Source organism: Heptranchias perlo, chromosome 3 (genome assembly GCF_035084215.1).
Source record: "Heptranchias perlo isolate sHepPer1 chromosome 3, sHepPer1.hap1, whole genome shotgun sequence".
NCBI lineage: Eukaryota > Metazoa > Chordata > Chondrichthyes > Hexanchiformes > Hexanchidae > Heptranchias > Heptranchias perlo.
The window spans coordinates 67,198,090-67,335,584 of record NC_090327.1 but is presented as its reverse complement, the minus strand read 5'-3'; the positions used below and the strand labels follow the sequence as shown (position 1 = coordinate 67,335,584).

Genomic DNA, 137,495 nt, shown 5'->3' with positions numbered 1-137,495 from the left:
ATATGTCCTGTCCACAAAAAGCAGGACAAATCCAATCCGGCCAATTACCGCCCCATCAGTCTACTCTCAATCATCAGCAAAGTGATGGAAGGTGTCGTCGACAGTGCTATCAAGCGGCACTCACTCACCAATAACCTGCCCACCGATGCTCAGTTTGGGTTCCGCCAGGACCACTCGGCTCCAGACCTCATAGAATCATAGAATCATAGAATCATAGAAGTTACAACATGGAAACAGGCCCTTCGGCCCAACATGTCCATGTCGCCCAGTTTATACCACTAAGCTAGTCCCAATTGCCTGCACTTGGCCCATATCCCTCGATACCCATCTTCCCCATGTAACTGTCCAAATGCTTTTTAAAAGACAAAATTGTACCCGCCTCTACTACTGCCTCTGGCAGCTCGTTCCAGACACTCACCACCCTTTGAGTGAAAAAATTGCCCCTCTGGATCCTTTTGTATCTCTCCCCTCTCACCTTAAATCTGTGCCCCCTCGTTATAGACTCCCCTACCTTTGGGAAAAGATTTTGACTATCGACCTTATCTATGCCCCTCATTATTTTATAGACTTCTATAAGATCACCCCTTAACCTCCTACTCTCCAGGGAATAAAGTCCCAGTCTGTCTAACCTCTCCCTGTAAGTCAAACCATCAAGTCCCGGTAGCATCCTAGTAAATCTTTTCTGCACTCTTTCTAGTTTAATAATATCCTTTCTATAATAGGGTGACCAGAACTGTACACAGTACTCCAAGTGTGGCCTCACCAATGCCCTGTACAACTTCAACAAGACATCCCAACTCCTGCATTCAATGTTCTGACCAATGAAACCAAGCATGCTGAATGCCTTCTTCACCACCCTATCCTCCTGTGACTCCACTTTCAAGGAGCTATGAATCTGTACTCCTAGATCTCTTTGTTCTATAACTCTCCCCAACGCCCTACCATTAACGGAGTAGGTCCTGGCCCGATTCGATCTACCAAAATGCATCACCTCACATTTATCTAAATTAAACTCCATCTGCCATTCATCGGCCCACTGGCCCAATTTATCAAGATCCCGTTGCAATCCTAGATAACCTTCTTCACTGTCCACAATGCCACCAATCTTGGTGTCATCTGCAAACTTACTAACCATGCCTCCTAAATTCTCATCCAAATCATTAATATAAATAACAAATAACAGCGGACCCAGCACCGATCCCTGAGGCACACCGCTGGACACAGGCATCCAGTTTGAAAAACAACCCTCGACAACCACCCTCTGTCTTCTGTCGTCAAGCCAATTTTGTATCCAATTGGCTACCTCACCTTGGATCCCATGAGATTTAACCTTATGTAACAACCTACCATGCGGTACCTTGTCAAATGCTTTGCTGAAGTCCATGTAGACCACGTCTACTGCACAGCCCTCATCTATCTTCTTGGTTACCCCTTCAAAAAACTCAATCAAATTCGTGAGACATGATTTTCCTCTCACAAAACCATGCTGACTGTTCCTAATTAGTCCCTGCCTCTCCAAATGCCTGTAGATTCTGTCCCTCAGAATACCCTCTAACAACTTACCCACTACAGATGTCAGGCTCACTGGTCTATAGTTCCCAGGCTTTTCCCTGCCGCCCTTCTTAAACAAAGGCACAACATTTGCTACCCTCCAATCTTCAGGCACCTCACCTGTAGCGGTGGATGATTCAAATATCTCTGCTAGGGGACCCGCAATTTCCTCCCTAACCTCCCATAACGTCCTGGGATACATTTCATCAGGTCCCGGAGATTTATCTACCTTGATGCGCGTTAAGACTTCCAGCACCTCCCTCTCTGTAATATGTACACTCCTCAAGACATCACTATTTATTTCCCCAAGTTCCCTAACATCCATGCCTTTCTCAACCGTAAATACCGATGTGAAATATTCATTCAGGATCTCACCCATCTCTTGTGGTTCTGCACATAGATGACCTTGTTGATCCTTAAGAGGCCCTACTCTCTCCCTAGTTACCCTTTTGCCCTTTATGTATTTGTAGAAGCTCTTTGGATTCACCTTTGCCTGATCTGCCAAAGCAATCTCATATCCCCTTTTTGCCCTCCTGATTTCTCTCTTAACTCTACTCCGGCAATCTCTATACTCTTCAAGGGATCCACTTGATCCCAGCTGCCTATGCATGTCATATGCCTCCTTCTTATTTTTGACTAGTGCCTCAATCTCCCGAGTCATCCAAGGTTCCCTACTTCTACCAGCCTTGCCCTTCACTTTATAAGGAATGTGCTTCCCCTGAACCCTGGTTAACACACTTTTGAAAGCCTCCCACTTACCAGACGTCCCTTTGCCTGCCAACAGACTCTCCCAATCAACTTCTGAAAGTGCCTGTCTAATACCATCAAAATTGGCCTTTCCCCAATTTAGAATTTTAACTTTTGGGCCAGACCTATCCTTCTCCATAGCTATCTTAAAACTAATGGAATTATGATCACTGGTCCCAAAGTGATCCCTCACTAACACTTCTGTCACCTGCCCTTCCTTATTTCCCAAGAGGAGGTCAAGTTTTGCCCCCTCTCTAGTCGGGCCATCCACATACTGAATGAGAAATTCCTCCTGAATACACTCAACAAATTTCTCTCCATCCAAGCCCCTAATGCTATGGCTGTCCCAGTCAATGTTGGGAAAGTTAAAGTCCCCTACTATTACCACCCTATTTTTCTTGCAGCTGTCTGTAATCTCCTTACATATTTGCTCCTCAATTTCCCGTTGACTATTTGGGGGTCTGTAGTACAATCCTATCAAAGTGATCTCTCCCTTCTTATTTTTCAGTTCTACCCATATGGACTCAGTGGGCGAACCCTCGGATATATCCCCTCTCACTACTGCCGTGATGTTCTCCCTAATCAAGAACGCAACTCCCCCTCCTCTCTTACCTCCTGCTCTATCTTTCCTATAGCATCTGTACCCTGGAACATTGAGCTGCCAGTCCTGCCCCTCCCTTAGCCATGTTTCAGTAATAGCTATAATATCCCAGTCCCATGTACCCATCCATGCCCTGAGTTCATCTGCCTTGCCCATCAGACTTCTTGCATTGAAATAAATGCAGTTTAATCTAGACTTCCCTTGGTCTTTGCCCTGCTTTCTCAGACCATCTGTCCGGTCATGTTCTGTACACTCTCCCTTACTGCCTTTTGTTTCTGTCACCACTTTATTTCCCACTGACTTCCTGCATCGGTTCCCATCCCCCTGCCACATTAGTTTAAACCCTCCCCAACAGCACTGGCAAACACTCCCCCTAGGACATTGGTTCCAGTCCTGCCCAGATGCAGACCGTCCAATTTGTACTGGTCCCACCTCCCCCAGAACCGGTTCCAATGGCCCAGGAATTTGAATCCCTCCAGCTTGCACCATCTCTCAAGCCACGTATTCATCTTAGCTATCCTGTCATTCCTACTCTGACTAGCCCGTGGCACTGGTAGCAATCCTGAGATTACTACCTTTGAGGTCCTACTCTTTAGTTTAACTCCTAACTCCCTAAATTCAGCTTGTAGGACCTCATCCTGTTTTTTACCTATATCGTTGGTGCCTATATGCACCACGACAACTGGCTGTTCACCCTCCCCCTCCAGAATGTCCTGCAGCCGCTCCGAGACATCCTTGACCCTTGCACCAGGGAGGCAACATACCATCCTGGAGTCTCGGTTGCGTCCGCAGAAACGCCTGTCTATTCCCCTTACAATCGAGTCCCCTATCACTATAGCTCTGCCACTCTTTTTCCTGCCCTCCTGTGCAGCAGAGCCAGCCACGGTGCCATGAACCTGGCCACTGCCACCTTCCCCTGGTGAGCCATCTCCGCCAACAGTATCCAAAACGGTATACCTGTTTTGGAGGGAGATGACCGCAGGGGACCCCTGCACTGCCTTCCTACTCTTCCTCTGTCTGTTGGTCACCCATTCACTATCTCCCTCAGTAATTTTTATCTGCGGTGTGACCAACTCACTGAACGTGCTATCCACGACTTTCTCAGCATCGCGGATGCTCCAAAGTGAGTCCATCCGCAGCTCCAGAGCCGTCAAGCGGTCAAACAATAGCTGCAGCTGGACACACTTCCCGCAGGTGAAGGAATCAGGGATACAGGAAGGAGCCCTGAATTCCCACATCCCACAAGAGGAACATGACACGGCGCTGGGATCTCCTGCCATGACTTAACCCTTAAATTAGCTTAAGAACAACTACAATGTCAAGAGAAAAAAAAAGGAAAGAAAAACTACTTACCACTCCCTTTAAGGAGTTTACTCCTTTAAATTGTTCTCAATTTAGAGAATGTTAACTACACTAGGGACCTTGATTCACTAAAAAATAAACGCTACTTCCTATAAGACCTGCAGACCTTCCCTTTCCTTTTACTTCAGTTACTGTAGATAAGGAGAAATACTCACCTGAACCTACTCACCAATCAGGTGCCTCACCTGTGTCGCGTCCCGATCTGATTCCTGACGTCACTTCGAACTCGGTCGCAGCTCCGCTCGGCTCGGCTCCTCTCAGCGCTCTGAAATCCCGCCTTTTATGGGACGCTCCCTCTGCTCGGCTCCTCTCAGCGCTCTGAAATCCCGCCTTTTATGGGACGCTCCCTCCGCTCGGCTCGGCTCCTCTCAGCGCTCTGAAATCCCGCCTTTTATGGGACGCTCCCTCCGCTCGGCTCGGCTCCTCTCAGCTGTTCTCAGCGCTCTGAAATCCCGCCTTTTATCGGACGCTCCCTCCGCTCGGCTCGGCTCCTCTCAGCGCTCTGAAATCCCGCCTTTTATCGGACGCTCCCTCCGCTCGGCTCGGCTCCTCTCAGCTGTTCTCAGCGCTCTGAAATCCCGCCTTTTATCGGACGCTCCCTCCGCTCGGCTCGGCTCCTCATTACAGCGTTGGTCCAAACATGGACAAAAGAACTGAATTCCAGAGGTGAGGTGAGAGTGACTGCCCTTGACATCAAGGCAGCATTTGACCGAGTGTGGCACCAAGGAGCCCTAGTAAAATTGAAGTCAATGGGAATCAGGGGGAAAACTCTCCAGTGGCTGGAGTCATACCTAGCACAAAGGAAGATGGTAGTGGTTGTTGGAGGCCAATCATCTCAGCCCCAGGACATTGCTGCAGGAGTTCCTCAGGGCAGTGTCCTAGGCCCAACCATCTTCAGCTGCTTCATCAATGACTTTCCCTCCATCATAAGGTCAGAAATGGGGATGTTCGCTGATGACAGCACAGTGTTCAGTTCCATTCGCAACCCCTCAAATAATGAAGCAGTCCGAGCCCGCATGCAGCAAGACCTGGACAACATCCAGGCTTGGGCTGATAAGTGGCAAGTAACATTCACGCCAGATAAGTGCCAGGCAATGACCATCTCCAATAAGAGAGAGTCTAACCACCTCCCCCTGACATTCAACAGCATTACCATCACCAAATCCCCCACCATCAACATCCTGGGGGTCACCATTGACCAGAAACTTAACTGGACCAGCCATATAAATACTGTGGCTACGAGAGCAGGTCAGAGGCTGGATATTCTGCGGCGAGTGAATCACCTCCTGACTCCCCAAAGCCTTTCCACCATCTACAAGGCACAAGTCAGGAGTGTGATGGAATACTCTCTACTTGCTTGGATGAGTGCAGCTCCAACAACACTCAAGAAGCTCGACACCATCCAAGATAAAGCAGCCCACTTGATTGGCACCCCATCCACCACCCTAAACATTCACTCCCTTCACCACCGGCGCACAGTGGCTGCAGTGTGTACCATCCACAGGGTGCACTGCAGCAACTCGCCAAGGCTTCTTCGACAGCACCTCCCAAACCCGCGACCTCTACCATCTGGAAGGACAAGAGCAGCAGGCACGTGGGAACAACACCACCTGCACGTTCCCCTCCAAGTCACACACCATCCCGACTTGGAAATATATCGCCGTTCCTTCATTGTCGCTGGGTCAAAATCCTGGAACTCCCTTCCTAACAGCACTGTGGGAGAACCTTCACCACACGGACTGCAGCGGTTCAAGAAGGCGGCTCACCACCACCTTCTCGAGGGCAATTAGGGATGGGCAATAAATGCTGGCCCCGCCAGCGACGCCCACATCCCGAGAATGAGTTAAAAAAAAGACTCTGGAGGGTGAAAAAATTGACTTGAACATATTGCCATTAATCTTTTGTGCTTATTGTTGCTCATATTTTTTGCCAAATAACATAAACTTTTGTACCCATATGATTCAACATCAAATATTGCTTCCAATCTCCATGCTATGGAGAGGGGAGATTTTCAACAGATTAGATGATCATTTAGCTCATTGCTGTTTGTGGAATCTTGTGAGCAAATTGACTGCTGCGTTTCCTATATTACAACAGTGACTACATTTTAAAAGTATTTCATTGGCTGCATAGCATTTTGGGACATTCTGAGGTAGTGAAAGGCACTAATGAAATGCAAGTTCTTTCTTCTTTCTTTAACTGCCTGCCATCCATTTCTTGCCTGATTTAATTTTCATGCAGGCCTTTAAATGGGTGCCCAGCAGGTGGGAGGCTGTTTTAATAGGCTGGTTGTAGGACCTCATTTGCAATTTTGATGGAGCAATGGGTGGGGCATTAGAAGTGTATACTAGTCCCACTTTTTGCAGGTGAGCAGAGGCCTAACCAATGGTCCTTAAAGGGATCACTGGAGGCTGCTCCGAAAAGGTCGGTCTTTTTTTTCTTTTAAGATCTTCCGGCCTGCTGCGGGCCCAATCTCACACCCTCCTTTGGATCCACTCTGCTCACCCCAACGGACCTTACCTGCCAGCCAGCTCTGTGCAGAACTGGGCAACTTTACGAGTTCCAAACCAGCAGGCAAGGAGGAGCACTCCTTTTGCGCCCGCAGTCACCAGAAGAATTTAAATGAGGCCTGAACCTGAAAATGGTTCAGCCTCACCCAACCCTGGCCCTGGGCAGGCGCCATAGACCCACTGTTTATATCACGCCCATTCTGAAATGCTCTGAAAATCTCCCCCCATAGGTGGTAATTGTCACCTTCACTGCCTGGCTGATAATCTAGCAGAGTGAATCTCACCCCCAGTGTACAACTCGCCTGATCTTCATTCCATTGAACTAAATTTGGCAGATTGTAGGTGGAGCCAAGCTCAGGGAATATCAGGTGTGCACTGGGGTATTGCTTGTGCTTAACCAGATAAAATTGTGCATCTTACCAGCACAGAGCACTGATGAACTTCAAACTACTTATCCTGCCTGGACCACCATAACCCTTAGAGCATGGCCTTGAAGGTTTATCTGGAGCATACTGAGAAGAATCCTAGTGTCCAGTGACACACCTACTTTCCAGGTACCAGCAGCAAGTCAGGATGACTGACTGATTAATCATTATTATTGCCTTAAAGTACTGCAGATATACCTGGCTGAGGTATTGGATTACTGAGCCTGCAACAGAGTGTTGACTTGGTTCTGAACTCTCATTGCCAGGCCTAAAGAATTTGGAAGTAATTTTCAACTTCACCTGTCAGAGCAAGTTGCCTGCCCATTGTAGAACCTGCCTGATTTTCGTTCCATTAATTTCAATATAACAAAAATCAGGTGGGTTCTACAATGGGCAGGTGATCTGTTCTGCCAGGTCACTGCCCAGGTGGCAAAGATGAAAATTATCTCCATGATGTCATAGGGATTGTGAAAACATGGTTCAACCATGAAGATAGGAGTGCAGTCAATATGCAGTAATATTGGCTGTTCAGGAAAGACAGAGATGGTAAGTGGAGATGAGGGCTACCTGTATATTTACTAGATAATCTGTATGTCCACAAAATTGAAACAATGGGGGTACTTTTCACCTTTACCACGCGGGCGGTAATCTGATGGAGCAGATTGCCCTCCCTTTGTAGAACCCGCCCAATTTCCAACCCATTGAAAGTTAGGTGTGACTGCACCTCAGGCATCTGGAGCCTGCTTGGTCTCATTCCAGGATACAAGTCTTCAGATCTTGGCGCATCTACTTGGGGACATTAGCTTGGATCTTTCATCATAACTTTGTCCCATGTTGCTTGGAATCATTCTGCTCTCTCTTCTCTGAACTCTTTCTAATGTATGTATTTTTTTTGTTATAAATGAAACATATTCTGTAGGTATAAATTGTTCTGACTTATAGTCCAATGCCCTCCAGAGGCAACCAGTACCTGATTTGTCTTATTAACAACTGCTTCACACTGACCAGATGCTTTTAGAGTATGGAGAATGATCATTTCAAAATTCTTTTCCTTTTCAGCCTCTGCCAGTGCAGATAATCAAGGATAGGGCCCTTTCACAAAATACACATATTTACAGTCATTGTTTGCATTAGTCTACATTTATTTACATTAAAATGAATTTGCCATATCTCAGCCCAACTTCTGATTCCACATGAGGAAAAGTTTTGGCCGCTTTTGAGGCAGAAATTCTAGCATGCTTCGTTAGTGGTTACAAAGTTATGGTACTTAATTATAATTGGCCCCATGACAAATTTCCCATGATCTTCTGTAGCGCAAATCCTGATTTACTGAGCACTCATATAAAACAGGTCCCAGAAGATGTTTGCTCCAAAACTCCATTATTTAAAACTAGACTGACTGATTTTTGACACTTGAAGTTTTCCAGCTTTTTTGGCTTTGTGAATTTGTACCTTCTACATTTTTTTTGCTGTTTTTCTGAAATTCAGCATTCCTGTGGTGCACACCTGCAACAGCAGCATGCATGCGGCCTCCATTTCCCCAATACAGCTGCAAACACGGTGCTCATCATGGGAATTTCATTGCCCTTCTGAGGTGCTGGATGCCCATTTACAGAACCACCTGATAAATGCATCAGGTGGGCCTTGAGTGCCCAAGAGATGGCCACTGTTTTCCTGCCATTTTCAACTGCCTCGTAAATAGGGTTGGATGGCAGTTAAAACTCACCCCCCAGGATTCTGTGGTATTGGCACAAACAAAGATACCGTAGCACATGAATTCAGGTGCAGTTTAAAAGAAAGCCAATCCTCTTTCTGAATTATGTGCCTACAATGCATTATATATTGCCATATATAACGTTGTTGTGGAATGTATTGTGGAGCCCAACAATGATAAGATGTTGTATGTGTTATTGTATGATGCATTATGGAATGACCACACATGCTTCCTAAAACTTGAAATAATTTTAGTGAGTAAATTCACTTTGGCAGACTTGGCAGCAAGAATCGGCATTGTGCCAGTCCTGGAAATATAATTTAGGTGTAACACTTTTTGATTGTTACTCACTTTATCTCAACTAATTTAATTTTGGGGTTGGATGTTTACATCGACAATGATTTTCTGGGGAGGAACGGAAGCTCTCTTCTGCCACACTGTCAGCCTTGGCTCGTTCGAAGTACTCTTAGCTCTAAATCAGAAACTGATGGATACAAGGTCCACTCCAGGACTTGAGTACATAATCTTAATCTGATACTTCAGTAAAGGAGTGCTACATTGTTGGAGGTGCTACTTTTGGATGAGATATTAAACTGAGATACTGCCTGTCTGTGAAGGTGGATGCAAAAGATTTATGGCACTATTTGAAGAAGAGTGGTGAGGGTGTCCTAGCCAATATTTATCTCTCAATTAGCACCTCCAAAAACAGACTGTCTGATCATTTATCTCTTTGCTGTTTGTGGGGCCTTGCTATGCACAAATTGGCTGCCACATACATAAAAGAAAGTTCTCTTTTTCTTTCATACTTCTTCAGTATCTGTTAATCAAGTGCATTCTGAGAAATTTAAATAGCAAAGAGTTGTGATTTAAAGCTGTTCACTATCACATTTTGGCCTTAAAAAAAACTTTTTAATAAAGGGTATACTACACATTTTTTTTGGAGACTTACATCCTGGCTCCAAAAGCATAAAATGGCACATCATGTAAGGTCAAGGTGATACAAGCAGCCATCGTCTTATGACAATCGTAAGGGTCTGTGGTAGCTACCATAATATAGGGTCATTTGTATACTGTATTATTATTTTATTAGTGATTCATATTGAGACCAAAGACTATAAATAACTATTGGTGATATTAGCAGGCTAATGATTAATAGAAGTGTTTAAATAGTTTAGAAAAATATCATACAAATATCAACAATGTAATTTCTAGACTCAAAAAGGTATAGTGGTAGAGCAAGAAACAAGAGTCAAGGAACAAGTATGCGTTTTGTTAAGGATGAACCAATAATAGATTACCACAACATAAATGATTCACTTTTATAGTAGGCATATTTTCTCATATACACATCAGAAAAAAATGTATATGTAAAAATTTTATACCAAAATGCTGGAAATTGCACCAAATAATGTGTCAAACATACAAATTTTATGAGGGAAAGAATCCAATACGTTGATGTCCCATAGATCCAATTCTAAAATTGCCACTATACCCTGATTAATAACCTATCACAGACTCTAACTTCATCTTCTCAGGAAAGGTTCTGTAAGTTTTCACCTACCCAACCCAAAAAGTAAATTAAGTGAAATGCCAGAATATCTGTATTTTCCATTCTTATCTGCCTTCCCTGGTGTTACATTTCCATGCTCCAAGCAATTTAGGAACCATAATATTCCACATACCATTCAATCGTCTGTATCTACACTAATCCTTATATCCCACTCCTAATTTGATATGGATATCAATTGATCCTGATTTTAAAAGGTGTTAACCAACATAGCATTAACTGCTTTGGCTCAGATTATGCTCCACATATCTGATACTCTCTGGGAAAGAAAATTCCTTTAAACCTCAAGTCTTATTTAAAGCTTATCAATCATATATTTGTGCCTGTCAGATTTAAGCTTACAGTCCAAGGTAAATAACTTTTTTGCACCATGATTATCCATTCCTCCCTGGAATTTAAAAATTTTGATCCTGTTCCCTCTTTTTTTTCCAACTTAAAGAAGTTTTGTTCTCTCTTTTTTACAACATAGAGGTTTCAGTCTCAGAGATACTTTTGTCACTCTTTTCTAAATCAACTCCAGGGTCATTGTCCTTTCACAGATATCCTAAAATCATACAATCATAGAAATTTACGGCACAAAAGGTGGCCATTTGGCCCATCGTGTCTGTGCCGGCTTAAAAAGAGCTTTCCGGCCTAATGCTACTTTCCAGCTCTTGGTCCGTAGCCTTGTAGGTTACAGCACCTGAAGTGCACATTCAAGTATCCTTTAAATGTGATGAGGGTTTCTGCCTCTACCACCTTTTCAGGCAGTGAGATCCAGCCACCCACCACCCTCTGGGTGAAAAAAATTCTCCTCAACTTCCCCTTAATCCTTCTACCAATCACTTTAAATCTATGCTCTCTGGTTATTGACCTCTCTGCTCAGGGAAATAGGTCCTTCCTATCCACTCTATCTAGGCCCCTCATAATTTTATACACCTCAATTAAATCTCCCCTCAGCCTCCTCTTTTCCAAAGATAACAACCCCAGCCTATCCAATCTTTCCTCAATCTTTCCTAAAATTCTTCAGTCCTGGCAATATCCTCGTAAATCTCCACTGTACCCTCTCTAGTGCAATCACATCTTTCCTGTAAAATGGTGACTAGAACTGCACGCAATACTCTAGCTGTAGCCTAATTAATGTTTTATACAATTCTAGCATAACCTCCTGCTCTTACATTCTATGTCTCAGCTAATAAAGCAAAGTATCCCGTATGCCTTCTTAACCACCATATCTACCTGTCCTGCTACCTTCAGGGATCTGTGGACATGCATTCCAAGGTCCTTATGTTCCTCTACAGTTCTCAGTATCCTACCATTTATTGTGTATTTCCTTGCCTTGTTTGCCCTCCCCAAATGCATTACCCCACACTTCTCCGGATTGAATTCCATTTGCCACTTTTTTGCCCGCCTGATCAGTACATTGATATCTTCCTACAGTCTACAGCTTTCTTCCTCACTATCAACCGCACGGCCAATTTTTGTATCATCAGCAAACTTCTTAATCATGCCCCTTTCATTGAAATATACCATAAAAAGCAAGGGACCCAGTATTGAGCCCTGCAGAAATAGCCTTCCAGTCACAAAAACACCCATCGACCATTACCCTTTGCTTCTTGCCACTGAGCCAATTTTGGATGCAACTTGCCACTTTCCCTTGGATCCCATGGGCTTTTACTTTTCTGACCAGTCTGCCATGAAGGACCTTGTCAAAAGCCTTGCTAAAATCCATGTAGACTACATCGAAAACACTACCTCATCAATCCTCCTTGTTACCTCCTCAAAAAATTCAATCAAGTTAGTCAGACGCGACCTTCCCTTAACAAATCCATGCTGACTGTCCTTCATTAATCCATGCCTTTCTAAATGACGATTAAAACTGTCCCTCAGAATTTCTTCCAATAATTTGCCCACCACTGAGGTTAGGCTGACTGGTCTGTAATTACTCAGTCTGTGCCTTTCTTCCTTCTTAATGGTACAATGTTAGCAGTCTTCCAGTCCTCCGGCACCACGCCTGTAGCTAGAGAGGCTTGGAAAATGATGGTCAGAGCCTCTGCTATTTCCTCCCTTGCTTCTCTTAACAGCCTGGGATACATGTCATCCGGGCCTGGCGATTTATCTACTTTCAAAGATGCTAAATCCCTTGATATTTCCTCTCTCACTATGTTTATCCCATCCAATATTTCACACTGCACACAATATTCCAAATGTGGCTGTACCAAAGTCCTGAAGTTATCAATTTATTCCCAGTTAATAACCCATTTTCATTTGTGCTACATGGATTACTCTATAGTTCTCTCCCCCTCATCCTGTGTGGAACAAAATCAATCTGTATATAATTGACTATTAAAGTACGGTTGAGTTAGAGCACTAAGATATCCATCATGAGCAGACCATTGTAATTCTGTAGAATAAGTACACATATAAACCCTAAAATTGCATGAGTCTGCTCCTAGTGCGGAGTCTGATGGTGGCACGGATCGGAGAATTGGGCGTGAAGGATAGCATGCTCAATATGCGCCGCTGCTGATTTCCCTTCCATTGATATCAATGGCTGTACAATCAGGACCACTGAGAATTGAGCACCCTGCCCTCTGCATTGGATTCTCTGATCTCTACTTTCATCAAGCAAGGTTCTACGCCAGGATCAGAGTCTTAGAGTTTCAACACAAAAATTAATAACAATATTACAAGTACGTAATGTTTTTAAGGACTGAGAAATGGTTACATCAATGTAAATTCCTATAACACTGGTATTTGTTTGTGAGGAATAACTGAATGTGTATTTTTGGATATTTTTAACCAGGCCTACCGGAACCAAAAGCAGTATTAATGTAGTGTAAAGGATTGTTTTTCATTCTTGTGGACTATCTTCACAAGAGCACACAGATCTCTGCAGACTGGAGACATTGAGGGCAATAGTAACAACTTACCACTCCCCCTGCTGAGTTCAACTAATTTAGCCCAGACCAGGAATTGAACCTGGGATCATCCTAGCCTGTACATCTCAGTACTCCAACAGGCTGTACACTTACTCACTAAGCCATAGGGTGAGCTTAATACCAGTATATTATAAATTTATATAAGAATTCTTGAGGTCAGTCTAGTTGCACTGACTTCTAACCAAAAAAATCTCAAATAATTTAGGATTTTGATGGTTAAAGCTCATAACGTTTAAATGGATGATGTATAATTTGGCTTCTTATATCTTTAAATGTAAAATCATCCTGGAGTAGTTCTAATGGAACAGAATAAATAAGCAACTTTTTTTATAGGGCAAAAGCATGAAAGGGATTTTCTTTCTTTTGTACAATGGTTTTAACTGGATCTTAAAATTATTTATACAACATTACAAAGTAACTTAGTGCCTTATATCTCATATAAGACCCCATATTATTAAAAAGATGCAATGTGACAGTATGAAATTGTTTATCAATCTGTTTATAATATATTTTGTGAATTTTAACACCAAAATCTTAAAATTATTTGAATTTTTTTGGCAAGCTGCCAGTGTAACTGGACTGACCTCAAAAGCTCTAATGCATATTTGGTACCCAGAGCCTATAGCATTCTGACATCAAGATGCTCTATTGTTCAGTTAATTAGCATGAAATTGTTATAATACCTTTTGTTACAACATTTCTCATAGGTGAAATGCACCTGAACTGATCCACATCTCTTGCGCTCAGCTTGTGTTAACAAAAACTGCACAATACTGAATTAGCTATATAATTCTTATAGGTCACAGGCTGTTTTTTTTCTTCCAAATGTTAGTTATTTGACATTGAGTGCAACTGAGATCCCCACAAATAACATATATTCAAACATTTTGCAAAAGACTTGTTCTTGATGGCAAAGGTACTGGGACAAACGCCATGGTGGTAGGTGAAGATTCAAGGCCACAATCCATTAACATGAATCACATTCCCTTCTACATGACAGAATTTGGTGGGTACAGCCACCTAACTTCAAAAAAACAATGGGCCAGAAATAACAGAGGAGCTCAACAGCAGTCTCAGTTTTTTGTGGTGAACTGAAGGAGCAAGTTCCTGCATTTGCTCATGCGCAGTGAAACACGGAAATCGTGAACTTGCTCCTAGTTGTTCGCAGGCAATATGACAGTTTCGAATTAAAGAGCCATCGCACGCCGCAATCAGACAAATCATTGAAAAAGCACCAACTTGCTTATCTGTCCAGCTGAAAAGTAACTAATTAAGCCATCAAATAGGTACGCTTAAAAATACCAGGTCTAAACTAAGTTTTAACAGCGCAGTTAATCTTAATGACTGCCAAACAACTAAAAATTAACTTTTAAAAATGTGGAGTCTCATATTACTCCTTATTTTAATAGATTTTGGTCATTACATTTTTTTAAAAATTAAGAATATAATTTTTATTTTACCTTTCCCATCTGTCTCTTTAATTTAATTCAATTATTTCTTTGGCTTTTATAAAGAAAATTAAAATTTTCATTTACAGTGACATTAAGTATATTAACTTTAAATGAATGAAGTCTGCTTGCCTGCTTGAACAATGCAGCCTGAATCTGTGGGCGTGACTTCTCTTCCTGGCAGATTTTGTGGGCGTGTCCTCTCCTCACAGACTTCTCCAGCCGTGCGGCAACTCGTGCTGCTCAGAGGCTGGGTTGAAAGCCCACATTTTTTTTAAAGTTCAAATTCAAGCAATTCATTGCCCCAAAGCCTGCAGTAAGTATTTTTGTTAATTTAATTTGCAGGAACTGCGGTGAGCATTGCCTCGCCACTCTGCGTGATTTCTGGCCCAATGTTGTAATTTATGTAGTACTTCAATGTCTGCTGCCTACAATTTTTTGTCTTAATAACCATGAATCAACAATTTTCTTTTTTAAAAAATTCTCTGGAAAGGCTATATGAATTGCATCTGTGTCCATAGTCCAAGGCTTTGCAAAGGAGACAGGTGGATATGCAGAATTTTAAAGTAGGTGTTCACTTAAGTAAGCAAGAAGTGAGAAATTAAAATCTGTAAATTGACAAAACACAAGCGAAATAAACAGATAATGCTGGAGAAGCTCAGCAAGTGAGGCAGCATCTGTGGGGAAAGAAACAGAGTTAACGTTTCAGGTCAAAGACCTTTCGTCAGAACTGGAAGATGTTAAAGAGTTAAAGTTTTTAAGCAAGTACAGAGCCAGAGAAAGGGGAGAGGGGAGGAAAGAACAAAAGGAAAGGCCTCTGATAGGGTGGAGGGCAGGAGTGATTAAATGACAAAACACAAGTGAGAACATTCTCTGGGAGTGTCAAATATCAGCCTTCTGTAATCCCATGGGTGGAGCTGTGACACAGCATATTGAAGCTCCAACATACTGTGCCACAGACTGATATGATATGGGTTTAGACCCCTGATTTCCCATACAGTAAGCTTGAAATCTCAGCTATTTGGAAGTGAGAAACTAATTCCTATTGGAAAGGATGGGAAATTAGAGGAGTAACATGAGGCAATTGTTTCTCCTCTCCCAGTGGCTGGTTATAGAGCCACTAGATTGGGAAATGTGCACGGCATGAGAGACCAACCAAAGAGAAAATAATGAACCCCTTATTACAAAAGTCATTAATTCTTTACTCATCTTTGCTTTTTCTGAGAATGTAATATGCTTTTGCTTATTGACCATTGATGCCTGTATTAGTTTGAGAGTTACATTACCAGACTCTAATGGAATGCAGGAAAAAGCAGAAGGAAAACACTCCAATTGTTATTTTCCTGGTCGTTTCGGAATTGGGTGAATTTTTATTAACCTCATGCATTTGTTGGAAATTCGTTCTTGTCCTTACATTCAACAGAATGTTTTCAATATTGAGATTGCTCAGAGTCCTATTCAAAATAAAATGAATAAAATAAGCTTTGGATAGCAAGAGGAGAATCTATTTGTAAAAGTTTATGTTTCTCATTAAAGCCATAGCTTAAGGTCTGCAGATATACTGCCTTGATTAATGAAAGTGTTTATATTTAAAGAATGTTTATTGTGTTATATTATTCTTGGACATTATAAAGATTGCTCTTGGCAGCAGAACTATTATAATGTAGCATACTAACATGCAACTGTATAATAACCAAATAAATGTATTGTGATATACGAGACAATTTGTATAAAAAGTCAAATATTTTGTTAAATCCATGAAAATGTAATAAACAGTCCCATGTTTGGCAAGAACCTACAAATTATTTTCAAAAAGGCAAATTTCTATACTGTAGTTATGTTCATTAAGTTGTTATGCTAAATTATATTGAAAAAATAATTTTGTTGACATCTTTGTAATTTACAAAATTCCTCAGAAGTTATTATTACATAGAATTATTATGAATGTTGGCATTGAGGTTTGTATTGATAGAAGGATTCCTTACCTGGGATGGTCAGTAAATAATTAATGAAGGAGTGACAGTTTACTGAAAAAGAAACTAAAGTCTGCCACCCTGAAAGAGAAATGGTTTAAGTAGTCCAAGAACACTGTGGTTCTGATTTTTGCTGAAACACCAGTGTGGAATTGTTTGATTTTCATTTGACACTGTTTGATTACAATGTTTAAATAAATATTTTGTATTAAGTATTTACCTGAGATAGAGACACAAATTAATATAAGCCTGATATTAGCTGCAGCAATTATGCAATGCTGTAGTGGCCTTTTGGTCCCAATTTCATTGTAAGAACGTAAGAAAATACGAAATGAGAAAATGCCATTTAGCCGATAAAGCTTGTTCTGTCCACAGGACATGTACAATTTCCTTTATTATGTAGTTAACTCAGCCCATTTAATCTCCCAAGGAAAGGATCCTGACGTTTCTCCCCCGCGTCTATTACAACCACACAAAGGTAAACCCAACTAAACTCCTGAATGCATTTCAACCTTCCCCATACATTGTGAATACTTTTCACCAAAGCCAGAGTTAAATGAGCAGGCAATAATATGAGACTGAGTCCTCCTAGTACTTATGCACTCTATATTTGGCAGTAGAGGTTATGGTACTGCAGCATCAACATCCTATTTAACTAAACAAAAAAAGCTCCCCAACTGATAAGCAGAGATCTCAGACATTCCTCAGAATGCAGCAACCAAAATGATCTGTCATCGGACAGCTCCAAAATTCATATGCTACAAAAAAAACTATATCTTGGAGCACAAGTACAAGCTCAGTGCTGTCAGTCAAAGTTTATGCCTGCACCAAAAATGTAAAAAGTGTGTTCTTTGGATAAATATGTTCCCATAGACTATGAGTGCCTCAGAACTACAAGCCTATCATTTTCCGATAAGAGATGAAAAAAAAATAGTTCAATGTGAATGTACTTTCTACCCACCTTGAAATCCAATGGAAAGTGAATCCTTATGTGAATGACCCTTTGGTCAATCTGATAAACTTGAACATTCCCACAGCAAACAGCAACTTTTATCTGCATTTTTCATTTTGTCTGTGAAAGGATTTCTTAGGAAGGAAAGATGAAACATATGTAAAGCTTTCTAATCTCCAATTGGATATTGGCAGTAGTAGTCAGGATTGTGCTCAACTGTGTGGTGATAATAGAAGCGGGGGAGAAACTTCAGGGTCCTTTCCTTGGGAGTTTAAATGGGCTGAGTAGTGTACATAATAAAAGAAATTGTACAATTGCACTGTTCAAATCATAGATATATATTTATTTCTATGTGTTCATTTCTATTTAATGACCACATTATCAGAAAAATGCCATTGTTTTGTTTATTTTACTAACATCAGTTTTCAATGACTTTCATTCCAGGAGTGTATGACGTGGTTTTATGAGTAAATGGAGTGTTTTTTTTTCAAGTGTACAGAGATGGTATAGCATATCTCTTAACTCAATAAAAGACTAAAACAACTCTCTAAAGATGCACAAATCTGAACAAGGTAATTGAATTAATTAATCTATTTATCAGCTAAGTTTTCATTGTGTTTTTTCTTATCAACCTTGAACATTCCCCAACCAGAACAGACAGATTTCATCATTTTTCATTTAAAACGGCCAGCTTGCAAGAATCTTCTCTGCTTTTGTGACTGTAATTATACATTCTCGAAACAGCAGCAGAAAAGAGCATGATGTCCCTTCAGTGGCACTGTTGTGCACAGAAACAATGATCTATACTGGATTCAACTGGTTTCTCATTATCTCACTGGATAACTCAGGAGGACTGATTCAATTATACTACTGGCCTACTTATAAATTTATAATAACTACAAAATCTGTATTAACCACAGACTATTTCTTCACAATATTGCAGTAGTACCATGATTATTAAACTGCAGTGGGAATGTCATCATTGTATCAATGATATGGACTTGATTGATACTGAGTAAATCCCCAACATAAAATAAAACAGACCATGAAATGATATTTATAGAATAAGAGGAACGCAGTCTCAGCACATTCACCTGAAATTCTTCTCCACGCTATTTTAACCAGAGGCATTAACCTGTTTAAAATTGATGGTTAACAGTGTAGGAAAACTTGATTTCCTTTGATTCTTGAACCTGGACGAATAGTCAAGCAAAGAAAGTCCCCATTCACGGTAGTTTCGTTAATCAAAAGTAATTATTTAATGATGTTATAATTCATACAAGCATGAAGCAAAATCAAACCATACACATGACTTTTACTGCACTCGTTATACACTTAGTAATTCACAATATTATTATTTAATGATTTAACAATTCATACACACATCAGGCAAATCACTAGTATATATAACCTTAAATCAAGGATTTTTCATTAAGGCCTGAAGGGTGATCAGCTCTTCAGCACATGAGGCTCTTTTCTTCTTCCTGTTGTTGGACCTTCCTGTAAGTTCTTCGACTGCAGTGAGAGAGACTGGTTTTGTCTTCTTTTTATATTGTTTTGGACCAGTGATATGTAGGATTGGGAGAAAGTGTCATTCTTTTTGTCCAATTGCTCCGATTGTTACTAGGACTATATCTCTTTGATGTAAGAAAGACCATGTGCTCAAACCATGGAATAAGACCTTCCATGCAGAGATCGAAATATGCGGCCCCTTTTTCTCTATACACAGACTAGGTTTTTACAACCATTTTGTCTCCTCTTCTAGTTGCTTCAATGTTATCAAATCCATTCCTTATACCATTTGCTTTTATAGTATATCATATGTTGGATGTAACACTCTGATGTTTTACAAATCCCAGTTCTTTGATCAGATTACCAGAGAGATATAAGAGGCCTCATGCCTTTTCACACCATGTTACTTTCTATCATTCCTTTCCTGATATATAGCTTGTGGTAAATAACCTTTAATGTATGCAACATGTTGCCTTTATTTCAGCAATCCCCAGCTATGATGGAAAGCTTGTGTTTCCAAAAGCCTATGGGAGCTAAATTGGGTCACGTAGCACCTATTTTGTCGCTGCTACGTGGACACCTAAGCCCCGAAAATGGAGTTCGAGATCCGCAGGCACACTTCCGGCGTGACGTGTGCAGGATGCCATATTGGTAAAGGTGGTTGCCTAACGAACACCAGAAGCAGTATAGTCGAGATATTATGACGTAAATCAGTGTGCAATGCTGATTTAAAGCAGCTGGCGGAATTTTCGAACTCCCTGCTCTAGCCAACGCACTGTCCTAACCTCGTACAGCTGAACAGGACTTAAAGGGCATGAAGGACCCTCTACCAGCGCTATTTAAAGGGATCATGCAGGAGTTACAGGTCAGTTGTTGGATTAGTTATTCTGGCTGCTGGTACATTTGTGGGTGTTTGTGGAAGTTTCCTATACTTGGAGAAAGTTGCAATTTTATACAGAGAGTGGTCTGGGTGGTCTTGCAATACTGTTAGTGGCATTTAGAATAGTGTTCTGAACAAGGTTGCTTCCAGACATGGATGGCTTGCTAGGGCTTCCTCTGGGAATTGAACATGACTGGGGGCATGCAGAGCAGTCAAGCAGAGCAGGACAAGCTGTGAGAAGAGGGAAGGAGGAGGAGGCGCAGGGCACTCAGCAGGAAGCCATATCCAACGAGGGCCTTCAGGGAACAATTCCCTTACCTCAACTTCAGCGATGACCAGTGCATCCAACGGCTGCGGTTCACTAAAGAGGTTGTGACTAAGATTTATCAACTGCTACAGCCCCAACTGCAGCCTCAGAGCAGGGCAAGGACAGCATTGCCTATAGCTGTCAAAGTAACCGCGGCACTTAATTTCTACAGTTCTGGCTCCTTTCAGACAGCTGATGGTGATATAAGCAACATCTCACAGTTTGCAATGCACTGTTGTATATGGGAGGTGACTGAGGTTCTGTACGCACTCAAAAACAGATTCATCACGTTTCCTCTTGACAGAGACAAGCGGCTGGAGCAAGCATGAGAGTTTGTTCGCATTGCAGGCTTCCCCATGGTGCAGGGTGCCATTGACTGCACGCATATTGCCATGCTTGCTCCACATCTGAAGTTGGCCATAATCATGAACAGAAAGGGATTCCACTCCCTCAATGTGCAGCTTGTGTGCGACCACACGCAGCGCATCATGCAGGTCAATGCCCGCTATCCTGGCAGCAGTCACAACTCCGTCATTCTGCAGCAGTCCAAAGTCCAACCTATATTTCAACCAATGTGACGAGTCAAAGGCTGGCTACTGGGTGACAAAGGTTATCCCCTCATGAAGTGGCTCATGACTCCGGTACGGAACGCATGCACACATGCACAACAGGTGTACAATGAGAGCTGTGCTGCCACACAGAACATCATCGAGCACGCCATAGGCATCCTGAAGCAATGGTCTGCTCTGGAGGAGCCCTGCGATACTCAGCTGAGCGGGTATCAAGATTTGTCATTGTATGCTGCACAATCTGGCCATTATGAGGGAAAAGCCATAGCCACCGTCTATCCGGCGAGAACCTGAGCAAGAGGCACAGGAAGTGAAGGAAGAGGCGGAGGTGGAGGAGGAAGAGGCAGGGAGGCAACAACATAGACAGGCCCTGTCTAACAGGGTTCTGCATCATCAAATGATTAATGAGTGATACCAGTAACCTCAATGCCACCTCCCCATTCACCAACGGTCCCACACTCCTTACCTTTCATCTCCCACATGACCATCAAATCGTCCACCCTAAGATTACACATAGCTTCCTCCCTCAGCTCGTCGCAGAAACGAAAACCAATACCAAAATACAAATTCAAAATCACATTTATAGATTTACGCATCAAATGATTCAAACAAACTGATACTATTCGCCCTTGTGCATTCCCTTAGTGCCTGTCATTCGTGTGCCTTTACCTTTCCTAGTGGTCCTATGAGGTGGAGGAGGAAGACGAGCAATATGAAGATGGGGCATCCAGCGCCAGACCTGCCACGTACATTGCTGCCTGGGGTGCCAGGGATGCCCTAATAGCTCAAAGGTTCAGCTAGCGACTGAGACTGGAACAAGTAAAAAATGAAATCCTCCGGCCTGCTCCCACCACCAAAGCCGCCATCACTGCATACCCTCCCCCCACCCCCCCACCACCGCTTTGCACAAATCAGTCCATCAACCAAGCATACACCCATTGCACATCCCCCAGTGGGTCCCATCAAGTATTGACATTGATCATGAAGCAACTGAAAGGGCGAGCTGGCACTCAGGACACAATAATGGGCAAGACATAGATGTGATGCAAATTATTAAATTTTATGTGCCGTTATAATAAAAGGAAACTTAACAACATAATATTTTGTCAAGCACCCATGTGCATACCCTTGGTGAATTATAATTGCTTTCTCTTGCACTTCCTACAGTTTCTACGTGGTGCATCCCCTGAGGCTTCAGCAGAGGTAGTGGCAGGCTGCTCAGATCACTGCTGTGACTGCTGAGAGGCTCTCGGCCTACGACCTTTAGGTTTTGGAGCCTCTGAGGGCCCCGCCAAAGACTGTGCCACCTGCATCTGTGCAGGAGCAGATTCAGCCATCGAGAGAAGAGGCAGCATGTCTGGTACTGGCGTGAAGCGGGGGGGCAATGGGTGAGAAGTGGGAACGCTTTAAATGGAGTTCCCACTTCCATGTCCCCTTTCGTCATCAGCTTGATGCAGATTAGTAACGTATTGTAAGGCCACAGATAAGATATCGGTCATCCTGTTTAAGGCAGCAGATATCTTCTGCACGGCCATGGCCACAGCCTGCATAGACTCATTTGAGAACCTTGTTTGAAGCTCCATGGATGTGGCCACTCTCTTTGGCAGACATTCTCACAATTACCCGTGACTGCAATCCACTACTGTTGGAGTTAGACTCTTCCAACCTCTCCGCTATTGTGGAGAGTCTGCTTGGCACATCTGCCAGTACCTTGCAAAGTTGTTGCTGTACCTCTATCATTCTCCTGCTCAACAATGGCCCCTGGGGTTCAGCAACTGTATCCCAGCTGAGCAGAGCCTTGCGCCCTCCTACGCGGACTCTCCACAGCTGTCCCTGACACTAGTGTTTGCTCATGCTCACTTGTGAATTGTGAATCACCAGGTGACAACCCAACTAACTGTCTAACTGGACCTACTGAAGTGCGAGTATTGGCACTGGTACATGGCTGTACATCCTGTGATGGTGCACTCTAAAAAGGAATGAGATCTTCTGAGGAATCATCATCAGGCATGTCCACAGACTGTTGCACTACACGTGAAAGCACTGGAAGGCAAAAGAAAGTGATATGAATTAGTCCTGGCATAGTAACAATCTTGAAAAACACCATACTCAGGCTTCTCATAGGAACTGGTGTAGGCCATATAGCCCCTCGAGCCTGTTCCGCCTTTCAATGAGATTATGGCTGATCTGCGACCTAACACCATATCCCTTAATACCTTTGGTTAACAAAAATCTATCAATCTCGGATTTAAAATTAACAATTAAGCTAGTATCAACTGCCATTTCCAAACTTCTACCACCTTTGCATGTAGAAGTGTTTCCTAACTTCACTCCTGAAAGCCCTGGCTCTATTTTTTTAGGCTATTTCCCTTAGTCATAGACTCCCCCAACCAGCAGAAATAGTTTCTCTCTACCTATCCTATCAGTTCCCCTTAATATCTTGAAAACTTTGATCAAATCACCCCATAATCTTCTAAATTTCAGGGAATACAACCCTAGTTTGTGTAATCTCTTCTCGTAATTTAACCCTTGAAGTCCAAGTATCATTCTAGTAAATCTGCGCTGTAATCCCTCCAAGGCCAATGTATCCTTCCTAAGGTATGGTGCCCAGAACTGAACACAGTACTCTAGGTGTGGTCTAACAAGGGCTTTGTAAAGCTGTAGCATAACTTCTACCCCCTTGTATTCTAATCCTCTAGATATAAAGGCTAGCATTCCATTAGCCTTTTCGATTATTTTCTGTATTTGTCCATGACATTTTAATGATCTATGTACATCACCCCTAAGTCTCTATCGACCTTCACTGTTTTGAGTTTTTCACCATTTAGAAAGTACTCTGATCTATCCTTTTTAGGTCCAAAGTGGATGACCTCACACTTGCCTACATTGAATTCCGTTTGCCACAGTTTTGCCCATTTACTTAATCTATTAATATCTCTCTGTAATTTTATGCTTCCATCTGCACTGCTCACAATGCTGCCTATCTTTGTGTCATTGGCAAACTTGGATATGTGGCTCTGTATCCCATCATCTAAGTCATTAATAAATACAGCGAATAGCTGAGGCCCCAACACAGATCCCTGAGGGACACCACTAGTCACATCCTGCCAATTTGAGTACCTGCTCATTATCCCTACTCTCTGTCTCCTGCCGCTCAATCAATTTCCTAACCAGGTCAATAATTTGCCCAAATTCCATGAGTTTCAACTTTAGCTATCAGTCTCTTATGAGGGACTTTATTGAATGAGTTCTGGAAGTCAATATAAACAACATCCATAGACATTCCCCTGTCCACTACTTTAGTCACCTCTTCAAAAAATCCAATCAGGTTCGTCAGGCATGACCTACCCTTTGCAAATCTATGCTGGCTCTCTCTGATCAGCTGAAAATTTTCAAGGTGTTAAGTCACTCTATCCTTAATTGTAGACTCTAGTAATTTCCCGACAACAGATGTTAGGCTAACTGATCTATAATTCCATGGTTTCCCTCTCTCACCTTTCTTAAATAGTGGAGTGACGTGCAATTTTCCAATCTAAAGGAACGGTTCCTGAATCGAGAGAACTTGGGAAGATTATAGTTAGGACTTCTGCAATGTTCTCACCTACTTCCTTTAAAACCCTGGGATGGAAACCATCTGGTCCTGGGGAGATGTCACTCTTTGAGTGCCATTATTTTCTTCATTCCTGTTAATTTGCTTATGTTAATTATGGTGAGTCCCTGATTCAAAATTAGTTTCCTTGGGGTGTCAGGCATGTTATCCTCTTCCTCTACTGTAAATACTGATGCAAAGTAATTATTTAACATGTCCACCATTTCCTTATTTTCATTTACAATATCACCATTATCAGTTTCTAAAGGGCCTACATTGCTCTTGACCACCCTCTTTTTTTCTAATTGTAAAAAAAATTTGTGTTGATTTTGATATTCCTTGCAAGTTTCTTTTCATACTCCCTTTTGGAGCTCTTACTATGGGCTTGATTTTAAAAGGGCGGCGGGATGGCAGTGGAGGGTGGGGGGGTTGGTCAATGGGCACGCAGCAAACCCGACTAATTAGAACTTACCTTTCCCCACGCGATCACGACTTATTTGCTGGCATTAATCTTGTTTCCAGGTTTGCTGTCCAAAAGCTGCGCAGTGGGCGGACTGCGCACCTGCATGACAGGCTGTCAGCTGGAGCATCTAGATTTAAAGAGCTATTGCTCCAATGGATTTTACTGAAGCAAAGAGCCAGAAGACCCAATGGAGCAGCACAGGGGCAAGGCTGCTCCAAGATTCAACGATGCCTCACTTCTGGTGCTACTAGCCGGAGTGAGGAGGAGGGAACTATTTTAACCAACCTACAGGAGGGAGTGCCCTGCCTCTGCCACCAAGAAGGCCTGGCTTGAGGTGGCAGTGGAGGCCACCAGCAGAAGCAACATATCCCGCACCTGGGTCCAGTGCAGGAAGCGTTTCAGTGACATCACCCCCCCCCCCCCTCCAACTCATTCTGCACTGCCAAGACTACTCCATCACATCACTCCTCACACCCATTTAAGGCTCATCCTCAACTTTCCTGCACTTCCAGGGCACTTCCTCACCTCCCCATTTGTGACCCCATCACTACCACTTACCCCAATTCTGATCCAATGTGATGTCTCTGTCTCATACTCACCCTCTGATGCACCTCTTTCACGGTCAGCCTCACCCAAAGCAATGCATTCATCGGTTGGCCACTTCACCATCACTCACTCACATGTCTGTAATTTCTCCCTTTCTAGAAGAGAGCGCAAAATGCACACGTGAGGGTGAGGACTGGAGGGGGGCCACAACAAACAGTGGTCCTCACAGACACAAAGGAGGAGGCCCTTCAAATCAGCTGCACCCTCGAGTGCCTGTCCATCAGGGACGCCAAGACTGGCATCCCACAAACGTCCGGTGACACAACTTTAACATTTATCACACACAACTTGAATTGATGTTAACAATGCTTAATATTGCTTTCTGTTCTCTTACAGGCCTTTCAACGACCACAGTGACAGCATAGAGCGATTGTTCAGAGGAGCTCCCGGCCTCTGAGGATGCACCATCACAGCTTAGCAAGCCATCCACCAGTACAGATACTCACACCTTGCTGAGTCCTAGTAGTCAGTTAGTTGGGTTGGCACCTGGTGAGTCATCACACACAAGTGAGCACGAGCAGACACTGGTGGCAGTGGCAGCTGTGGAGAGTCCACGTCGGCGGGTACACTCCTCTCCAGGCTCTGCTCAGCTGGACACAGATGCTGAACCCAGGGGCCATCCTTTAAATGGAGAATGATTGAGGGACAGCAGCACATTTGCGAGGTGCTGGAACAGGTACCACGCGAACTCTCCACAATAGCGCAGATGATGGAGGAGTCCAACTCCTGCATTAGTGGAATGGTGGCACAGGTATGTGAGATAGGGTCGTAGGGACGTGAGCAACTGATTGAGATAGTGTCGCATGTAACTGTTGAAGTGTCTGAGGTAGTGTCGCAGGGAACTGAGAAATCTCTAAGATAGTGTTGCAGGGAACTGAGAAATGTCTGAGATAGTGTCGCAGGTAAGTGCAGGAATGTCTGCGATGGAGAGAAGGTTAGCCTATGTTGAGCTTCAAGCACGGATCACAAATGAGTCGATTCAGCCCCTGACAACAGCCATTCGGACTCACAGTCAACAACATTCTGCCGCCTTAAACAGGCAGACAGAAACTTTACAATTGGGTTTCCAATGCACCACACATGAACTCCAAACTGTTCTCCAGCAGGGTGGTAGGAGTGGTGTGGGCCTGACCCAGGAGAGGGATGATGGCGAAAAGGGACATGGAAATGGGGATGCCACTCAAAGTGCTCCCACATCTCACCCGTTGCCCCTCTTTCAACCAGTACCCGCAATGCTGCCTCCTCTCCAGGTGACCGCGTCTGCCCCTGCACAAGAGCAGGTGGAGCAGTCTTAGGAGGGGCCATCACGGGCTCCAAAACCCTGAGGGGGTAGGCCGAAAGCATTTAAGCAGTCCAGCCATGGACATGATCAACCTGCCATTACCTCTGCTGCAGCCACAGGTAGAAGCAGTAGGAATTGAAAGGCTAAGGATTTGTGATCTCGAAGTGTGTGCACAAGGGTGTCTGACACACTGTCATGTTTTTTATTTATATTTATTTCTTGTTAAATTCACATTAAATGTTATCATTCGCACCACTACTGCCACGTCTTGCTCATTCTTGATTGGCTTTTGTGATAGCGCCCTTTCATGTGCTTCATCATGAACGGCGACACTTGATGCCACCCAGTGGGTCACTTTACAGTGGGTGTATGTGGAATTGCAGGACTGTTTTGTGCAGGGGTCGGGGGGTGGGAGGGGTGCTGGTTTTGGCTGGTCTTTCCAAGTGGTCCGAGGACTGGACTCATCTCACTTTCTGATCTTATGAGAACCGTTCACATATGAGTGACTCCCTGGCCTAGTGAGCAGCCAGTTGAGCCGCAGCTCTGCCCATTGGTTCTCCTCCACCTTCTGCTCCTCCTCAATGTGGATGGCTGATGTGGATGAGGGCATGGGACCTCCTCAACCAGTACCCCTCTCTGTTGTGCCATGTTGTGCAGGACACATCACCCTATTATAATGCAACCCACTCTCGCTGGTGCATATTGAAGCGCTCCCCCAGAATGATTGAAGCACCAAAATCGCATTTTCAGCAGCCCTATCGCATGTTTAATTATAGACCTGGTGGCGATTTAGCTGTTGTATCGATGCTGTTGCTTGCTGATGGGATTCCTTAGAGGTGTCATGAGCCACGTGTGCAGGGGATATCCCTTGTCCCCGAGGAGCCAGCCCTTAAGGGTGTTCGGTGCGTGGAAAAGGCCCAGGATGTTGGATTCCCTCAGAATGAACGAATCGTGGCAGCTGCCAGGGAATCTGGCGCATACATGAGAAAATCTTTTGTGGTGGTCACAAACGAGCTGAGCGTTGATAAAGTGATAACCCTTTCTGTTGATGAACAGTCCTGGCTCAAGTGGAAGTGCTCGGATTGCTATATGCATGCAATCAATTGCACTCTGTACAGATGGGAAGCCAGCCACAGAGTGGAATCCCACTGCCCTCTCTGACTGGCTGAGATCGTCCATGGGGAAGTCGATGTACTGCGAGGCCTTGTGAAACAAGGTGTCGGTGCACTTGTGTGCAGACGACTGAGAAACACCGGCGATGTCCCCCGTGGCACCCTGGAATGATCCGGAGACAAAGAAGTTGAGGGCAGTGGTCACTTTAACAGCGACTGGTAATGAGCTGCCGCCAGGCCCAGTCGGGAGCAGCTTGGCATGAAGGAGGCTGCAGATGTCTGCAACCACCTGGCGACTCACTCTCAGCCTCCGTATGCACTGCTCCTCAGAGAAGTCCAGGAAGCTGAGCCTCAGTCTGTAAACCCTCTGATGAGGGTAGTGCCTCCTGCGACGTCGGTCCCTCTGTTGTTCCCCTCTGTGCTCTTGTGCAGGTGCCTGTGGCACAGCACTGTGTTGTGGAGCTACAAATGGCGGAAGGGCACGCGTGCCTGGCGAGGATGGTGATGTTGCTCATCCTCGGATGTAGTGGTGAATGCAGCCATCGTGCCCCCCCCCCATCTTGATAGTGTCAGTTTGAAGGGGTCCAGAAAGTTGGTCAATATGTGTAAACAGAACAATTCTGAGTGGAAACCAAGAATTTTCAGTCTAAGTACAAAGATCTCCCAGTCAAAAGTTTGTCTGAAAGAACTGAGCGCCCTGCTGCAATAACTCACCTTTTATCCCCATCTGTCAAAGACACATTTAAATGTCCAAATGGCTGCCAGCAGAAACATGACTTGTTCCATGATATGTTTCAGACAGCACGGGAAACATGTTGAGGCAGTGTTGAAATCGCTTGCCTTCATTGTGAATTGCATTTATTCATTTTTAAACTACTTCAAATAGTTGATTTACTGCTTTAAATACCTCCCCGCCAGCTTTACTTGCCGGCGAGATTTCGGGGTTCAGGAACGGCGCACGCACCAGATGACTCTGGGTCGTACGCATTCTTCTTTTGGAGCCGGGATTTCTGCCCGCTTCAAAAAAACACGATATTTTTTGCCCCCACCTCCCTGCCCCCAACGCACCCGGACTTTTCTTTTAAAAATGGGCCCTATCTGTTTTGTCACCCTTTGCTGTTCTTTGTATCTCTCCCAGTGGCCAGGATCTGTCCAATTTATGCATTTTTGTATGATTTTTCTTTTCATATTATGTTGTCCCTTACCTCTTTTGTCGTCCATGGCTGTTTTTTTTGGCAAGTAGATCTCTTGCCCCTTAGGGGTATAAACTGGTTCTGTATCACGTTAAATTCTTTTTTGAACACCTCCCACTGATCTTCTGTCATTTTAAGCATTAACAGGTTTGCCCAATTTGCTGTGGACAGTCTCTGTCTCATCCTACTGAAGTCGGCCTTACCAAAATTTAGAATCTTAATACCTGATACAGGTTTCTCCCTTTCAAACACAATAGAATCATAGAATCATAGAAGTTTACAACATGGAAACAGGCCCTTCGGCCCAACATGTCCATGTCGCCCAGTTTATACCACTAAGCTAGTCCCAATTGCCTGTACTTGGCCCATATCCCTCTATACCCATCTTACCCATGTAACTGTCCAAATGCTTTTTAAAAGACAAAATTGTAACCGCCACTACTACTGCCTCTGGCAGCTTGTTCCAGACACTCACCACCCTTTGAGTGAAAAAATTGCCCCTCTGGACCCTTTTGTATCTCTCCCCTCTCACCTTAAATCTATGCCCCCTCGTTATAGACTCCCCTACCTTTGGGAAAAGATTTTGACTATCTACCTTATCTATGCCCCTCATTATTTTATAGACTTCTATAAGATCACCCCTTAACCTCCTACTCTCCAGGGAAAAAAGTCTCAGTCTATCCAACCTCTCCCTATAAGTCAAACCATCAAGTCCCGGTAGCATCCTAGTAAATCTTTTCTGCACTCTTTCTAGTTTAATAATATCCTTTCTATAATTGGGTGACCAGAACTGTGCACAGTATTCCAAGTGTGGCCTCACCAATGCCCTGTACAACTTCAACAAGACATCCCAACTCCTGCATTCAATGTTCTGACCAATGAAACCAAGCATGACGAATGCCTTCTTCACCACCCTATCCACCTGTGACTCCACTTTCAAGGAGCTATGAATCTGTACTCCTAGATCTCTTTGCTCTATAACTCTCCCCAACGCCCTACCATTAACAGAGTAGGTCCTGGCCCGATTCGATCTACCAAAATGCATCACCTCACATTTATCTAAATTAAACTCCATCTGCCATTCATCGGCCCACTGGCCCAATTTATCAAGATCCCGTTGCAATCCTAGATAACCTTCTTCACTGTCCACAATGCCACCAATCTTGGTGTCATCTGCAAACTTACTAACCATGCCTCCTAAATTCTCATCCAAATCATTAATATAAATAACAAATAACAGCGGACCCAGCACCGATCCCTGAGGCACACCGCTGGTCACAGGCCTCCAGTTTGAAACACAACCCTCTACAACCACCCTCTGTCTTCTGTCGTCAATCCAATTTTGTATCCAATTGGCTACCTCACCTTGGATCCCGTGAGATTTAACCTTATGTAACAACCTACCATGCGGTACCTTGTCAAAGGCTTTGCTAAAGTCCATGTAGACCACGTCTACTGCACAGCCCTCATCTATCTTCTTGGTTACCCCTTCAAAAAACTCAATCAAATTCGTGAGACATGATTTTCCTCTCACACAACCATGCTGACTGTTCCTAATCAGTCCCTGCCTTTCCAAATGCCTGTAGATCCTGTCCCTCAGAATACCCTCTAACAACTTACCCACTACAGATGTCAGGCTCACCGGTCTGTAGTTCCCAGGCTTTTCCCTGCCGCCCTTCTTAAACAAAGGCACAACATTTGCTACCCTCCAATCTTCAGGCACCTCACCTGTAGCTGTCGATGATTCAAATATCTCTGCTAGGGGACCCGCAATTTTCTCCCTAACCTCCCATAACGTCCTGGGATACATTTCATCAGGTCCCGGAGATTTATCTACCTTGATGCGCGTTAAGACTTCCAGCACCTCCCTCTCTGTAATATGTACACTCCTCAAGACATCACTATTTATTTCCCCAAGTTCCCTAACATCCATGCCTTTCTCAACCGTAAATACCGATGTGAAATATTCATTTAAGATCTCACCCATCTCTTGTCGTTCCGCACATAGATGACCTTGTTGATCCTTCAACAATGTTGAACTCGACCATATTACAATCGCTATTAGATAAATATTTATAGCTCAGTCATTGATGAAATAAAGTCAGCCCGTGAGAGATATTTTTATTTCTGTCACCAGGCATCTGCGAGTTCCCAGTCTCTCCATCTCCAATTGACAGGGATGCAAATGTGCCACTTATCTCCATGGTGTCCTCCTCTGATCTGTGAGCTGTGCAATTTATGGCGAGCCACCTCCAGTCCTTTCCCTCTCCCTTGCATTTTGCCCTCTCTTTTCCTAAAAGGGACAATAGAACAGATCTGCGAGTGACCGAAGGTCACGTATTCACCCGATGGATGCAGTGCATTCAATGAGGGTGGCTATGAGACAGATGCATCACATTGCATAAGGATTGGGGGTGAGTGGTCGATGGATAAATGGGGAGGTGAGGAAGTGCATAGAAAGTGAAGGATGGGTGCTGTTGAAACCTAAGTGGGTATGAGGAGTGATGTCATGGAGTACACTTGGCAAGGCAGAGTGCAAGGGGGTTTGTTGTATACTACAGGATGTAGGTGAATCAGCAACAGTACTCACGTTTCCTGACCTGGTTAGGTCATTAAAGCGCTTCCTCCACTGCATCAAGACCAGAGCACAATGCTCCTACTGATCACCTCCTCAGCCACCTCCAACCATACCTTCTTGGTGAGAGCAGCAAATTTCCTCCTCCCACTGCTGGGGAAAGTTATCTCCCTCCTGTTCCTGACTGCACCCAGCAGTAAGTCAAGGGAAGCATCATTAAATCTGGGTGCTGGCCTTTCTCGTCCTGAATCCATCTTCACTAACTCTCACTGTCTCCTTCCAAAACTTCCTAACTCCTCAAAATTCCATTTTTGCATTGGCCCTTTATATGTTCGATTTGAGATCACGTCATGGGGGTGAGCATCACATCCCTTGTTGCAGCTTGGAGATGCGAAGCCCAGAAGGAAATATTTAATTAGGCAATCAAGTTAAAATCAGACATTCCAACCCGCTAAATTTTCTTCCAGATTTTGCACACGCAATTCCTACCCCAGCTCGGAACCCGCCTTTGCGTTAATATCTGGGCCAATGTTCCAATAAACACTTGCTGCAGAAACTTTGATTCAATGTCATTTCCAGCTCTTAGTTGTGCTTGTTCCTATACATTAAAGGGTTTGAGGAAAGGACAGGGGAATGGGGCAAAATGGAAAGTTCTTCCAGAGCAGCTGACACAGGCACAATAGGCAAATGAAACCCTTCTGTGCTTTAAAATTCTAGGATTCAAAACATTGTATTTGTTGTAGAACTCCAAAGTTGTCTAGCGGTTTGTGATACTCAAAATAATTTCTATGTCTTTGTCATTTTGTGTTCTAACAGTACTATACACAGGTTGTAATAGAACATCTGCTGCAAGACTTTTGAAGGGGAGTTGTGTATAGTATATACATCATAATTTATTCATGCTGAAGTTACGTTGTTAAATAATCACTTTAAGTTAACATAAATACTATAATCTGGTACCCTATGTTAATGAATACTAACTTTTGTGAGATTCAAAACATTGTTATTTGCTCATTAGTCACTTTTCCAGCCGAGACTGTCAACAGTGATAGAAGGGTCTAGGAAACACTGAATGGATCTGCTCTTAAATAATTTTGTTTCTCATTAAAGCCCTAGTTAAAGCAGATGTGTCGCGATTCATGAAATTGCTTGTTTCTGTGACCATGGTATTATTCTTGGACCTTATAAAGATTTCTCTTAGCAACAGCTGTGGTTCAGTAGTAGCTCTCTTGCTTCTGAGTCAGAAGGTTGTGATTTCAAGTCCCAGTCCAGAGACTTGAGCACATAATCCAGGCTGTAACTTCAATGCAGTACTGAGGGAGTGCTGCACTGACGGAGGTGGCGTTTTTCGGATGAGACGTTAAACCGAGGTCCTGTCTGCCCACTCAGGTGGATGTAAAAGATCTCTTGGCACTATTCGAAGAAGAGCAGGGCAGTTCTCCCAGTGTCCTGTTCAATATTATCCCTCAACCAACATTACTAAAAACAGATGGTCTGGTCATTATCACATTGGTGATTGTGGGATCTTGCTGTGCACAAATTGGCTGCCGTATTTCCTACATTGCAACAGTGACTACACTTCAAAAGTACTTCATTGGCTATAAAGTGCCTGAGGTTGTGAAAGGCACTTTATAAATGCAAGTCTTTCTTTATTTATAATTCTATCCCAACATGCAACTGTTTCATTAGTAAAAGGCATCCTGCAATTACATTTTCAAGGGCCCTTTCACTCGATAATTTAAAAAAGATTTAACGAACAAGCTCATATCTTACTAGATCTATTTGTACAAGATTTAGTTACATATTAGGATCTAGGTTTAACATTTACCACCCTCCAGTCCATTTCCATTTCCAAAGATTTTTTGGGAAGTTATGGTTAGTGTTTTTTCAAGCTCCTTTCCAACTTCCTTCAGCATTCTGGTGTGTATAACATTTGGAACTGGTGAGTTTCAGTCTATTAATCTTTTCCTTTTGTTTCAATGTTCAAATATAAGTTTCCTTTTGAATATTTATCTCCAGTCGTGGCTCTTTCACATCCTCCTCTTCTTTCTACTGTAATGAAAATATTGTTCCAACTAATAAATGAATTCCTTCAAAAGTAATCCTAATTTTAACACCACATAAAGGTAGATTTTAGAAAAACAAGATTACTTTCAGATCAGGGTAGAACATGCATTGAGCAAGCCTTTTGCATAATTCTTGAATTAAATCTGAATGATGCTGCCGTTGAAAATTAGGTAAACAACTGATTTAGAAGGAGCTCAAATATTCACAGAAGGGATCTTAGTTCAATGTAAGGTAGTGAGAAATGGTGGAAACCTTCAGTTGAAATCATGCAATATGAGCCAGTAATGAACAACATTCGAAAATTGTTTTTTTCATTATATATTTCAAGTACAGTTCAAAGAAAGTACATTTATATATTTAAAACCTTTTACCAATGAAATAATTCCTAAAACACAATGAAAACCACAAGCAAAAACAGAAATAAAGACAAATAAAATTAAAGAGTTCAACATCACACTTGACACAGAAAAATAGCAATACTACTGCAATAACTAAGTTAACTACACATTTCTAACAGCCAAACACCCAAACAAGATTAAGCAAGTCAACAGTGACGATCCGGATTCTTTCCCCTCAGTCTGGTTCAGTAAAAACTGAAGTCGAATACATTTTAAAGTTCAACACAACTTTAATAGCAGGGTTCTTAGTCTGCAGCATTGATTTGGACTCCTGATAGAGTCCCTCTATGCTGGCAGAGCAAGAACAAAAACATACAGAAATCCACACGTTTTTATACAAATCAATAGGGTTGGAACATACTTAACAAGGGTCAACACCAATCATAAGCCGGGCACAGGTTGCCATGCGAGGTTACATTATTTCCGGCCAATCATAAATCGTCCATGTGCTGATCATGTTGCTGTTAGACATCAAAGGGGATACTTCCTCACCTTCCAACTTGGAATGTTCTTCCCTGTCCCTTCTGTTCCTTATCTCCCAACCTGGAATGTCTTTCAACTTTGGCTAAGCTCGTTACCTATATTGATCTGCCATAAACATGGAGACATTCAGACCAGTCCTTGAATCACATCAAAGACTCTACATTGCTAAGACCATGCAAACCTGCTGACTACGCAAACATATGGCCCAGCAGGAGGGCCAGGCCACCTGTACCAATCTCAGTTACTAACTAATTAACCCTTTCTAACCATTTTGCATTCTGCTTCTTTGCCACGTAGGCATTTTAATATTTTACTGAAAACTGACCACGTAGGGATTCTCATTCCCCCCTTTTATCATTTCATGATAACCAATTATTACGGTGCTCACTGGTTCTGCAGGTTCTGCAGCACAGCAACATTTAAGTAAGCAATAAACTATAAGAATTATAACAATGAATATGACTAGCACTTGAACTAGAGAAGTCCCAATAGAACACAGACATGTTTCATCAATACGCCTTTGTATCTTATCTGTTCTCAGGAACAGACTCCTTCTAAACATCTCTCAAGTAAGCTGCGAATGTCCTTGGTCAGCTAAACCTATTCATGTTAATTTGAAAAGGCTAACATAGTCAAATATCCTATGGTGCTTTATATTTTGTTTCCAGCCTAACTAGACTGAATGGTACCTTTCAGACCATTTTACACCTGTGAATTGGTGCCCTCCCCATTATAACCCTTAATCCAAATTCTCCCTACAATATCCTGTTAGATGCTGTACCTCATCTTAACCAGGTTCCCTTCGTGTTGGCCACCAGTCCGGGTGGAAGAGAGGCAGAGCATCTGATAATCCTATCAAACTATGATTGTCTTCCCTTTTACATGCACCTTACCCCAGCGGGTGCTACTCCCGGTACCATTAAGATGTGTTCTTAGTTGAAATCACAGAGACAATGGGGACATTCTCACCCAGGCTCTGTTTTACTATCTTTGCCAAACCCTTCATCCTCTGCTTACATTTATTACATGCAATGAAAATCAAGAAGCACATTACAACAAACTGCACTACGACTAATACATATGAAATTAATCTAATCCAAGGATGGATCTGTATATTCAGTCCCAAATTCCAAAGGTCATTTCACCAGGTGATGACTTTAATTTGGTCAATGTCATGCTTAATGTTGCTATTGTCCTGTTGTAGGTTATAATAAACCTTCTGGGAGAGGCGTATCTCCATTCGCAATGCTTTCAAGTATTTAGGCAACAGGGGTGTCAGATACCCAAATGTGTCCTGATATTCTTTTAAGTCCTTTCTGACATTCTCAGAAACTTGTAAGGCGGTGAGGTTATGCCGGTGTATCTCTACCAGTTCCTCGGGTCCAATCCGAACCAGGACTTCAGAAATGGAGTAGAATTCTGGACTTAAAATATCACAAGTTAGATTGGCATATTTAAACGTTTTCAAATTAGTTGTAACACAGTATTCGCCCTCTCCGGCATATGCCACTTAAGTGGGTTTTAGATCCGCCTCTAGGACCTCCATGGTACAGTTAATATCCCGATTGTTACCGGTATTATTAAACCCACACTGTGCTTCTAGGCTGTGTCCAACACTATGTGGACACACAGTGACAGCATGTCTAGTAACACATCCCTTTAATTTTGTTCTAGCCAATCAGCTTAAATCTACGTCCTCTAGTTCTTTAACCCTCTGCTAGGGGAAACAGGTACTTCCTGTCTACTTTAGCTGGGCCCCTCATAATCTTGTAATTTTGTATCCATCGTGCGGATATCTTCTAAATATTGTTTCTCCCAATTTTATTGTTAACTGATGGGAACCTAACCCTGAATTTTGGAAATCCAAATTACTGTGTCCCTCTTTACTTTAATTTCAGTCCTTTTGATTGATACCAGTGTTTCCTGACTGTTTCATTAATTAGTTGGTTTCTCTATGGACCATGTGTCAGTGCCTTGTTTAAAAGGATTTCTCACTCGCCTGGACCACATTAACCATTTTCCTGTTGTGCTGTTGTCAAGTAACTGAGCCTGTCTGAGACTCATTCTTCAATGTATCTTCTTCATGTATCTCCGCATACTAGCAGCATCTCATAGGAATGAGCTTAGTGTTCTTGGATATTAACTTTCTGCTGGCCAGTCTCTTCTTCCTCATGGTATTTCCGAACATTTTCCATGGCACACATCATATGTCCTGTAGGATTCAGTCCTGTAAAAGCAACTGGTTTGTTTAAAGAGTGGTTGCAATAGCTCACCAGGCCATAGGCCTTTGTAATCATGTTCTTCATTCTGATCTCCGTTTCAGATGATGGCAACATACATTTGTATCTTTTATGTCCACTGTAGCCACTCTTAGGTTTTCAGGTTATCTTATCAAAAAGATCAGGGGTGTCGAGAGTGCTTATCTCCCCCTGCATGGTCCCGATGTCAGGGTAGTGGCCAGGCTTTTGAGTGTAGTTTTCTCATTATTCATTATAGGCAAGGACACAAATATCTCCACGAGAAAGCTATCAATTTACTATTCTCAACTACACTTTCCTGACTTCCACTAGATTGTATATTTATGCCAGATTGATTTTTTTATCATGCCCAATTCAATGACTTTAGAGAAATTCCCATATCTCCCCACCTCGAGCACTCTGTCTCGGAAGACAACAAATAGGTTAAAACAAAACAAATCAAAATGTTTTCAAAAGAAGAGAATCAGGTTGATATCACCACGCTGTGACATTTGGTATCCGCTGATGTCTGCAGCTAAAGTCTTAAATCTTTAACACCACTGGATCGTTTCCTGCACCAAATTTCTCCAGCAAAGGTTGCACCGTAACTTTGTAACTACTCTTGGTAATCCTGCACCATCAACACTCACGTGGTCCCAAAAAAAAACCAGGGTCACCTGTTTTAAAAGAAACACAGAAAATCCATTGCGGCTCTTCTTGAGAGCCCAAGTGATTAATTTGTCAAATCTTCATTTATTATTTATTTATCCAAAGGAATAATCCCTATACCCAAAACAAATTCAGAAAACAAAACAGAAGAGAGAAATTGCCTAGTCTCTCTCTCTCTCTGAAGCACGCAGCCTGTCTGAAATAAACACAGTCTCTCCCACATACAGATGTATGCAGGGCTGCAGACTGGAATTTCTAACTCCAAGTCCTAATCTCTGTGTTTTCAAGATGTAACCACATTAAGCAGATATCATTAGCAGCCGCCTGCTAAGATACGTTATATTCCTCTTTTATTAATTTATTAATGGTTTGGGCATGTATTTCTAGCACTGGAGCTATCCTTTGCAAATATATGGTCAGCATTTGATCCTCAGACAATTCCTTATCTGTATTTTCATTTATCTTTTAATATATCTTTAATGCGAGACCCTAAATCTCTGACCTTTTGATCTAATGTTGTCAAATCAATGGTGTTAACAACTGAGGCAAAGGCAGTTGCTATATCACTTATCACAGATCTTTACGTCTCCATATTTGCCTATCTCTTTTTACAATGTCCACCTTCATTCCATGTCGCTCTTTGTTTTAACACTTGAGTTAGGAGGTGTTGATCTAATTGTTGAGTTTTCTTAGCATTCTCAATGCGAGTTATATAATTTGTCAGGGAAGGTCTCCCCTCTTTGGTCAGATCTTGTATTCTACTATTAATTTCAAATAAAATTGAATAGCCCCAGAACTTGTCAAAACTTCCTTATCATACTGTGGCAGGGTAAAACTGATAGGTGTTTAGTACCCTGTGTCAGTACATAGCTCAAGTAATGGACTTCCAATTGTCTAACCTATGCTTCCTTTTCATATGATTTGTTTTACATTCCTTTCTTATCAATTTTTCACTGTAGCGTGAAAACCTATATCTCAGTCAATTGTAGCCTTTGGCATTTCCGAGTAATTGGGACAATTTTACTAATGTAACCTATACCAATTGTTACCTCATGTTCACCTGTGTAATGGTTAGCCTCAGACAGTTCTCAACCGACTGGGTCATTTCTATCTCTTTGAACTGCTCTTGGCATGACAGTCTGGCTTCTTGGGATGGAAGGGGTTAACATTAACTTGCTCTTGTGGTAGGAGTAACTTGATCCTTCTCCCTTTTGAGATTAAGTTCCCACCTTCAAAATTTCACTTCACACAGGTTTGACTGATTTTTTTACTTCTCACATTTGTGGATTGCTTTATACTATATTTTTGCACACTATTTTTTTACATACTTTTAGTGGATGTGATTCTAATCAACGCTCCGAGCTGTTCCAGCTTTCCGACTTTTCCTATCACAATGATCCGGATAGTTTTTTAATCTATCCTGTTAATTTTTAACCTCTTTTTAAACCACAGCCAATCACAAAATAAACATTCAAAATGCCAATTTTTTGAAGATCCCATGTCTGGAATTTAACATGCCCACACTTTATAAGAACCAGAATTTAATAGGTCACTTAACCTCAATAACTCCAATTTTAATTCAGCAATATCAGAATTAAACACACGACAAGACAGATACATTACACAAAGGAAGAAAACACGTAAGACACAGTAAGAAGGGGGTGTGGCCCACAACACCGACAAAAAAAAACACTGATCAAGACAGGCTTTTTAAAGGGACAGTACACTTAAACAACAAAACCTTTCTTTTTCGGGTCTCTGTCTTTTAAACATTTGTCTAGTCACTTAATTCTACCCATATTTTTTTTTTACAGTACTGTCTCCATAAAGCAATTAGTTCTTTGGCTGTGGTACCTCTGTTATTTTTCCAAATTAATTCCTGAGCCTTTTTGGCGGCATCTAAGTTTTTATCAATAGTTCCTGTTTATATCCAATCATCAGGAACTTAAACCCTGACTACCCTCAGTGATATTAACCACTGACCTACCGCTTACAAGTTATTCCCTCAGTGATATTCGACCACTGACCTCTTCCTGCTATTTCTGTGTATTCACCAGACTGACCTGAATCTTGTAAGGACGCCACATGAGTGTTAGCGATTGGACGATTCGTCGTCAGACTGACGGATTGGAGGAAAACCGACGTAGTAAATTAAGACTACTTACATCGGGGCGCCATTTCCTTCCTCCGTGTCTGAGACAATCCACCTCTTACTCCGCGAACTCTCGGTGAACGACCGTTAAGATCCCCGTACGCGCCACCAAATGACGATCCGGATTCTTTCCCCTCAGTCTGGTTCAGTAAAAACTGAAGTCAAATACATTTTAAAGTTCAACACAACTTTAATAGCAGGGTTCTTAGTCTGCAGCATTGATTTGGACTCCTGATAGAGTCCCTCTATGCTGGCAGAGCAAGAACAAAAACATACAGAAATCCACACGTTTTTATACAAATCAATAGGGTTGGAACATACTTAACGAGGGTCAACACCAATCATAAGCCGGGCACAGGTTGCCATGCGAGGTTACATTATTTCCGGCCAATCATAAATCGTCCATGTGCTGATCATGTTGCTGTTAGACATCAAAGGGGATACTTCCTCACCTTCCAACTTGGAATGTTCTTCCCTGTCCCTTCTGTTCCTTATCTCCCAACCTGGAATGTCTTTCAACTTTGGCTAAGCTCGTTACCTATATTGATCTGCCATAAACATGGAGACATTCAGACCAGTCCTTGAATCACATCAAAGACTCTACATTGCTAAGACCATGCAAACCTGCTGACTACGCAAACATATGGCCCAGCAGGAGGGCCAGGCCACCTGTACCAATCTCAGTTACTAACTAATTAACCCTTTCTAACCATTTTGCATTCTGCTTCTTTGCCACGTAGGCATTTTAATATTTTACTGAAAACTGACCACGTAGGGATTCTCAACAGCAGTACTAAAAGATCATATAAACCAAGATAAATTGTGGTGAGAATCTCAGAGATTATCATAAGAGGCCTAATCAGGTCTGGAATTGGCAGGCAAGTTGGGACCAGGACAGCAACTACATTTATGTTTAATTCCTACTTGTTCAGCATGCAATGGCATTTATTATGTAATATAGTAAGGTATTTTTTGAACTTTGGTATTCGGCAGATGGACCGCAATGGCCCTTTATTGTCCTGTGTAGCCCTATATTCTCATACCTTAAACATAAGAACCCAAGAAACAGGAGCACGAGTATGCCATATGGTCCCTTGAGCCTGCTCTGCCATTCAGTAAGATCATGGCTGATCTTCGACCTCAACTCCACTTTCCCGCCCGATCCCCATATCTCTTGATTCCCTTAGAGTCAAAAAATCTATCTATCTCAGCCTGGAATATCCTCAACGTCTGAGCATCCGCAGCCCTCTGGGGTAGAGAATTCCAAATATTCACAACCCTCTGAGTGAAGAAATTCCTCCTCATCTCAGTCTTAAATGGCCATCTCCTTATCCTGAGACTATGCCCCTTAGTTCTAGACTCTCTAGCCAGGGTAAACAACCTCTGAGCATCTACTGTGTCAAGCCCACTCAGAATCCTATGTTTCAATTAGATCACCTCTCATTCTTCTAAACTCCAGAGAGTATAGGCCCATTCTACTCAATCTCCTCTCATAGGACAACCCTCTCATCCCAGGAATCAATCCAGTGAAGCTTCGATGCACTGCCTCTAAGGCAAGTATATCCTTCCTTAGATCAGTAGACCAAAACTGTACACAGTACTCCAGGTTTGGTCTCACCAAAGCCCTGTACAATTGTAGCAAGACTTCCTTAATCTTGTACTCCAGCCCTCTTGCAATAAAGGCCAACATGCCATTTGCCTTCCTAATTGCTTGCTGTACCTGCATGCTAAATTTCTGTGTTCCTTGTATGGGGACACCCAAACCTTGTTTTATGCCAACTGGTTATATTCAAGAGATCTTGACTAGGGGACATTTGCCGGTTGTCAGTTGCCTCACTTCCATATTTAGGAAAGCTTCATTCAGCATCAAAACTGTTCACAAGAACACTAACAGTTGAATGCATTTTTGGAAATTGTTGTGCTACTGTGCCCAAGAATATTAATGGTAAACCTTGGTTAATGTTCATGTAGTTTGCCCAGTATTCAGTTTTGCTTTTATCACAGTGGTGTCTTGTATCAGAGCATTGCATCACAGATTTAATTGTGGATAATTTGCACCACTGCTGGATCAAAGATATGACATGCAGTAAAAAAATTCACTGGCTGGTTGATTGATTTTCTTATGTCCATATCCTTGCACATATTCAACTTGAGTCACTCGTGCTTTATTTAGTGCCATAGCTGCAACTTTTGGGGCTCTTTTAGCTCCAGTTGCAACTCAGTGAATTAAGTCATGAATATCATTGAAAATAGTGTCCCCAGTGTCACTGAACAAAAATCAGTACTGCAAGTGCCCCCTTTAAGAGAGCACCACTAAAAATAATCTGTAAACAATTTTACAACACCAAGTTATAGTCCAGCAATTTTATTTTAAATTCACAAGCTTTCGGAGGCTACCTCCTTCCTCAGGTGAACGATGTGGAAATGGGGAAGGAGGTAGCCTCCGAAAGCTTGTGAATTTAAAATAAAATTGCTGGACTATAACTTGGTGTTGTAAAATTGTTTACAATTGTCAACCCCAGTCCATCACCGGCATCTCCACATCATAAAAATAATCTAACTGTGTCCAACCAAATTAATGGACTTAATATGAATTAGATATAGAATCAATTATTCCAATGGTCTCCTGGTCGGCCTCCCATCTTCCACCCTCCGTAAACTTGAGCTCATCCAAAACTCTGCTGCCCGTATCCTGATCCACACCAAGTCCCTGTACTAGCTAACCTACATTGGTTCTCAATCCACCAACGATTTTAAAATTCTCATCTTCATGTTCAATTCCCTCCATGGCCTTGCCCCTCCCTATTTCTGTAATTTTCATTAGCCCTACAACCCTCCAAGAACTTGGCATTCCACCAACTCTGGCCTCTTATGCATCCCCCACTCCTTTCGTCCTACCATCAGCGGCCATGCCTTCAGCCATCTAGCCCTAAGGTCTGGAATTCCCTCCCTTAGCCTCTCCGCTTCTCTACCTCTCTCTCCTCCTTCTTTTAAGATGCTCCTTAAAACTTACCTTTTTAGCCAAAGTCACCTGTCCTAATAACTCCTTCTTTAGCTTGGTGTCAATTTTTGTCTGATTACGCTCCTGAGAAGCGCCTTGGGATGTTTTACTACATTAAAGGCACTATATAAACGCAAGTTGTTGTTGTAGATCAGTATTTCATTATTTTGATCAATTTTCCACGAACATCCAGCAATGCCCACTGGTCACAGAAGGCCTCGAGTGTACCAGTGGAGATGGCATGTTCCCTCTCCAGGGCCACCCAAGCGTGGACAAAAACGCAGAACAGAGGCAGGCAAACCAGAGTGACCTTCCCAGGATGCACGAGTCCCCTGCATCCTGGACCTGTAGATGGCTGCTTTGGCCAGATCCAGGAGCAAACCCAAAGAACATCCTCCAACTTGGCTGCCATCCCCCGACCCCCCCACCCCCGTACCAAGATCTAAGATGTGGGGATAAAATGAAGCTAAAAATTGAGAAGCAGCCTCCTTAGGTGGCCAAATGGGGGATGCAACCTCTCATACTCTATGTAAATATAGAACACTGTTTGCTCCAGGCCACAGAAGTTACATGTGGCCTGGGTGTCCATAAAGTGGCTGAGTATCACATTTGATGCTACTGCTTCATGCAACACTATCCACCCCAGATCCCCAATAGGGCTGGGAAGGATCCCCGTAAAAAGAGCCTTCCTTAAGGGCTCTTGCCTTTGCCAAACAGTAAGATGGAATGCCAGGGCATGTCCAGATGGAAGGCAAGAGCGCAGAAGTAAAGAGTGTGCAAGAGCAACCTACACAGGAAATCCCTCCATGCAGAGTGGAATGGCACGGAAAGAATTTCCAAGAGACAGCTCAAGTTGTGAGGCGGAGATTCCCGAGGGAGGTTTTGGGGCCTCGTATCAATGAGAAATTGATTTAAGATCAGATGGGATCACACCACATGCTTCAGTCTCCTCAACGCACCTGGTGGAGTCGAGGCCGAGTGTGACTTTCGTGCCTGGGTGGCTTTGGCCGCAGGCCGTACTTAGCATTAGACATCTGGGCTGCCAACACCTCTGGCAACATCCAGCCTACTCTACTGCCATCCAGTACGTCCCTGCCAATTCTTTATATGCAGTTGCATCCCTGAATTTTGTGTTGACTTCTCCCAGCAAATGCTTACAGGTACTGGGTCCGAAACAACTACTGTCCATGTAAAAGATTGGTAACGTGTGGTTTTAGTCTTTTATGTCTCATCTACTGATCTGAAGGCGAAAATCATGCAGCCTCATCACCATCTGTATTTGCATTTTTGAAATCCAATAAGTTCACTTTTTACACTTCTTATACCACAGGAGCACGAAAGCAGCCAAACTTGTCTTTGTGTGATTTCAGCGTTCCTAAACCTGTAGATGGCACTATTTGGCCACTGTTAATCAAATTTAAAAAAAAAGTCAAGGCAGGAACTCGAACTTTTGCTTACACGCCCAAGATAGGAGAATTGCAAAATAACGAGGGGTGGTTTGCAAGCCCAGTTCTGGACAGTATAAAGCATTATACCGTCCTATAACATTTGCAGTGAGCACCATCAGCCGTTCCTGACGTGACTTCGAGCAAAGGTCGCTCGTTTTACGAAACCACAGGCCGAGTTTACGCAGCAGCTGGGCGGAGGGAGCGGTTGGTGCAAAGACGCGACAGGTTGCCAACAAACAACGAAACAAAATGAACTTCTTTCTGGAGACGCTTCGCTTGTTGGTCCTGTCGCTGTACTACACTCTAGAAGCACTGGTGAAGCTGGTGGTGCCGGTGCGGAAGAAGGACGTGAGCGGGGAGATCGTGCTGGTGAGCGGGGCTGGGAGCGGGATCGGGCGGCTCGTGGCGTTGGAGTTCGCCCGCCTGCACGCCACGCTCGTGCTCTGGGACATCAATGCCGAGGGTAATGAGAAGACCGCGCGGCTGGCCCGGGAGAGAGGAGCCGCCAGGGTCTATGTCTACTTATGTGACTGCAGCAAGAAGGCATCCGTGTACGAAGTAGCCGAACAGGTCAGGAAAAATACACTCCCTCAATAACAACGGAGAGCGGAGGCTTGCATTACTTCCTAGAATGGAGGGGGAGGGGGAGGGGGGGGGGGATGGGATTAAATACAATACACAGGCTGTAATATCCACCTTTATCAGTCAGGTACATAAATCCCACTACCACTGTTTTCGTGTCATTTCTTTATTTCAGTTTGGAAGTATGTTATCTGTCGCTTCCCCCCCCCCCCCCCCCCCGCAAAAAATAGAGAATCCATAAGGGAAAGTAATAAATCTGAACTGAGTCCTTTCTTTTCCTCACCAATTATTCTCTGCCTTCTCCACCTCATCTGCTGAGGGTTAACACCCCAGACATGGTCAGATCTGGTACCTTCAAGTGATCATTTATTCATATGTGAATCATAGCATTTGGGTGCCAGCGGGCTGTTTGACCACATTTGCCTGGGGTCCAGACACACACACTTCCAACGTGTCACGTCTTTACACCAACCTTCGCCCAGCTGCTGTGTAAACTCGGCAAAACGAGCGACCTTTGCTCGAAGTCGCGCCAGCAACGGCTGATGGTGCTCGCTCCAAATGCTATAGGACGGTACACTTCCGTTCGATAGCGGAGCAGGAACCCTGGCCAATTTTTCATTCCTTAATCCAGGATACTGAGGCCAATGTGTGAAATGTTCCTACTGCTGTCCCAGCTAACTCAGCAGAGAGAGATAAAAGCTGGTATCTTTCTGGCCTGTATGGCTGTTACTGAATTAATTTGCTGAGCTGCCAGGGGAGCCCTATATTGGATCTTTTTTCAAGATATTCCTCTTTTTTAAGCTTATAAATACATAGATTAAGAAAAAAAAAGTGCTAATTTTCTAGCCTGGAGCATTGTTCACTTTAAAATAAAAAGTACTCCACAATTCTAACTTCCTTCTTTAGCTATAGTAAAAAGAATAATACTGTCTTGAGCATTTTCCAGCATTTCTTGGAATTAATGTGATGTAAATGTACTCTTAGAGCTTCACTGTTGTAGTTTGGTGTCATCTAAGTTACTCCAGGCATTACTGCTTTGTAACACACTGCAAACTATTATTCATATTCAATCTCTCCATTTCTCTCTCTTTTACTTCCCTATGCATTGCCCACTTCTGTTTTTCTGTTCCCCTCTGCTGCTGAAATCCTTGACCATACCTTTTATAGTCTTGATGCTCCTCTTCACTGGATCTGTCTTCTACAAACTATAATTAATTCAAAATACTACCTTGCCCTGAGCACCTGTGACTCCCCCTGTTCTCTCTTGCTGTCTCTTGGTAGCCCCTGCCCTGATCGCTCTTGTTTCCCCACTCCTTCCTGCCACATCTGGCCACCCCAAATGCCTTGCCTTTCCCCCACCTCGCCTCAGCTTTTCACCACTTTCGGCTTTTTATCCTATGCTGAGTACCCATGGTTTTTATCCTACTGCCAATATGACCTAGACAGTGCTACCTTACCCCAGGTTCCCATCCATAATGCTATCAGTGTGTCAAAAATCAGGGGCCAATGGAAGAATGAAGGGACATGAAGGAAAAGGAGGATTGGACCTTTTCTAGTGTGAAGTGGTTTAGGAAAAGCTATTAATCTTCAGAGCTAATAATCAGTATGCATGGATTTTGCTTGAGGAATAGTTGAGGAAAATAATCAATAAGGCTAATGGAATGCTGGCCTTTATATCCAGAGGACAAGGGGGCAGAGGTTATGCTGCAGCTATAGAAAAGCCTGGTTAGACCGCACCTGGAGTACTGTGAGCAGTTCTGGGCACCGCACCTTCGGAAGGACATATTGGCCTTGGAGGGAGTGCAGCGTAGGTTTACTAGAATGATACCCGGACTTCAAGTTTTAAGTTATGAGGAGAGATTACACAAATTGGGGTTGTATTCTCGAGTTTCGAAGGTTAAGGGGTGATCTGATTGAAGTTTATAAGATATTAAGGGGAACAGATAGGGTGGATAGAGAGAAACTATTTCCGCTGGTTGGGGATTCTAGGAGTAGGGGGCACAGTCTAAAAGTTAGAGCCAGACCTTTCAGGAGCGAGATTAGAAAACATTTCTATACACAAAGGGTGGTAGAAGTTTGGAACTCTTCCGCAAACGGCAATTGATACTAGCTCAATTGCTAAATTTAAATGTGAGATAGATAGCTTTTTGGCAACCAAAGGTATTAAGGGATATGGGCCAAAGGCGGGTATATGGAGTTAGATCACAGATCAGCCATGATCTTATCAAATGGCGGAACAGGCACGAGGGGCTGAATGGCCTACTTATATTCCTATGTTGGATTTGATCAAGTTTGTTTGGTTACCTAGAATGTAGTTTGCCTTCCTCAGTTGGCCTCTAGATATTTCCAGATGAGAAATTTGATATTAAGGGAAAATCTGTTGCATGGAGACTTTTGTCCAGAACTTGAAACATAATCCACAACTTGAAACATAATCCACAAGTCAAATGCATTAAGTTGAGTTTCTGACCAGCATAGTTTTGGTATTAAGTTTATTTTTTAATGTTTTAAAATAAAATACACCACCATATTTCCTAATGTGATTACTGTCCCAGTGAGCCAAGCACACCTTGTTGAACCTTTGGCAAGGTGCCACATCAAAGGCTACAACACAAAATAAGAGCTCATGGTTTAGGGGGTAACATATTAGCACGGATAAAGGATTGGTTAGCTAACAGGAAACAGAGTATTGTAAACAATTTTACAACACCAAGTTATAGTCCAGCAATTTTATTTTAAATTCACAAGCTTTCGGAGGCTTCCTCCTTCCTCAGGTGAATATTGTGGAAATGAAATCCTCGAAATGAAATCGCATTTATAAATCACAGAACAATGCTTGGTGATTACAGACATTTTTTTCAACTGCCCGTTGCCAAGGCAATCAGTGTGTAGACAGACAGGTGTTACCTACAAGGTCTCCGAATATACAAATCACCAAAAAAAAACAGAGATAGAGAGGTAGAAAAATAGAAAAGACAGCAACTGACCCGTTATATTAAAAACAGATAACATTAGTTCACTGGTGGGGTAACGTGTAGCGTGACATGAACCCAAGATCCCGGTTGAGGCCGTCCTCATGGGTGCGGAACTTGGCTATCAATTTCTGCTCGACGATTTTGCGTTGTCGTGTGTCTCGAAGGCCGCCTTGGAGTACGCTTACCCGAAGGTCGGTGGCTGAATGTCCTTGACTGCTGAAGTGTTCCCCGACTGGGAGGGAACCCTCCTGTCTGGTGATTGTTGCGCGGTGTCCGTTCATCCGTTATCGCAGCGTCTGCATGGTCTCGCCAATGTACCATGCTCCGGGGCATCCTTTCCTGCAACGTATGAGGTAGACAACGTTGGCCGAGTCACAGGAGTATGAACCATGCACCTGGTGGGTGGTGTCCTCTCGTGTGATGGTGGTATCTGTGTCGATGATCTGGCATGTCTTGCAGAGGTTACCGTGGCAGGGTTGTGTGGTGTCGTGGACGCTGTTCTCCTGAAAGCTAGGTAATTTGCTGCGAACGATGGTCTGTTTGAGGTTGGGTGGCTGTTTAAAGGCGAGCAGTGGAGGTGTGGGGATGGCCATAGCGAGGTGCTCGTCGTCATTGATGACATGTTGAAGGCTGCGGAGAACATGGCGTAGTTTCTCCGCTCCGGGGAAGTACTGGACGACAAAGGGTACTCTGTTGGTTGCGTCCCGTGTTAGTCTCCTGAGGAGGTCTATGCGATTTTTCGCTGTGGCCCGTCGGAACTGTCGATCGATGAGTCGAGCGTCATATCCCGTTCTTACTAGGGCGTCTTTCAGCGTCTGTAGGTGTCCATCGCGTTCCTCCTCGTCTGAGCAGACCCTGTGTATTCGCAGGGCCTGTCCATAGGGGATGGCCTCTTTGACGTGGTTAGGGTGGAAGCTGGAAAAGTGGAGCATCGTAAGGTTGTCCGTGGGCTTGCGGTAGAGTGAGGTGCTGAGGTGCCCGTCTTTGATGGAGATTCGTGTGTCCAAGAAAGAAACTGATTCTGAGGAGTAGTCCATGGTGAGCTTGATGGTGGGATGGAACTTGTTAATGTTATCGTGTAGTCTCTTTCGTGATTCCTCGCCGTGGGTCCATAGAAAGAAAATGTCGTCGATGTATCTGGTGTATAGTGTTGGTTGGAGGTCCTGTGCAGTGAAGAAGTCCTGCTCGAACTTGTGCATGAAAATGTTGGCGTATTGGGGTGCGAATTTGGTCCCCAGCTTCTGTCGCGACAGTACAGACTTTCTACAAAAACTCAGTACCCACGGACCTGTTGAACCAGGAACACTTCTCACCACGATGGACATCTCGGCACTCTACACCAGTATCCCCCACGATGACGGCGTCGCTGCGACAGCATCAATACTCAACACCAACAACAGCCAATCTCCAGACGCCATCCTACAACTCATCCGCTTCATCCTGGATCACAATGTCTTCACCTTCAATAACCAGTTCTTTACCCAAACACACGGAACAGCCATGGGGACCAAATTCGCACCCCAATATGCTAACATTTTCATGCACAAGTTTGAGCAGGACTTCTTCACTGCACAGGACCTCCAACCAACACTATACACCAGATACATCGACGACATTTTCTTTCTATGGACCCACGGTGAGGAATCACTAAAGAGACTACACGATAACATTAACAAGTTCCATCCCACCATCAAGCTCACCATGGACTACTCCTCAGAATCAGTTTCTTTCTTGGACACACGAATCTCCATCAAAGACGGGCACCTCAGCACCTCACTCTACCGCAAGCCCACGGACAACCTCACGATGCTCCACTTTTCCAGATTCCACCCTAACCACGTCAAAGAGGCCATCCCCTATGGACAGGCCCTGCGAATACACAGGGTCTGCTCAGATGAGGAGGAACGCGATGGACACCTACAGACGCTGAAAGACACCCTCTTAAGAACGGGATATGATGCTCGACTCATCGATCGACAGTTCCGACGGGCCACAGTGAAAAATCGCGTAGACCTCCTCAGGAGACTAACACGGGACGCAACCAACAGAGTACCCTTCGTCGTCCAGTACTTCCCCGGAGCGGAGAAACTACGCCATGTTCTCCGCAGCCTTCAACATGTCATCAATGATGACGAACACCTCGCTATGGCCATCCCCACATCTCCACTACTCTCCTTTAAACAGCCACCCAACCTCAAACAAACCATCGTTCGCAGCAAATTACCCAGCTTTCAGGAGAACAGCGTCCACGACACCACACAACCCTGCCACGGTAACCTCTGCAAGACATGCCAGATCATCGACACAGATACCACCATCACACGAGAGGACACTACCCACCAGGTGCATGGTTCATACTCCTGTGACTCGGCCAACGTTGTCTACCTCATACGTTGCAGGAAAGGATGCCCCGGAGCATGGTACATTGGCGAGACTATGCAGACGCTGCGACAACGGATGAACTGACACCGCGCAACAATCGCCAAACAGGAGGGTTTTCTCCCTGTCGGGGAACATTTCAGCAGTCATGGACATTCAGCCACCGACCTTCGGGTAAGCATACTCCAAGGCAGCCTTCGAGACACACGACAACGCAAAATCGTCGAGCAGAAATTGATAGCCAAGTTCCGCACCCATGAGGACGGCCTCAACCGGGATCTTGGGTTCATGTCACACTACACGTAACCCCACCAGCGAACAAATGTTATCTGTTTTTAATATAACGGGTCATTGACTCTCTCTCTCTCTCTCTTGGGGGTTTGTATATTCGGTGGCCTTTTAGGTGAAACCTTTCTGTCTGCTCACTGATTGCCTTGGCAACGGGCAGTAATCATCAGGCATTGTTCTGTGATTTTCAAATGCGAAGGATTCGAAAATTTCATTTCCACACCGTTCACCTGACGAAGGAGGAAGCCTCCGAAAGCTTGTGGAATTTAAAATAAATTTGTTGGACTATAACTTGGTGTTGTAAAATTGTTTACAATTGTCAACCCCAGTCCATCACCGGCATCTCCACATCATGAATATTTTTAAGGCAGAGTTAGATAGATTCCTAATTAACAAGGGAGTCAAAGGTTATAGTAGGTCGACGGGAAAGTAGGGTTGAGGTCACAATCAGATCAACCATGATCTTATCATATGGCAGAGCAGGCTCGAGGGAGTGAATGACCTACTCCTGCTCTTAATTTGTATGTTCGTATGAATGTAATGTTTTTGGCTTGTCAATGATATATGTGCTGGACTCACTGCCACTTTAAACACAATGCAGTCATTTTAAACTAATTTGAAATGGGAACATTCGGTTTGAACAGTACTTTTAAAGCTGTAGCCTTCTTCACAACATTTTACTCCTCATCTCTCTCTCTCTCTCCCATCATCATTTTTGATCAGCGTGGACTGGAAGTCATATTTCAGCAATCGATGGTTCTATTTTTATCTAATTCAGATGCTTAACTTATTGCTGATGTCTAATGATTGGTTCATTGTCCTAGATCCAAGATAATGAGCTGCTGAAGAAGGGTTGTTTAGTTTGTTTTTCATATTTTATATTTCTGATTCAAAGTATACAAGATAACGTAATCGGAATTGTAATTACTGTACTAAACACTTCAAAAACTAGTGTGCAAATGAGTTAAACAGAACATCTTTTTCAACGAAACAATGGAATAACCCCAGCAAATGTAGTAAAATGCACTTTTATGTAAAACCCTTGAAGGTGAAAAGTTTGGTAGGTGTGTTGCTATTTAACAAGTTTCATTTTTTGTTTTGACAGGTGAAAAGGGAGGTTGGCGATGTCAGTATTCTGATAAACAATGCAGGTATTGTTACTGGAAAGAAATTCATTGATTCACCAGATGCCTTGCTGGAGAAAACCATGGAGGTGAACAGTATTGCACATTTCTGGGTAAGCGCTCCATTACTGTCAATTAGTAAATTATTGGATGATTTGAACCAGAGCTCAGCAATCTTGTATAGTCCATTGTCATTGGGTTTCAATAAAATGTAAGATGCAAAAGCAAGCATTCTTTGCATTTTATTTTACCTTTTTGGCCAGATCGATTAAAGGTAGTTTTGTAACTTCTTTGGTTTGTGTAGCAAGACCTAACTTAGATGTGTACACAATTTTAAAGGGGAAGGATATGGTCACCAGATTTCATTGTGGGTGATCCAAACCCATCTCCTGCACAGAACTTTCATTTCATTGGTGTTGAAGCAGAAGGGACATCATTGAAAGCTGAAGAGATCCCTGTGTTTGCATCAGCTCGTTTCACCTGTGAACCTATGGAACTGAGGCTCTAGTTATACTGCATTACCATTCTGAGTTATGCAGTTAGATGTTTGTGCATGCAAATCCACATTCCCTACTGCCATCAGACTCATTAAGTACTTTTAAAATCTGACTTGATCCCACATTGGAGCAATTGTATCTCTACTTGGATCTAAACCAACTTTAATCTTTCTTAAAACTTTGTTCTAACTTCCAATACCTTCTCTTTACATTCTTAACATCTTCAGCCTTCTAACCTCTTTCTGAATTTAGACTAGCGACCTCTGACATTAAGTATCTTACACTATTAGAAAATCCCACTTCATGCAGCCTGACCAATCAGTGACAAATTTAAAAACATTGATTAATTTCAAAGATGCCATTTAAACAAATGTCTTAGAAACTATTATTGGCAATTTTATTTTTTCTTAGAAAAACTTTCACTTCCAATTAGTTTTATCCTCCTTTTCTCCCAGTGTATAAATTACCAGGAAGGAATGCAATACTGATCATGTCTTCTCCAGACCTCTTGTTACCATGCTATCAGACAACAGGATGATGGCCCACAACTTTCCCTTTGTCCTCGTCAGTATTAACAGTTCCAAGCTCATCCTGGTAATAATAGGCAGAAGTGGCTGCACCAAAGCATAAGTACATCTTGTTCAAATTAAAGGCTTATTCTTGCATCTCTTATGGCTCCCTTAAATGAGGCATAGTCAAGGCCTTACCTTTTGTCATGGGGGTTAGGATTTGGAGATCCTTTTTAGTTCACCTTCCCGCTGCTATCAAACATGAACGTGTCAAGTCCTACAGTAGCTTTCCCTTACAGTTCCAGCACAGAGCTACAGATGACTGAGCTGAGGATTATTTACATAAAACATTCACTTCCAAAAAACCTGCCAACAGAAACAGTTTAGCTGCTGGTAAGGATTAAAACAACATGTGTAGCTTCTGACTCTCTGTAGGTGTGGACATTGCTGGCATGTGCATCCCACTTCCAACAGCAGTGCTCCCCCTCTCCAGTGAGCACTTACTTCTGGACTCCATAGTACTGCTGACACTGACCTCCATTAAAACTGCTTTTAAACTCGTGTTGGACTGCTGAGTCTCGGCATCCTAACACCTCCTTCAAACCCTTCTGCAAGACAGAAAGTCCTAACAAAAAGACTCTTAGACGACCCAGTATATGAAGGCATCTTCATTATCCCTTCCCAAGTCCAAGACACAGTCGCCAATATGCAACAGAATACAAACACCCACTCCAATGTGTTGATGGCTTCAGGCATCAGTAAATTCCATAGCCCACTGATCTTACAAAAGCAGCCCAAAAGTGGGGACCAAGGGAACCCACAATACACAAACCTCTTTTGCTATATTTTTATACAAGTACAAAGATACTTTAGTTACCATAAAACGTGACCATGATTGTTCATGGTTCTTACTGTGATTTCTGTAATTTTTGACATTTTTATTGTGAATGCTGTATGACTTTTTCCCCAGAATTTGCCACAATGAAATTACAGCCCATGGGATAATACACCAAACACATTACTTAAGAACTGTAGGTGATATTAATAAATTGGGTATGTTTATATTATGCTTTACAGGCTATGTCCTGGAATTGAATTAAAAACCATACAGGAGTCTGTAGAACCCTGTTCAATTTTTCACATGGTCTGCATGTGACTGATAATTACATTTGTGAGTTTTAGTCTTATTAACTTAGATTACTTTTTTAGTGTAAAAAAGCTTTTAATGTGTTCCTTTTAGATTATAAGTCTTTGCTTGGACTGTAATAGTCCTTAAAATAGCTCAATGAAAAAGCCTTGTTTAATTTTCATGCTCCCTTCCCCTCTTTATGGGGATGTGTCTGGCCTTCATTTGTACCTCTTTGCATAGAAACTCAGCAGAGTAAGTGCATAAGAACATAAAAAAATAGGAGCAGGAGTAGGCCATATAGTAAGATCATGGCTGATCTACTTCAACTCCACTTTCCCGCCCTATCCCCAGATTCCCCTGGTGTCCAAATATCCATTGATCTCAGTCTTGAATATACTCAAAGACTGAGCATCCATCGCCCTCTGTGATAGAGAATTCCAAAGATTCACAACCCTGAGTGAAGAAATTTTTCTTCATGTCGGCCATTTAGGTCCAATCTCTTATTTTGAGACTATGACCCCTTGTTCTAGACTCTCCAGCTGGGGAAACAACCTCTTAGCATCTACCCTGTCAAGCCCTCTAACAGTTTTATATGTTTCAATGAGATCTCTTCTCATTCTTCTAAACTCCTGAAAATATAGGCCCATTCTACTCAATCTCTCCTCATAGGACAACCCTCTCATCCCAGGAATCAATCTAGTGATGCTTCACTGCACCCCCTCTAAGGCAAGTATATCCTTCCTTAGGTAAGGTGACCAAAACTGTACACAGTACTCCAGGTGTGGTCTCACCAGAGCCCTATATAATTGCAGCAAGACCTCCTTACTCTTATATTCCAACCCCCTTGCAATAAAGGCTAAATACCATTTGCTTTCCTAATTGCTTGCTGTAGCTACATGTTAACTTTCTGTGATTCATATACAAGGACACCCAAATCCCTCTGACTATCAACATTTCTTAGTGTCTCTCTTTTTAAAAAAAATTCTACTTTTCTATTCTTTCTACCAAGTGAATAACCTCACATTTCCCCACATTATACTTCATCTGCCACCTTCTTGCCCACTCACTTAACCTGTCTATATCCCTTTGAGTCCTCCTCACAGCTTACTTTCCCATCTAGCTCTATTGTCAGCAAACTTGCATACATTACACTCGGTCCCCTCATCTAAGTCATTGATTATATATTGTAAACAGCTGAGGCCCAAGCCCTGATCCTTGCGGCATCCCACTAGTTGCAACCTACCAACCTGAAAATGACCCATTTATTCCTACTCTCTGTTTTCTGTCCATTCACCAATCCTAAATCCATGCTAATATATTACCCCAATCCCATGAGCCCTAATCTTATGTAACAACCTCTTGTGTGGCACCTTATCAAATGCCTTTTGAAAATCCAAATATACTACATTCACTGGTTTCCCCCTTATCTACCCTGGTAGTTATACCCTCAAAATAGACTTGTCAAACATAATTTCCATTTCATAAAACTGTGTTGCCTTTGTCTAATCATATTATGATTTTCTAAGTGACCTGTTACTATGTCCTTAATAATAGATTCTAGCATTTTCCCTACTACTCATTTCAGGCTAACTGGCCTGTAGTTCCCTGTTTCCATGCCTTTCACACACCCACCATTCTGTAGTGGTTCCTCTTGCTATCCCCAAATAACAAAGGATGGCCAAGTGATATTTAAAAAAGTGCTGTAGCACAATTAGAACTACAAACTTTGCAATTCCAACACCAGGCCATGACAAACAATCTAGAAGTTTTTTGTATTCATATCAGCTAGTTTTTTTTTAAAAATCAATTTTTATTTGCCTGTTCATTCCTTAACTTTGGGACAACCATTTTTGAATTTGCACTCCAGGCAAATTATTCCATTAAGAGTGTAAGATGGTAATTTGTATGTTAAGTTTAAAGATACACTCTCAATGATTTAGGGCCTCTTGTCGAAGGAGACAGAGGAAGACATACAGAAAGGAAGAGAAGGAGGGACATGAGAAAGAAACAAATGAAAGAGGGAAGAGAATTCTTTTCCAAACTTATCCATATCAGTATCCTTAGTTACAGGCAGAAGACTTTCAGTCCATCTAGCCTACCTATCCACAGTAATGCATTTCTAATAACCCTAAATAGGAACAGGTGTAGGCTATTTAGCCCCTTGAGCCTGTTCTGCCATTCAATGAGATCGTGGCTGATCTGTGACCTAACTCCATATACCCACTTTATCCCCATATTTCTTGATACCTTTTGGTTAATAAAAATCTTATCAATCTCAGATTTAAAATTAACAATTGAGCTATTATCCACTGCCATTTGCAGAAGAGAGTTCCAAACTTCTACCACCCTTTTTTTGCATGTAGAAGTGTTTCCTGACTTCATTCCTGGCTCTAATTTTTAGGCTATGTCCCCTGGTCCTAGACTCCCCAACCAGCAGAAATAGTTTCTCTCTATCTACTCAATCAGTTCCCCTTAATATCTTGAAAACCTCAATCAAATCACCCCTTAATCTTGTAAATTCCAGAGAATACAACCCTAGTTTGTGTAATCTCTCCTCATAATTTCACCCTTGGAGTTCGGGTATCATTCTAGCAAATCTACGCTGCACTCCCTCCAAGGCCAATGTATCCTTCCTAAGGTACAGTGCCCAGAATGGAACACAGTACTCCATGTGTGCTGTAACAAGGGCTTTGTAAAGCTGTAGTATAACTTCTACCCCCTTGTATTCTAGAGCTCTAGATATAAAGGTCAGCATTCCATTAGCCTTTTGATTATTTTCTGTATCTGTCCATGACATTTTAATGATCTATGTACATCACCCCTAACTCTCTTTGGACATCTACTGTTTTGAGCTTTTCACCATTTAGAAAGTACTCTGATCTATCCTTTTTAGGTCCAAAGTGGATGACCTCACAATTGCCTACATTGAAATCCATTTGCCACAGTTTTGCCCATTCATTTAATCTATTAATATCTCTCTAATTGTATACTGCTTACAATGCTGCCTATCTTTGTGTCAGAGTCAGACTTGGATATGTGGCTCTCTATCCCAACATCTAAGTTGTTAATAAAAACAGTGAATAGCTGAGGCCCCGACACAGATCCCTGTAGGACACCACGAGTCACATCCTGCTAATTTGAGTACCTGCCCATTATCCCTACTGTCTCCTGCCGCTCAGCCAATTTCCTAACCAGGTCAATAATTTGCCCTCCATTCCATAAGCTTCAACTTTAGCTAAACAGTCTCTTATGAGGGACTTTATATTGACTTCCAGAAGGCATTCGATAAACAACATCCATAGACATTCCCCTGTCCACTACTTTAAATCTTCAAAAAATTCAATCAGGTTCGTCACGCATGACCTACCCTTTAAAAATTCATGCTGGTTCTCTCTGATCAACTGAAAATTTTCAATTGTAAACTCTAGTAATTTCCCAACAACAGATATTAGGCTAACTGGTCTATAATTCCCTGGTTTCCCTCTCTCCTTTCTTAAATAGTGGAGTGATATGTACAATTTTCCAATCTAAAGGAATGGTTCCTGAATCGAGAGAACTTTGGAAGATTATAGTTAGGACTTCTGCAATGTTCTCACCTACTTCCTTTTAAATCCCTGGAATGGAAACCATCTGGTCCTGGAGATTTGTCACTCTTTAGTGCTATTATTTTCTTCTTTCCTGTTAATTTGCTTACATTAATTATGGTGAGTCCCTGGTCTTTGATTCAATATTAGTTTCCTTGGGGTATCCGGCATGCTATTCTCTTCCTCTTCTGTAAATACTGATGCAATATAATTATTTAACATGTCTGTCATTTCCTGTCTTTCATTTACAATATCATCATTATCAGTTTTTAAGGGGCCCACTTTGCTCTTGACCACCCTCTTTTTCATAATATAATTGTAAATACTTTTTGTCGATTTTGATATTTCTTGCAAGTTTCTTTTCATACTTCCTTTTTGTAGTTCTTTCTATCTGTTTTGTCACCCTTTGCTGTTCTTTGTATCTCTCCCAGTGGCCAGGAGCTGTGCTTTTTTTTTGCATTTTTGTATGCTTTTTCTTTAAGTTTTATGTTGTCCATTACCTCTTTTGTTGTCCATGGCTTTTTTGGCAAGTAGAGCTCTTGCCCCTTAGGGGTATAAATTGGTTCTGTATCAGGTTAAATTATTTTTTGAACACCTCCCACTGATCTTCTGTCGTTTTTACCCATTAACAGGTTTGCCCAGTTTACTGTGGACAGTCTGTGCTGTCTAATCCCATTGAAGTTGGCCTTACCTAAATTTAGAATCTTAGTAGCTGATACGGGTTTCTCCCTTTCAAACACAATATTGAACTTATTATGATCGCTATTTGATAAATGTTCATGCACCGTTAGGCTGTTAACTAAATTTGGCTCATTACTCATTATTAAACCTAATATGGCCTGCCCCTTTGTTGGTTCTAGGACATATTGTTGTAGAAAGCTGTCCTGAACACACTCAAGAAATTCGCTACCTTACTGACACGAGCTCGTCCGCTTATCCCAATCAATATGAAAGTTAAAATCACTCTGCCGTTGCTACATGTTTGTTTAATCTCTGCATTTATACATTCTGCCACTTCACAGCTGCTACCAGGGGACCTATACACAACTCCCACCACAGTCTTAAATCCTTTTCTGTTTCTGAATTCTACCATAGCGTCTCCATTGCCTGCTTCCCTCTTGTTATATCCTCTCTTATCATTGAAGAAATTTCATCCTTAATCACTAAGGCTACTCCTCCCCCTCTACCAGTTTCCCTATCCTTCCTATAGACCTTATAACCTGGTATATTCAGTTCCCAGACCTGACTGTCTTGCTATCTGTCCCCCTAGTTATTCAATCCCCTACAACGACCACATCACGCTGCTACTCCTCCTCCTCCACCCCCCCCCCCCCCACTTTGGACAGCATCCTGCTCCAGGGTGCCATGGTCAGCATTTTAGCTGCCCATTCAACAGTCTTTATCCTTATCCTCACAGGTAGGACGTACGTTGTACCTGTCGGATAGGATCAGTTTCTGCGGATCCTCATTCTCTATCTCATCTGGGATCCCCTTCCTTTGTCCACTATCAGTCACACCAACGCCGTTCTGATCCTGTACCCCTCTCTACGAGGTGTAAGTGAGGTATGGAGCAAACTCCTCCCCCTCCCTTATGTGTCGGAGTGTCAATGGCTCTGAGCTGGAGAGATTCAAGGCGGAGTTATCTACTGCAGATGTGTTTGCTCGGAACAGCCTCGCTGCCCACAAACTCCCACATACTGCAGTCCAGATGCACAACCTGCTCTGCCATATCTTAGTCTGTAATTATTTATTTATTTATAGATGGGTTTTTTTCTCACTTTTTAAAAAAAAAAATTTAGCACCTAATTTCCACTCTCTCCAAATTCTCAAGCTCCCACTTGGTTCATGATACACTTTCTTTGTGATGCGTTCTGATTTGTTGACGATCCTGTCTAGTGCCTTCTGGAAACTCATTAAGTTTTCTTGTTCCACCACCTGTGCCAGTAATCCACTTGCTTAAATTCTATACACAGCAGAAAAGCTTGCTTGGATCCAGTTTGTCCAAAGTTTTCATAAAAGGCTGTGAATTAATCGCAGGTAAATTCTGCAATTAACGCATTAATTTTTTTGACCATTTTTCTTAACATGCGTTAACCCCTACCCCGATCCGTTAGAACAAAGTCTGCCACTTCCAGCTCAGTAGCTCCTGCAGCTCGCACCAGCCTTTCATGTTTCCAGCCACGAGCTGCTGGCTATTTTTTGTATCAGTTCTCAGAGGCTTCATTACAATGTGACATGTATGGTCAGGTAACAATTATTATTGTTATCTTTGGCTACCTCAGCCTTGCTTCATTCTCCCCCAAGTAATGATGATGCTAATGAATACTAGTGGAGAAAGTGCCAGGGAGAGAGGCTTTGGCAGGTGGGGTGGGTGCAGGGATCAGGGCTGCCCTGCTCCCCAGTCAAGCAGCTGAAAAAGACTACTTTTTCAGCTGCTATTTTCTCAAAACTGCTAATGTACAAAATAAAGTTTGCAATATAAAATTATGCATTGCACAATAATATGATTAAGTTTGCCTATAAATTTTGTTTTGTTTCTTTGAGTAGCTTCATTAATTATTATCTTGAAGGCTTCAGCCTCTCAATTCTCGGGTTGAAGTTCATATTTTGACCCAAAGCTATTGCTCTGTTAGCTTCAGGTACAGTCTGAGCATGTATAGAAGTTCCCATCATGCATTAGTAGGATTCTCAGTACAAATGGCAGGCTCACAAATAACTATAATGGTATAACACCCCTAGATTATGTGCTGATACCCCTAATTGGAGCATTGTGGAAGTGGTCTTGCTTTTAGCTTGGTCCACATTCAGATTACTGACCTGAATTGAGTTATACTATTGCTTTTACATCAATGCAAACATGGTAATAAAACTGGCCCATGAACAATTTTAGATTTGTTGCATTGTTCTGTCCTTGGCCCCCTCCTATTTCTCATCTACCTGCTGCCCCTCGGCGACATCATCCGAAAACACAACGTCAGGTTCCTCGTGTACACTGACGACACCCAGCTCTACCTCCACTACCTCCTCCCTCCATACTGTCTCTGATTTATCACACTGCTTGTCCGACATTCTGTACTGGACAAACAAAAATTTCCTCTAACTAAATATTGGGAAGACCAAAGCCATTGTCTTCAGTCCCTGCCACCAACTCCGTTCCCTAGCCACCAACTCCATCCCTCTCCCTGGCCACTGTCTGAAGCGGAAGCGGAACCAGACCGTTCGCAACCTTGGCGACCTATTTGACCCTGAGATGAGCTTCCGACCACATATCCGCTCCATCACCAAGACCGCCTACGTCTACCTCCGTAACATCGCCTGCCTCTGCCCCGCCTCAGCTCATCTGCTGCTGAAACCCTCACCATACCTTTGTTACCTCTCGACTTGACTATTCCAATGCTCTCCTGGCTGGCCTCCCATCTTCCACCCTCCATAAACTTGAGCTCATCCAAAATGCTGCTGCCCGTATCCTAACTCGCACCAAGTCCTATTCACCCTTCACCCCTGTGCTCGCTGACCTATGTTGGCTCCTGGTCCGGGAACATCTCTGTTTTAAAATTCTCATCCTTTTTTTCAAATCGCTCTATGGCCTCACCCCTCCCTATTTCTGTAACCTCCTACAACCCTCAGATTTCTCCACTCTTCTAATTCTTGCCTCATGTGCAGCCCCAATTTTAATCACTCCACCATTGGTGGCCGTGCCTTCTGCTGCCTAGGCCCTAAGCTCTGAAATTCCCTTGCTAAACCTCCCAGCCTCTCTACCTCTCTCTCCTTTTTAAGACGCTCCTTAAAATCTACCTCTTTGACCAAGCTTTTGGTCACCTGTCCTAATATCTCCTTATGTGGCTCGGTGTCCAATTTTGTTTGATAATCGCTCCTGTGAAGCACCTTGGGATGCTTTACTATGTTAAAGGTGCGATATAAATGCAAGTTGATGTTTTACCTGCAGTGCATTCTAGGCCAAATACATGTATGTATTGGATACTGTTTGCTATAAGCTCAGACAAAATGCGTGTGTTATAATTGTTGTTTTTTCAGTTTTGTACATGTTTTTAGTGGATTCCTATAACGCAGTGACCCATTCTGTACTTCATACTGTTCTAATCCCCTGTTATATTCACTGGTTTTGGTTGCTTTCATTTAACAATGATTAACGCAAATAATCTAGGAAATTTAGCTATATTAGAAAAAAATGGATTGTCCATGCAATTTTTGAAAAATGCCTTTTGTTTTGTTCTCTTCCTCTTAGTAATACTTGGTCTATTGTTTTTACTTAAAATTACAATCAGTTACAGTTCACTTGGTAATTCTGAAGTTTAACTGTTTTTAGACCTACAAAGCGTTCCTGCCTGCAATGATTGCCAGCAACCATGGCCATCTGGTTAGCATTGCCAGTAGTGCAGGACTGTTTGCAGTCAACGGATTGGCAGGTAAGAATAGCTTCTGTGGTTTCTGAAGATTTTGAGTATTCATAATATTTGGACTGAGCATGATGTAAGACGAGGCAGGGTATGTTTAGCTTTCAACTGCTGTTGTTTTCTACAGTTCAGTTTGCATATTTTCAAAGTATTTAACATCGTTGAGCGAATCTCCTGTGGCTTTTTGTACAGAAGGGCGGATGTTACACGTCTATAATTACAGGAGCGTTATACCATGTAACACAGTATTATTCTGCTGCTAGGTTGGAGCTGTGTTTTAAGCAGGGCTGTCTGTAAGGCCGCACAGCCTGAGGTTAATCAGAGTTTAGTTGCTATTTGCAGATTGGAAATTTCCAGGACAGAAGTAAACAATATGAAATGACAGCCTGATTTCACTATTTTTAATATCTGAAGTATGATTTAACATTCTCAAAACTTTATATGGTTATGGTGCAATAAGTATTGATGGATTAGTACTTTGTTTTAATGATGAGGAATCAACTTGGAGCATGTACAGGTCATTTAGAGCACAGCCAGATGCTGAGTTGAAGCTTCTTCCACTCTGCTGTACTCAAACAATGCAAGTTAAAGTCAACCTGCAAAGAACCCTTCTGACTACACCAATGTGAATATATCCATATCTTATGGTCGTTTTGAGTGAGATTGCAATCTAGTGCCAAGTTGTGGGTATGTTTTGTACTATGCTTGGCAACTACCGGAACTGGGTTGAAACTGGTCACGCTCTTTGTTTAGGACCCTTGCAGCCTGGAACGCTGCAGCGTGGAGCGAGAGGAGAATTTCATCCGATAAACCTGGGCTGGCTAGATTCCAGTCCACAAAATAAATAATTAATTTAAGACTTTTGATTTTGGGTGGTTTTCTCGGTTTTAAAAACAAAAAGTGGGGGTGGTTGGGGATCTCTCCAGTGGCTGGAGTCAAAGCAAGATGGTTGCAGTCATTGGAGGCCAATCATCTCAACCCCAGGACATCGCTGCAGGGCAGTGTCCTAGGCTCAACCATTTTCAGCTGCTTCATCAATGACCTTCCCTCCCTCATAAGGTCAGAAGTCTGGATATTTGCTGATGATTGCACAGTGTTTAGCTCCATTCGCAATTCCTCAGGTAATGAAGCTGTCAGTGTTCACGTGCAGCAAGACCTGGACAACATCCAGGCTTGGGCTGATAAGTGGCAAGTAACATTCGTGCCAGGCAATGACCATCTCCAACAAGAGAGATCAACTCTGATTCAATGAGGAGTGTAGAAGAGCATACCAGGAGCAGCACCAGGCTAAAAATGAGGTGCCAACCTGGTGAAGCTACAGCTCAGGACTACATGCATGCTAAACAGCAGAAGCAACATGCTATAGACAGAGCTAAGCGATTCCACAACCAACGGATCAGATCAAAGCTCTGCAGTCCTGCCACATCCAGTCGTGAATGGTAGTGGACAATTAAACATTCCCATCCTCAATGATGGCGGAGTTCAGCACGTGAGTGCAAAAGACGCGTTTGCAACTATCTTCAGCCAGAAGTGCCGAGTGGATGATCCACCTCGACCTCCTCCCGATATCCCCACCATCACCGAAGCCAGTCTTCAGCCAATTCGATTCACTCCACTTGATATCAAGAAATGGCTGAGTGCATTGGATACAACAAAGGCTATGGGCCTTGACAACATCCCGGCTGTAGTGCTGAAGACTTGTGCTCCAGAACTAGCTGCGCCTCTAGCCAAGTTGTTCCAGTACAGCTACAACACAGGCATCTACCCGACAATGTGGAAAATTGCCCAGGTATGTCCTGTCCACAAAAAGCAGGACAAATCCAATCCGGCCAATTCCCGCCCCATCAGTCTACTCTCATTCATCAGAAAAGTGATGGAAGGTGTCGTCGACAGTGCTATCAAGTGGCACTTACTCATCAATAACCTGCTTACTGATGCTCAGTTTGGGTTCCACCAGGACCACCATTACAGCGTTGGTCCAAACATGGACAAAAGAGCTGAATTCCAGAGGTGAGGTGAGAGTGACTGCTCTTGACATCAAGGCAGCATTTGACCGAGTGTGGCACCAAGGAGCCCTAGTAAAATTGAAGTCAGTGGGAATCGGGGAATACTCTCCCGTGGCTGGAGTTATATCTAGCACAAAGGAAGATGTTAGTGGTTGGTGGAGGTCAATCATCTCAGCCCCAGGACATTGCTGCAGGAGTTCCTCAGGGCAGTGTCCTAGGCTCAACCATCTTCAGCTGCTTCATCAATGACCTTCCCTCCATCATAAGGTCAGAAATGGGGATGTTCGCTGATGATTGCAGTGTTCCGTTCCATTCGCAACCCCTCAAATAATGAAGCAGTCCGAGCCCACATGCAGCAAGACCTGGACAACATCCAGGCTTGGGCTGATAAATGGCAAGTAACATTTGCGCCAGACAAGTGCCAGGCAATGACCATCTCACACGAGAGAGTCTAACCACCTCCCCTTGCCATTCAACGGCATTACCATTGCCGAATCCCCCACCATCAACATCCTGGGGGTCATATTGACCAGAAACTTAACTGGACCAGCCATATAAATACTGTGGCTACAAGAGCAGGTCAGAGGCTGGGTATTCTGTGGCGAGTGACTCACCTCCTGACTCCCCAAAGCCTTTCCACCATCTACAAGGCACAAGTCAGGAGTGTGATGGAATACTCTCCACTTGCCTGGATGAGTGCAGCTCTAACAACACTCGAGGCTCGACACCATCCTGGACAAAGCAGACCGCTTGATTGGCACCCCATCCACCACCCTAAACATTCACTCCCTTCATCACTGGCGCACTGTGGCTGCAGTGTGTACCCTCCACAGGATTCCCTGCAGCAACTCGCCAAGGTTTATTCTACAGCACCTCCCAAACCCGCGACCTCTACCACCTAGAAGGACAAGGGCAGGAGGCACATGGGAACAACACCACCTGTACGTTCCCCTCCAAGTCACACACCATCCCAACTTGGAAATATATCGCCGTTCCTTCATCGTCTCTGGGACAAAATCCTGGAACTCCCTTCCTAACAGCACTGTAGGAGAACCTTCACCACACAGACTGCAGCGGTTCAAGAAAGTAGCTCACCACCACCTTCTCGAGGGCAATTGGGGATTGGCAATAAATGCTGGCAAGCCCACATCCCATGAACAAATTTTTTTTTAAAAAAAAAAGCTTCTATGGCAACACCACCCAAACACGAGACTTTCACCACCTAGAATATGCATGGGAACACCATCACCTCCAAGTCACACCCCATCCTATGTTGGTCATTTATCACCATTCCTTCATTGTCGCAGGCCAAAATCCTGGAGCTACCTACCTAACAGCACCTTCATCACATGGACTGCAGTGGTTCAAAAAGACGGCTCACCGTCACCTTCTCAAGGGATGGGCAATAAATGCCGGCCTTGCCAGCGATGCCTGCATCCCAAGAATGAATTTTTAAAAATTTGGACACCACTCCCCTGTAGCCCTATATTCAAATCATTGATGTATACCGTGAACAGAAGTGGTCCTAGAACAGAACACTGTGGACACCGCTACCCATTTCCATCCATTCCATTACTAATTTTAGTGAAAAAGTCAGCATAAGTTTTCAGCAGGTAACACTGTTTTATATTCACGGTGGCTTTTTTTGTTGCTTAAAATTAGAGAAGACAAGAATGGCACCTCCCATCCCACCCTCTCTGCTTACTGTCAGCCACTGAGGCATATTTAGTCGCAAAGCCCCAAAACTTCTGGTGGCTGAAAGTTTGTTCACTTTTAGTGTGTTCCTATAAAGAGGACTACTAAGAATCTGAGTGTGTGCATGTATACGTCACATAAGCTTGTTGCCATTTCAACAGAGCACCTATCATGGTGAAGATCCTCCTAGCTATTAGATAATTAAACTTCTCACATTCCTTCTATTTACCAACTGTTTGACCTATTCGCTGGTGATTTGGCTAACTCCTGTTTCTGAACAGAAAGATCCATGAAACATTGCATAATTTTCTTACCCCAGAAATAGGTGTGTGTGCGCGTGTGACCGACTGCCGGGGGAATCCACAACTAGGGGTCATGCATAAACGACAGTCACTAATAAATGCAGGAAAAAATTCAAGAGAAACATCTTTACTCAGAGTGGTGAGAATGTGGAATGCGCTACCACATGGAGTGGTTGAGGCGTTTAACGTAGATGCATTTAAGGGGAAGCTAGATAAGTACATGAGGGAGAAAGAAATAGAAGGGTATGTTGATAGGGTGAGATAAAGTAAGATGGGAGAAGGCTCATGTGGAGCATAAACACTGGCATAGATCAGTTGGGCTGAATGTTGTAGATTCTATGTAATTACTTGCTAATTCTTCAACTGCTACTTTTATAAATTAAAAATTCTAACTTACACTTTTTTTGTTGCTTCATTAATGCAGTCTACAAAAAAGAAACACACAAGTGTTGGCACCTGACGTTTGTTTGTTTGTTTGTTTGGTTTTGTTTTGTTTTTTCCTTTTTAATGGCTCTAATTTATATTCATTGCTCTACTCAAGAAAATTGAGAATTCTCTAACTTCCTTGATGTAGCAATTTTGGAAGTGGCCCACCACCAAGTATTGCATATACTGGTCCTGTTGGAACCTGGATTCAGATGCTAATTGGTCAAGTCACAGTTAAGAAGGAATTACATGGCTCCAATCAAGTTGCACGGTGTGCCGAAGGTGTGAGCACAAAGTAACACCACTGCTTAAGGGAGAAAGGGGAGGATATTGAAATATAGCATGTGATTTTCATTTCACAAAAAATTATAATATATTGAATATCACTACTATATGAGTTAGTAATAATTTGAAACTTCACACTTCCTTTATTCTGTAAGCATAAAATGAATGATGCTTGTTATATGCAGGAATTTCTCATCTGCTTAATGTGAGGTTACTATAATCCTAATCAGGTTTATCGCTTGGGTTATTGAACTCAAGGGAATAGATCGAGTAAACAATAAAAGCATACATGCATTTTTATACATGTATGAAGTAATCACACTTTATGCTGCATCATGCTGAACCTATTTCAATTACTGAAACTAAACGTTAATCCATTTAAATTTCTTTAAGTTGCCCTATTATTTTAAGTACAGTTGACTTCTGTTTTACTGGAACTGATTCCAACATCCCTTTGGTGAACAATGAGTGCCTTTTTTCTCTTGCAGATTATTGTTCAAGCAAGTTTGCAGCGATTGGTTTTGCTGAGTCTGTTGCATTGGAATTGCTAGCTTCAGGAAAAAATGGTATCAAGACTACCATAGTTTGCCCATACTTCATAAACACTGGCATGTTTGATGGCTGTAAAACCAAGTAGGTAGACATGTTAATTCATTAAATGTGGTATGTCTTCTTTCAACTTTATTCACTCAAGCGTAAAATGTATTGATAGAATGCATTATTTAAATCCTGCAGTCTTGAAATGTTAGTAATGTGGCATTTTGAATAATTTCTAGTAATTTTGTAGTGAATACTTATCAGTCCTACTAATGAATCTGAATTGTACCAAGTGAAAATATAGTGACTCCCAATGCACGTGATGAAATTCTAAATACTCAGGGCAAGAGACATAACCTGGGGGCTGCAAAATGAACATATTCCATTTGGTAGAAAGTGTAATAGAGGAGGTAGGAAACTAACATAGGCAATAAAATAAGTAATACTGGTGATAAGGATAAAAAAGGTTGCTTTGTATAAAATTATAGATATGATTAAAGACCGGAATGAGTATAGCAAAAAGATTAAGAGAAGAAATGGATTAGGAGAGACAAGATAATGAGATTGGGATTTCAGTTTTTAAAAAAAATTAAATGAAGGTTCTATAAATATATCCATGACAAAAGGATATATTTTTCCTTTTAATAGTAAAACGTCGTGAGGTGCTTCACAGGAGCATTAGCAGACAAAATTTGACATCAAGCCACTTAAAGAGATATTAGGACAGGGGAAGAGGTAGGTTTTAAGGTGCATCTTAAAGGAGGGGAGAGAGAGGAGGAGTGATCTAGGGAGGGAATTCCAGAACTTGGGGCCTATGCAGCTAAATGCACAGCCGCCAATGGAGGGGCCAAGGAAATCAAGGATGCACAAGAGGCCAGAATTGGAGGAATGCAGAGTTCTTGGAGGATTGTAGCATTGGAGGAGGTTACAGAAATAGGGAGGGGTGAGGCCATGGAGGAATTTGAACACAAGGATCATTTTTAATTTGAGACATTACTGGACCAGGAGCCAATGTAGGTCAGTGAGTACAAGTGTGATGGGTGAACTTGGTGCGAGTCAGGATACGGGTAGCAGAGCTTAGAAGAGAATCATAGACAAGTTACAGCACGGAAGAAGACCATTCAGCCCATCGAGTCTGCGCCGGCTCTATGCAAGAGCAATCCAGCTAGTCCCACTCCCCTGCCCTTTCCCTGTAGCCCTGCAAATTTTTTCCTTTCAAGTACTTATCCAGTTCACTTTTGAAGGCCATGATTGAATCTGTCTCCACTACCCCCTCGGGCAGTGCATTTCAGATCCTAACCACTCACTGAGTTTTTAAAAAAAACATTTTTTCTCATGTCACCTTTGGTTCTTTTGCAAATCACCTTAAATCTATGTCCTCTGGTCCTTGACCCTTCCACCAATGAGAACAGTTTCTCTCTATCTACTCTGTTTAGACCCTTCATGATTTTGGATACCTCTATCAAATCTCCTTGCAACCGTCTCTGTTCCAAGGAGAACAGCCCCAGCTTCTCTAGTCTATCCACGTAACTAAAGTTCCTCATCTCTGGAATCATTCTAGCAAATCTCTTCTGCACTCTTTCTAAGGCCTTCACATTTTTCCTGAAGTGCAGTGCCCAGAACTGGACGCAATACTCCAGTTGTGGCCAAACCAGTGTTTTATAAAGCTTTGGATAATCTGAAGTTTACGGAGGGTGGAAGATGGGAGGCCAGCCAGGAGAGCATTGGAATAGTTGAGTCTGGAGGTAACAAAGGCATAGATGAGGGTTTCAGCAGCAGATGAGCTGAGACCGGGTCGGAAATGGGCGATATTACGTGGGTGGAAGTAGGCGATCTTGGTGATGGAGAGGAAATGGGAACAGAAGCTCAGTTCAGGGTCAAATAGGACGTTGAGGTTGCAAACAGTGCTTGAACCTCAGACAGTGACCAGGGAGAAGGATGGAATCAGTGGCTAGAGAACGGAGTTTGTGGCAGAGGCTGAAGACACCGGCTTCGGCCTTCCCAATATTTGAGCAGAAACTTCCTCCAATTAATCAGTATATCGGACAAACAGGTTGACAAAGATGCAGTAGAGGTGGTGGTGAAGTAGAGCTGGGTGTCGTTAGTGTTAATGTGGAATCTGAGTCATGTTTTTGGATGGTGTTGCTGAGGGGCAGCTTGTAGAAGCCCTGGTATCATTTTGGTGAATCTATGCTGTACCCCCCACCAAGGTCACTGTATCTTTCCTGAGGTTTGATGTCCAAAATTGAATGATTTGTGTGCGTGAATACCTAAATCCCCGCTGCTGTAGAGCTGCTGTCTCTTAACATTAAGAAAATGTTCCGATTTGTCTTTCCCTGATCCAAAGTGGATGGCCTCACACTTCCCGCATTGAACTCCATCTGCCATTGGTTTTGCCCAGGCCGAAACATGTAGATCTGGAAGTCCTTGGTTTGCATGGTCTGATTGCTGCCATTGTACATGAATGGGAACCAAGACAGCTGTCGATAAGGAATTGCATATGAGTTTGTGACTGGTTCCTGTTGAAACAAAAGGTTTTAGGTAAGGGTGAATTTATAAATCTAAAGAGAAAAGTCAAAGCCATAGAGCAATATAGCGATTTGGCTAAAGATAAACAGACTCTCTCAGGAAGGGACAGAGAGTTCAATGGTAATAGTGCATCAGTAAACAAGATCAAATCAGGGAAAAATATTAAAACGTTAAAATTAAAGGCGCTTTATCTGAATGCATGAAGCATCCGTAACAAGATAGACAAATTAATGGCACAAATATAAAGATAAATGGGATTGATCTAGTAGCCATTACTGTGATGTGGTTGCAAGATGACCAATGTTCCAGGGTACTTGACTTTTCGAAAGGACAGACAAAATGGAAAAGGAGTGGGGGAGTTACCCTGATAATAAAGGATGACATTAAGACAGTAGTGAGAAAGGATCTTGGCTCAGAAGACCAGGAAGTAGAATCAGGATGGGTGGAGACAAGAAATAACGAGACAGAAAACACTGGTAGGGGGCCTATAAAATACTCCCAACAGCAGTTATATTGTTGGACAGAGTATTAATCAAGAAATAAGAGGAGCTTGTAACAAAGGTAATGCAGTAATCGTGGGGGACTTTAATCTTCTTATAGACTGGGCAAATCAAATTAGCAAAAGTAGTTTGGAGGACGAGTTCATGGAATACATTTGAGACCGTTTCCTAGATCAAAACATTGTCAAACCAATCAGGGAACAGATTATTTTAGATCTTGTGTAATGAGACTGGGTTGATTACTAATCTCATAGTAAGGGATCCTCTGGGGAAGAGAAATCATAATATGATAGGATTTTACATTGAGTTTGAGAGTGACGTGCTTAAGTCCAAAACTAGAGTCTTAAACTTAAACAAAGCCAATTACAGAGGTATGGCTAAGGTTGATTGTGAAATTAGATTAAAAGATATAACAGTAGATAAGCAATGATGAACTATTAAAGAAATATTTCATAATTCTCAACGAATATACATTCCATTGAGCAATAAAAGCGGGAAAAGTGATCCATCCATGGGTAACTAAAGGAGTTAAGGATAGTATTAGATTAAAAGAAAAGGCTTATGATGTTGCCAAGAAGACTAGTTAGCCTAAGGATTGGGAGAGTTTTAGAAACCTGCATAGGATGACCAAAAAATTGATAAGGGTGAAAATAAACTAGCAAGAAATTTAAAAACCGATTGTAAGAGTGTCTACAAGTATGTAAAAAGTAAGAGGAGTGAAAGTAAACATGGGACCCTTTAGAGGCTGAGACAGGAGAAATTATAATAGGGAATTAGGAAATGGCAGAGACGTTCAACAAATATTTTGTATCTGTGTTCACAGTACAGGACACAAAAAACATACCAGAAATATTGGGAAACCAAGGGTCTAACAAGAGTGAGGAACTTAAAGTAATTAATATTAGTAAAGAAAAAGTACTGGAGAAATTAATGGGACCAAAAGCCGACAAATCCCTCTGACCCGATGGCCTACATCCTAGGGTTCTAAAAGAGGTGGCTGCAGTGATAGTGGATGCATTGGTTGTGATCTTCCAGAACGGTCCCAGTGGATTGGAAGGTCGCAAATGTAACCCTGCTATTCAAGAAAGGGGGGGAGGGGGGAGAGAGAAAACAGGGAACTACAGGCCAATTAGCCTGACATCAGTAGTCGGAAAAATGTTGGAATCCATTATTAAAGACGTAGTAACGAGGCACTTAGAAAATCATATGATTAGGCAGAGTCAACATGGTTTTATGAAAGGGAAATCGTGTTTGACAATCTTAGAGTTTTTTGAGGATGTAACTAGCAGGGTTGATAAAGAGGAACCAGTGGATGTAGTATATTTGAATTTTCAAAAAGCATTTGATAAGATGCCACAGAAAAGGTTGTTACACAAGATAAGGGCTCATGGGGTTGAGGGTAATATATTAGCATGGATAGAGAATTGGTTAATGGACAGAAAACAGAGAGTAGGAATAAACGGATCATTTTCAGGTTGGCAGGCTGTAAATAGAGCGGTGCCGCAAGGATCAGTGCTTGGGTCTCAACTATTTACAATTTATACTAATGACTTAGATGAAGGGACCGAGTGTAATGTATCCAAGTTTGCTGCTGATACCAAGCTAGGTGGGAAAGTAAGCAGTAAGGAGGACAGAGTCTGCAAAGGGATATAGACAGGTTAAGTGAGTGGACAAGAAGATAGCAGATGGAGTATAATGTGGGGAACTGTGAGGTTATTCACTTCAGTAGGAAGAATAGAAAAACAGAATATTTTTTAAATGGTGAGAAACTATTAAACGTTGGTGTTCAGAGAGATTTAGGTGTCCTTATACACCAAACACAGAAAGTTAACATTCAGGTACAGCAAGCAATTAGGTAGGCAAATGGTATGTTGGCCTTTATTGCAAGGGGGTTGGAATACAAGAGTAAGTAAATCTTGCTGCAATTGTACAGGACTTTGGTGAGACCACACATGGAGTACTGTGTACAGTTTTGGTTTCCTTTCCTAAGGCAGGATATACTTGCCTCAGGGGGGGTGCAACAAAGGTTCATTTGATTGATTCCTGGGATGGGAGGTTTGTCCTGAGGAGAGATTGAGTAGAATGGGCCTGTATTCTCTGGAGTTTAGAAGAATGAGAGGTGATCTCATTGAAACATGTAAGATTCTGAGAGAGCTTGACCGGGTCGATGCTGAGAGGCTGTTTCCCCTGGCTGGAGAGTCTAAAACTAGGGGGCTTAGTCTTGGGATAAGGGGTCAGCCATTTAAGACTGAGATGAGGAGGAATTTCTTCACTCAAAGGGTTGTGATTCTTTGGAATTTCCTACCCCAGAGGGCTGTCAATGCTCAGTCGATGAGTATATTGAAGGCTGAGATAGATAGATTTTTGGACTCTATGGGAACCAAGGGATATGGGGATTGGGTGGGGAAGTGGAGTTGAGGTAGATGATCAGCCATGATCTTTTTAAATGGTGGAGCAGGTTCAAGGAGTAGTATGGCCTACACCTGCTCCCATTTCTTATGTTCTTAATATATCAGTGTCAATTTGAATGTAGAGGCTTTGGGTTGTACCTGTTTTCTAGCGTCTTTTAATGCTTGGATGGGCAAAGCATTAAGTTTGAACTACCAGAGGTACTTCAACTGGCAGGCAAAACTTACTGTGGAATTGACAAAGAATGGCTATCTGATATAAATACAGGGAATGCAGTTTTTTGTGAATGAGCTTTGTTTCGGTGCACCTTCAAAATATTTGGAATAATGAGTTAATGATGAGCAGCAGGAGTTAACCTCAGAAGGCAGTCTACAGTCTTCAGTCAGCAGAGGGTCAGTAACTTCATGGTTTTGCACATAAGAATTGAGCATCAGTTTTTGGGAACTAGTTAATTTGAAAGAGAGCTCAAGGGAAGTGTCTTTATTATTTTGATGTAAATCAAGGAGGATAATAAAAATGTATAATTGTTTTGCGCTGAATACTGTTCATTTACCTGTTCAATGTTAAATAAATTGTATGTCTTGGTTTATAACCTGAACATCCATCTGATAGAGTGCACATTCAATCCACATAATGAAGATATTATTAAGAGAGCTGCACCAACAAGGAAAGAGGTGATTAGCAGGATACTGAAGGAATCCGTTCTGGGACCATTGTTATTTTCAATCTATATAAATAACTTTGAGGAAAGAACAGTAACAAAACTGTCAACGTTTAACAATTACAACAAATTGGGAGGGCCATAAATAAAAGGGCGAAAGTAGATCATATGCTGGGGGATCTTTTAGGCCACAAAGTGGAGGTTATCTTTTCATGTACAAAAATACAAAATCATGAGGCTGGGGAATGAAAACAAATAGTGGGAATATTAAGTAAATGGGAACAGTCTACAAGAAACCACACAGAGGGATATGAACGTTTTAGTGGAAACTCTTTTAAACCACCGTCACAATGTGGCACCATGTGTTGTGATGAAAGTCGGAGCTTGGAATGTCTAGCTTGAGGATTAGAGCACACAGTGAAAGTTTGTACAAAACGCTGATCCACTCCCAGCTTGAGTGTACAGTTCTAGGCACCTCGTCACGAGGATATCTTGGCCTTTTGAGGGAACACAAAAAAGGTCAGCTACGTTGATGAATGGGTTTCAGGTACTAGGATGCTTACTTTTGCGGGGGCAGGAGGAGGGAGTTGTATAGAGGTATTTAAGATTCTAAAGGAGATGGACAAAGTACATCCCAGAAACATGTTCAGCATTACATGCATTCAAGCTTAGACAAGAAAAGGTGAATGCACAGTTAACATGAAAATGACAGGCAGGTAAAGACCAGCTGGCCCATCAAGCCTGTCCCACACTTATGACTAGACCCTTCCTTATCCCCCTCGAGTATGTAATCTCCTGGGAGAGGTGAAAAACCCAGGGCCAAAAAGGGAAAAATCTGGAAAATTCCTCTCCGACCCCCTCAGGCAATCGAAACAAGTCCAGGAGATGACATTGACCATGTGTACATTAACTGTAAGTCCACTTACCTTTTTTATATGATTCGATCTCTATCCAAGCCAAGATCCGGTCCAGCTCCCTCTTGAAAGCATACAGAGTTATCCCTTCCTCTGCTGATGGCACATTAGTGTTGCCAAATTGCTCACTTCTGTTTAGCCCCACCACGTGCTCAGAAGCCTTTTTTTTTTGCATTGAGGGAGACTCCTTTATCTGGTAGTATCAGATTTATTGCTGCTGTTTAGGTGCAGTTGATGGATACCACTGGCAAAAAAAAATCACTTCTAACTGTTGACGGCAGGGAGATCCTGATGAACAATTTTGGAGAAAACTTGTGCTTTTTTAATACATATAGCAGGATTTCTAGTAAGCTATTTTTGGGTGGTCAACCACCTTTTATTCTACTCTTGAAGACCTGCATAATTGAACACAATTTGTACTTCCCTTCTGAAATAACTGGTAATCAACCATTCGTTTACAGTATTCTCCTATGTTGACTGTAAACTTCTTAACCAGCATTTTTCTCCAGTGTATATCTGATGTATTGCATCCAACTGTCGTTTTTTAAAAAATCGAACCACAGCTTTTACCTCATGATCTTTATTCAATTTCTGCACAGGTGGCCACATCTCCTTCCCATTTTAGATCCAAATTACGCTGCCAAAAAGATTACGGATGCCATTTTACGGGAACAAGTGCTTCTTGTGATGCCACGAAGCCTAAATTTTATGCTTGCTGTTAAAAAGTAAGTACAATTTATTTCGGTCTGAGATGCATGACCAAGCAGTAGCTCTGCAATTTTTTTATTTTGTCTTTTAAGCAGTCTGAGTCTTGAATGTGATAAATTGCTATGTTGCAACTGCTTTTTAATACACAATTTTTCTTCTACATGAACATTCCTGTCGGCAAGCAACTAGTGATTGCATATAGCAGTGCATGCATACAGCATTCAATCAAAGCATAAGAAACTGCTTCACTTAATAGTTGCTGATATAATGCCTGCATATCAAGATTGTAGTTATGCTTTGTAATTGGAGTGCAACTGCATGCAAGAATGTAATTTGTATGAACTCCACACAGCAATGAAGATTGATTTGAAGTGGAAAATCAATGTATTGTAGATACACATGCATGTAATATGTTTCAAGATTGTTTTGGAGCTTACGTGCACATGAGGTGATTAATGAGTCCAAGGAATCCCTTTGTGATACTAAAAAACAAAACATGACTATTATGCAGTTTGTTTTATAGTCAAGGATTATAAGCTCACTTTCTTCCCCATTGTACATTTGCACTCAGCTAAAATGGCTCCTCAGTATAAGGAAATGAAAGGTCAGAAGTATTTCTTACCAGATTTCAAATTTTATGGCTAACCAAAAAAGAATTGAGATGCTCTTAGTGAGTGACTTACCATTTTAGATCTTACAGATGAAACTGGCAGTGAAAATTTAAACAAGAAATCAGATTTCCCCGTTTATGGCAGGTGGTTTCACATTTTTCAGTTCTGAAACTGAGCACTAGGCTACAAAATATCTGAAAATAAGCCCCACTGCCTTTGTGTAGCTTCATGTTGATGCTGCTGTTTACCACTAGGATATTAACTTGCAGGCCTTAAAGTCCAGGAGGACTTTTAGCTGTTCTAATGAGGAGTGTAGAAGAGCATGCCAGGAGCAGCACCAGGCGTAACTAAAAATGAAGTGCCAACCTGGTGAAGCTACAACACAGGACTATACAGCAGAAGCAACATGCTATAGACAGAGCTAAGCGATCCCACAACCAATGGATCAGATCAAAGCTCTGCAGCCCTGCCATATCCAGTCGTGAATGGTGGTGGACAATTAAACAACTAACAAGAGGAGGAGGCTCCGTGAACATCCCCATCCTCAATTATGGCGGAGTCCAGCACGTGAGTGCAAAAGACAAGGCTGAAGCGTTTGCAACCATCTTCAGCCAGAAGTGCCAAGTGGGTGTCTGCCTCCTCCCGATATCCCCACCATCACAGAAGCCAGTCTTCAGCCAATTTGATTCACTCCACATGATATCAAGAAACGGCTGAATGCACTGGATCCAGCAAAGGCTATGGGCCTTGACAACATCCCGGCTGTAGTGTTGAAGACTTGTGCTCCAGAACAAGCAGGGCCCCTAGCCAAGCTGTTTCAGTGCAGCTACAACACTGGCATCTACCCGATAGTGTGGAAAGTTTCCCAGGTATGTCCTGTCCACTAAAAGCAGGACAAATCCAATCTGGCCAATTACTGTCCCATCAGTCTACTCTCAATAAAATTACAAAGGGATAGGGATAGTGATAGATTAGGTGAATGGGCAAAACTGTGGCAGATGGAATTCAATGTAGACAAATGTGAGGTCATCCACTTTGGATCAAAAAAGGATAGAACAGGGTACTTTCTAAATGGTAAAAAGTTAAAAGCAGTGGATGTCCAAAGAGACCTAGGGGCTCAGGTACATAGATCATTGAAGTGTCATGAACAGGTGCAGAAAATAATCAATAAGGCTAATGGAATGCTGGCCTTTATATCTAGAGGACTGGAGTACAAGGGGGCAGAAGTTATGCTGCAGCTATACAAAACCCTGGTTGGACCGCACCTGGAATACTCTGAGCAGTTCTGGGCACCGCACCTTCAGAAGGACATATTGGCCTTGGAGGGAGTGCAGCGTAGGTTTACTAGAATGATACCCGGACTTCAAGGATTAAGTTACGAGGAGAGATTACACAAATTGGGGTTGTATTCTCTGGAGTTTCGAAGGTTATGGGGTGATCTGATCGAAGTTTATAAGATATTAAGGGGAACAGATAGGGTGGATAGAGAGAAACTATTTCCACTAGTTGGGGATTCTAGAAGTAGGGGAGACAGTCTAAAAATTAGAGCCAGACCTTTCAGGAGTGAGATTAGAAAACATTTCTACACATAAAGGGTGGTAGAAGTTTGGAACTCTCTTCCGCAAACAGCAATTGATACTAGCTCAATTGCTAAATTTAAATGTGAGATAGATAGCTTTTTGGCAACCAAAGGTATTAAGGGATATGGGCCAAAGGCAAGTATATGGAGTTAGATCACAGATCAGCCATGATCTTATCAAATGGCGGAGCAGGCACGAGGAGCTGAATGGCCTACTCCTGTTCCTATGTTCAATCAGCAACAAAATGATGGAAGGTGTCATCAACAGTGAGCATCGGTGAGCAGGTTATTGGTGAGTAAGTGCCGTTTGATAGCAGTTTGGGTTCTGCCAGAACCACTCTGCTCCAGACCTCATTACAGCCTTGGTCCAAACATGGACAAAGGAGCTGAATTCCAGAGGTGAGGACTGCCCTCAACATCAAGGCAGCATTTAACTGAGTGTGGCACCAAGGAGCCCCAGTAAAATTGAAGTCAATGGGAATCGGGGGGGAAAACTCTCCAGTGGCTGGAGTCATACCTAGCACAAAGGAAGATGGTAGTGGTTGTTGAAGGCCACTCATCTCAGCCCCAGGACATTGCTGCAGGAGTTCCTCAGGGCAGTGGCCTAGGCCCAACCATCTTCAGCTGCTTCATCAATGACCTTCCCTCCATCATAAGGTCAGAAATGGGGATGTTCGCTGATGATTGCACAGTGATCAGTTCCATTCGCAACCCCTTGGATAATGAAGCCGTCCTTGCCTGCATGCAGCAAGACCTGGACAACATCCAGGCTTGGGTTGATAAATGGCAAGTAACATTTGTGCCAGACAATGACCATCTCCGGTGTGAGTCTAACCAACTCCCCTTGACATTACCATCGCTGAATCCCCCACCATCAACATCCTGGGGGTCACCATTGACCAGAAACTTAACTGGACCAGCCACATAAATACAGTGGCTACAAGAGCAGGTCAGAGGCTGGGTATTCTGCGGCGAGTGACTCACCTCCTGACTCCCCACAGCCTTTCCACCATCTACAAGGCACAAGTCAGGAGTGTGATGGAATACTCCCCACTTGTCTGGATGAGTGCAGCTCCAACAACACTCCAGAAGCTCGACACCATCCAGGACAAAGCAGCCCGCTTGATTTGCAGCCGTCCACCACCCTGAACAGTCACTCCCTTTACCACCGGCGCACCATGGCTGCAGTGTGTACCATCTACAGGATGCACTGCAGCAACTTGCCAAAGCTTCTTCGACAGCACCTCCCAAACCCATGACCTCTACCACCTAGAAGGACAAGGGCAGCAGGCACATGGGAACAACACCACCTGCACGTTCCCCTCCAAGTCACACACACACACCATCCTGACTTGGAAATATATCGCCGTTCCTTCATCGTTGCTGGGTCAAAATCCTGGAACTCCCTAACAGCAATGTGGGAGTACCTTCACCACACGGACTGCAGCGGTTCAAGGCGGCTCACGACCACCTTCTCAAGGGTGATTAGGGATGGGCAAATAAATGCTGGCCTTGCCAGCAACGCCCACATCCCATGAATGAATTTTTAAAAAAATAAGGTAGACTGGGATACAACAAAAGTTTGTGGTGAAAATACATCAAGAATTGTTTCCTTAATTGCTATGTTACATGTCCGACATGCAGAGATGCAATGCTAGATCTGGTCCTGGGTAATGAAGCAAAACCATAAATGGGAAAGGGCACAGAATGTTTAGCGGCTGGCAGGCTTCCCAAGAGTCCAGTGCAGAATAGATGGAACTCAAGTGGGCATCTAGGCTCCATGCGTCAACCCCAACACATACATTTAATAGGAAAGGATATCCCTCCATAAATGCTTAGGTGGTTTCTGACAACAGAAATGTGTGTCTGCATGTTAATGCCCATTATCTGGGGTGCATGATGCATTTATTATGCAACATTCCATGGTGCCTGCATTATTTGAAGGTCCAGAGAGAATGAACAGGGCTACCCTTTGCAACCATGGCTTATGACCCCAATTAGAAACAACACACTGCCCCATCTCAGCACTGATTACCTTTCCACCCAATTAAAAACTCTTGACATTGAAGAGAAATAAAAAGATTAATATTTGTTTTGTGTTACTTGCATTAATTATGGGCTCTTCGCCCTATACCAGTGCTTCCCCTGGTGAAGAGAGCTTGTCCAACTCTGTAATCTAAGTGCTCCTCGAATGGGACGAGCAACTGTAATGTGTAGGGATAGTGGTTGACTTGGACGTCTGTCTGTAAGGTACATGAGAATTCCTGCATCAGCTGGAGCCATGTCGAACAACTCCGTGGTTGCCAGTGCCTGTTTGCTGTCTGGCCCTACATCAATCTTTTGAGGAGTCTAGCTGGAGATAGAGTACATGCGGACCTCCTTATCGGGAGCCTTCTTTTGAGATGCCTGCTGGTACTGGACTCCCCAGTTGGATGATCAACGATCTGTGTGAGAGCTGTCTGTTTGGTTTCTCCCATCAACAGTCTTTCCAACTGATCATCCAGTCTGCCACATCCGCCAGTGACACTTGTGTAAATGGGTGCCCATGGTCTCAGTTGAGCCAATTACATATTTCTTGAGAGCAAGTTGTTCTGCACATGTTCCGAAAATAGATTAAAGGGTAAGATGGTACATGAGCAGTGGTGTTCATTTAGGGAGTTATTTTACAACTTTCAAAATAAATATATTCCACTGAGGAAAAAAGGGTGTAAAAGAAATGACAGCCATCCGTGGCTAAGTAAAGAAATCAAGGATAGTATCCGACTAAAAACAAGGACATATAAGGTAGCCAAACTTAGTGGGACGATAGAAGATTGGAAAGTCTTCAAAAGACAGCAAAAAGTAACTAAAGGATTGATTAAGAAAGGGAAGATAGATTAAGAAAATAAATTAGCAAAAAATATAAAAACAGATAGCAAGAGTTTCTATAGTTATATAAAAAGAAAAAGGGTGGTTAAGGCAAACGTCGGTCCCTTAGAGGATGAGACCGGGAAATTAATGGTGGGAAACATGGAGATGGCAAAAATGCTGAACAAATATTTTGTTTCAGTCTTTACGGTAGAGGACACTAAGAATATCCCAACACTGGACAAACAGGGGGCTCTAGGTGGGGAGGAGCTAAATACGATTAAAATCACTAAGAAATTGGTACTCAGTAAAATAATGGGACTCGAGGCGGATAAATCCCCTGGACCTGATGGCTTACATCCTAGGGTCTTGAGGGAAGTGGCAGTAGGGATTGTGGATGCTTTGGTGATAGTTTTCCAAAATTCCCTGGACTCAGGAGAGGTCCCGGCAGATTGGAAAACTGCTAATGTAACACCCTTATTTAAAAAGGGTAGTAGGCAGAAGGCTGGAAATTATAGGCCAGTTAGCCTAACGTCTGTGGTGGGTAAAATTTTGGAGTCTATTATTAAGGAGACAGTAACGGAACATTTAGATAAGCATAATTTAATAGGACAAAGTCAGCATGGCTTTAGGAAGGGGAAGTCATGTCTGACAAATTTGCTTCAGTTCTTTGAGGATATAACGTACAGGGTGGATAAAGGGGAACCAGTGGACGTAGTGTATTTAGACTTCCAGAAGGCATTCGACAAGGTGCCACATAAAAGATTATTACTTAAGATAAAAAATCTCAGGATTGGGGGTAATATTCTGGCATGGGTGGAGGATTGGTTATCGAACAGGAAGCAGAGAGTTGGGATAAATGGTTCATTCTCGGACTGGCAACCAGTAACCAGTGGTGTTCCACAGGGGTCAGTGCTGGGTCCCCAACACTTTACAATCTATATTAACGATTTGGAGGAGGGGACCGAGTGCAACATATCAAAATTTGCAGGTGATACAAAGGTGGGAGGGAAAGTAGAGAGTGAGGAGGACATAAAAAACCTGCAAGGGGATATAGACAGGCTGGGTGAGTGGGCGGAGATTTGGCAGATGCAATATAATATTGGAAAATGTGAGGTTATGCACTTTGGCAGGAAAAATCAGAGAGCAAGTTATTTTCTTAATGGCGATAGACTGGAAAGTACTGCAGTACAAAGGGATCTGGGGGTCCTAGTGCAAGAAAATCAAAAAGTTGGTATGCAGGTGCAGCAGGTGATCAAGAAAGCCAATGGAATGTTGGCTTTTATTGCTAGGAGGATAGAATATAAAAACAGGGAGGTATTGCTGCAGTTATATAAGGTATTGGTGAGACCGCACCTGGAATACTGCATACAGTTTTGGTGTCCACACTTAAGAAAAGACATACTTGCTCTCGAGGCAGTACAAAGAAGGTTCACTCGGTTAATCCCGGGGATGAGGGGGTGGACATATGAGGAGAGGTTGAGTAGATTGGGACTCTACTCATTGGAGTTCAGAAGAATGAGAGGCGATCTTATTGAAACATATAAGATTGTGAAGGGGCTTGATCGGGTGGATGCGGTAAGGATGTTCCCAAGGATGGGTGAAACTAGAACTAGGGGGCATAATCTTAGAATAAGGGGCTGCTCTTTCAAAACTGAGATGAGGAGAAACTTCTTCACTCAGAGGGTGGTAGGTCTGTGGAATTTGCTGCCCCAGGAAGCTGTGGAAGCTACATCATTAGATAAATTTAAAACAGAAATAGACAGTTTCCTAGAAGTGAAGGGAATTAGGGGTTGTGAGGAGCGGGCAGGAAATTGGACATGAAGCTGAGTTCGGATCGGTCAATGCCCTGTGGGTGGCGGAGAGGGCCCAGGGGCTGAGTGGCCGGGTCCTGCTCCTACTTCTTGTGTTCTTTAGATTTGTGGTTGGGATCAGATCAGCCATGATCTTATTGAATGGCGGAGCAGGCTCGAGGGGCCGATTGGCCTACTCCTGCTCCTATTTCTTATGTTCCCTTTTGTGCTATTCTGCAGATGACTGTGAAGATCACACTCACTGTACGGTACTTTGAATTTCCCTAAATCCCATATGCTTGAGGTGTACCACTGCACATTCTGGGCCAGTTGCTACAGGCTACTCACGGTAGATCCAAAGGATGCCAAAAATGCCTTTTGCTTCTACATTAACTCGTCTGAAGCCAGGTTCAGTAGGATACTAATGTCTTGTCAATAGAGTAGACATACTTTGTGTGCTTGCCATCTGGCCAGCTTTGTCTTCATCCTCTCCTGCAACCTCCAGTAGTTTACCTTCCTCACATTCAGTCACTGCATTCTATAGGGTGCTAGAATCTGTGCTGTGGGCAGGGTAACTACTCTGAAATGTCAGAGTCCATGGTGTCACTTGCTCCCATCTCACCCTGGTAGAAGATTCCTAAAGACATTGCCTTGAAAGAGATGTGCGATCATAAGTAATTTTGTGCTCTGCAACTGTCCTCTGTCATGAGGATTAAGAAAATGAGTCAGTGTAGAAAAGATAATAATAAATGGGGGACACTTGCTGGGTGGTGGCATTAAGCTTTCAAACTTGCCCATGCATATCTCTTCCACAAATTCAAGGTTAAAAAGGGTCACAGCCATCCGCTAATTGAGGGTGACATGCTTAAGCATGGTTAAGCCACTATCTGTCCTAGTCCCCCTTCTCCAGCTGTTATGCTGCATTGTCCTGTAAGCAGAGCACATTTAAGATGGTGAACAACTCCCTTAGCACCCTGAGCCCATTTAACCTCCCTCCCAGTGCAAGGACTTTGCAAATTAGATTGCATGTTATTTTGATTGGCAGCACTCTTTTTGAGCTAAACTTTGAACTGCTGTGTGCAAGGCATTCCTATTGTAACCTACGGCTTGTGATATATGAACGTGTCACATAAAAGAGTGCATGCTATCTCCCTATGGAGATAAAACATTTACATTGAAACGACAACCTACTTACAACTAAGCATACAAACAAAGTTGGGAGATGGGTACACTTACCTTGGCACTTCTGATGCCACTGAACATCTTGCACATTTGCTCCTAGGTGCAACAGGGACTTGGGAGGCTGTATTCACTCACTGCATTACCTCTGTCCATGCAGTGCTTTAACTGATGGGTGGCCTTTGTCACCAAAATGTGGCACATTCTTTTGCTGCACCTTCTGTGTCAAGACTTCCTAGAAATTGTTACTAAATGTGTACGTCTTGGGTAAGTTCTCAATGCACACATTTTAGCAACCAGAGACTTCCCAACTTCCTTTCAGTGGAAGGCAGAAAAATATTGAACTCCATTTTAATATTGAGCAACTGTCCATTAAGAGCTGCTGGCTCATCCAACTTTGTGATTCTCATTCAATCAGCATGCAGTCTTGTCTCCCTGCACATGTTTTCCAGATATAGGGAGCATATGGAAATGAAGGAGAGAGGCGTACCTTGTAAAATTCAGTGAGACCTGCCCTCCCTGCTACCAGCATTGGTACATCTGCACCACAGGCAATTTTTTTTTGTCCTTTTCTCCAAAATCAAAACCTATAACATTTAAAAGGGAATTGGATAAGTATTTATAAAAGGATTCAGGATAAGTTCTGGGGAATGGAATTAGACTAGTTGACTTTGGTTGAAGAGCTAGCAATGGCCAAGCTGAATGGCCTCTTCCTGTAGATTTTATGATGTCTACAATGAGTCTAATACAAAAAATAATGGATCAGTGGAACACAATTAAGATTTTATATTTGGCCATTACTTTTCAGACGTTGCTAACTACATTGTAAGGTAATTAATGGCTCCTTGTTTTTTCAGCACGGTTCATTTTATTAGATAATGGTCAATTTCTGACCATGGCTTAGAATGTCCATATCATTTTCAGAAGTGACAGCAATTAATTTGAGACCTATACAACTTAATAGCATTTAGAAACTTGAAACTACCAATTGTTATTTTCACAAGGTTGGAACTCCTATGTAAATATTGCACAGAGAAATGGCACAACTTTCCAGTGCTTTCCTAATGCCTCAAAGTACTAGAAAGACTACAAGTTAATCCCAGCATTGCAATGTTATGTAGCATTTATTAATTTTTGAAAAAGCTTTGATTTGTGCTGCTTGGTGGTTTGCAGCAACAACATTGTAATTTTGAAACACCATTCATAGTTGTGTGTGGTTTGTCCTCCTAGCATTTTTCCTGTGAAGACTGCAATTCTTCTGGGAGAATACATCGGTGTCTTCGATAGCATGGAACATTTCAAAGGTTTTGCTAAACGTGAATAATGAGAACAAATTTAAAAGATGATTCTGATAAGCAATAATAATTTGACCAGATTGCCTGTCGACATGTTATAGCTGGTCACTAAACCTTTATTGTAATAAGACACCAATGGCTTGATGCTTTAAGAAAGGCAGTGGGATATTATTGGTATCACAAACTAGATCACTATAGATCTATGAAATAAGAATAAAATCCTCATAAATTACATATTTGAAGACTTTTAAATTTTCCCTATTCATCTCTAACTAGATTTGTGTTGAATATGTGTATCTGATAATTCTTCTGATGTAAAAGGCACAAATGTAATGTGAAAATAAAATACCTGTGAGAACTGCCTAGAGATACTTGCCTCTTCTCTCTCCCTACCCCTGCTACAAAATTAATTTTGCAAATATTTTCTGACTGTTTAACTCAGCGCTCCATTATTTATGTCCTGTGTGTAAGTCAGTAAAATCAGCATTTGTCTCTGTATAGTGGCTGGAAAAATATTGTATTTGTCACTTTGCAGACATAAGTGCTCTCTGCTTAGTGGGTTTATGTCAACCAGTCACGTGTTCAATTAATACTTTAGGTGTACTACATAATGAATATCTTAAGAACATATAGCCTTCAGTGTAATATTTGTTTCATCTTTGTCCTGTTTTGTCTTTCTTTTTGTAAATCTGTGCCTCTAAAAAGAAATTATGATGTTTGTGCTGACTAATTTTACAATATTATTTTAAACTCTGGCCCAACCTAACATTTTTAAAAGTATAAAGTAGTTTAAGGTTCATGGAATTAGTGGCAAACAAATTAACTGGATTGAAACTGGCTTTACAATAAGTGATTTTAAAAAATGAGTTTTTTTTTGGGCAGTGATTTAGCAGAATTCTGCAGAGATTTGTTAAGGGTCCCCTTCTGTTCATGCTATTCCTAAATAATATGGAGGAGGGTACTTGTGAATTGTATAGCATTTGTTTTAACACTAAACAATGCAGCCAGGAATGAATTTTGGCATTGAGTAATCTGGACCAATTAAGTAGATGGCCTAAAGAATGACATGGATTTAATGTAGATACAAATTGAAGGTTATGTTTGTTGAAGCAGGAAATTTAAAATGAGCACTAGATTAAGGAGTGTTTAATGACTAAGGTAAAGAAGAAAAACTGATTTTAGATGTGGCAATTGATTGTTCAGTCAATGCAAAGCTGTTGTAGGGAGAATCGTATAATAGAAAGTTTGATTATACTTTAAAAACAAACTATTCTTATTTTGCATATTTGTAATATTACATGCAAGTGTAGGTATCCTAGCTTTAATAAGCAATTGATGCTTTGGAGAGGGTTCGAAGAAAAACAACAAAGATAATTCTAGGCTTCAGACTTCTTAAGGTATTAAGAGAGACTTGCGATTGAACTGTTTTTACTGAAGAAAGCTGAGAGAGAACATGTTTCAGATTTTAAAAACAAAGTACCCTTTAAAAAGGCATATATGAATACAAAATTGATGAGACTCAAACAAGCTTGAGATTAGAAGGAGTATGTTTTCCCATGGCGTAATGGATATATGGAACAGATTTGCAGATTCACTTAATGCTGAGTTAATTTAACACCCTAAGGGTGACTATCTGGTTAGGAATAGGAGGTTCTTGGACATTGGATGTGCCATGCCAATGAAGGTAGTCATTTAAGCATGAATAGCAGGTTAGATATTATGGAGTTTTGCTTCATTCATCTTTTGGGTGGGGGAAGGAAAGAAAGAGCTTGAATTCATCAGCTTTGGCTCAATGGTAGCACTCTCGCTTCTGAATTGAAATATCATAGGTTCAAGTCTCACTCAATCTAGGCTGATACTTCAGTGCAGTACTGAGAGAGTGCTACACTCTGAGGTGCCATTTTTCAGATGAGACATTAAACCAAGGTCCCGTTTGCCATCTCGGGTAGATGTAAAAGATCCCATAGCATTTTTCGAAGAAGAGCAGGGGAGTTCTCCCAGTGTGCTGGCCAATATTTAACCCTCAACTAACATTACTAAAACATATTATCTGGTCATTAGCTCATTACTCTTTGTTGTGTGCAAATTGGCTGCCAGGTTGCTCAGATAACCATAACTACACTTCAAAAGTAATCTCTTGGCTGTGAAATGCTTTGGAACATGTGAGATGCTATATCAATGTAAGTTCATTCTTTCTGTTATATAGTGATCTTTCACATTCTCAGGCTGTACTAATATCCTTTACAACTAATGGTTACTTTTAAAGTGCAGTCTCTTGTTATATAGGCAAACATATCAACCAGTTTGCACACAACAAGGACCCATAAACAACAAATGAATGAATGACCAGATAATCTGTTTTAGTGATGTTGGTTGAGGACACCAAATGAACTCCTTGCTCCTCTTGCTGCCATGGGATATTTTATATCCACATCCAAAAGACGTCTCCAACAATGCAGCACTGGAGTGTCAACCCTTGAACCACAACCTTTTGAGCCAAGGTAACACTTAAGAAGGAAGGAAGCGTTATCAGCAACCCTTCCTCAAGAATTTAAATAAGCTGGTCTTACCCAATTCCATTCTTGTGATCAATGAAGAAAATCAAAACATGAAGCTTTTTGTAAAAAAAAGTTGTTTGCAGTTCTCTGAAGTGCCAAAGGTAACTCTGAGCCGGATCTTGCTGGAGTGGGGCATCTCACTGCGCGTGCTGTTAGTTAGACTTTTTTCTACACCCTTTTTCAGCTCGAAAGTGTGAATTGATAACTGTGTGGCGTTAGTTAACGGTGGGACCAACAGTGTATCTCTTTTAACCAATTAGATTTAAAGATTGAGAAAGAAACAGGAATGACAGAGAACGAGGGTGAATTAGAGTGGGTGAATTAGTCAAATCGGGTACAGAAAGAGAAATAAAGAAGGGGAAAGAAAGAGAGAGAGAGAGGGGAAAAAAAACAGAAAGGAAATGTAAGAAAAAAAATTTAAATTTGACATTTTTAAAATCTCTAACAACAATTGACTACATGTAGGAATGAGATTGAATACTTTAAGTTGTTCTTATTCTGGGCCAGAGAGGTTGATTGGCATTGCACTAACAATTATCACATCATTACTTATGCTCTTAATTACAAGACTTAACTTTTGGTGGCGAGTTTAATGGGCGATTAATGTACAAATCCAGCAAGTTCTTAAAAATAACACGGAGGCTAAGGGTGAGATGCTGTTTGTGCAAAAACAAATGGTGGAGCAGCGTAAATCGACCAGCAAGTTGTGGAGATTCGCAACCCATGGCCTATCTCTTAATCCACAGAACTTGCTGACCGATTTGCACATTAATAACAGCGTGCGTCGTTAACACACCATTATTTTTCCTGCAAGACCTGGACCATTATTTTAAAGAAACAATTTTCTTAAGTTCTTCACATTTTACTGTTCTACATTTATCCTACTTCTCAACCATATTTTACCCTTCTGACAGACTGCATGTTATGATATTTTATTACTCTTGACTATTATCAGGATAGTCCTGTTGAAATGAAAATACCTTTCTTGATAAGCACATATAGTAAAAATTCAAATTACAATGAGCATATTGGGTTTTTCTTTTTACGTTGCTCTTGTATAAAGCATTTGTAGCTACTAATTAACTTGTATTGAAATACTTGAATGACTGACTATTCTTTGGCAGTTTGCACTTTTTTAGTTTTGTGACTGAATTATTGTTTTGTTTCTTTCCTATAACACCACATGTCATACACCAGTATCGAGGTGCCCTGCTTCCAGGGCTATGCTTAACTTGGCCATTATTAGGGCCTAGTGACTTGACCTCATTTTTGTTTATCCCGCCCTTCTTTTCCCCCCCAAATTATGATGAGAAAACAGCTTTGGGGGGGGGGGGGGGATTTTAACCCCCAGGAACTGGTGGGTTGTGGGAAGTTAAAATAACTGATTTTCCCACTGTGACCACACGCCAGCTTCAACGCATTCACATCTGGGTTTAACGGCGATGCGTGCGAGTAACCCACTCGCTGGAGGCGGGTTCCTAATTATTGCGGGCAGGTAGTTGCCGGAGCAATTAATGTCATTATGAGACGTTAATTTAAGAAGACCTAATTGATTTTAAGAGACCTTCAAATTTAACGCCTCCAGCATGGGGTTCCTAAGGCTTGTGAATCTCACCAGTGAAATGGAGGAGAGATTGAGCTGCAGTTCACAGGGGAATTTAATATTGAGGTTGGCCTATGTCAATAAAAGCTCAGTGATTATAACTGGTGACTCAGTTCCCTTTGGCAGAGAGTTCTTGTGTTCATACAGCTTTTTCAGAACTGTAGACCCTTTCAAACTGACAAGATCAGAATGGGGGGCACAGTGGATTTATTCGCGAGGACATCAGTAGAGAAAGACAATGACCATCCACGGCAGCAACATCGTGCTGTGTTGGGATCTGCAGGTGCACAAGACAGAGGTGCGCAACAAGGAGAAAGGGGAACAACAGAGGGGCCAAGGTCGCAGGAGACACTACCCAAGTGAGATAGTCTACAGCCAGAGGCTGAGCTTCCTGGACCTATCTGAAGAGCAGATGCAGGCTTAGATTGAGCCAGCAGGTGGTCGCAGATAACTGCAGCCTCCTTGAAGAAAAGCTGCTTCCTGGTGGCCACGCATTACCTGTCGCTGTAAAAGTCAGCATTGCCCTCAATTTCTTTGCCTCTATCTCCTCCAAGTCGGCCACCGGCGACATCTCCGAGGGTCTCTCTGTTGGCTGCACATAAATGTATACGGTAGCTAATGGATAGGTTATTTGCCAGGGTGTCCACTTATGTGAACTTCCACATGATGACAATATCCAGAGTGAGTGGGCAGTCAGTTTCGTCTCTCAGGCTGGCTTCCTACAGGTACAGGTTGTCATCGATTGCACACACGTGGAAATCCGAGGACCACCACGTGAGCCAGGAGTTTTTATCAACCCCAAGGGATTTCACTCCATCAATGCTCAGCTGGTGTGCAACCACAAGAAGAGATTCATGCAGGTGTGTGTCACATTCCCTGGTAGCTGTCATGATGCCTTTATACTGCAGTAGTCCAACATTCCAAACCTCTTCCTATGAGAAGACAGACTTAAGGGCTGGCTCATTAGAGACATGGGATACCCCTTCAAACTTGGCTCATGACACCTGTGAGGAATCCCACCAATGAGGCGCAAGAGCGCGACAACCAGAGCCATATGACCACCAGATATGTCATTGAGCAAGCCATCGGCATGTTGAAGATGTGCTTCAATTGCCTGGATAGGGCTGGAGGCACCCTTCAGTGCTGGCCAGCGAGGATGTTGAGAATCATAGTGGTCTGCTGTGTCCTGCACAATATTGCCCAGCAGAGAGGTTTAGAGATGGAGGATAACCAAGGTGATCGTTAATCATCTTCTGATGATAAGAACATTGAAGAAGAAGAGGAGGACGACGAGCACTATGAAGATGGGGCACCCATCACCAGAGTGTATATTGCTGCCCAAGATGCCAGAGATGCCCCAATATCTCAAAGGCTTTACCTAGCCAGAGTGGGGGGAAAAATTGAAATAATACAGGCCATTACCACCAACAACCCCCCCCCCCCCCCCCCCCAACCCTTTTACACAAAACAGTCCTTCAACTACACATACACCCATTGCACATCCACCCAAGGGGTCCCATCATGTAGTGGCATTCATGAAGCTAACGAATGGACGAGTTAGCACTCGGGATGCAATACAGGGCAAGATGTGGAAGTAATGCTAATCAATAAATTTTATGTGGTGATATTTTTTTTTAAAAAAGAAACTTCACAACGTAACATTTCTTCAAACAGCCATGTGCATACCCTGGGTGAATTACCATTGCTTTCTCTTACGGTTCCTGCCGCTTCTACGTGGTGCATCCCCTGTGGCTTCAGCAGAGGTAGTGGCAGGTTGCTCAGATCCCTGCCCTGACTGCTGAGATGCTTTTGGCCTATGACCTCTGGGTTTTGGAGCCCATGAGGACCCCTCCAAAGACTGCTCCACCTGCACCGGTGCAGGGGCAGACTCGGCCATCGGAGAGGAGGCAGCATGTCGGGTACTACTCGGGGAGAGGGGGGGGGGCGGCAACAGGTGAGACGTGCAAGCGCTCTGAATGGAGTTCCCACTTCGATGTCCCCTTTCGCCATCATCCCTCCAGTGCCACATCACTCCTACCACTCTGCTGGAGAGCAGCTTTGAGAAGATCAGTGATGCGTTGTAAGGCCATGGATAAGGTATCTGTCATCCTGTTTAAGGCAGCAGACATCACCTGCACGGCCGCAGACATGGCCTGCATGGACTTATTTGTGAGCCATGAAGGTGGCCACTCCATGGCAGACATTCTCACAATTACCTGGGACAATATTCCACTAACTGTTGGAGTTGGACTCCTCCATCCTCTCCTGCGTAGCAAATTTGCCAGTACCTCGCAAAGTGGCAGCTGTACCTCAATCATTCTCATTCTGAACGATGACCCCGGGGGTTCAACATCTGTGTCCAGCTGAGCAGAGCCTGGAGGGGAGTGCGCCCTCAAATGCGGACTCTCCACAGCTGCCTCTGCCACCAGTGTCAACTAAGTGGCTAACAGGACTCACCGAAGTGCGAGTATCTGCGCTGTTGCATAGATGTATGTTGTGTGACGGTACACCTCAGAAGGAATGAGTTCTTCTGAGGAATGGATCTCGCCACATTCTTCTAGGTGTGAAGGCCCTGGATGATAACAGAATGTGATATGAATTAGGCATTGGCAAAGTAACAATCTTGCTAATCATGATAAGCACGCTTCTCATAATTCAGTCATCAATGAAATAAAGTCAACTTGTGCATGAAAGATGTTTAAATTCTGTCACCAGGCATCTGCGAGTTCCCAGTCTCTCTATCTTGGATCGAGAGGGACGCAGATGTGCCACTTATCTCCATGGTGTCCTCCTCTGCATCAGTGAACTGCACTATTTGTGGAGGACCCTCTCCAGTCCTCCCCCTCTCCCTTGCATTTTGCGCTCGCTTCTAAAAGGGGTGAAAGAACATATCTGTGACTGACTGAAGGTCATGTATTCACCCAATGAATGCAGTGCATTGGCCATGAAGGAGCTGGAGGAGTGGGGAATAGGTGAGGATGTGCCACCTTCTCAGCGGAAGCCAAGGAGGTGGCTTCTTATGGCTTCGTAGTTGTGGGACCCAGAATTCACGGGTAGTGGCCCGAAAAGGAGAATGTGCTGGCCCAGAGGTCAGTCTCTGGGAATGTACGGCAACTGACGATGTGACTCGGGTGTCTACAGCCTTCATATGCGGTAACACGGGGAAATTTTTTCTTCTTCAGTAGAGTTTGTGGTAGCTCCATTGAAATCTGCAGCAGACTCTCATCTCAAGCAGACTCTGGCACCAGAATGCAGGCCACTATCTCTCAAGGTTTTCAGGATCTAATAGTTGCCATTGGACCATCCATCCCACTGATCAGAGACAACACTGGTAGTGGATCATAATTAATGTTCAAATGTAAAGGCAGCAATTCCTGCAAATTGATGTTTTAACTTAGTGTTGCTCAAAGTCTGTGTGTCACTGTTCAAATCTATTGCTTCATCAAAGCCGTCTACATATTCTAATGGACGTTATTGAATGATAACATGCAAGTGAATGTTACATCACTAACTAGAGGAAGAGCAAGCACATGGATAATAGTGAAGTGAAAAGTGTCCCAGCTTTATCAAAGTGCCAAAGATTGTCTGAAAGAATCAGTGACCTGAAGCAATTCGTGAAAAAATTGAATACAGTGCTCAAAGAGCAAAACTACACTGTTATGGTACAATGCCATTGAAGAGAAATTACATTTGAGTTGAAGTACAGTCATGAAATTTTTTAAGATTGTACCTAAAACTGAAATATATCTCGGATATCTGTAAATTTACATTAGAGACTCTACTACCTTGCAGTCTCCAGTACAGTAAAAATACTTCAAAAAGCATCAAGCATAAATTTATCCTGCACAATGCCAAAGTCTTAAATCTAAAAATAGTGATATATTTCATAGTCCATAGTTGTCTTTCAAAATAGCATTTTCAGCTGTCTGATTCCACATCATGAATCAGGGTGCAATTAAATAGCAGTATATTTATATATTTTTTGATCTCCTTGGATAAATTGTCTTCTAGTTTCTGTCAATCCATTGCAGAGGCATTAGGGACAATGAGGAAAGATCAGGAGCCAGAACTCCACTCTCTGCAGCCAACAAAAAAGTACCCACTCAAAAAGGGAGACTGCAATCTGCTGCCAAGCAGTGGAAAGAATCATTGTCTCAGGTCCTCCACAGGATCTTCCTGGCTGCACCTCAAACTCTTGGGATATTCTGCAACAGACAAAGGGGCTCTGCACATAGAAATACATAAAAGTTACAACACCTAAGCAAACCATTCGGCCCAACCAGTCTGTGTTAGCGTTTACCCTTCATGCGAGCAAATGACTCTGAGCAATTATGCGATGTTAATAAACACATTAATAAAAGCTAACCATGTCATCTGAGAATGTTTGACTGCCATTAAGAAAGAAAAACTTAATATTTATATTGATTGTATACTGTTTCTCAGAAACATTTTAGGTAAAAGTACTTCATATAAAAATTACTATGTTATTCAATGGCTATTATAGACAAATAAAACTGCAATTTTGTGTACAACGGGATCCCACAAAAAAGAATCAGATAAATGACTAGTTCATTTGTCTTTGGTTAAGGTAGGAATGTTAACCAGGATACCTGAAGAACTTTCTTCTCTTCTTTGAAGAATGACTTGGGATCTTCATCATCCACTTTAACAGGCAGACCAGGCCTCAATATCTCATTTGAAGGAGAGCACCTCTGACAATGCAGCATTCCTTCAATACTGCACTGGAGGGTCAGTCTAGATTATGAGCTTGGGTCTTGAAGTTGGGCTTTAACCTACAACTTTTTGAATGTAAAGTCAAGAGTGCTACTTACTGAGCCAAACTGACACGCTTGTTTAACCAAAACATTTTTAAACAATAAATTGAAGTCACAGGTGTCTGTGCCTGAGCTAGTGGGAACCTAATGGGCAGGATTTTGTTGTAAAAATAATGGTGTAAGGCTAACAGGGCTCACCGTTATTCATGTGCAAATCAGACAGCAATTTCCGGCGACTGCACATGCGCAGTTAAACGTGGAAATTTGGAAGATGCTGTACGAGATGCGATACTCCTCCAAAAGCTGTGTGAAAACGGCATCTCACTTAATGGCTGCCCGTTCAAATGTATTGAATGGCGTGAAATTCCTGTACTTGCCTGATAGATACGGATTAAACTCGCCAAAAAAAGTTAGGGCTTGCCTATTCCAATGTAAGCACTATTTTAACAGTGTGGTAAGTCTTAATTACAGCCAAACAACTTCCATGACACTGAAAATTAACTTTTACAATTGTGAAGTCTCATTCCTTCAGCTTTTAATTAATGTTGGACATTTTAAAAAAAATGTAAAAATAAGTCTCACTTTTCCTTTCTGCCTCATTTAACTGTCACTTAATCCAATATTTCTTTCCCTCTTTATTTCACTTTCTGGACATAATCTGACATTGAATTCACTATTCTAACTTACGCTTTCTAGCTCAGTCTCTGTGCTGCTCATTAATGATGGTTCAGTCTGATTGGTTAAGGAGATACACAGTTACTTGCCCTGTTCACACAGGTTCCAGATGCCCAGTAGAGGGCGCATGCTTTTTGGATCTTTAATTTACATGAACTTGCTGTGCAAAAGCTCATAGAAAGTCTATGGGCAATTGCAATCTAACGAACGACAGGCGCCGTTCATTCACCGCTCGTAGCAGAATCCGGTGTGATAACTTTTAGGCCACCACTCCAATATGTTTAAAAGTCAAAGTGAAGATTAAATTAAAGACTGATTGCCATTAAAATAGGTCTCAATTTAAAAAAGACAGATCCTGCTAAAATTATTTTATCCAATCATTTCAAGTACTGCTTTAATTCCAGTTTTGTTAAGGGTATAGGAAGCTAGTCAAGGACCATTTTTCTTCCTCTGTTAATTGTTGCTATAACAATATACGATTATGCTCACCAGTGTTGTCTTTCTTTTGTTTTTAAATAGTATCGTTCCTGTGAAACTTGGAATTCTTCTTGGACGTTACTTTGGCATTTTCCATATCATGGAGAACTTCAAGGGTCGAGATAAGAAGGATTAACATGATCTGCAGAATCAATAAAAACAACTGTTTTCATATATACTTTATTACAAAAGCACATGCAAATAATATATCATTGCAATGCATCTTTTTTTGGTGCTACTTAATCTTGCTATGATCAAGACATCTGTATCGGGTTGCAACATTATTTGCATTTCAGAGCTACTGTATACTGATAATTTCAAGCTTGTGGAAAATGTAATGCTTCTGTTCCAGGCAATAAAGGTGCGACAGGCTCATTTTTATAACCTTAGAAACTGCTGAAATAAAAATGTGACAGTAATTTTAAAACGGTGGCATAAGAACATAAAAATAGGAGCAGGAGTAGGCCATACAGCCCCTCATTCAATGCGATCATGGCTGATCTTCTACCTCAACTCCACTTTCCCACCCTATTCCCATATCCCTTGATTCCCTTAGTGTCCAATCTCAGTCTTGAATACACTCAACAATAGAAGACACAAAAAACATACCGGAAATAGTAGAGAACCATGAGGCTAATGGGAATGAGGAACTTGCAATTCAGCAAAAAAGGACCAAGAGATTGATTAAGAGGGGAAAAATAGAGTATGAGAGTAAACTTGCAAGGAACATAGAAGTGGATTGTAAAAGCTTCTACAAGTATGTAAAAAGAAAAAGATTAGTGAAGACAAATGTAGGTCCCTTACAGTCAGAAACGGGAGAATTTATAATGGGGAACAGGGAAATGGCAGAGCAATTAAACAAATACTTTGGTTCTGTCTTCACGGAAGAGGACACAAATAACTTCCCAGAAATGCTAGGGAATCAAGGGACTGGTGAGAAGGAGGAATTAAAGGAAATTATTATTAGTAACAAAATAGTGCTGGAGAAATTAAAGGGACTGAAAGCCGATAAATCCCCAGGGGCTGATAATCTGCATCCCAGAGTACTAAAAGAGGTAGCCATGGAAATAGTGGATGCATTAGTTGTCATCTTCCAAAATTCTATAAATTTTGGAACATTTCCTGCAGATTGGAAATTACATTGGCAAATGTAATGCCACGATTTAAAAAAGGAGGGAGAGAAAACAGGGAACTACAGACCAGTTAGCCTATCATCAGTAGTATGGAAAATGCTAGAGTCTATTATAAAGGATGTGATAACAGGGCATTTAGAAAATATCAAGGGGATTAGACAAAGTCAACATGGATTTATGAAAGGGAAATCATGTTTGACAAACTTACTGGAGTTTTTTGAAGATGTAACTGGTAGAATAAATAAGGGAGAACCAGTCGATGTGGTTTATTTGGATTTTCAGAAGTCCTTTGATAAAGTCCCACATAAGAGGTTAGTGTGCAAAATTAAAGCACATGGAATTGGTGGTAATATACTGGCATGGATTGAAAATTGGTTAACAGACAGGAAACAGAGTGTAGGAATAAATGGGTCTTTTTCGGGGTGGCAGGCGGTGACTAGTGGGGTACTGCAGGGATCAGTGCTTGGGCCCCAGCTATTCATAATATATATCAATGATTTGGATGAAGGGACCATATGTAATATTTGAAGTTTGCTGACAACACAAAACTATGTGGGATCGTGAGTTGTGAGGAGGATGCAAAGAGGCTTCAAGGCAATTTAGACAAGTTGAGTGAGTGGGCAAATACACGGCAGATGCAGTATAATGTGGATAAATGTGAAGTTATCCACTTCGGAAGGAAAAATAGAAAGGCAGAATGTTATTTAAATGGTAATAGATTGGGGAATGTTGATGTACAAAGGGACCTGGGTGTCCTTGTACACCAGTCACTGAAAGCAAACATGCAGGTGCAGCAAGCAGTTAGGAAGGATGGTATGTTGGCCTTCATTGCAAGAGGATTTGAGTATAGGAGCAAGGATGTCTTACTGCAGTTATACAGGGCCTTGGTGAGACCACACCTGGAGTATTGTGTGCAGTTTTGGTCTCCTTACCTAAGAAAGGATACACTCGCCATAGAGGGAGTTCAGCGAAGGTTCACCAGACTGATCCCTGGAGTGGCAGGACTGTTGTATGAGGAGAGATTGGGTCGACTCGGCCTATATTCATCCGAGTTTAGAAGAATGAGAGGGGATCTCATTGAAACATAAAATTCTGACAGGGCTAGACAGACTGGATGCAGGGAGGATGCTTCCCCTGGCTGGGGAGTTCAGAACGAGTGGTCACAGTCTCAGGATACGGGGTAGGACATTTAGGACTGAGATGAGAAATTTCTTCACTCAGAGGGTGGCGAACTTGCGGAAGGCTGTGGAGGCCAAGTCATTGAATATATTTAAGAAGGAGTTAGATAGATTTCTGGACACAAAAGGCATCATGGGGTTATGGGGAGAGAGCAGGAATATGGTATTGAGATAGAGGATCAGCCATGATCACTTTGAATGGTGGAGCAGGCTTGAAGGGCCGAATGGCCTATTCCTGCTCCTAGTTTCGATGTTTCTACGTTAAAGTAATTAATATCAGTAGAGAAAAAGTACTGGAGAAACTAATGGGACTAAAAGCTGACAAATCCCCTGGACCTGATGGCCTTCATCCTAGGATTCTAAAAGAGGTGGCTGCAGAGATAGTGCATGCATTGTTTGTGATCTTCCAAAATTCCCTAGATTCTAGAATGGTCCCCGTGGATTGGAAGGTAGCAAATGTAACATCTCTGTTCAATAAAGGAGGGAGAGAGAAAACAGGGAAACATAGGCCAGTTAGCCTGACATCAGTCATCGGAAAAATGCTGGAATCCATTATTAAGGATGTGGTAACAGGGAACTTAGAAAATCATAATATGATTAGGCAGAGTCAACATGGCTTTATGAAAGGGAAATCGTGTTTGACAAATTTATTAAGAGTTTTTTTAGGATGTAACTAGCAGGGTAGATAAAGGAGAACCAGTGGATGTAGTATATTTGGATTTTCAAAAGGCATTCGATAAGGTGCCACATAAAAGGCTGTTACACAAGATTAGGGCTCATGGGGTTGGGGGTAATATATTAGCATGGATAGAGGGTTGGTTAACGGACAGAAAACAGAGAGTAGGGATAAACAGGTCATGTTCAGATTGGCAGGCTGTAACTAGTGGGGTGCCGCAAGGATCAATACTTGGGCCTCAACTATTTACAATTCAGATTAAAGACTTAGATGAAGGGACGGAGTGTAATGTATCCAAGTTTGCTGAAGATACAAAGCTAGGTGGGAAAGTAAGTTATGAGGGAGACACAAGGAGTCTGCAAAGGGATATAGGCATGTTAAGTGAGTGGGCAAGAAGGTGGCAGATGGAGTATAAAGTAGGAAGTGTGAGGTTATTCACTTTGGTAGGAAGAATAGAAAAGCAGAATATTTTTTAAAGGTGGGAAACTATTAAATGTTGGTGTTCAGAGATATTTGGGTGTCCTCGTACAAGAAGCACAAAAGTTAGCATGCAGGTACAGCAAGCAATTGGGAAGGCAAATGGCACATTGGCCTTTATTGCAAGAGGGTTGGAGTACACAAGTAAAGAATTCTTACTACAATTGTACAGGACTTTGGTAAGACCTCACCTGGACTACTGTGTACAGTTTTGGATACCTTATCTAAGGAAGGATATACTTGCCTTAGAGACAGTGCAACGAAGGTTCATTAGATTGATTCCTGGGATGAGAAGGTTGACCTAAGAGGAGAGATTGAGAAGGATGGGCCTATGTTCTCTGAAGTTTACAAGAATGAGAGGTGATCTCATTGAAACATATAAGATTGTGAGGGGGATTGACAGGGTAGATGCTGAGAGGTTGTTTCCCCTGGCTGGAGAGTCTATAACTAAGGGGCATAGTCACAGGATAAGGGACTGAGTTGAGGAGGAATTAATTCATTCAGAAGGTTGTGAATCTATGGCCTACTCCTGCTCCTACTTCTTATTTTCTTATGTTCAACGACTGAGCATCCACAGCCCTCTGTGATAGAGAATTCCAAAGATTCACAACCCTCTGAGTGAAGAAATGTTTCTTCATATCGGTCCTCAATGGCCGACCTCTTATCTTGAGACTATGACCCCTAGTTCTAGGCTCTCCAGCCAGGGGAAACAGCCTCTTAGCATCTATCCTGTTAAGCCCTCTAACAATTTTATATGTTTCAATGAAATCTCCTCTCATTCTTCTAAACTCCCGAAAATATAGGCCCATTCTACTCAATCTCTCCTCGTAGGACAACCCTCTCATCCCAGGAATCAATCTAGTGAACCTTTGTTGCACCCCCTCTAAGGCAAGTCTATCCTTCCTTAGGTAAGGAGACCAAAACTGTACACAGTACTCCAGGTGTGGGCTCATCAGAGCCCTATATAATTGCAGGAAGACTACACACTCTTGCTCTTAACTCCAACCCCCTTGTAATAAAGGCTAACATACCATTTGCCCTCCGTATTATATGCTGTACTGCATGTTAACTTTGTGATTTGTGTACAAGGACACCCAAATCCCTTTGACTACCAACATTTCTTAGTCTCTCCCCTTTTAAAAAATATTCTGCTTTTCTATTCTTCCTACCAAAGTGGATAATTTCACATTTCCCCACATTATACTCCTTCTGCCACCTTTTTGCCCACTCACTTAACCTGCCTATATTCCTTTACAGCCTCTTTGTGTCCACCTCACAGTTTACTTTCCCAACCAGCTTTGTATCGCCAGCAAACTTGGATACATTACACTCGGTTGCCCCCATGTTTAGAAAACCATTTCTAAAATCCACAATTTGATTTTATACTGTTGAGTAGTTGTAACGCAATGTGGCTAGTCCTTCTAATGTTAGACCATTGGGGAGTAGGTTTCCACGGTTCTTTAATGATGACGATGGCAGAGCTGCATGTTAAAATTAGCAGAAAACTGAGAGATAAGCTGAAACTGCCAGAATTTTTCCTTTTCTGTATTACTCTGTTTTCTGCCTCCACCTCAAATAATGGGAATGAAACAGGTGACATTTTTTTTAATCATCTGTTTGTTAATGAGCTTTCAGAAAAAGGATAAGACAGTTTTCCACTGGGGGAAATTAAAATCACCAGCAAAGAATTAAAAATTTAAGTGGTTTAGAGTGAGAGTTGGTAAATGTAATACACAATTGCTGCATGACTCAGCACATTAGGGAATCTATGAGAGGCAGTGCCCTTCTGGTATTGGTAAATAAGCTTTTACATAGTCTAATATGCTGTGCTCACTAGAATTTTAATCAGCTGATCATCTTTGGGCATAGGGAAATCTTAAACCTCAGCAGTAACTTGACTACCTCTCGTAGTTGTGGAGCTGTTCCTCATGAGAAATCAAAAACCCAAGGTTTGGATGCTTGAGTACATTATTACAATGGCAAAGAAGGCCAGAACTAATAAGAAATCAATTTAAAATATAGTGTCCAATAATGCAGTCTTTGCAATCCAGCGATGTTGCACATCGTGCACCTGTACCTCGCATTATTGGACACTGAAACCAAAGGCCTACTCAGAAAACCGTGCGCATAGCATGCAATAATACATCCCACAAGCACCTGTGACACTCAGAGCCTATACACCGGTTGTTCACTAGTCTCATTAAGGAGACCAAAAAATGTAAAGGCTAGGTCCCATAAGACATTTGGAGCATCTGAACAACACGCAAGATGCTCAGAACCCATATAAATGGGCACCCCAATTTCTGTTAAAGGCTTATTGCTATTCTTATGATTTCAATGCAGCTGTTTTTCAGTTTCTGTGCTATATTTCTGTTGTGGGAGAAAGGAAGTTAGTGAATTCTCAGGAGCCTTAGTGAGAATTTCTTAAAGCTATATCCATTATCAGTGCCTGTTCTCCCAGGGAATGCTCATTATGTAGTACTTGGAGAAGAGAAATGGGTTTCGTGGGCATCTCTTTCTATTTGCAGGTTCTGAAGAGAGAGAAGGATCACTGGAAGCATATCAAACATGTGCATTTGCACCTCAGGAGATCAATGAGGACCTGTTAAACATAACAACATGAGAAATAGGAGCAGGAGTAGGCCGTACGGCCCCTCGAGCCTGCTCCACCATTCAATAAGATCATGGCTGATCTTCTACCTCAACTCCACTTTCCCACCCTATCCCCATATCCCTTGATCCCCTTAGCGTCCAAATATCCATTGATCTCAGTCTTGAATATATTCAACGACTGAGCATCCACAGCCCTGTGGAGTAGAGAATTCCAAAGATTCACAACTCTCTGAGTGAAGAAATTTTTCCTCATCTCGGTCCTAAATGGCCGATCCCTCACCTTGAGACCATCACCCATGGTTCTAGACTATCCAGCCAGGGGAAACAACCTCTCAGCATCTAACCTGTCAAGCCCTCTAACAATTTTATACGTTTCAATGAGATCACATCTCATTCTTCTAAACTCCAGAGAGTATAGGCCCAATCTACCCAATCTCTCCTCATAGGACAACCCTCTCATTCCAAGAATCAATCTAGTTGCACCCCCTCTAATGGCAAGAATATCCTTCCCTAGGTAAGGAGACCAAAACTGTACACAGTATTCTAGGTGTGGTCTCACCAGAGCTCTATATAATTGCAGCAAGACCTCCTTACTCTTATACTCCAACCACCTTGCAATAAAGGCTAACATACCATTTGCCTTCCTAATTGGTTGCTATATCTGCATGTTAACTTTCTGTGATTCATGTACAAGGATACCCAAATCCCTCTGACTGCCAACATTTATTAGTCTCTCACCTTTTAAAAAAAATTCTGCTTTTCTACTCTTGCTACCAAAGTGGATAATTTCACATTTCCCCACATTAATACTCCATCTGTCACCTTCTTGCCCACTCATTTAACCTTTCTTTATCCCTTTGCAGTCTCTTTGCATTCTCCACACAGCTTACTTTCCTTGTTACGCTGCTAGCCTTCTTCACCGAACCAGATATGTGTACCTGGACAAGATAGTTGAGACCTGTGTACAGAGACCATGTGCCTTAAAAGAAGCTGTCACTGAACTTTGCACACTTCTACAACCAGACCTATAAACCATTTCAACAACAGGGATGGCTGTCAATCATAATCTAGAAGACCAAGGCCTTCAATTTATATGTTACAGGGTCATTCCAAGAAACAGCAGGCGAGATCTGCCAAATCACAAATAACAACAACTTGCATTATATAGCACTTTTAACATTGTGAAACATCCTAAGGTGCTTCACAGGACCAATTATCAAACAGAATTTGACACTGATCCACATAAGGAGATATTAGGACAGGTGATTGAAAGCTTGGTCAAAGAGGTAGGTTTTAAAGAGCATCATAAAGGAGGAGAGAGAGATGCAGAAGTTTAGGGAGGGAATTTCAGAGCCTAGGGCGTAGGCAGCTGTAGGCACAGCCACCAATGGTGGATCGATTAAAATCAGAGATGCGAAAGAGGCAAGATTTGGAGGAACGCAGAGATCTTGGAGGGTTGTAGGGCTGGAGGAGGTTACAGATATAGGGAGGGGCAAGGCCATAGAGGAATTTGAAAACAAGAATCAGAATCCAGTGTTCCTGGACTAGGAGCCAATGTAGGTCAGCGAGCATAGGGGTGATGGGTGAACGGGACTTGGAGCGAGTTAGGATATGGGCAGCAGAGTTTTGGATGAGCTCAAGTTCATGGAGAATGTAAGATGGGAGGTCAGCCAGGAGAGCATTGGAATAGTCAAGTCTAGCGGTAACAAAGGCATGGATAAGGGTTTCAGCAGAGGCAGCGGCAGAGACGGAAAGTGGAAGTAGGCAGTCTTGGTGATGGAGCGGATAAGTGATCAGAAGCTCATCTCAGGGTCAAATAGGATGCTAAGGTTGCGAACGGTCTGGTTCAGCGACAGACAATGGCCAGGGAGAGGGATGGAGTCGGTGACTAGAGAACAGAGTTTGTGATGGACAATGTGAAGACAATGGCTTTGGTCTTCTCAATATTTAGTTGGAGGAAATTTCTCCTCATCCATTTCTGGATGTTGGACAAGCAGCATGATAAATCAGAGACAGTGAGGGGTCGAGGGAGTTTGGTGGTGAGGTAGAGCTGGGTGTCGTCAGCGTACATGTGGAACCTGACATGCTTTTGGATGATGTCACTGAGGGGCAGCATGTAGATGAGAAATAGAAGGGAGCCAAGGATAGATCCTTGGGGGACTCCAGTGGTAACAGTGCAGGAGTGGGAAGAGAAGCAGTTGCAAGTGATTCTCTGGCTACGACTGAATAGATAAAAATGGAACCAGGCAAGTGCAATCCCACCCTGCTGTACAACGGAGGAGGGGAGTTGGAGGACGATGGTGTAGTCAACCATGTTAAAGGCTGCAGGCAGGTCAAAAAGGATGAGGAGGGATAGTTTACCACAGTCACAGTTACATTGGATGTCATTTGTGACTTTGATAAGTGTAAAGGAATATAGTTTTCACACAAATGTATGAGGAATTCAAAGGGTTAGACTTAACGGGGTTATGGGTGAGAAACAACAGGAATCAGCCTTAGTGCAGTAACACTCGTGGTTAAAAACACCCAAACATGCTATCTGAGGCAAAAACAGTGAAATAAAGGATGGGCCTGTATGTCCAAACATGTTGCTAAGCAACTACATTCCAGAATCAAGGAAGAACGATGGATGGGCCCCTAGTGCTGATAAGGGAACCATCTACAAGTGACTTAAATTTGCTGCAGTGAACAGGGGGGCCAGGGGTTAATTCGGTGTATAAATAGCTAGCCCCTACTCAGAATCAGGGTAGAGAAGAAAGAAAGAAGTTAGAGGGTTTGAAAAGAAAGAAAGAATAAGTTAGGGGAAAAGAGGGCAAGAGTACGAACAGGACCAAAATTTACAATCTCTACCCAGAGGACAATGGGGTAATATGATTCCTTGTTTTCTGATAATTACTGCTTAAATACTTGTATGTATTGATCCTTGCTTTTGTTTAAATAAAAGATCATTACTATAAACAATTGGTGTCAGGCCGAAATAGATAAGTCTTATAGTGGCGACCACGAAGGGACTCTGACAAATAGTCGATGATCTATTGAGCAAAAGTAAGATCCGAAGATTGATCTAGCAGCGCACAAAGTCGGTTTAGGAAGGGAACCTTAGGGAGTGTAGGGGGTTGTACCGCCTACTGATAATCTAGTAACTGGTTATGGCAGGGATAACCGAGATCGAAATGGCATTATGTGCGAAGTTTGGGAAGATCTGCGTTACAGATCTAATCCCTGTCTTAACAGAAGGAGATGGCGAAAATTTTGAGTCCGCTATGCGATGGATTCAGAAACAGATAGATGATAAGAAACTAATGTTAGACAAAGGCAGATAAATGCTAGTCCATGCAGCACATTTTTGCACACGCAGATGTGAGAGTCTATTAAAAAAAAACAAAGAACAGGAGGAAAAGGTAAAAAACGTGACGATTTCCAAATAGGCCTAGAGACCTGACATGTATGTTGACACAACTGCAGGCAGGGGCTGCTACAGCAGATGAAGTATAAGATTGATGAGTTATTGGAAGAGAATGGTGTTTTGAGATAACAACTGAAAGATGCGAGAAGTGCCCTTAGGGAAATGGTGAATAGACCTGCTCGCGAGGCAGATCATGTTATAATAATCCCGACTGTGATGACTGGGAAAGCCAGCCCGTAAATGTGATTACCACCAGCGTAAGATGTAACCAACATAATGCGATTACATCATGGGTAACTGACAGTACACCAATAAAACCAGACAAGGCAGCTGCTTTGGCTAGAGAATTAAGGCCCATAAAGGATGGGAATGATCCTACTGTGGTCACTCAAGCTTGGGGAGATTTTAAATGGGGTCATGGTGAGCTAGAAGATGGTGATTTAAAAACTATTTTATTGACCGCCCTGAATGGGGGCTTAAAACTGTGTATTACCCCTACCGCTTATGCAGTAAATGCGTCCAATGTGTTTGGAGAAATTATGGATCTATTGGGGATAAAGAACTTTAAAGCATATCTGTGCACAGACGGTACAGTGACCTACAGAGCACCCTACCGCATTTGCAAATCGTTTGTTTGATGAGTATGAAATGACACAACCCACTGCAAGTCCATCATGGGGCATCAGTGGGAGGATGTCTTGTTTAAACAAATGTTCTTAAGTCAGCTGCAGCCTTTAGTGAAAACTGCATTGGGAGTGGCCGTTAACAAAAATCATAGGTGGCCCAACATTTTGAGACTCACTATTCAGGCAAGCGGTGATATAAAAGGGCACATTACCAGACCCATGGGAGGGCCGCAAAATTCAAGATTTGGGGCAAAACCCGTGGGCAGTGGTCGAGGGGTCAGAAATGGATAGAAATAACTCTCGATCAAATAATGGGTCAGGATCAGGAAATAGAGGACCACAATGCTACAACTGTGGCAAAATGAGACATTTTGCCAGAGATTGTAAACAGGAGAGAAACTACTACCCAGACCTTCTCCCATCTCGGTACTCCGATAAACTGGAGCCACAGTCATGCACTACCAAGGATAAATTGGATAAATTACTGGCACTCCTGACAACCAGTAATATTACGGGCCAACCTAAACAAGTGGTGGCAGTTGCCACAACCCCCACTCCTTCAGCTTCGCAAAGTATATTGGGAACTGATGATTTAGATCAATACGGTGTCATTTTTGATTATTCTAACCAATGTCTAAGGTTTGGCGTGAGATTTCAGACATCCATTCAATATTCGCAATTAAGAAAGAGGAGATGAATGAATTTCCGATCCATGAGGACCCAGAGATACAAAATACGCTGCAAAAATGGCCATCTGCATCTGCAGTAAATATGATAGTGGATGGATGGAAGGAGAGGAGTCTGTGAACCCCATGTCCATTCGCAAAACAGTATCCATTTCCCAAGGAAAGCCATCCGTATGTGGAGGCTACAATTCAATCATTAGTATGGCAGGGTGTTATTAGAGTTGGCACGTTTACTACAAATTCTCCTACTTGGCTCGTTAAGATACCAGACAGTAGTTGGCAATTAACTATTGATTATCGCAAGTTAAGGCAAACACCAACATAGTTATCCCAAATTCCACCCAGAGCCAGATGACTTTCAACCCTAGACATACCTAATGGATTCTAGAGCACACCCATAAGAAAGGAAGATCAGTATAAATTCGCTTTTATTTTTGAAGATCAGAGTTATACGTGGACTTGTCTGCCCCAGGGATTTCATAATGCTCCAACTATCTTCCACAAGTGAATGGCAAAGGCCATCAAAGGTTTCTTTAAGCCAGAATGCCTATTACTGTACGTAGATGATTTTCTGATAGCTACAGAATCAAAGGAGCAACTTCTCCAGTTGTTGAACGAGTTGTTCGAAATGTTAAAAGGGACGGGATTAAAACTTAACCCTTGAAAGGCTCAACTGCTACAGCAACAAGTGACATTTCTAGGTATGTCTATCTCTGCTGCTCGACAGACTCCAGATCAGCACAAAGTAAAAACCTTACAGTGATTACCTTGGCCAGTGTCTAAGATAGCACTCCGTTCATTCTTGGGCTTGGTGGGATACCAGAGAGCTTTTATACCACGTTTTACAGATCTTGCTAAACCCTTTGTATGAGTTACTTAAAGGAAAGGAGGATGATGTGCAGTCCCAATGGAGGATTAAACACACTGAGGCTGTCCAAAAACTAAAGGAAGCATTGATACAAGCAGCTGATCAACCAGGCCCGAGCGAGTCCTTCCACTTGGAGGTAGGAGCGACTGACCAAGGTTTGGCTGTCGTCCTGTGTCAAGAAGTACAAGGTAAGCTCTTACCTATTGCGTATGCATCATGAATATTGACGGGAAGACCTACAATCAATGTGAGAGACATACATTTGTTGGCCACCTTTTGGGCTGTGAAATATTTTACATACATCACCGGATTGCAAACTTTGGTGCTCCATTCACCGCACACAACACTAAACCTCTTAATGAAGCCTGGTGATACATTGGTGTCATCTGCTCAATTGAGCCACTGGACATGACACCTTGATATCACACCAAAGCAGGCAACTCTCCTACCTCAGTTGTTGCAGTACAGGGGTGAGCCACGTGAGTGTCCCTTACCATTGCTGGACTTTGAAGTTAATCAGGTTGAGAAGACACCATTACTTGACGCGCCAGATGTCCACATCGATAGTTCTTAGTTTCATCAGAAAGGAGTTTCATTTACAGAGTTTATAGTCATTCTCCCCGACCAAATTAACCAGCACAAGTGCATGCCACATTCAGCACAATATGCTGAAATTGTGGCATTCTTGACAGTTGTAATTGAAACCTCTGACCAACCTGTCAATATTTGGTCTGACAGTGCCTATGCTATCAACACTACATTGTCACTTCCTCTGTATTTTAAGAATAACTACCACACATCTGATGGGAAATTATTGGTACATGGTGATTTATTTAGATTGTTGTGGGAGGCGTTGAGATAGAAAACAGCCATACTTCATAGGTAAGGTAAAGGCCCACACCAAAGAAACCCATCCACACTCAGTTGGTAATTCCCAAGCCGACAAGGCTGCCAAAGAGGCCGCCCGCACTGGGTATCCTCTTGGCCCATTCTCCAATGGTCGTGTCTGTGCCATAGCTAGTTATCCTGCCAAATTTGACTTACACGCCCTACAAATGTCCTGGCCACCATATGAGCAAACCATTGCGTGGCACCGAGAGAATAAACACCGTGGGCTAACAAAACTGTGCTTATTGAGAAGGGACAGTCCAACGATGTGGAACATGCCACACTTAGGCATAAAACCAAGTCCGAATCATTTCCAGTTGTGCATGTACTCCCTACTATGGCTGAAGAATTCTTCAACATGTTCCATGGTCATGCTGTGGGTGGTCATTGTTCTGCAGAGGCCACAGCACATAAAATCCAAAGAGTTGCATGGGCCGAATATAAAGGCGACATCATTCACCAGGTAGCGGGATGTTTGAAACACAATCCAGCCTTACACACCAATCGTACCTTCCTTCGAAGTTCACCTCCCCCTAAGGGACCTTGAACACGTTTACAGGTTGATTTAAAGGCCCTTTACACCAGGCACCTTCTGGTTACTTGCATTGTTTAGCCATTATTGTTAAATTCACAAAGTGGATGGAAGCATTCCCATGTAAGACTAACACCACAATTACTGCAGCTAGAATATTGTTGAGTGAGGTGGTCTGCAGGTGGGGAGTACTGATACAAGTAGACAATAATCAAGGGTCACATTTCACAAAATCTTTACTGAACACCAAAAGCTCATGAAAATAGAGCACAAACCACACATCTCACATCACCCACAATCGTCGGGTGTGGTAGAAAGAGGAAATCAGACGTTAAAAACTATGTTAAAGAAATTTTGTGCAGATCACCCCACTCAATGGACAAACATGCTGCCCATGAGTCTTATGGCAATTCGATCAACCCCTCATGCCACCACAGGTATCTCACCATACCAGGCTATATCAGGAAGACTGATGCATTCACCAGGGCACCTTTTAGTGCCTGCGGCAACTCCTCTGTTGTTGGGAGTGATCGGAAGTAAATGGTTACACCAGATGGTGGAATATGTGAACAAAACTAACCAATTTATGGCATGTAACATTGGGAAATCTAGGAATCAGATTAAAAAGTATTTTGACAAAAAGAAAAAACCCTCGGAGTATGAGATAGGAGATGTAGTCATGGTTTTGAATTATGGGAAACGGGAACATGTGTTTGAACCTAAATGGAAAGGACCTTTTCCAATAGTGGACAGAGCTAGTCCAGCGGTATACCTAATACATTATACAGAAAAGGAAACAAAAAAGTCACCAAATGGCACCATATTAACCAGCACAAATCAATAATAGTCAGAGACAAAACTGATGAGTAACTCAGACTCTGTGCTTGATTTGAGAGGAAACAGGGAAGCTGTAAGAACGACATCACTGGTGGAGGAAGCAGAACAGCAATTGCACAGTTTGGGCATCCAGTACCCCCACTGTCATTGAACCTGCTGTCGGTCCTAGCCCGTCGTACAACCTCGATGAAACATCTGGTGCGCATAAGAACATAAATAGGAACAGGAGTAGGCTGTACGGCCCCTCGAGCCTGCTCCACCATTCAATAAGATCATGGCTGATCTTCTACCTCAACTCCACTTTCCCACCCTATCCCCATGTCCCTTGATTCCTTTAGTATCCAAAAATCTATCGATTTCAGTCGTGAATATACTCAACGACTGAGCATTCACAGCCCTCTGGGATAAAGAATTCCAAAGATTCACAACCCTCTGAGTGAAGAATTTTTCCTCATCTCGGTCATGAATGGCCGACCCCTTATCTTGAGTCTGTGACCTTTACTTCGAGACTCACCAGCCAGGGGAAACAGCCTCTCAGCATCTACCATGTCTATCCCTCTAAGAATTTTATACATTTCAATGATATCACCTCTAATTTGCTGATGATTGCACAGTGTTCAGTTCCATTCACAACCCCTCAGATAATGAAGCAGTCCTTGCCTGCGTGCAGCAAGACCTGAACAACATCCAACCTTGGGCTGATAAGTGGCAAGTAACATTCACGCCAGACAAGTGCCAGGCAATGAACACCTCCAACAAGAGAGAGTCTAACCACCTCCCCTTGACATTCAACAGCATTACCATCGCCAAATCCCCCACCATCAACATCCTGGGGGTCACCATTGACCAGAAACTTAACTGGACCAGCCACATAAATACTGTGACTACAAGGGAAGGTCAGAGGCTGGGTATTCTGCGGCGAGTGAGTCACCTCCTGACTCCACAAAGCCTTTCCACCAGCTTCAGAGCACAAGTCAGGAGTGTGATGGTGACGATCCGGATTCTTTCCCCTCAGTCTGGTTCAGTAAAAACTGAAGTCGAATACATTTTAAAGTTCATCACAACTTTAATAGCAGGGTTCTTAGTCTGCAGCATTGATTTGGACTCCTGATAGAGTCCCTCTATGCTGGCAGAGCAAGAACAAAAACATACAGAAATCCACACGTTTTTATACAAATCAATAGGGTTGGAACATACTTAACGAGGGTCAACACCAATCATAAGCCGGGCACAGGTTGCCATGCGAGGTTACATTATTTCCGGCCAATCATAAATCGTCCATGTGCTGATCATGTTGCTGTTAGACATCAAAGGGGATACTTCCTCACCTTCCAACTTGGAATGTTCTTCCCTGTCCCTTCTGTTCCTTATCTCCCAACCTGGAATGTCTTTCAACTTTGGCTAAGCTCGTCACCTATATTGATCTGCCATAAACATGGAGACATTCAGACCAGTCCTTGAATCACATCAAAGACTCTACATTGCTAAGACCATGCAAACCTGCTGACTACGCAAACATATGGCCCAGCAGGAGGCCAGGCCACCTGTACCAATCTCAGTTACTAACTAATTAACCCTTTCTAACCATTTTGCATTCTGCTTCTTTGCCACGTAGGCATTTTAATATTTTACTGAAAACTGACCACGTAGGGATTCTCATTCCCCCCTTTTATCATTTCATGATAACCAATTATTACGGTGCTCACTGGTTCTGCAGGTTCTGCAGTGCAGCAACATTTAAGTAAGCAATAAACTATAAGAATTATAACAATGAATATGACTAGCCCTTGAACTAGAGAAGTCCCAATAGAACACAGACATGTTTCATCAATACGCTTTTGTACTCTTATCTGTTCTCAGGAACAGACTCCTTCTAAACATCTCTCAAGTAAATTGCGAATGTCCTTGGTCAGCTAAACCTATTCATGTTAGCTTGAAAAGGCTAACATAGTCAAATATCCCATGGTGTTTTATATTTTGTTTCCAGCCTAACTAGACTGAATGGTACCTTTCAGACCATTTTACACCTGTGAATTGGTGCCCTCCTCATTATATCCCTTAATCCAAATTCTCCCTACAATATCCCGTTAGATGCTGTACCTCATCTTAACCAGGTTCCCTTCGTGTTGGCCACCAGTCCGGGTGGAAGAGAGGCAGAGCATCTGATAATCCTATCAAACTATAATTGTCTTCCCTTTTACATGCACCTTACCCCAGCGGGTGCTACTCCCGGTACCATTAAGATGTGTTCTTAGTTGAAACCACAGAGACAATGGGGACATTCTCACCCAGGCTCTGTTTTACTATCTTTGCCAAACCCTTTATCCTCTGCTTACATTTATTACATGCAATGAAAATCAAGAAGCACATTACAACAAACTGCACTACGACTAATACATATGAAATTAATCTAATCCAAAGATGGATCTGTATATTCAGTCCCAAATTCCAGAGGTCATTTCACCAGGTGGTGACTTTAATTTGGTCAATGTCATGCTTAATGTTGTTATTGTCCTGTTGTAGGTTATAATAAACCTTCTGGGAGAGGCGTATCTCCATTCGCAATGCTTTCAAGTATTTAGGCAACAGGGGTGTCAGATACCCAAATGTGTCCTGATATTCTTTTAAGTCCTTTTTGACATTCTCAGAAACTTGTAAGGTGGTGAGGTTATGCCGGTGTATCTCTACCAGTTCCTCGGGTCCAATCCAAACCAGGACTTCAGAAATGGAGTAGAATTCTGGACTTAAAATATCACAAGTTAGATTGGCATATTTAAACGTTTTCAAATTAGTTGTAACACAGTATTCGCCCTCTCCGGCATATGCCACTTAAGTGGGTTTTAGATCCGCCTCTAGGACCTCCATGGTACAGTTAATATCCCGATTGGTACCGGTATTATTAAACCCACACTGTGCTTCTAGGCTGTGTCCAACACTATGTGGACACACAGTGACAGCATGTCTAGTAACACATCCCTTTAATTTTGTTCCAGCCAATCAGCTTAAATCTACGTCCTCTAGTTCTTGAACCCTCTGCCCGGGGAAACAGGTACTTCCTGTCTACTTTATCTGGGCCCCTCATAATCTTGTAATTTTGTATCCATCGTGCGGATATCTTCTAAATATTGTTTCTCCCAATTTTATTGTTAACTGATGGGAACCTAACCCTGAATTTTGGAAATCCAAATTACTGTGTCCCTCTTTACTTTAATTTCAGTCCTTTTGATTGATACCAGTGTTTCCTGACTGTTTCATTAATTAGTTGGTTTCTCTATGGACCATGTGTTTAAAAGGATTTCTCACTCGCCTGGACCACATTAACCATTTTCCTGTTGTGCTGTTGTCAAGTAACTGAGCCTGTCTGAGACTCATTCTTCAATGTATCTTCTTCATGTATCTCCGCATACTAGCAGCATCTCATAGGAATGAGCTTAGTGTTCTTGGATATTAACTTTCTGCTGGCCAGTCTCTTCTTCCTCATGGTATTTCCGAACATTTTCCATGGCACACATCATATGTCCTGTAGGATTCAGTCCTGTAAAAGCAACTGGTTTGTTTAAAGAGTGGTTGCAATAGCTCACCAGGCCATAGGCCTTTGTAATCATGTTCTTCATCCTGATCTCCGTTTCAGATGATGGCAACATACATTTGTATCTTTTATGTCCACTGTAGCCACTCTTAGGTTTTCAGGTTATCTTATCAAAAAGATCAGGGGTGTCGAGAGTGCTTATCTCCCCCTGCATGGTCCCGATGTCAGGGTAGTGGCCAGGCTATTGAGTGTAGTTTTCTCATTATTCATTATAGGCAAGGACACAAATATCTCCACGAGAAAGCTATCAATTTACTATTCTCAACTACACTTTCCTGACTTCCACTAGATTGTATATTTATGCCAGATTGATTTTTTATCATGCCCAATTCAATGACTTTAGAGAAATTCCCATATCTCCCCACCTCGAGCATTCTGTCTCGGAAGACAACAAATAGGTTAAAATAAAACAAATCAAAATGTTTTCAAAAGAAGAGAATCAGGTTGATATCACCACGCTGTGACATTTGGTATCCGCTGATGTCTGCAGCTAAAGTCTTAAATCTTTAACACCACTGGATCGTTTCCTGCACCAAATTTCTCCAGCAAAGGTTGCACCGTAACTTTGTAACTACTCTTGGTAATCCTGCACCATCAACACTCACGTGGTCCCAAAAAAAAACCAGGGTCACCTGTTTTAAAAGAAACACAGAAAATCCATTGCAGCTCTTCTTGAGAGCCCAAGTGATTAATTTGTCAAATCTTCATTTATTATTTATTTATCCAAAGGAATAATCCCTTTACCCGAAACAAATTCAGAAAACAAAACAGGAGAGAGAAATTGCCTAGTCTCTCTCTCTCTGAAGCACGCAGCCTGTCTGAAATAAACACAGTCTCTCCCACATACAGATGTACGCAGGGCTGCAGACTGGAATTTCTAACTCCAAGTCCTAATCTCTGTGTTTTCAAGATGTAACCACATTAAGCAGATATCATTAGCAGCCACCTGCTAAGATACGTTATATTCCTCTTTTATTAATTTATTAATGGTTTGGGCATGTATTTCTAGCACTGGAGCTATCCTTTGCAAATATATGGTCAGCATTTGATCCTCAGACAATTCCTTATCTGTATTTTCATTTATCTTTTAATATATCTTTAATGCGAGACCCTAAATCTCTGACCTTTTGATCTAATGTTGTCAAATCAATGGTGTTAACAACTGAGGCAAAGGCAGTTGCTATATCACTTATCACAGATCTTTACGTCTCCATATTTGCCTATCTCTTTTTACGATGTCCACCTCCATTCCATGTTGCTCTTTGTTTTAACACTTGAGTTAGGAGGTGTTGATCTAATTGTTGAGTTTTCTTAGCAGTCTCAATGCGAGTTATATAATTTGTCAGGGAAGGTCTCCCCTCTTTGGTCAGATCTTGTATTCTACTATTAATTTCAAATAAAATTGAATAGCCCCAGAACTTGTCAAAACTTCCTTATCATACTGTGGCAGGGTAAAACTGATAGGCGTTTAGTACCCTGTGTCAGTACATAGCTTAAGTAATGGACTTCCAATTGTCTAACCTATGCTTCCTTTTCATATGATTTGTTTTACATTCCTTTCTTATCAATTTTTCACTGTAGCATGAAAACTTATATCTCAGTCAATTGTAGCCTTTGGCATTTCCGAGTGATTGGGACAATTTTACTAATACAACCTATACCAATTGTTACCTCATGTTCACCTGTGTTCTGGGCAAGCCTCAGACAGTTCTCAACCGACTGGGTCATTTCTATCTCTTTGAACTGCTCTTGGCATGACAGTCTGGCTTCTTGGGATGGAAGGGGTTAATATTAACTTGCTCATGTGGTAGGAGTAACTTGATCCTTCTCCCTTTGAGATTAAGTTTCCACCTTCAAAAATTTCACTTCACACAGGTTTGACTGATTTTTTTACTTCTCACATTTGTGGATGGCTTTATACTACATTTTGCACACTATTTTTTTACATACTTTTAGTGGATGTGATTATAATCAACGCTCCGAGCTGTTCCAGCTTTCCGACTTTTCCTATCACAGTGATCCTGATAGTTTTTTTAATCTATCCCGTTAATTTTTAACCTCTTTTTAAACCACAGCCAATCACAAAATAAACATTCAAAATGCCAATTTTTTGAAGATCCCATGTCTGGAATTTAACATGCCCACACTTTATAAGAACCAGAATTTAATAGGTCACTTAACCTCAATAACTCCAATTTTAATTCAGCAGTATCAGAATTAAACACACGACAAGACAGATGCATTACACAAAGGAAGAAAACACGTAAGACACAGTAAGAAGGGGGTGTGGCCCACAACACCGACAAAAAAAACACTGATCAAGACAGGCTTTTTAAAGGGACAGTACACTTAAACAACAAAACCTTTCTTTTTCGGGTCTCTGTCTTTTAAACATTTGTCTAGTCACTTAATTCTACCCATATTTTTTTTTTACAGTACTGTCTCCATAAAGCAATTAGTTCTTTGGCTGTGGTACCTCTGTTATTTTTCCAAATTAATTCCTGAGCCTTTTTGGCGGCATCTATGTTTTATCAATAGTTCCTGTTTATATCCAATCACCAGGAACGTAAACCCTGACTACCCTCAGTGATATTAACCACTGACCTACCGCTTACAAGTTATTCCCTCAGTACGTACGCTGACCCTCAGCCGGAGCTGACCCTCAGTGATATTCGACCACTGACCTCTTCCTGCTATTTCTGTGTATTCGCCAGACTGACCTGAATCTTGTAAGGACGCCACACGAGTGTTAGCGATTGGACGATTTGTCGTCAGACTGACGGATTGGAGGAAAACCGATGTAGTAAATTAAGACTACTTACATCGGGGCGCCATTTCCTTCCTCCGTGTCTGAGACAATCCGCCTCTTACTCCGCGAACTCTCGGTGAACGACCGTTAAGATCCCCGTACGCGCCACCAAATGACGATCCGGATTCTTTCCCCTCAGTCTGGTTCAGTAAAAACTGAAGTCGAATACATTTTAAAGTTCATCACAACTTTAATAGCAGGGTTCTTAGTCTGCAGCATTGATTTGGACTCCTGATAGAGTCCCTCTATGCTGGCAGAGCAAGAACAAAAACATACAGAAATCCACACGTTTTTATACAAATCAATAGGGTTGGAACATACTTAACGAGGGTCAACACCAATCATAAGCCGGGCACAGGTTGCCATGCGAGGTTACATTATTTCCGGCCAATCATAAATCGTCCATGTGCTGATCATGTTGCTGTTAGACATCAAAGGGGATACTTCCTCACCTTCCAACTTGGAATGTTCTTCCCTGTCCCTTCTGTTCCTTATCTCCCAACCTGGAATGTCTTTCAACTTTGGCTAAGCTCGTCACCTATATTGATCTGCCATAAACATGGAGACATTCAGACCAGTCCTTGAATCACATCAAAGACTCTACATTGCTAAGACCATGCAAACCTGCTGACTACGCAAACATATGGCCCAGCAGGAGGCCAGGCCACCTGTACCAATCTCAGTTACTAACTAATTAACCCTTTCTAACCATTTTGCATTCTGCTTCTTTGCCACGTAGGCATTTTAATATTTTACTGAAAACTGACCACGTAGGGATTCTCAATGGAATACTCTCCACTTGCCTGGATGAGTGCAGCTCCAACAACACTCAAGAAGCTCAACACCATCCAGGAAAAAGTAGCCCGCTTGATTGGCACCCCATCCACCACCTTAAACATTCACTCCCTTCACCACCGGCGCACCGTGGCTGCAGTATATACCATCTACAAGATGCACTGCAGCAACTCACCAAGGCTTCTTCAAAAGCACCTCCCAAGTCCACGATCTCTAACACCTAGAAGGACAAGGGCACGCATGGGAACATCACCACCTGCACGTTCCCCTCCAAGTCACACATCATCCTGACTTGGAAATATATTGCTGTTCCTTCATCGTCGCTGGGTCAAAATCCTGGAACTGCCTGCCTTCACCATGTGGACTGCAGCAGTTCGATAAGGCGGCTCACCGCCACCTTGTCAAGGGAAATTAGGGATGGGCAATAAATGCTGGCATTGCCAGTGACACCCACATCCCATGAATGAATAAAAATAAAATTTCTAAACTCCAGAGAATATAGGCCCATTCAACTCAATCTCTCCTCAATGGACAACCCTCATCCCAGGAATCAATCTAGTGAACATTCATCGCACTCCCTCTAAAGCAACAACATGAGATAACTGCAAAGGCAATTGCCAACTTGGAAAACACGAATGACAGGAAACAGTGTATAATGTGGGACAGCATCCTTGGTGCCGTATACTGTCAATGTGTTTTGTGATTGCTTAAGGCATTATTATAATGGTATTACTAGTTTTATTAATCCGTGTTAAACGTACTCTAAAAAGAATCACCAAAGGCAATGGATCCTAGAAACAATGGCATTGTTTAAGAAATAATCGTGAGAGATTGGCCTCTTTGGTGCTGCACTCCCTAGGTGGGGACTGTAAAGGAATATGATTTTCACACAAATGTATGAGGAATTCAAAGGGTTAGACTTAATGGGGTTATGGGTGAGAAACAACAGGAATCAGCCTTAGTGCAGTAACACTCGTGGTTAAAAAACCCAACCATGCTATCTGAGGCAAAAACAGTGAAATAAAAGATGGGCCTGTATGTCCAAACATATTGCTAAGCAACTACATTCCAGAATCAAGGGAGCTCGATGGCTGGGTCCCTACTGCTGATAAGGGAACCATCTACAAGTGGCTTAAATTTGCTGCAGTCAAAAGGGGGCCCAGGGGTTAATTCAGCATATAAGTAGCTAGCCCCTATTCAGACTCAGGATAGAGAAGAAAGAAAGAATAAGTTAGAGGAAAAGAGTACGAACAGGACCAAAAGTTATGATGTCTACCCAGGGAACCCAGAGGACAACGGGGTAATATGATTCCTTGTTTTCTGATAATTACTGCTTAAATACTTGTATGTATTGATCCTTGCTTTCATTCAAACAAAAGATCATTACTATAACCAATTGGTGTCAGGTCGAAATAGATAACTCTTACATAGGGCTGTTTCAGTACTGTGGCAGGGACGGAAACCTGATTGGATGGATTCAAACATGGAGTTCCAGGAAAGATGGGCACAGATTTGCGAGATGACAACACGTTCAAGGACTTTGGAGAGGAAAGGGAGGTTGGAAATGGGGCAGTAGTTTGCAAGGACAGAGGGGTCAAGAGTGGGTTTTTTGAGGAGGGGGTTGATGGCGGCAGATTTGAAGGGGATGGGGATAGCACCTGAGCAGAAGCAACCGTTAACAATATCAGCTAACATGGGGGCCAGGAAGGGAAGTTGGGTGGTCAGCAGTTTGGTTGGAATAGGGTTGAGGGAGCAGGAGGTGGGTCTCATGGTTAAGATGAGCTCAGAGAGGGCATGAGGAAAGATAGGAGAGAAACTAGAGAAAGATGTGAGTTCGGGGGTAAAGCAGGGGGGAACCGTGGTGGAAGTTTGGCTTGGTGGGCTAGGAGAAGGGAGGGAAACGGCAGAGGCAGCTGAATGGATGGTCTCAATCTCAGTGACAAAGTAGTCCGTGATCTCCTCACACTTGTTGTTGGAGATGAGGGTGGAGAATTCAGGGGAGAGGGGTTTAAGAAGATGATTTGTAGTGGAGAGAAGCCAGGGGTTATCTTTGCATTCCAGGATGATCCGAGTCTGCATCCTTTGGACTTAAGTGAGCGGAGATGAGGGCTGTACCAGGGGGAATGACCAGGGTGAGAAAGAGTAATGGTTTTACTGGGGACAAGGGCATCAAAGGTGGAGGTGAGGGTGTGAGTGAGCAGATCAGTAGTTACAAAAATGTTGTCATGAATGGCAGGCCAAAGGCTAGACAGTTGGGAATTTGAAAGTGCCGTTGTAAGTGACTTGGGGGAGAGTTTTTTCCAGGGGCAAACACAAAAGGAAGTGGGGTTGGCAATGGGAAGTGGGGTGTGGGTGGAGAGGGATACAAGGAAGTGATTAGGGATGGCCTTATCCGTGATTGACACAATGGGAATAGAGAGGCAACATGAGATGGTAAGGTCAAGAAGGTGGCCGTGAATATGGGTAGGAGAGTTTATATGGAGGGAGAGATTAAGGGAGGATAGGAGGGCAGTGAACTCAGAGGAGAGAGAACATGATGAGTTGAGGTGGAGGTTGGAATCACTGAGGATGAGAAGTCGCTGGGTGCAGGGGCTGAGGGAGGAAAGCAGTGAAGGTATCTCGGTGAGAAACTTGGTACAAACCTGCAGTGCACAGTTACATCATGCAGGTGACAGATGCTTTGTTCTCAATTCATCAACTTCACCGTGTAAAACAAGAAGCAACACATGAGAGGCTTGCACTTTCACTGTCTGGCTGAATTCTGCAAAATGCAGGGCATTATGTCACACATGTAGCCATGTGGGCTCCCATCCACAATGACACCCTATTCATGAAGAGAAACCGATTTTACTCCATCAATGCGCAGCTGTTCTTTGACTATTGCTTTATAGCACAAGGTCAGCGCATCACACTGCTGGCTTATCCAGTTGCCAAGAAACAACAGATCCATAATTTTCAATGCAAACTGCACAAGCAGGCAATGCTCATAATTTTTAAAACTTGAATTGTAGTTTACTCTTCGTTTCTGATTTCAAGAACATAAAAACAAATACTTTTGTTTTAATGCCATTGACCTCTAAACCAGTCTTTCAAAACCCGAACCCCAACCCTAACCCAGAAATTGCCATTTGAATGAATCGTGGTATACACTGTGTTCAATTTCTTACAGTTTCCCACACTCCAGTGCTGAATTAACATTGTTGGCTATTACTTCACTATTTTACTTATTTGACCCTGAAATGAGCTTCCGACCACATATCGGTTCCATCACAAAGATCGCCTACTTCCACCTCCGTAACGTCGACCGTCTCCACCCCTGCCTCAGTTCATCTGCTGCTGAAACCCTCATCCATGCCTTGGTTACCTCTAGACTGGACTATTCCAGTGCTCTCCTGGCTGGCCTGCCACCTTCCATCTTCCATAAACTTGAGCTCATCCAAAACTCTGCTGCCCGTATCCGAATTCGCACCAATTTCCGTTCACCCATCGCCCCTGTGCTCGCTGACCTATATTGGCTTCCGGTATGGAATCGCCTCAATTTTAAAATTCTGATCCTTGTTTTCAAATCTCTTCATGGCCTCGCCCCTCCCTATCTCTGTAACCTCCTCCAACCCTACAACACTTCGAGATCTCTGCGCTTCTCCAATCTGGCCCCTTGTGCATCCCTGATTTTAATTGCTCCACCATTGGCGGCCGTGCCTTCAGCTGCCTACGCCCTAAGCTCTGGAATTCCCTCCCTAAACCTCTCCGCCTCTCTACCTCTCTCTCTTCCTTTAAGACGCTCCTTAAAACCTACTTGTTTGACCAAGCCTGTCCTAATATCACCTTATGTGGCTCGGTAACAGATTATGTTTGATAACGCTCCAGTGAAGTGTCTTGGGATGTTTTACTATGTTAAAGGAGTTAATTAAATGCGAGTTGTTGTTGTTGTTGCTGCTGCTGCTGCTGATGAAGATGATGATGATGATGATGATGATGATGATGATGGCTGGTATGCCACCTGAAAGGCATGGAATGATCATTTTGCAGACGACTCATAATTATCCAGCTTTCTGCTGGTAAGGTTAAAAAAATCCTCTAGACAAACTTACCCAGTGCAAAACTGAAGTAATTCTCATTTCTATCCGTCGGCATTAAAATAAACAAAAAGAGAAGAGACTAGCGATCCAATTTCTAAAAGAGGAAACATCTCCCTGAATTTTCAACTGGAGGCCAGAATTCAAATCACTTATCTCACTGCTGCTCATATTCTAGCCTGTCTATTAGGACAAGGGAAATGTCTCAGTCGGGTCATACGTTGGAAGAAAGAAAATCTGAAACGTATCCCCCAGTGGGTTGACCTGAGCTCAGTACTGACGGCTGTGATGTTGAGTGGGAATCAGTACTGTATAACAATATGGAAGTTCGATGCGTGTGAAAGTTCAGTTGAAGTTGAATAAGTCAGCATCCACAGACCTTGATGCTCAACTGACCAGCAGACTGATCGGATGTACAAAATAGTTATTACATTTATATAATGCTTCATGTCAAAACATTTCAAAATGCTGCACAATTAATTTCTTGTAGATGGACTAAGAAGAATGCTTCTTTCCTGCTATGCAGGGCTTTTTTTCAGTGAAAAAGTACAAGAAAAATTATTTGTAACTTTATTTTGTGCTTTGTTTTTTCAACAATGTGTTTATTGGAGAGTTTATGGAACCCAATATATAATGATTATGCCTTTAAAAGCATTTGAAGGATATTTTCCTCATTGGACTCATATTGGTAAAAATGCAGAAATGAATATAAAGTTGCGATCTCCATTTTATACCCATGTCTACTTTTTCACTAAATTTAGTGAAGGGAAGAATATATTGTTAAATAGGCCTTTACCCACTAATCCACTGAGGGAGCTGATCTGCAAAATGTTAATATGTTCAATAATTCACGAGTAATGCTGAACTCATGTTTGATGAGAGACAGTGCGTAAATTATCAGTCAATTACATCAAGGTAATCTGTATGCACTGTCTCTCATGAAGGCACGGCCGCGAATGGTGCAACGATGAAGATCAATAGTGAGAGGAATAGGCAGCCAGTTCTGTAACAGTAACCATGAGTCCTGAATGGTGCGTTGCCTACCAGCTACTAGGGCAAGGAGCATATGGAGCAAGCGCAGTTCTTGGAAAGAGGCATCCAACCAGAAGTCATGCGTCATGTTGGATCAATGGGATGAATAGGATTCAGGTCCTGCAGAGAGAATTCCAGGAGTTGGGAGGTAAATTCAGAAGCAGAACTGTAAAGGTAGTCATCTCAGGAGTAGCTAGTACAGGAATAGCCAGATTAGGGAGATAAATGCATGGCTAGAGGCATAGTGTAGGAGAGAAGAGGTCAGGATCCTGGAGCACTGGGAGCAATTCTGGGTTAGCAGTGAGCTGTGCAATGGGACAGTCTATACCTGAACAGAGCCGAGAACAATATTATCATGGGAATGTTAACTAGAGCTATGGAGGAGGTTTTAAACTAATATGGCAGTGAGAAGGAGAAATGTAAGAGGGTAGATTAGGCAGCTTGGAAGGGAAGGGAGGCTTCAGGTGTTTAGATAATACCTTCTCCTGAGTGGCTGCAACCAAGGCAAAGAGACACACCTACCTTCATGATTCTGGGGGCGGGGGGACCCATTGGATTGCAAGTAGCCCTGCTGGACATCAACCCGGTATTCAGAGCGGTGCTCGGTCTATGCTTGCCAGGCCTGCCTGGAGTGGGGCTCGAACCCAACTCTTCTGACTCAGAGGCAGGAATACTACCACTGAGCCAGAAGCACTCCATCAAAATTAAATATTGCAGGATATAAAATTTTAGGAGGGACAGGGAAGGAAAAAATGGAAGAGGAGTATATGTATTAATAGAAAAATATCATAGCACTAGAGTGTAAGGATTCAATTCAAGAAGTGGTCCAAAAAGAATTCCTATGGATTAAACTGAGAAATAACTAGGGATCAGCCACACTGCTGAACAGTGGTAAAGCAATTTATAGACAAATCTGAGAAGCATGAATTAAGAATAGTTATAATTCTAGGTGATTTTAATTCATCAAAAATAAACTGGGACACGGAATATGTTTGTGGTGAGAATATGAAAGCTTTTTTACACCATGTTTTCTCAGTTAATATATTGCTACTCCAACAAAGAAGGAAGCACTACTTGACTTGGTGCTGGGTAATGAAGCAGAGCAAACTGTAACTTATAAGAAGGAGAACCTTCAGGAAAGCAGTGACCATAATATTGTTAGGTTTAATATAAGAATAGAAAAGGAAAGTCAACGACAGGGGTAGCAAGATTAAAGAAGGACCTTGCCCAGATTAAATGAAAGGCAATGTTCGCAAACAGAACTGTAGACCAATAATGGGAAATATTTAAGCAGGAGATGGAGAGGGTATAAATAATTTGCAGGGCAAATACAAAGAATATAAGGAAGTGGGATCAGAAAGACTAAGAAAAAGTATGAGGGAAAATTAGCTAAAACATAAATTCACTAAAAAGGCATATGACGTACATTATTAATAAGAAGATAGTCAAGGTGGGATAGGATTGCTAAGAGATGAAGGAGGCAAGATTATAGGAAGTGAGGGAATGGCAGAGATATAAATAAATACTTTAATTCAGTTTTCACAGAGGAGATGAATATTAGGATTGCAAAACCACCAGAAATAGGACTAAAACTTTTAGTGGGGGTTATTATTCAAAGAGAAATGGTTCTAAAGAAATTACATAAACATCAGGTAAACAAATGATCTGGACCCGGTGATTTACCTGAAGATAACTTGGTTCTGACTATAATTTCCCAATGGGATAGCAGTATTCCCGCCATTAGTATTGCCTGCAAAATCAGACAGCAGCAAGTGGCATAGCTCAGTCACTGTCTCTGGAGGAAACAGGGTCTCCTCTGCCATACCCAAGTAGGAGTAATGTGGTCTATAAACATCGATGCTTTGTTACTGCCGAAAGCAAATATACCGCCTGATGTATTTTTGGACATATAGACATTGTGCCCTTATGAATTGGCCCCACTCATCCTATTCATGCAGCACCATCAGAACACCCAAAAGGATTTCCATCCTCCCACTTTTCTGACTACAACTTGCACTGCAGCAATCAAGACCCAAACTGCGGAAAAGTGTGTCTTTGCGAAAGGTAAAGACAACAATGTAGAGGGGAGAAAAAAATATGTAGGATGCTCATTGCACAAGGAGAGAAATGCTCACCGCCAAAAAAGTTAGACTTCATCAACTCTCCAAATCACAACAATGGCAACTTTGCATTAAGAAATCATCCAAAGCAGGCCAGGCCCATCTCCCTGTCATGTGCCCATTTTATATGGGTAATGTGTGCACCGGGGGAGCAGAGTTGTGAAATTTATCATGAGACCTGTTTTGCATAAATGTTAGATTTTAATGAGGCTTGTACTGAACCTTACACTAAAATCATACCTCTCAAAAATTTGGTGTGCTGAAAATTGGGTACACAAGTTCAGGGGCCCAATTTTCCAACTCGTGCCCACCTCCAGCAGGGCTACATGCTGCAAGTGCAGCTTCGTAAAACAGGGGCTTATTTCTTTTCCAAGAATCAATTAAAAGTCTCACTTCACTATCTCTTTCCAAATTCTTTCACTGGAGAAGTGCACCCCTCTCCCACTTCCACATCACAGGAACCATTCTCTTCTGCACTTTGCACTTTCCCCTCCCGCAATAACATAACTAAGACTCACTCTGTCCAATAACATGGAAGATATGCTATTATACTGTATATATAACATATAATACATAAAAATAAAAAAACAATATTATTATTTTTTTATCACTATTTTACCTGTTGTGCATATTGTTCAAATACTAAACAGAATTACTGTGACACTGCAATCATTGCATGGATGTATTTCTATTATTGTAACATATTTATTTATAGTTGCTACCTCAGATTGTAGTGCAAGACCACAAAAGTATTTATGTACTTTGATTTTATAATACATGTGATTTTCAAAGTACCAGTTATAGTTTTCTAGTTGTTGAAGTTCTCACTTATGCCACCAGTGTTGCTTTGCCTCTCCTGGCAGTTTCTAGATCTCATTTCTTATGTAAGATGATCTTTCAGCTCCGTGCCCTGGGTGTAGCTATAACAGTTTATGGAATGTTTAGTCACATGAGATGCTGCTTTATTCTAGAGTTCCTGCTGACTTTAATATATTTATGTGTAGGGTGTCTTGGTTTGTGCCATTTTCATAGAGAAAATATTTCCTCCATGTAAGGCCATGTCTATGGTCAATGCAAGGCTAGTGCTGACAAGTGACCAGTAACATTCACACCACATTAGTGTCAGACAATTACCATGTCCAACAAGAAAAGGCCAAACCAGCTTCCCCTGACCTTCAATTGTGTTAATTGTATCCATGTGATTTATATCAATTAATGTTGATTGTATCCAGGCGGGGCTCGCTTGTATCCATATATAAGACAGCTGATCTAAGGTGTGGTGTGTGTAATGTGAAGCTCTGTAAATAAAAGCTGGGAAGTAACTGAAGACCAGGCCCTAGTATTTGATCCTTCACCACTGGCTATCCAGCTTGTAACAAATTGCATTGCCATCATGAAGGTCACTATTGATTAGAAGCTTAATCAAATCAGCTGTATCAACACCGTGGCTATAAAGCAGGCCTAAAGCTGGGTATTCTGAGGTGAGTAGCTTAGTTCCTGACCCCTCAAAACTGCTCCACCATTTACAAGGCTCATATCAGGAGTGTAATAGAATACCCACCACTCATCTAAATGGATGCAGCCACAACACTCAAGAAGTTCAAGACTATCTAGGACAAAGCAGTCCACTTGATTGGTGTACCTAGCACTGTACTCAATATACACCCCTCCACTACTGGTGCACTGTGGCTGGAGTATGTATTATCTGCAGCATATGCTGCAGAAACTCTCCTAGCTTACTTCAACAGCATCTCCCAGCTGCACAACTTGTACCACCAAGGACAACAGCAGCAATGTCATGGGCACACCGTGGACAGAAATGTAGAAGCTGTGGGCCCACAATTTCCCAACCAGCTTTGCCTGTGAGTGCTGTTCCTTACTCACCAAGGCTCCAATCAGCCTTGGTGAGTAAGTCCTATTATTTCCAATGCATATCCCAGTGATAGATGAATTCTCTGCTTGCCCTGTGGTAATACTGTTCCAGATATTTTGTGCATAAATTACAGATTTAGTTCATAGAATGTGTAAGCTTGCCTATGGAAGTTGACTTTTGTGTTGAACCACAGAACCTTGGAAGTTTACACTGCAGAAGGCAGCATTTCGGTCCATCTGAGACTGATCCTATTGCCCTGTATTTTCCCCTGCTTCAAATGCTTATCCACTTCTCCCAGAAAGGATGCAATAATCTAATTCCACTACTACCAGTGGCAAAGCATTTCACTCTCCAGCAGCTCTCTGCATAAAATTGTTTACCTAACCTTTCTTCTCACTTTTTGGTGACAGTTTTAAATTGATGGTCCCTCATCACTGACTCCCAACCAGAGGGTGACTAGGAAAAGATTATTTCCTATCAAAACCACTTCATGATTTTAAAAACCTGTTAAATTCCCTCTTAACCTTCTCTAGTCCAATGAAAGTAATCCAAGTATCTCATCTCCAGGTAACCATATTCCCTCATCCCTGGTATTATCCCAGTGAATCTACACTGCAAGATCTCTATGGCTTTAATGTCCTTTCTATAATGGGGTGCCCAAAACTGCACACTGTAGCCAAACCATTGCTTTGTACAAATTTATTATTGTGTTCTTGTTTTTGTACTTTGCTCCTTTTTTTAAAAACAAGATACTAATGTCCTTTTCATTGCTTTATTTACCAGTGTTCACACTTTCAAAGAATTATGTATTTTTCATCCCCAGGTCACCTCCTTCATGGTCTTTCCATTGTCTGTATACTCCCATTTCTTATGAACATGTGAAAATGACAGGCAGGAAAAGACCAGCTGGGCCAGCAAGCCTGCTCCACACTCATGATCCCTGGAGCATTGTGACTAGACACTTCCTACCCCCAACTTTGTTTTTCCTATCAAAGTACATTACCTCACACTTCATATTAAATTGTATCTGCCAACTTTCTGCCCATTCTGCTAACTTATTTATGTCTTCTTGAACTCTTTTATAGTCCTCCTCGCTGTTTGCCAGACTCCCTACTTTCGCGTCATCAGCAGATTTTAATACCATGCTCCCTACGCCCAAATCCAGATCATTTATATGAGAACAAAAGTGGAGTCAGTCAACTGGTAGTGCATAAAGGAAAATTGCAAGCGTACTGCCCAGGAGATCCTTTCTGGCAGTGCAAACTTGGAAAATGACCTCCTTTAAAGTCTTGTGTGTAGTAAGCTTCATGCATTAAATGTGTCCACAGCATAGCAAAAACAATTGTCATACTTTTCTCATTGGCCTAGGAATCAATCTAAAAGCACTTTACTACTATTCGCTTATCCTGATGGACTCAAGTTTCCCAGAACCAGTTATATATAATAGGGGATAGAATTTCCACAGGGTTCCCTGAACTCCCACTGTATCTTCTGCGGAAGATTGGTGGAAACCCTGGAGCAATGGTGCAAATGGCCACTGACATCACTTCTCCAATATTTCTGCAAAAGTTATCGTGTGACAGCGGAAGAACCCCTGCGGATATTCCAGGTGTTTACCACTATCCATTTACTTTGCTTGCTTTTCATCGCCTCCGTTACAAACTTCTACCATATCTTCTGACTCACTGAGAAACATCAAAGACGATCCACTAGCTATGAGTTAAATCAGAATTGAAAATCAAGCTTTTTCCTTAAAGCTCAAGCTTTAAGTCATCGAGCTCATTACGCCAGTAGCCATTGCAAACAGCAACTGTAGTTTTAAAATTCAAAACTACAAAGTAATTCATTGACTATAAGAACATATTAGGGGTGTTTGCTAGTGCAGTTGGGGAAGGTTTAAACTAGAGTGGCAGGGGGATGGGAACCTGAGCGCGGAGTCAGAAGGGAATAAAGTTGAGAGCAGGAAGAGAGGGGAAGACCCAAGGGAAATCTACAATACAAATAGTACAAACAGTTGTTCAAGAACAAGGGAAAAGCGTAGAGCAGCGGAAAGAAAGTGTACTTTAGGCACAACAGATAAAATAAAAACTAGAAGGTGTAAGGCGGTTAACCCAGCATCAAAGCTGTGGTAGGGGGTTGGGAACCTGAGCAGGGAGACAGAGGAAAGCGTGTCAGGAAGGGACAGAAGGTATGGAGTAAAAGGTAAAGTGTTAAAAAAGGAACAAGCAGGAACTAAGTGTCACAAAACATATTTGAAAGTTCTTTATCTGAATGCACGTAGCATTCGTAACAAAATGGATGAGTTAATGGCACAAATAACTACGTATGGGTATGATCTTGTGGCCATTACAGAAACCTGGCTGCAGGGTGAGAACGACTGTTAAATACCCTGGCATATTAAATTCCCAATCAGGAAGGACAGGCAGGCAGGAAGGAAGGGGGGGTGGGGTGGCTATGTTAATAAGGGAAGGAATCACTGTAATACAGAGAAATGATATTGGGACAAAGGATCAGGATAATGAAACAGTTTGGGTAGAGATAAGGAATAATAAGGGGGGGGAAAAACATTAGTGGGCGTAGTATATAGGCCTCCTAATAGTTGCAACTCTGCTGGAAGAAGTATTAATCAGGAAATAGTCGGGGCATGTAATAAGGGAACAGCTATAATTATGGGGGATTCTAACTATCATATTAACTGGACAAATCAAATTGGGCAGAGCAGCCTTGAGGAAGAGTTTATTGAGTGTATTAGGGATGGATTTCTTGAGCAGTATGTAACTGATCCTACAAGGGGGCAAGCAACCTTGGACCTGGTCCTGTGTAATGAGCCAGGATTAATTAATTAATGTCCTAGTTAAGGATCCCCTTGGAATGAGTGACCATAACATGGTTACATTGCATATCCAATTAGAGGGTGAGAAGGTTGGTTCTCAAACAAGCGTACTGAGCTCGAATAAAAGAGACTATGATGGTATGAGAGCAGAATTGATTAAAGTGGACTGGGAAAATAGATTAAAGGGTAAGACGGCACATGAGCAGTGGTGTTCATTTAAGGAGTTATTTTACAACTTTCAAAAAAATATATTCCACTGAGGAAAAAAGGGTGTAAAAGAAATGTCAGCCATCCGTGGCTAAGTAAAGAAATTAAGGATAGTATCCGACTTAAAACAAGGACCTATAAGGTAGCCAAACTTAGTGGGAGGATCGAAGATTGGGAAGTCTTCAAAAGACAGCAAAAAGTAACTGAAGGATTGATGAAGAAAGGGAAGATAGATTATGAAAATAAATTAGCAAAAAATATAAAAACAGATAGCAAGAATTTCTACAGTTATATAAAAAGAAAAAGGGTGGCTAAGGCAAACATAGGTCCCTTAGAGGATGAGACCGGGAAATTAATGGTGGGAAACATGGAGATGGCAAAAATGCTGAACAAATATTTTGTTTCAGTCTTTACGGTAGAGGACACTAAGAATATCCCAACACTGGACAAACAGGGGGGCTCTGGGGGGGAGGAGCTAAATACGATTAAAATCACTAAGGAATTGGTACTCAGTAAATTAATGGGACTCAAGGCTGATAAATCCCCTGGACCTGATGGCTTACATCCTAGTGTCTTGAGGGAAGCGGCAGTCGGGATTGTGGATGCTTTGGTAACAATTTTCCAAAATTCTCTGGACTCGGCAAAGGTCCCGGCAGATTGGAAAACTGCTAATGTAACACCCTTATTTAAAAAGGGTAGTAGGCAGAAGGCTGGAAATTATAGACCAGTTAGCCTAACATCTGTGGTGGGTAAAATTTTGGAGTCTATTATTAAGGAGTCAGTAGCAGAACATTTGGATAAACATAATTTAATAGGACAAAGTCAGCATAGCTTTACGAAGGGGAAGTCATGTCTGACAAATTTGCTTGAGTTCTTTGAGGACATAACGTACAGGGTGGATAAAGGGGAACCAGAGGACGTAGTGTATTTAGACTTCCAGAAGGCATTCGACAAGGTGTCACATAAGATTATTGCTCAAGATAAAGAATCACTGGATTGGGGGTAATATTCTGGCATGGGTGGAGGATTGGTTATCTAACAGGAAGCAGAGAGTTGGGATAAATGGTTCATTCTCGGACTGGCAACCAGTGGCCAGTGGTGTTCCGCAGGGGTCGGTGCTGGGTCCCCAACTCTTTACAATCTATATTAACGATTTGGAGGAGGGGACCGAGTGTAACATATCAAAGTTTGCAGATGATACAAAGATGGGAGGGAAAGTAGAGAGTGAGGAGGACTCAAAAAACTGACAAGGGGATAGAGACAGGCTGGGTGAATGGGTGGAGATTTGGCAGATGCAATACAATATTGGAAAATGAGGTTATACACTTTGGCAGGAAAAATCAGAGAGCAAGTCATTATCTTAATGGTGAGAAACTGGAAAGTACTGCAATACAAAGGGATCTGGGGGTCCTAGTGCAAGAAAATCAAAAAGTTAGTATGCAGGTGCAGCAGGTGATCAAGAAGGCCAACGGAATGTTGGCTTTTATTGCTAGGGGGATAGAATATAAAAACAGGGAGGTATTGCTGCAGTTATATAAGGTATTGGTGAGACCGCACCTGGAATACTGCATACAGTTTTGGTGTCCATACTTAAGAAAAGACATACTTGCTCTCGAGGCAGTACAAAGAAGGTTCACTCGGTTAATCCCGGGGATGAGGGGGCGGATGTATGAGGAGAGGTTGAGTAGATTGGGACTCTACTCATTGGAGTTCAGAAGAATGAGAGGCGATCTTATTGAAACATATAAGATTGTGAAGGGGCTTGATCGGGTGGATGCGGTAAGGATGTTCCCAAGGATGGGTGAAACTAGAACGAGGGGGCATAATCTTAGAATAAGGGGCTGCTCTTTCAAAACTGAGATGAGGAGAAACTTCTTCACTCAGAGGGTAGTAGGTCTGTGGAATTTGCTGCCCCAGGAAGCTGTGGAAGCTACATCATTAAATAAATTTAAAACAGAAATAGACAGTTTCCTAGAAGTGAAGGGAATTAGGGGTTACGGGGAGCAGGCAGGAAATTGGACATGAATTTAGATTTGAGGTTAGGATCAGATCAGCCATGATCTTATTGAATGGCGGAGCAGGCTCGAGGGGCCGATTGGCCTACTCCTACTCCTTGTTCTTATGTTAAGAACATAAATAGGAGCAGGAGTGGGCCACATGGCCCCTCGAGCCTGCTCCGCCATTCAATAAGATCATGGCTGATCTTCGACCTCAACTCTACTTTCCTGCCCGATCCCCATATCCCTTGATTCCCCTAGAGTCCAAAAATCTATCTCAGCCTCAAATATATTCAATGACTCAGCATCCACAGCCCTCTGGGTAGAGAATTCCAAAGATTCACAACCCTCTGAATGAAGAAATTCCTCCTCATCTCAGCCTTAAATGGCTGACCTCTCATCCTGCAACTATGCCCCCTAATTCTAGATTCTCCAGCCAGGGGAAACAACCTCTCAGCATCTACCCTGTCAAGCTCCCTCAGAATTTTATGTTTTGATCAGTCTTTTGATGAGTCAAAACACTTTTGACATCCTGAAGATGTGAAAGGTGCTGTATAAATATAAGTTCTTTCTTAATCTGCAAATGTCCTCCTGAAGTCACATATAGTCATCTAAGTTAACCATACTCCCTATTTTTGTGTAGTCTGCAAAATTTGATATTGTGCCCTCTATACCAAAGTCTGGGTAGAATCTATATATTGAGAAAAGCAATGGTCCCAGTACTGATCCCTGGGGACACCACTGTTTATATCCCTCCAATCCAGATCATCCTGCTGTTCTAGGAATCATTAACCTCTATCCTTTAACCAACTTGCTATCCATACTGCCACATTCCCTGTAGTTCCATGAACCTTAATTTTAATCAACAAGCCTCCTATACAGCTTCTTATCTCCTGATCTCTGACCATAATCTTGATGGAAATCCTGAAGAAACTGTGCCATTTTATCTGCTTATTGTAGTTTTTCCAGGGTTTTGGCAATCTCCTGGTGGAGAAATCCTGTTGTCTCTTCTATTTATGTGCTGAAGCATTATGTATGCACAGAAGCGATAAAACACAAAGCATTATGGGGCTTGTTCATCAGTATCTCGGGTCCTCCTGCACAAGAATTGTTGACATGTATGAATGGGGTTTACCTGTATCCAACCTTCCCAGTAGTGTAACAGGGTATGCATGTGACAGATCATCCTAGGAACCAATGTGTCTGAGCTCTCTAATGATCCAAGAGGTCTGTATCCAAAATGTCCAAGGTGGTCCAGTGTTGTCCAATAGAAATCGCTACTAACCACATGGTATGGGGACACCTTTTTAGCCATATGCACTAATTTTAGTAGAAAACGCCTTAGACACAATACAGGTAAATGTACTTAACACGTTTATTTACTTAAACATCTATCACCATTCAATGTGAAACTTTCCGGTTTTTCTCTTTTGCTGAAGTTTGGAATTCTGGCATACATTTATCAGGCACAGCAAACCTTAGTACAGCTTCTGGGTTTTTGTCTAGCAGTTGCGAGAGGCACATTAACTTCATCAGAGGGATGGTTGAGAATGTTGAGTCACACAATGATATGGTCTCCATCCAGAACACGGTTGGATGCTTCTTGCCAGTTGCCATGATATACTGCATTGCAGCTGCTCATTATTGGATGGATATCTGGATGCCCAATTAGCCACATGTGGCTAGTGGCTAACGTTTTGGATAAAACTGGCCTCGGAAGGATCTTCGTATCTTTGTCCTGTTCCCAGCTGAGGGTCTGGACAGTCACACCCTGTGGTGGAGAGGGTCTCATGGTGTTTCCCCCTGGTGGCTGAGTCTTATTACTGCATGCAGCTTTGACCTTAATAGTATATAAATGATATTAATTTTCAAACCAGAATTTAAATTTGGATAATCTGCATTTTGGATTTCTGAATCAGAAGGTCAAAATTAAATTAGGTTATCTGGGCTCTTTCCTCTCTGACACAGCACTGAAGTCTTTGTAAAGATTAGATCCTGTTAATTATTTACTTTTTTTAATATATAAATATTTCAGAAGCTTGACTTGTTTGGTAGTGCACCCTATGTTCTTGGTCATTTGAAAAATAAATCGTTATTTGGAGTTAAATAGGATCTCAAAAATGCAATTGAGACTATTGCATAAGATAAAACACAGATCATAAAAATAATGCAGTCAAGGAGAGGAAAGAGTCATTTTTGCCTGTATTTTATTGGATAAATGGCACATTAGGAGCCATGGTTTTAATGTCTCTTGCTATGTACTCGGAAAACTATAGTAAGAAAATAAAAGCTTTTTTTTTATTTGTTCATGGGATGTAGGCGTCACTGAGAAGGTGGGTGATGAGCCGCCGCCTTGAACCGCTGCAGTCAGTTTGGTGAAGGTTCTCCTACAACGCTGTTAGGTAGGGAGTTCCAGGATTTTGACCCAGCGACGATGAAGGAACGGCGATATATTTCCAAGTCAGGAGAGTATGTGACTTGGAGGGGATCGTGCAGGTGGTGTTGTTCCCATGTGCTTGCTGCCATTGTCCTTCTAGGTGGTAGAAGTCACGGGTTTGGGAGGTGCTGTCGAAGAAGCCTTGGCGAGTTGCTGCAGTGCATCCTGTAGATGGTACATGCTGCAGCCACAGTGTGCCGGTGGTGAAGGGAGTGAATGTTTAGGGTGGTGGATGCGGTGCCATCCATAAGGCAGATAGCCCTAATTTAGAGAAACAGTGGCAACTCTCATCAAAGGAAAAAAAAAGGAAGTTAATTTTTTTATCTTTCATTTCTAAAATGAATAATAATGTGATATAATTGTTTCATGCTTAGATTAACTAAAATGCTAACATTAGTATTGAAGTTTATTAAATACAAATGGAGAGACTCAGCGCTGAAAATAGAAATGATAGTTTAATTTTAAAGCTTAAGGCTTTAATGTGGCTCTCGACCTCAGTAAAATGTTAATAACATTGTATGTAAACTCTCCTGAGTTATTTGATTCCAAAATTAGTCAAACCACAGATTAACTCAATTGTTACAACGTACAATTTGTTCAATAGCCCCTTTCACTTAACACAATGCAGCACATTTATTTTGCATGTTTATTTGTTTCACCTGAGACATACTCATTTTGGATTGTATTGGGTTTTCTAATTGAACTAGTTCAAGTCCCATGGCATTGCTCATGGGTTGAAAGAACAGGACTACATAACCATACATGTGTAGAAGATAGTAAAGATGCATAATTGGGCTTAATTTCAACAGAGGTGCAAAAAAATCAGAAATTTCAATGGTAAGGGAAAGCATAGCAAAAGAATAGAGAAAGCAGCCAAGGAAAAAAAAATCATATTGCATTTCAAAATGCTAGAAAATGCACCAAAAATGTCAAGAAATCAAAATTTCCTGGGGGCATACCCCATGATCCTCCAGAAAATTAATGTAGCACCATCAGGATTCATTTTCCCCTTTCAAAATCTATCACTGAAATTGTTTATTCCCATGATACAACTGATGGAATATTGGGTATGGCTGCAGCTTAGGTCATTACAAGTTCATGCCCCACTGCACTGCCATTGTAACTATTACTTCTTGTATGTCATATGTGAAGCCATTTTGTTTCAGTATTCACAGGAAAATGAACTAAATTGCAGAATATGATTCCAGAACACCAATAAGAATCCTGAAATACAACATAATGAAAAGTAATTTAATCTATTCAGTCACCTTAAATCATGGTCTTGGCCATATGACTTCATTTTGGATTTCTACCTTTCCTTGCATTTGTATAAGTCTTATCTTTTAGCTTGATACTGTATTTGCTGACCATGATTACTTAACTACACAAGTGGAGCCTTTATCTTTTACGGGTATGTACTGGTTTTGTATTGTACCAAATATTTATTTGAATACTTCCCACTGTTTGTCTGCATGTTTACCCATTTCAGCCCAGTTTACTGCAGTCAGGAGCTGCACCAGGCATACCTAAAAATGAGGTGCCAACCTGGGGAAGCTACAACTCAGGACTACATGCATGCTAAACAGCAGAAGCAGCATGCTGTAGACAGAGCTAAGCGATCCCACAACCAACGGATCGGATCAAAGCTCTGCAGTCCTGCCACATCCAGTCGTGAATGGTGATGGACAATTAAACAACTAACAGGAGGAGGAGGCGGCTCAGTGTACATCCCCATCCTCAATGAAGGCAAAGCCCTGCACGTGAGTGTAAAAGACCAGGCTGAAGTGTTTGCAACCATCTTCAGCCAGAAGTGCTGAGTGGATGATCCATCTCTGCCTCCTCCCGAGATCCCCACTATCACAGAAACCAGTCTTCAGCCAATTCAATTCAATCCACATGATATAAAAAAAATGGCTGAGTGCACTGCATACAGCAAAGGCTAAGGGCCCTGACAACATCCCGGCTGTAGTGCTGAAGTCTTGTGCTCCAGAACTAGCCTTGCCTCTAGCCAAGCTGTTCCAGTACAGCTACAACACCGGCATCTACCCAACAATGTGGAAAATTGCCAGGTATCTCCTGTCCACAAAAAGGACAAATCCAAACCAGCCTATTACCGCCCCATCAGTCTACTCTCAATCATCAGCAAAGTGATGGAAGGTGTCGTCGATAGTGCCATCAAGTGGCACTTACTCACCAATGACCTGCTCACCGATGCTCAGTTTGGGTTCCGCCAGGACCACTCAACTGCCAGACCTCATTACAGCCTTGGTCCAAACATAGAATCATAGAAGTTACAACATGGAAACAGGCCCTTCGGCCCAACATGTCCATGTCGCCCAGTTTATACCACTAAGCTAGTCCCAATTTCCTGCACTTGGCCCATATCCCTCTATACCCATCTTACCCATGTAACTGTCCAAATGCTTTTTAAAAGACAAAATTGTACCTGCCTCTGGCAGCTCGTTCCAGACACTCACCACCCTTTGAGTGAAAAAATTGCCCCTCTGGACCCTTTTGTATCTCTCCCCTCTCACCTTAAATCTATGCCCCCTCGTAATAGACTCCCCTACCTTTGGGAAAAGATTTTGACTATCTGCCTTATCTATGCCCCTCATTATTTTATAGACTTCTATAAGATCACCCCTTAACCTCCTACTCTCCAGGGAAAAAAGTCTCAGTCTATCCAACCTCTCCCTATAAGTCAAACCATCAAGTCCCGGTAGCATCCTAGTAAATCTTTTCTGCACTCTTTCTAGTTTAATAATATCCTTTCTATAATTGGGTGACCAGAACTGTGCACAGTATTCCAAGTGTGGCCTCACCAATGCCCCGTACAACTTCAACAAGACATCCCAACTCCTGCATTCAATGTTCTGACCAATGAAACCAAGCATGACTAATGCCTTCTTCACCACCCTATCCACCTGTGACTCCACTTTCAAGGAGCTATGAACCTGTACTCCTAGATCTCTTTGCTCTATAACTCTCCCCAACGCCCTACCATTAACGGAGTAGGTCCTGGCCCGATTCGATCTACCAAAATGCATCACCTCACATTTATCTAAATTAAACTCCATCTGCCATTCATCGGCCCACTGGCCCAATTTATCAAGATCCCGTTGCAATCCTAGATAACCTTCTTCACTGTCCACAATGCCACCAATCTTGGTGTCATCTGCAAACTTACTAACCATGCCTCCTAAATTCTCATCCAAATCATTAATATAAATAACAAATAACAGCGGACCCAGCACCGATCCCTGAGGCACACCGCTGGACACAGGCATCCAGTTTGAAAGACAACCCTCTACAACCACCCTCTGTCTTCTGTCGTCAAGCCAATTTTGTATCCAATTGGCTACCTCACCTTGGATCCCATGAGATTTAACCTTATGTAACAACCTACCATGCGGTACCTTGTCAAAGGCTTTGCTGAAGTCCATGTAGACCACGTCTACTGCACAGCCCTCATCTATCTTCTTGGTTACCCCTTCAAAAAACTCAATCAAATTTGTGAGACATGATTTTCCTCTCACAAAACCATGCTGACTGTTCCTAATTAGTCCCTGCCTCTCCAAATGCCTATCGATCCTGTCCCTCAGAATACCCTCTAACAACTTACCCACTACAGATGTCAGGCTCACCGGTCTGTAGTTCCCAGGCTTTTCCCTGCCGCCCTTCTTAAACAAAGGCACAACATTTGCTACCCTCCAATCTTCAGGCACCTCACCTGTAGCGGTGGATGATTCAAATATCTCTGCTAGGGGACCTGCAATTTCCTCCCTAACCTCCCATAACGTCCTGGGATACATTTCATCAGGTCCCGGAGATTTATCTACCTTGATGCGCGTTAAGACTTCCAGCACCTCCCTCTCTGTAATATGTACACTCCTCAAGACATCACTATTTATTTCCCCAAGTTCCCTAACATCCATGCCTTTCTCAACCGTAAATACCGATGTGAAATATTCATTCAGGATCTCACCCATCTCTTGTGGTTCTGCACATAGATGGCCTTGTTGATCCTTAAGAGGCCCTACTCTCTCCCTAGTTACTCTTTTGCCCTTTATGTATTTGTAGAAGCTCTTTGGATTCTCCTTTGCCTTATCTGCCAAAGCAATCTCATGTCCCCTTTTTGCCCTCCTGATTTCTCTTAACTCTACTCTGGCAATCTCTATACTCCAAGGGATCCACTTGATCCCAGCTGCCTATGCATGTCATATGCCTCCTTCTTCTTTTTGACTAGTGCCTCAATCTCCCGAGTCATCCAAGGTTCCCTACTTCTACCAGCCTTGCCCTTCACTTTATAAGGAATGTGCTTCCCCTGAACCCTGGTTAACACACTTTTGAAAGCCTCCCACTTACCAGACGTCCCTTTGCCTGCCAACAGACTCTCCCAATCAACTTCTGAAAGTTCCTGTCTAATACCATCAAAATTGGCCTTTCCCCAATTTAGAATTTTAACTTTTGGGCCAGACCTATCCTTCTCCATAGCTATCTTAAAACTAATGGAATTATGATCACTGGTCCCAAAGTGATCCCTCACTAACACTTCTGTCGCCTGCCCTTCCTTATTTCCCAAGAGGAGGTCAGGTTTTGCCCCCTCTCTAGTCGGGCCATCCACATACTGAATGAAAAATTCCTCCTGAATACACTCAACAAATTTCTCTCCATCCAAGCCCCTAATGCTATGGCTGTCCCAGTCAATGTTGGGAAAGTTAAAGTCCCCTACTATTACCACCCTATTTTTCTTGCAGCTGTCAAAATGGACAAAAGAGTTGAATTCCAGAGGTGAGGTGAGAGTGACTGCCCTTGACATCAAAGCAGCATTTGACCGAGTGTGGCACCAAGGAGCCCTAGTAAAATTGAAGTCAATGGGAATCGGGGAAAACTCTCCAGTGGCTGGAGTCATACCTCGCACAAAGGAAGATGGTAGTGGTTGTTGGAGACCAATCATCTCAGCCCCAAGACATTGATGCAGAAGTTCCTCAGGGTAGTGTCCTAGGCCCAACCATCTTCAGCTGCTTCATCAATGACCTTCCCTCCATCATAAGGTCAAAAGTGGGGATGTTTGGCTAATGATTGCAGTGTTCAGTTCCATTCATAACCCTGCAGATAATGAAGCAGTCCGTGCCCGCATGCAGCAAGACCTTGACAACTTCCAGACTTGGGCTGATAAGTGCTAAGTAACATTCGTGCCAGACAAGTGCCAGGCAATGAACATCTCCAACAAGAGAGAGACTAACCACCTCCCCTTGACATTCAATGGCATTACCATCACCGAATCCCCCAGCATTGACAACTTGGGAGTCACCATTCACCAGAAACTTAACTGGACTAGCCATATAGATACTGTGACTACAAGAGCAGGTCAGAGGCTGGGTATTCTGCGGCGAGTGACTCACCTCCTGACTCCCCAAAGCCTTTCAATCATCTACAAGGCACAAGTCAGGAGTGTGATGGATTACTCTCCATTTGCCTGGATGAGTGCAGCTCCAACAACACTCAAGAAGCTCGACACCATCCAGGACAAAGCAGCCTGCTTGATTGGCACCCCATCCACCACCCAAAACATTCACTCCCTCCACCACCAGTGCACCATGGCTGCAGTGTGTACCATCCACAGGATGCACTGCAGCAACTCACC

The 137,495-nt window shown here is 42.5% G+C and overlaps 1 protein-coding gene across 2 annotated transcripts; it reads left to right on the top strand.

Moving 5' to 3' along the window:
* The first annotated feature begins 44,290 nt into the window (after positions 1–44,290).
* Positions 44,291–94,553, top strand: sdr16c5b (short chain dehydrogenase/reductase family 16C, member 5b). Of its 2 annotated transcripts, none has more exons than XM_067980098.1 (6): positions 44,291–44,884; positions 51,644–51,775; positions 61,709–61,808; positions 66,999–67,143; positions 74,660–74,785; positions 94,203–94,553. In XM_067980098.1, the coding sequence occupies exons 1-6, from the start codon at positions 44,564–44,566 to the stop codon at positions 94,294–94,296; spliced, it is 918 nt and encodes a 305-aa protein (XP_067836199.1). In that variant the 5' UTR covers positions 44,291–44,563; the 3' UTR covers positions 94,297–94,553. The 2 variants fall into 2 exon arrangements, with proteins under 2 accessions (XP_067836199.1, XP_067836198.1); XM_067980097.1 differs by lacking the exon at positions 94,203–94,553 and adding an exon at positions 84,008–84,433 and having other exon boundaries at positions 44,293–44,884.
* Positions 94,554–137,495: the final 42,942 nt, after the last annotated feature.

Excerpts from the sequence above, each read along its gene's own strand:
- sdr16c5b (XM_067980098.1), top strand. The coding sequence starts at position 44,564 with ATGAACTTCTTTCTGGAGACGCTTCGCTTGTTGGTCCTGTCGCTGTAC. Across the intron at positions 61,809-66,998 it reads TGCAGTCAACGGATTGGCAG|ATTATTGTTCAAGCAAGTTT; the intron begins GTAAGAATAGCT and ends TTTCTCTTGCAG. Across the intron at positions 74,786-94,202 it reads TTTATGCTTGCTGTTAAAAA|TATCGTTCCTGTGAAACTTG; the intron begins GTAAGTACAATT and ends GTTTTTAAATAG.